This window comes from Geotrypetes seraphini, chromosome 8 (assembly GCF_902459505.1).
Source record: "Geotrypetes seraphini chromosome 8, aGeoSer1.1, whole genome shotgun sequence".
Lineage (NCBI taxonomy): Eukaryota > Metazoa > Chordata > Amphibia > Gymnophiona > Dermophiidae > Geotrypetes > Geotrypetes seraphini.
The window spans coordinates 55,515,499-55,659,677 of record NC_047091.1 but is presented as its reverse complement, the minus strand read 5'-3'; the positions used below and the strand labels follow the sequence as shown (position 1 = coordinate 55,659,677).

General features: G+C 42.3%; 1 protein-coding gene across 1 annotated transcript; it reads left to right on the top strand.

The window, feature by feature from the left end:
* Positions 1-35,192: 35,192 nt before the first annotated feature.
* On the top strand, positions 35,193-137,967 carry LOC117365633 (cytochrome P450 2F2-like). The gene is made up of 10 exons (XM_033956222.1): positions 35,193-35,418; positions 77,660-77,866; positions 87,705-87,867; positions 90,616-90,765; positions 102,294-102,454; positions 103,066-103,242; positions 111,680-111,821; positions 116,070-116,257; positions 122,822-122,963; positions 136,714-137,967. Exons 2-10 carry the CDS (start codon positions 77,690-77,692, stop codon positions 136,893-136,895), a joined length of 1,482 nt encoding a protein of 493 aa, XP_033812113.1. The 5' UTR covers positions 35,193-35,418; positions 77,660-77,689; the 3' UTR covers positions 136,896-137,967.
* Positions 137,968-144,179: the final 6,212 nt, after the last annotated feature.

The following is a 144,179-nucleotide window of genomic DNA, read 5'->3' as shown; positions in this document are numbered from 1 at the left end:
TGGGTAACAGGTAGTATATTGGATATCCCCACCCAGTAGTGACTATCAATCTAAGAAACAAGGACTGGACTTATAATCGGAACTGCTTATCTCCATAGTCATGGAAACAGGCTGTACAGAATAAGGGGACCTGCCGATGTAACAGAATATGCAATTTTGGAGATAAGAGAGTCATCATAGAAAGGCAAACCAGCTGTTTACAAAACAGTTGCAGAAGTGAATGCTATATAGAATGGTACCAGAGGCTTGCCTTCATTTTAAAAAGTGTATGAGATGTCAGCCCTACATTACTAAATGCTGCTGGTCAGCATGTGAGATGGCTTTGCAAAGGTTTCTGGGATATTATATCGATATGATTCTGGAATGTTGATGAGCTAGACCCTAAAAGCTCTTGCACAGAATCTACATACTTTAAGTATCCAGCTAGCCTAGACTGTTTATCAAGAAGATTTGTTAACTACAAGTACTTGAATGGAACAAAAGATGTCAGACATACTGATTACATCTACCATGCCTATAAGTGTCACACCTTCCTCCTCTCTTGAACCCTCCCTATCTCTCTCTCTCTCTGAACTCTTATCTCCTTCTCTGTCTCCTCTCTTCCCCCACATAGCACTTCCACATCTCACCTATTCAGAGACACAAAGAAAAACCTATCTTTTCTCGCTCATTCACAAAAGCACAGAAGCAGCTCTACAACAAATTATCTTTCTGTATATTAGTAACAAGCATATGTATGGTATGTCAGCTGTCAGCATTTTCTTGTGGCCTAACCAATGTCAGCAAAGGCCTATGGGAGATTATATCAAACTTATCTGATCTTGGTGAGGTCACTGTAGACAGGCCTTAGAATGCCTAAATTACATCTAAATTATCATCACTTAAGAATAACACAAGACCTAGGCCCAGCCCTGAAGTTCAACAGATGTGCTAAGGTCCGGTGCTTAAGATATAGAATGGCCCCAGCTGCATGTTCTGGTACAGATAGTTAATGCCCATCAAGAGCCATTATCACAGAGAGATACTAGTCTCTCTATTTTCTTTTACAGTCTTTCACGCCCCACACACCTTATTTACCTTTCACCTTATTTCAAACAGTTAACAGAAAGATATCGTATTTAACCACAATAGATTCTATTTTGTAGAATAAGATTCCATCTTATAAAAGTCTCCTCTTTCCCCAACCTCCTCTTTTTTTCTGGACCCTCTGACTTCCTCTTCCCTTGCTGAATTCTCTCTTTCCCTTTTTTGCCTATTCACATCTATACACCCGAGACAGACACACATTCATGCAGGTAAACTGTCCTTTCTCTTTCACACACAGAAGCAGTCCCTAAATCTATCTGTAAAGCCTATTTCTATCTCTATATTAGAATATTTTTCTGTACTTTAATACCAAGCATATTTTTGTTGTATCTTTTTTAGAAGTATTGCCATCTCTGTTATATTAAGCCTATTTCTTCACAATATATTCTTGGCTATTGTTGTCATTATTTTACTTCCCGCTGTACCTCTTTGAGGGAATTGAGCCCAGGACCTCTCAGCACACCCACAAAAGATTAGACAAAAAAAATTCATTTTTAAAACACAAAAGATTACGCCTAGCTGTAAAACTAGTCACCAATTTGTGAAATTTGATCATGCCACTTACTCCGCCAAGAGCACTAGTTATAAGTCAACTATAGAATACATTCAAAATTTTGATCCTAGTACATCATAAGGTTCATCCTTCAGGACCACCACCATATCTTTTTTATTTTATTTTATATTTATTATATCTATTTGTTATCTAACATAACAAAGATCAAGCAAAATGTCAATATAGAAAAGAAAAATGCATGGGGGGATGATTTTGGAATCTTGTAAGGGCAGCCCCAGATATGCAAGCCACACCCACTGGGCTGGCTTGCAAAACCCATATATAGGCCGCGGCCTATATATGGGGAAATACGGTATTCCTGTCCTGACCTGAGGAAAGGAGTTATGCTCTCTAAATTAGGAAAAAAATGTATTAAAATTAGTCCAATAAACAGGATCACCTTATTTCCATTTTCTATTAATAAACAATTATCAACACAGTTACAATAAAACTTTATCCTAAAACAAACATTAATTAATAAAATAGAAATTTAAAAAAAGAAAAGAAAAAGCATAAACATGAAATTTTCCATTAATTTAGTCCACATTATTGGGGCTATCTTGTTTCTTAATAAGCCAAAGAAATATTACTAAATAAACACTCAATATTATTATTTCAACAGGCAGAAAAAAATACTTTTTAAAGTCACTTATTGTCATCAACCACTACATTAGTTTATGAAACATTCTCAAGTAAAGGTTTATCCTTAAGAAAAATCTCCAACTAGGATAGATCCACACATATATACTTATTGTTTCCAAAAGAAACCAAACATTTACATAAAAATCTAAGAAAAAATGTAGTTTCCACAGCTAAAGCCTTGGGCTTAAGCTGTAAGAACTGTCTCCTCCAAAATTGCATGTCTGGCTACATCTGGAAACACTTAATTGCTGGCCACAAAACAGAGTCTTTTTCATAGAAAAATATAGTTGAATAGCTTGCTTTTCCATTTCTGATTTAAAAGTAACCAACAAAGTATCTCGCTTAGCTATATAATCCTTAAAAGATTCTAGAAATTGGGAAATATTTAAACTATCAAGAAATACTAACTGATCTATTCCCCCTTCAGCAATATATTTGGAGCTCCTGGAGATATCAGGTGAAAAAGAATCCACCTGAGTATATTGAAGAACATCTCTCATATACATCTTCAGAAGCTCCAATAATGCTAAATAATGGGAGATAGGAAAATTCAAGAGCTGAAGGTCCTTGGTTCTCATTAAATTTTCCATCTTCTCTAATTGAATATGAAGCAATGTGCTATCTTTAATATTTGAAGTTGCTGACAATTGCAAAGTAGACACAGAGGAATCTAATGTATGGGGAGAGGGACCTTGGGATGATAACGTCCAAAGATCTAAAGGCAAAAAAACCAGCATGACAAAGCGGTGGCTGTTGCCAGAAGGATGCTGGGCGGTATAAAGAAAGACATAACCAGTAGAAGAAGGTGCTGATGCCCCTGTACAGGTTGTTGGTGAGGCCCCACTTGGAGTACTGTGTTCAGTTTTGGAGACTGTATCTGGTGAAGGACATAAGAAGATTTGAAGCGGTCCAGAGGAGAGTGATGAAAATGATAGGTTTGTGCCAAAAGATGTATGAGGAGAGACTGGAAGCCCTGAATATGTATACCCAAGAGGAAAGGAGGGACAGGGGAGATATGATTCAGACGTTCAAGTACTTGAAAGGTATTACCAGAGAAAGGAAAATGGTAAAACCAGAGGACATAATTTGAGGTTGAGGGGTGGTAGACTCAAGAGCAATGTAAGGAAACTCTTCTTTACGGAGAGGGTGGTGGATGCCTGGAGTGCGTTTCCGAGAGAGGTGGAGAGGACAACAATGACAGAGTTCAAAAAAGCATGGGATGAACACAGAGGATCTAGAATCTGAAAATAATAGTAACTAGTGAAGAACTAAGGCCAGCACTGGGCAGACTTGCACGGTCTGTGTCTGTATATGGCTGTTTGGTTGAGGATAGGTTGGGGAGTGCTTCAATTTGCTGGGATGATTTAATTGGGCTGGAGTGAGGTTTGATGGAGACTTCAGTAGTTGGAACCTAAGCACAGTACCGGGCAGAGCTTTGGATTCATGCCCAGAAATAGCTAAGAAGGAAAAAAAAAAATTTAGATTGAATCAGGTTGGGCAGAATGGATGGACCATTCAGGTCTTTATCTGTCATCATCTTCTATGTTACTATCCAATGTATTTCCAATTAAAGTTAATTGGGTCTCATGTTCAGTTAATTTTGTAGTTATCTCTGATGAAAACCATCAAAGCTTAGAAACAGTGCCTTGCATTGAGGTTCCAATTCAGTTCACCACTAACCAGACATCCTCAGAAACAGAACTTATATCTGGTCCTGATAACATTTGTACAGGAGCCAGAGATTGAGCATTAGTTATTCCTTTGTACTGCTTCAGAGACTCCAATAGTGGATCCAGACCAGATGATTGTAGGGGGGTTTATTCTTTCCCATCCTTGGTCACAGAATCAGTTCTCCCTTCAGAATTTAAAACAGGTTGAAGAGGAGGTAATGGTTCGCCTGATAACAGGGAAGCAGACTGAACAGATTCATTTACATCATCATCAATAGACGCTACCATAATGGGGAGAAGATGATGGTCCATCAGGCCCATTGTTGAAGTAGATGGAATTAACTTCATTTTTCTTTTCCTCATAATGTTTGAAAACAATAATTCCTGCTCCCTGCTCCTCAAAGCTCCGAAGGGGCTCAAAAGGGGTATGCTTTGACCCTTTAGCTATGCCCCTTCAGACTTGTGGCAACAGGCCTCATTCTGTGGCTTGGTGTTGTTTAAGAGGCCAAAAAGGATCTCTCTTCCTGGCACCCAATATCGGTAGCTATACATGGGGGTGCCTATCCATCAATCTCAGAGGTGCCCTCCAGCCAAGATAGCCCTCCACACAGCGCGGCTTGGTATTGTTTAAGAGGCCTAAAAGGACCTTTCTTTCCGGCACCCAATATCGGTAGCTATCCATGGGGGTGCCTGTCTGTCAATCTCGGAGTATCTTCTGGCCACGACAGCCCTCCACACAGCATGGTTTGATATTGTTTAAGAGGCCTAAAAGGACCTCTCTTCCCGGCCCCTGATATCGGTAGCAGTCCACGGGGGTGCCTGTCTGTTGATCTGAGATGTGCCCTCTGGCCAACACAGCCCAACTACCACCATATCTGACACAATTACTGACACCCTATGCTTCACAATATACTGTTTAGTGGTATAGTAAGTTATAAATAAGGCACACTCAGATGCCATTATAGATCTGGCATTCAGCACATACCATTGTGGCACCTAAATCAAGGTCCCAGTTCATATTAGATCAGTTTCATAATACTGAAAGGCTGATGCATGCAATTATCTATTCTTCAGACTGAACCTCCTTCCAGTAATTCCATATCTAATCACCAGAGCTTCAGTCTGCCTACCAACAGTGCCCCCAGAGGCAGATGCTTGAATCTAGTACAATTTCAGGCTCCTGACTTCATCTTGGGAATCTGTACACCAAGGCCTGGATTCAGTTTTTGGAGACTAACAGGAGGTTGGAAAGCTTTGAGCATGTGACTAATTTTATATCTCTTATCTATACACTAGCATTTTCCCAATCCTGTTAAATAACCACCACTACTACTACTACTACTACTACTACTACTACTACTACTTATCATTTCTTTAGCGCTGCCAACACACACAGGCATAAATCAGCATATTGAAAGCAAACAGATAAGGCATGCACTGCCGAATTAAGCAAAAGATTTGCACAAGTTCAATTTACCAATTAACTGACTCTTTAGTATTTCTTGGGTCTATCCCTGCTTCAGCTAGTGGAGAAAATCTGTAGGAAGACACTGAAACAAGTCCCTCTAACCAGGGCTGGGATTTTTAAAAGTGAAAAGCAGCACTAAGAATAAAGCTCCACAAAAATAAGCTCCCAAACTGACAGGTGTTCCAACTGATTGCTGTGTTAAGTCTTTTAGGGCCCCTTTTAAAAAGTCACAGGAGCGATTCTCAAACAGCAAATGCACCAAAGCCCTTAGGAACTGAATGGCCTGTGGTGGATTTGCTACCATGATTTTGTAAAAGAACCTCCTTCCGAAAAAGGAAAGGTCTAGGGTTATGATTGCTTTCAGGGATAACTAAGTAGTTCATTTTTCCCTATTAGAAGATTTGCCTTAGTTTTTGAGCGACTACACTAACTGAACAAAGCAAGCACTGGCAAACTCCAACTGGCTACTTTCCTCTTTATCCTAGAACTGCGCCAGCTTGAGCAATGGCACAGCCCAGCAGTCTCTCTCTCTCTTTCTGCAGGCTTCCTCATGAATTTTATCTTCTGCAGCACACTACACTGTAAAATCGTTTACGCTTGGTTTGTCCTGATTTATCTACTCTTTCAAACTAAAACAGACATTTCTGGCAACTGAGCCATTACATAAAATACTGGATTTTATTACAGTTCTGTCCAGAAGTTAAAAGAAAAGGTGCGTGTGGGAGGCGTCAGGGAGGAGGAAGAGGGCCTGCCTGTCGCCTGCCTGCCTGGGGAGGTAGGGAGGAGGGAGTGGCTGGGACCTGCCTGCCTGCCGAATTAAAAATGAGAGAGGAGGGAGAGGCCAGGGCTTTCCTGCTGCCTGCCTGAGGGTGGAGGAGGCCAGCCTGCCTGCCTGCCTACCCACCTTCCCTGTCCCTGCCTGCCCTGTCCCTGCCTGCCTGCCTGCCAGCAACTAGGCCTGCCTGCCCTGTCTCTACCTGCCCTGTCCCGGCCTACCACTAGACCACCAGAAGAGGGACAGGGTACAGAGCCTGGCAGGGAGGAGGGACAGGGTGCAGAGCTTGGCAAGGAGTGTGGGGTTGGATGCAAAGCCTGACAGGGAGAATTTGGTTCAGAATGGGTTTTTTTCAAGTTTTCCTCCTCTAAATCTAGGGTGCGTCTTATGGTCAGGAGCGTCTAATGGCGCGAAAAATACAGTAGTTCCACCACATCTTTTCAGACTTCAGAGCAGCAGATATGTTCTGCTCCAGCCTCTCCAATCAAGGCAGCCTTCAGGGAAAGGAAAGGGAGGGGTGAGCCCAGTGGCATAGCAAGTATAGGAGGTGCCCGGTGATGTGGTGTCCTCTGCCCTCTTTTCTGCCCCCCACTCCTTCCCCGCCGCCTCACCACTTGCGTACACCCCTTCCCTTCGTCCGCACTTCTTTAACTTCCCTGGCGCAAGCAGCAGCGCCAACTTGCTGCCTGCTCCAGCATCTCACCCTCTAACATTACTTCCCAGGCGCAGTACATGGAAGTGACATCAGAGCAAGAGCTGATGCTGGCACAAAAAGCAGGCTGGAGTTGCTGCTCACGCTGGCGAAGAGCTAGAGGTATAGTGGGGGGAAATGAACATGCGCACAGCAGGGGGGGAGGAGTGGGAAGGCACAGAGAGCAGAGAAGAGGAGAGTTGCCAGTGCCCTCACCAAGATGGCACCCGGGTTAACCAACACCCCCCCACACACACACACACACATACACACACACACTGTCTTCCCCTTGCTGTACCACTGGGTGAGCCTGGAGCAGGAGAGAACAGTTTGTTTCTAATTCAGCCCCTCTTCTACTGTTGCTTCTGATCCTACCCTTGGCTGCCTGCTCCCTCTCTCAGCTCTATAGTTCCACTTACTTTGTGTCAGTGGCATAGTAAGGGGGGGTTTGTCTGCCCCAGGTGCTGTCTTACTCAAGGTGTCAGTACCCCTCCTCTTCTCTGCCCCCCTACCCACTCCTCCCCTGCCAAGCATGCGCCCCTTTCCTTCCCCCATACTGTTTTAACTTCAGCACGAGCAGCCAACAACTTGCTGCCCGCTTCGGTGCTCTCTGTGACATCACTTCCAGGACCCATATCTAAGAGGAGATGTCAGAGAGCGCGCCGAAGCTCACGCGGGCAGGAAGTTGGTGGCTGCTCACTCCAAAGTTAGAAAGGTACGGGGAAGGGGCTCATGCACACATGTGCGGCGGAGGGGCCGGGAAAGAGGGCAGGGAGGGGTGCTACTGCCCTAGGCGCCCCTCGCCATCACACCACCATTGCTTTATCTCTACAAATTATGACCTGGACACACAATTTTAGCAGACATCCTCAATTTTCAGGGATTGACCCCAGTTTTAGACCAATGTCCCCAGCTTCTTCCTCTTAGCAAATTTGAGTCCCTAATTCTAGTAATGGGAACACAGGTAGGGTTATCAGATGTCTGGGAAAACCTGGACATGTCCTCTTTTTAGAGGGCTGTCAGGTGCCTGGACAGATTTCCAAAACCTGGCAATTTGTCCAGGTTTTGGAAAGATTCAAGCTTGGGGAACCATCAGAGATTTACAGTGTGCTTGAATGGAGGCTCTGCAGCACTTTCCTATTTTTTTCATGCTTATACCAGAGCAAATGAGAAGGCACCACAAAGCTACATTTGAGGGGAAAGTTAAGGGGAGAGGAGAATGAGGGGCAGGTGCTGGAAAGGGTCAGAGGAGAAAGAGGCAGACATGGTTGTAAGGGGAGAGGATTCTCTTACCAATATAACCACCGTTATGGTCACAAAGGAGGTGGTTTAGCATATCGCGAAGATATATCTATCATATCGCGAAGATATAGCTATCATATTCAAGTATTCCCCATCTAGGGCTACAATCGAACACTTCAATTAAAGACCAACACTAACCCTCTTATCGATATACTCCTTTATGTCCCTCCTCCTTTTAATCACGATATCCTTACACAACTGCAGGCAATCATATTCAAATTCTGCACCTCTTCTGTTAATCAAGTTTCAAGTTTCAAGTTTTATTTATATTTGATTAATCGCTTAATTAAAATTATTTCTAAGCGAATTACAATGTATAAAAGTAACATATGAATAAACATAATACTAAAATAGGAAATAACATATAAGATATTATAAAACTAACAATTTATACAATAAATAGAATTTTAAAAAAAACAGAAGAATTTACTTAACAAATATATAATGAGCTAATAAATTTATACAATAATGTAAAAGATATCAACATATAAGAAATAAAAAAAAAGTTATTTTAGGAAAAGAAGCATGGAAAAGAAGAAAAAAAGATAATGAGGGAGAGCTCATAAGTAATTTATACGTTAAAGGCATCCTTGAATAAAAAGCATTTTAAATTCTTTTTAAAATCGCTTAAGTTATTTTCATCTCTTAACTGTAATGGTAATGAGTTCCAAAGTTGCGGCGCTGATACAGAGAACATATCTTGTCGGCGGGTTCCAATAACTTTTAAGGAGGGAATCGTTAAAAGTTTATGGTTGTTTGATCGTAGAGAACGTGAAGTACTATATGGAATAAGTACTTTATTTATAAATTGGGGTTCATTAGTGTCAAGAGTTTTGAATGTTAATAATAGGATTTTATAAGTAATCCGATGATTAATGGGAAGCCAGTGTGATTTAATCAGAAAGGGAGTGACATGATCATATTTTTTGCCTTTATAAATAAGCTTAACGGCAGTATTTTGTATAATTTGTAAGCGTTTCTTTTCTTTTTGTGTAATATTTAACAGTAGAGAATTGCAGTAATCAAGTTTAGTAATGATCAATGAGTGAAGTAGGATATTTAGAGATTTTGGTTCTAAAAACTTTGAGATTGATCGAATTAAACGAAGTCTATAGAAGCATGATTTAACAGTATTATTTATATGATCATGGTAGGAAAGGTTATTGTCAATAGTGACACCAATGATTTTTAAAGATGATACAATCTCAATAGACATATTGTTAAGAGTGAAGGGAGCACACAGATTAATTCCTTGTTTCCAAGTGAATAGTAAAGCCTTAGTCTTTTGTACATTTAGGACTATCATGTGTGAGGTAAGCCACTGTTGGACTTTTTCTAGTTTTAAATTAATTTTTTGTTATTCTTCTTTATTTTCTGGATCTATTGGATGAGTAATTTGTATGTCATCAGCATAGCTAAAAGTGGTAAATCCTATAGATTGACATAACGTTAGTAAAGGAGATAAGAAAATATTGAATAGTAATGGTGATAAGATGGATCCTTGTGGGATACCATAATTAAGAGTGTAAGGTTTAGAATTAGAGTTATTGAAAGTCACTGTCGAAGAACGATTAGACAAAAACGATTTAAACCAGTCAAATATTTGATCACAAATTCCAATGGCTTTCAATCTGTTGAGAAGTAATTCGTGATCAACGGTATCAAATGCGGCAGACAAATCTAAAGAAAAAAGAATAATGGACTTGTGATGATCTAATCCAATAATACACGGAGACCTAAATATTGATTTCAATGATAAATCTAATCCATTCACAACAGATCTGAAAACCCACCTCTCAGATCTTTTTTTTGTATGTGTATTCATAAGTTTTTATTAAGTTTCAAAGATAAGGTAACAAGAAAATATAACAGTTGTATATTATCTAAACACTGTGTGCTTGAAAAATACAAAAGAACAAGGCATATACATGGGTATATTCAGTTTACATTTCAGAGAATACTGTATATGTGATAAATCAGAAGGATAATGAAATTAAACACATGAAACAAGTTAGCAGGCTAGCTAGGATTCACAATATCTCAACAGCGATGCCCATATGAGCACATATTGGGGAAGGTTATTATTTCTCTCAGCTAACACTTTTTCATATTTTCCAATTAAACACGCATTATTCCACCAGGCGTGGAAATCAGCATTAGAGAGGTTCTTTCAATTATAAATAATATTTTGGATAGCTAATGCCAATAAAATGTTAAACAGCTTAATCTTATTTACATCCATAGAAGAGTGGAGACCCTGTGACATAAAAATTATTATAGCGAAAGTTAGAGTATCTGTAAGGTCAAGGATAGAACAAATGGTGCTCCAAACCTTGGACCAGTATTCTGTAAGATGATTACATGCAAAGAGAAGATGCATCAGAGTACCAGACTCTTGTTGACAGGAACAACAATTAGGAGAGATTGATGAGTCAATCTTATGAGAAAGTAGTGGAGTCCAGGTAGTTCTGTGCAATAAGAAATATATTGATTGCAAAAGTGAAGCTGACTTTATTGACTTGAAAAAAATAAAGCCATACGTTAGTCCAATCAATAGCATTGGGTGGTAAATTCAATTCTTGGAACCATTTGTTCTCAATGTTAGATGGAGCACCATAATTGGCCGCTTGGAGCAGTTTATACCATAAGGATACCTTACCACCCATTTTAGAGATTTGAGCAATGTAAGAAAGGAGACTAGGATGCTCATCTATAGTAGTTATGTTTGGGAAAGCTTTTGTTAGACAATGGCGGAGTTGCATCCATTGGAAATATAGGTTTCCCAAAGGTGAAACTTATTGGAGAGTTCTGCGAAGGAGAGCCACTGGGCTTTGCACATTAGATCCTGAATGAACCATATTCCACACTGTTGCCATTTAGTCCATGAGATCATTGCGTCTTGCATTTTAATCCGTGGGTTATCCCAAATGGAAATCATTCTAGATTCAGACCATGGAACTGGTAGATCAGAATCAGCAGCTGTTATGGCCATCTTTAAAGAAGCAAAGATATGATCCACCTTATCTTATTTAGACAATGGTAAGCATGCAATGCATTGCAGACTCACTTTCCCATATAAGGCCTGTTCCAGTTTAGCCCAAGCAGGTATAGATCGGTTACTGCATCCATGATGGGCTTGAGTCCAATGCCAGATAATGAATGCATTATGGTATTAAAGAAAACATGGAAAATTGACTCCACCTCGTGTTCTGATCAGTGTTCCCGCTAAGCTGCGTTGGCCTGCGCTCACGCACAAAATATTACATCGCAGCGCAAAGTTTCTCTTCACAGCGCACACACGCGTCGGTAAGGTAAGGGGACGCATTGGGGGGATTGCACTTCCCCACAATTGCCATGCTTCGGTTCCTCTTCTTCCTTCCTTCCTCCCCCCCCCCCCCCCCGCGGGACCCTGCGGCACCATCAACTCTTACTCCCTCTAATGTCGGCCCTGCAGCTCCAGACTTCCTCGCACCTTCTCCCCTCCCCCTTTGGATCGCTATTATTTTAAATGTTATAGCCGCGGAGCTGTATCCATCAGTGGAGATGTCTAACCTCGGCCTGCCCCGGAACTCTTACTGCAGCAGCCGCCCGTCTAGGCAGGAACAGGAAGTCACTGTTGCAGTAAGAGTTCCGGGGCAGGCCGAGGTTAGACATCTCCACTGATGGATACAGCTCCGCGGCTATAACATTTAAAATAATAGCGATCCAAAGGGGGAGGGGAGAAGGTGCGAGGAAGTCTGGAGCTGCAGGGCCGACATTAGAGGGAGTAAGAGTTGATGGTGCCGCAGGGTCCCGCGGGGGGGGGGGGAGGAAGGAAGGAAGAAGAGGAACCGAAGCATGGCAATTGTGGGGAAGTGCAGAGCTGCAGGGAAGAGTGTTGCGGTACCCAGCTGGAGGGAGAAGGAAGATGAGGGAGGGAATTAAAGGAGATGCCAGGGCTTGGAGCATAGGAGGAAGGTATGCCAGTCTAAGGGAAAAGGAAGGGGGAGATGTGAGAGCATGGAGGGGGAGCGAAAGATGGAAGAAAAGGAAAGGAGAGAGATGCCAGAGAATCAGGGAAGGGGAGATACCAGACTATGAGGAGAGGTGTGGGAGAGGGAAGGCGAGGAGAGAGATGCCAGACCAATGGGGTGAAAGGAGAGATGGAAGGGGGAGGCATACAGTTTCTGGAAGGGGCATAGAAGGAGAGAAGATGCCATATAGGGGAAGAGAGACGGCAGACAGTGGATGGAAGGAAGAGAGTTACAAGAAGATGAGGAAAGGAGAAACCACAGAAGACAAAGGTAGAAAAAAATTTCTATTTATTTATTGCTTTAGGAGACATGTGTCACTGTTTCTGTGAAGCATTGTATGCAGAGTCCAGATTCTTGCTGGTTCAATTTAACCTTTGTCTATGTATTTTTATTTTATCCCCCCTTTTACAAAACTGTGAAGCGTTTTTAGCACCAGCCTTGGTGGTAGCAGCTCTGATGCTCAGAATTTTATGAGCATCAGAGCTGTTACCTCCGTAGCTAAAATCCACACTACAGTTTTGTAAAAGAGGGAGGGGTTAGTTTGTGATTACATATTCCTTACTAGGCGAAGGTGTTTTCTGTGTTCTGTGTGTTCGAAAGACATGGTTTTCTGTTAGGATTGACGGTGTAGGATTGATCTGTGCTGGTCTGGCTTGTTTAGTTTTACAATGGGTGTATTGATGTACTGCTCACTGCAATATGTAAGATGCTGCCTTTTCCTAGGTACTCATGTGTGACGTGTGGTTTGTTACTAAAAATCATGTTTTTCTTACAGATGGGGGGGGGGGGGTGCCAAAAAATGATGGGCCCCGGATGTTACATATGCTAGGTACGCCACTGTATGTAAAGATACCAGAAAGCTGGCGTAGCAAAAACTTCTAAGTTTTGAGTATTTAACCCTCCCACAATCTCACGGGCACTCGTTTCAAGTTTATTGAGATTTTGATTTAAACGCAATATCAAATATTTTCAATGCGTATAACAAAAATAAATTTGGGGAAATAAATAAAACCATTTGAACCAGTGTTCCCGCTAAGCTGCGCTGGCGTGCGCTGGCGCACAAAATATTACATCGCAGCGCACACGTTTCTCGTCACAGCGCACGATCGGAAGAGGCGTACGGCAGATGGCAGGGCGGCGAGAGGAGAATCGGGCGAGTTGGCTCATAACTTGCTGGCGCCCGATATTTTTGGCTCACGGTGAAAAAAGTTTGCTCACAACACCCGCCCGCTTAGAGGGAACACTGGTTCTGATAGCCTTCAATTTGGACAGAAAAATATGGGGCTGCTTATTATTCCAAAGGAATTGTGATAATAGAGAATCTATGGATTTGTATACATATTTAGGGAGGAGAAATGGAAGCATACTTAAAAATAAGTTAATTTGGGAGAGACTATCATACAAACTGACTCTAATCTACCCACCAAGAAAGATTCAATGGGGACCACTTATGAATTAGGGTCTTAAGAGTTTCTATCAGATAATCGATATTTAGTTGGATTGATTCCTCAATAGTAGGACCCAAGTACACACCTAAATATTTCATTTTGGTATCAGACCACTAAAAACTATATTGTGCTGCCTCATATTTGGTTTCTGGACAATTCAACGGCATAATTACAGATCTGCCAGTGCTAAGCTTGTATCCTGACACAAGAGAGTAGCGCTCAATGGTGGATAGTAATGAGGTCAAAGAAGAAGGGTAACATACAATAATATGTCATCTGCATAAGCTGATATTTTTTTATTTCCTTTCCTTTAAAATTAAACTAAAACTAAACTAAACTAAAGCTTAACTTTATATACCATCAACCAAAGGAAGCTCGACTCGGTTTACAATTAAATAAAAACTAAAAGAAGTAAAAAAAAAAAAAAAGTTTCAAAAGAAATTAATTTTCAAAATGTGTAGCAAATACAAAAGTTTTTAGAGATTTACGGAAAGATTGAAAAGGACTGGGGCTCCTCAGAGTTAAGGGGAGTTCGTTCCACAGTTGCGAGAGATTAAAAGCCAAAGATTGACTAAAGGTCTTAACTCTTTTAATTCCTTTTCTGGAAGGAAGGGAAAGTTTGAATTGTTGGATGCCTCTTGCATAGGAAAATCTGTAAATGTTTCATAATAAGGGAACAAGGGGAATAAAAATACCATATAAAATTTTGAAAGAAATGCAAGCACATTTGAATTCTAAGATAAACCGGGACCCAATGAAGACTAAGTTATAGAGGGGTTATTACGAATGGCTATCATCAGAGGTTCTAGTGCAATGTCAAATAGAAGTGGGGGACAATGGGCAACCCTGCCTAGTTCTCCTACTAGGATTAAATCTGGTGGATAAATTACCATTTATGCAAACCCTGGTAGTAGGGGAAGGGTAAAGTACTTGCATTTTTTGTATGAAGCCAGGAAAAAAACCAAACTATTGAAGAACTTGGAACATAAATGGCCACTCAACTCTGTCGAATGCCTTCTCGGCATCTAGGCCTACAGCCAGTATTTGTTGATCATGAGGATGTTGCCGATTGTACACTTGAGAAATAATATTGGAAAATGTGTATGTATTATCAGAGGAGTATCATCCAGTGATGAAGCCACATTGGTCAGGTTCAAGAAGTTTAGAGATGATCGATTGAATTCTGCAGAATAGTAGTTTGGTGAATATTTTGGTGTCAACATTTATTAGAGATAGTGGTCTGTAGTTTGGGATATGCTTCGGATCTTTGCCAGGTTTTGGTAGGACAATAATGGTTGCTTCTGTGAATGAGCAAGTAATGTTACCCAAATCTATGAGATATTCAATGTATTGTAAATAATGAGGTAATAAAAATCCTGAAATTCCTTATAAAATTCAGCAGTTAGGCCATCAGGACCAGGGGACTTTTTAGGGGCCATTGAATTAATGATTTGAGACAGTTCTTCTACCGTAACGGGAAAATCGAGAATTTTGTTATCTGAAGGTTCTAATTTGGGATGAGGAAGATTTTCCAAAAATGAAAAATTGAGGTGATCTTTATTCAATTCTGTAGTACATAAGGATCAATAATAATTCATAAAGGCTTGTGATATGTCTGACGATTCAGTGAGTACCGAAGCATCATCTAATGTTATACTGGCTATGGAAGATATATCTTCTCTTTAAAAAAAAAAAAAAAAAAATGCAGCCAGCAGGTGTTCACAGTTGTTTTCAGCAAAGTAAGAAGCCAATTTTTAGAACATGGTGTTGGCAGCAGATTTGCTCAATTGGACATTATATTGAAATTTTATTTTACTTAGTTTATGCAATAATAGAATATCTAATGGTGTTTGTTGGTGTAGGATTTCCAAGTGTTTAATTTCTGATTCAAGGTTCCATAATTCTTTCCCCTGAGATTTATGTTTGTTTGCCACAAATGCGATGATGATACCCCTAATGTAGGTCTTAAAGGCATCCCACCAACAGCTCCACGTGGTATGTTCAGGCTTATTAAATAAGAAATATTCAGTGATAGCAGCTTTGATGTGCTCTGTAAATTTTGAGTCTTGGAGGAGTGCCAAATTAAATCACCATTGCTTGTGTGGGGCAGATGTAGCTTTGATATTAACCATTAAGGTGATGATCCGAAATGGTGATAGATTGTATAGTGGAATCAGCAATATCAGGAATTAAAGAATTACTATGAGAAAGTAGTCAATCCTGGAATACAAAAGGTGTGGATGCGAGAAGAAAGTGAAACTACTCTGGGTTGGGTGCTTGGTTCTCCAAACATCATTTAGCTATAAAGACTCTAACATTTGTTGCTGAGCAAACCAGGTTTTTGATTTTTTTTATATCCAACTTTAGATTTGCGGTCCTTAACTGGGTCAAGAACTAAATTAAAATCTCCTCCAAGAATGGTTTGGGAGTCAGAAACGGTGAGAATTGAAGCTAAAATCTTGTGGAGGAATTCAGGGTTATCTACATTTGGAGCATATATATAAAATATGGTGAATTTCAATTCAGCACAGGATATGGTGACCTTGACCCATCTCCCGTTTAAATCGGAGGAGGAGGAGATGACAGATAAGTCTGGTCGATTTCTGATAATGGTTAGCACTCCTCCCCTCTTCTCTACAGGAGAGAAATAAGTTGGTAGTGCCCATGATAATTTTATTTGCTTTGATGCAGTCCCATGTAGATGAGACTCTTGAATCAGGATAATGTCCGGAGCAAATTGTTCCAAGTATGATAGTACTTTTTTTACTTTGATACTATTGTTAAGCCCTTTAGCATTTAAATAAATTATCTTAAGTGACATAAGAACTAATGCAAGAATTTTCAATAATACACTTTGGCCCTGATTCTGTATAGGACGCCCAGGAGAGGTGTCCTATACAGAATCGGTCCTACACTAAACTCCGATTCTGTAACCTGCGTCCAATGGTACAGACGCCGGTTACAGAATCGGGTTAAATTAGACGCGGCCGCTATACTTATGGCAGCAAGGGATCTCCCTGCTGCAATAAGTATAGTGGCCGCAGTTGCGGCCGCCTGTCCCATCGCCAGCAGGAGGATGCCCACTCCTCCTGTCGGAACCCCCTTGGAACCCCCCTCCCCCCCAAACTGGTAATCGCGGGCAGGAGGATGCCCAGTCCTCCTGCCGGAAAGCCCAACGACCCCCCCCCAAACTAACCTTTACATGTTGGTCGGCTGGACGGGTCTTGCTGCCGTCCAGCCGACGGGCCCGTCTCGTGGAAATGAGACGGGCCCGCCCCTTCCCGGCCCATCCCCGCTAAATCTAAGGCCTGATTGGCCCAGGCTCTAGAAGCTTGGACCAATCAGGCCTTAGGCATAGCGGGTTCGCCCATCCCCACTAATCCTAAGACCTGATTGGCCCAGGCTAGGCACCTGGGCCAATCAGGCCTTAGGATTAGTGGGAATGGGCGGACCCGCTATGCCTAAGACCTGATTGGTCCAGGCTTCTAGAGCCTGGGCCAATCAGGCCTTAGATTTAGCGGGGATGGGCCGGGAAGAGGCGGGCCCGTCTCATTTCCACGAGGTGGGCCCGTCGGCTGGATGGCAGCAAGACCCGTCCAGCCGACCAACATGTAAAGGTTAGTTTGGGGGGGGTCGTCGGGCTTTCTGGCAGGAGGACTGGGCATCCTCCTGCCCGCAATTACTAGTTTGGGGGGGAGGGGGGGAGGGGGTCCTAGGGGGGTTCCGACAGGAGGACTGGGCATCCTCCTGTCGGCGATGGGACAGGCGGCCGCGACCGCGGCCGCTATACTTATTGCAGCAGGGAGATCCCTTGCTGCCATAAGTATAGCAGCCGCGTCTACTTACAATGTAGACTAGCATTTTGCTGGCCTACATTTTAAGCATCTCTTCCTCTACTAGGGAGACGTGTAGGGCCGCCTAGGTTCGCCTAAGACCCTTAGGCGAGCTTAGGCGTCTTGCGGGTCTCCCTAGACTCCCGGAGGCATCTTCAATATAGGCGGCCTGCCTGGGGAGCATTTTTTTAAAAAAACGTGCATCCCGATTGGCTGATTAGACAGCTGTAGGACGCCTACAGCTGCCTAAAATCAGGACGCACTTTGGAGAATCAGGCCCTTTGTATATAAGTTGCAGCAATTAGTAAACCCATGTATATAAGCTGAGGAGAGAAGTGCAAGTAAGGTGATAAGTGCATGAGCTATCAGCATGCTATAAAGAACACAGTGAAACAGCGATGCAAACATCTCTGAAAGCCTAAAGTGAGTGCAGCTAAAATAGCAAGCAAAGAAGACAGTGACAAACTACTCAAAATGGATTGTAAAGTTCTCATCCAGTAAAACTTTGCAACAGTCAAAGTGTGAGGCAACATGCTGTGAAAATTGAAGAAATAGCAGTATTAAGTGACATGCAGATCCATCGGCACTAGGAATAACAGGCATGCAAGGCGTCTCACAGCACAAGTCAAACCTGGTTGATAAGAGTCGGAGAATGCTGTTCAATAAAAGTTGCAAGATCTTCAGGGCTGGTATAATCCTTCATTTAATTGTTGAATGTCACCCTCATTCTGGCTGGGTAAAGGAGCCTGTACTTAGCATCGAGTTGGTTTAGTTGAGGCCTATACGTCAATAGCTGCTTACGCCTGTGAGCTGTTGTTTTGCTGAGGTCAGGAATGAAGAGTATGGTGGCCCCCTCGTGTTTCACCAGTGCTCGGATCTTGGCGCGCTGCATTATATCGAGCACTTATTGGTATCTGAGCAGCTTAATCACCCCCGGTCTAGGATATCGATCGTTTGAGTTGCAGTAAGATGGCACATGCTGAGCTCTCTATTTCAAAATCTTTTTGAAAGGTGAGGTCAAGCAATTTCAGGATCAAAGATTACAGATGTTTTATAAGATCACGGTCTGGGGGTTCTTCTGGTAGACTGAGCAATCTAAAATTACATCGTCTCAAACGATTATTGCTATCCCCAAGTTCTTTTTGCAGGGCGGTGATGCAATGAGTGTGTCTGTGAAGCTCAGCCACATTGTTAGTAGTCGCGTCCATTTTGTTTTCCAGGGTGGTAACACGAATCTGCAGTAAAGTGAACTCTGAAGTCAGACTGGTAAGCTTTTCATTAATTTCTATTGTCTCCGATTTGGTATTTGACACAAGTTCTTTTAATTCTTTAAGTTCCGCTAATATTTCACGGTTGCTGTCCACGGTTGTTTGAATCAGGCAACGGAATTTTGGATGGGGACATCGGCTCTGGCTTGTGCCGCTTACTAACCTTATCAGACATGTCCAGTGCTTTTTCTTAGCGATCGCTGAGCGAAAAATTATATAGATGCCTCACACTATAACTTAGAGTAGCAAAAGTCAATTTTCCTATGAGTAGATTATTGATTTAGGATTTCAGGTGCAGGAGCTCTGATCTCATGCTGCCATTCCTTGCGCCTCCCCCCCCCCCCCCCCTCTCAGATCTTAATTTAACCACTCTTATTTCTGAGCCAACTCATCAGGCAGGACACAACTTAGACATGATCCTCTCTTCTGATCATCTAACATCTTCTTTCTCAGCACCCAAGATTATGTTTATCCCTTGGTCTGATCATGCCTTGATCTCAACCAGGATCAAATTATCCCTGAATAGAAAACATTTCATTTTGAAATCCGTCACATACAGGGACTTCAGAACCTTGGAGCCAAACATTATTGTGGATAACTTTGTGTTAAACATAGCTGATTTAGATCACAAGACCATGGAAGAACAACTAACATTATGGGATAATGCTATTCAGTCACTCATTCACAAAACTACCCATTAGATAACCTGAATCATCTAAGCACGCAAGGAAGAAAACCCATGGTATGCCAACAAACTCTACTTACTTAAAAAAAACAACTTAGATCCTAAGGGGCTCATAATAAAAAAAAAAAAAAAAAAAAAAGTCTAAAAAGTGGCCTAAATAGGTACTTGGACGATCAAAAAGCCTGATCGTCCAAGTACCCATAACCAAAGCTGGTTTTAGACGTATCTAAAACCAGCTTAGATCTTTCCCCTGCCTCTAAATGCATAGAGTGAAAAGAGGCATTTTTAGAGGAGGGGAAAGGGCGGGAGGTGGGCCAACCTAGACCTAGGCGTACAGCAGGTATAACCAAAGATTTTGACAGGTTGCCTAGTCGGCACTTATACGTTTTGACTTAGACCAAGTCAAAATAGGTATAAGTGCCGAAAAAGGGCCCGCTGAGCTGATGGCAGCTGCCGCGATAAGCTCAGTGGCCAGGCAACCTACCCCCCCCAGCAACCATTGCGGCAGGAGTGATGGCTCATCTCCCCTGTCGGAATAGCGATCATCCCTCTACCCAAACTGCTGCGACCCGCAGCAGGAGAGATGCCCAATCTCTCCTGCCACGGTTTGTTGCAGTTCGGTTAGAGGGGTGATCGCATTGCGGCAGGTGAGATAGCCAATCTCTCCTGCCACAATGTATCACCCCCCCTCAACAAGATCGAGCAGGAGGGAGCCCAAGTTCTCCTGCCCAGGTGACTCCCACCCCGCCGACTACAATCAGGCCAGGACGGAGCCCAAGCCCGTCCGTCCAGCAGGCCTGCCATCCATCGAATGGAGAGCCATAGGGCCTGACTGGCCCAAGCGGCTCAAACCCCACCCACAGGTGGGGCCTGAGGCGCCTGGGCCAACCGGAATCAGCCCAGTAGCCTTAGGCCCCTCCTATGGATGGGGACATAGGCAATTTCCCCTATCATTAAAGATAATAAAAAAGCATCCTCGAGGAATCAAATTATCGACCATTGTCAATATTCCATTCTTGGCAAAATTAACAGAGAAACTGGTATTCAACCAGATTTCTGAATTAATTGAATCCACTAATGTTTTGCATCCATAGCAAACAGGTTTCAGAAAAAAAACATTTAATGGAATATTCACTTTTGGGGATGACAACAACATTACTGTACCACCTTGATCATCATAATTCTGTAGTTCTCATTTCCTTAGATCTCTCCTCAGCATTTGATACTATTGATCACTTCCTTCTATTGCAGAGACTCGCTTCAATCGGAATTTCCGATCATGTACTTCAGTGGTTTCAGTCATGTTTCTCTAATCGACAAACTAAAGTTTTATTTAGTAACACAGCTTCAGATCATTTCCATTGTAAATATGGGGTACCTCAAGGTTCTATATTTTCACCTCTTTTATTCAATATTTTTCTCTCTCCACTCCTGACTCTGTCAGTCTATTGGATTCTACATCTTTGCATATGCCGATGGCATTCAGCTGATTCATCCCATAAATCCGGGAAACCTAGATGAAGTTGAGGTCATCAATCAAAAACTCAAACAAATTACACTTCCCCCTTTGTATTCGGGAGGGTTAGGGGCAGAGCCAGTCCACGAATATTAAAAAAACACAAATAATATTTGGGCTGGTTCTGCCCCTAACTCCCACTTCTGCTGACTATTTTAAGCCCTGAAATCCCCCCCCTTAAGCCTTACCTGGTGGTCTAGCAGGTTTTCAGGCAGGAGCCATCTTCCCATGCTCCTGCCCCGTGTAGATCGCTCACAGGAAATGGCTGCCTTGAGCTCCAGTGGTATCTCGACCCATTTCCTGGGAGCGATCTGCATGGGGTAGGAGCGTGGGAAGATTGCTCCTGCCCCCAAAACCCGCTAGACCACCAGGTAAGGCTTAAGGGGAGGGCTTACAATTGTCTGAAAAATGGAAATGTATTTTTTGATTTATAACCACGAATAAGCGAATCCGTAGATACGGAATTCGTGAATACGGAGGGGGGAAGTGTAGATCTTGGCTAAATGAGAAGTTAGCATTAAATATATCTACAACAAAAGTTATGATTTTTCCCCAATATCATTACAAAATGTTCCTTTGAAATGCACCTCAACCATAAAAATCTTAGGTGTCATATTTGACAAAAAAAACTTTTATTTCATGAACATATCAACAATGTGGTTAAATCCTGTTTCTTTTAATTTAGAATGAAGGTCAATCTCAAAATTTTGGAATCCAAGTCAGTAAACATTCTGATCCACTCATTGGTTATTTCAAAATTAGATTATAGCAACAGCTTATTCACTGGAATTACACAGAAAGAAATCAGATGTTTACAGATAATCCAAAATGCTGCCATCAAACTTATCACGAATTCTAACAAATTTGATCACGTAACTCCTTTACTACAAAAAGCTCCCAATAAAACACAGGATCTCCTATAAAATCTCTTTATTGACATTTAAAACATTACAATCTAAAATCCACCAAATTATAGAAAAATATCTTATCCCTTACGAACCTTCTCATGCCCTTAGATATACAAACCTTGGCCTGCTGACTATTCCATCTTTAAGAATAATAGACACCAAACAGCAGGACATCTTCTCTGTAGTCGCCCCTCCGCTCTGGAATACCTTGCCAATATTAATTCGAGAGGAAAAAATATTGACCGTTATAAGGGCCATCTCAAAAGTCACCTATTTAAGGAATCATTCAATTCTTAAGCTCAGCTTTTTCTATTAAACTCTATCAATTTTCCCATTTTTAATCAACGATCTTCTGCAACCCGATACCTTTCATTTTTTTCCTTTAACTGTTCTTTCCTATCTTAAATTGTATTTCTACCCATATACCTTTCATGTCATGTTAGTCTGTTTGTTTATATTAATGGCTAAGGTCTCTTTTACTATTAGCCTCTCTCCTCATATGCCTCAGCCCCAGATTCTTAAAACTTTAACGCTCTCGCTAAACTGTTTACCGACAGTTTAGCCTGTACGCATTTTAGTGGCGGATTATCAAAATGGTTTATCTCTGTCAATAGCGAGCTTTCTAGCAGTCTCCGACAATGACATGCAAATGGGCTCTTCAACATTGAAATGAGCTCTCCGGTGGATTCTTTAAGAATGCAGAGCTACACACACACACATACACACAGTATATGCACTTTAATACAGAGGAATTGTGTACTAAAAGTGCATGAGAAAATGGGTATTGTAAGATTTTATTCAATAAACATCTGACTTAGGAGTTTGGCCAGCAACATTTCTGAGAATTTGCTTTGTCCAAAGTACTTTATGTTATTCAGATCCAACCACCCCAGCATTAATCTTCAATACTCAATAGACTCGCCAACTGTTTTGGCCCAGGGCTTATAATAAAAAGTTCAGCACAAGTGTAAACATTACTTAATTCTTTCGGTTGGCTTCAGCGGTGACACTTAGGGCCTCTTCCGTCAAACTGCGCTAGCAATTTGTAGCGCAGTGAGCCGCGCTGAATGGCCTGCGCTGCTCTCTGCATTAAAAACTGATAGAAGAGGCCTTTAGTGCTCAAACTTTTTCATTGCACTATAATAAGCAAGATTTCCACCTTTAGGTGCATATAGGATTATGTGAAATAAAGACTTTAATGGTACTGACATTAAATTAGTTTGGAGGTATTCCTGCAGCCTAAAGTTTTAGCTGTAGCTTTCTCTCCCCCCCCCCTCCCTTTTTCTCTCTTCTCAAATTACCTGTAAATGTCTGGTTATATAACAAGTAATAGCTACAAGGAGCCACTGAAAAGTTCTCAGCCCAACCCAAGAAGAGAGTTATGTGGAACCATGAAACTTAAAAGTTATTCCACACTTTTCAGCAGCCCCTTGTATGTTTTCTTAGATCTCACACACATGGGGAATTTCTGTCCATAAGTCAGAATTGTATGATAATTTTGTCTAAGGTGGGGGACACTCCAATGAAATTACATGGAAATACTTTTAAAACAAATAGGATGAAATATTTTTTTTCACTCAAAGAATAGTTAAGCTCTGGAACTTGTTGCTAGAGGATGTAGTAACAGCAATTAGTATAGCTGGGTTTAAAAAAGGATTGCACAAGTTCCTGGAGGAAACATCCATAGTCTGCTTTTGAGACAGACAGGGGAAGCCACTACTTGCCCTGGGATGGTAGCATGGAATGTTACTACTCTTTTGGATTCCAGAATCTTGCCAATGCTTGGGATTCTGCCAGGTACTTGTGACCCGGATTGGCCACTGTTGGTAGATGGTCTGACACAGTATGGCTATTTTTATGTTCTTATGAAATAAGAGAATATTGATTTCTGCCTGTAATGATTTAAGATTTTTCTTTTTTAGATTAATTTAAGAGATCCATAATCTACGCATTTGGTTCTCATGATGTGGGCTAATATGAGCTACTGTTGGCTTTCTGGGATATTTTGTATCTCTTTTTTATTTCTTTATGTATTATATATGCATTACAAAAATTCTTAAATTACTTTGGGAGAGAAGATATAGAGGGGCATTTTTGATAAAATGTCAAAGTCAAAATTGAGATGTCCTGCCTATAACATTCCAAAAAATCCATTCATCTCATGTCTATTCTCTAACAGGAAATATGTCCAGATTTCCTGTTTGAAAATACGTGTGAAATGACATCTTTATGCTGGAAATGTCTATCTGGAGCAATCATTTTGGAAACCGAAACGTTTAAATTATAAACTAGATCAGGGGTGTCAAACTCAATCACATTAAGGGGCCGAAATCCAAAACACAGGCTAAGTCGCGGCCCAGACTCCGCCTAATCTTCATCCCCCAGACCCCGCCCGCCCCCATAATACTAATAACACCATTTTTCCATTCATTTTTCATATATACACACACAACATAATATTATTAACATATAATGGTAATGGTTAAACACAAAATTAAACCACATAAAGCACACTGTATGCTTCTCAACATTCATTCCTACCAGAACACAGATATCCCCTATGCAAATACGGGACCAAAGACTAAAAGTACTAATATATTTTAAAAAACACCCTAAGATTCAAGATTCTGCATGCAATACAACCCCCAGAGAAAAAGAAACAAATGTATTCCTTCCTGAGCAGTGCAAAAGATAGACAGTAGATTAAAATGCTCAAAATTGATACAATTCAAACACTAACTTGAAAATAAGATTATTCGCCCTACCTTTGTTGTCTCCCTCCCTCCATGCTGTGCCTCCCTCCAGCAGGTGTCTAACCTTCTGGCTGGCTCCAACCTGGCCCGCCGTCCCTCCTCCCCCACCCCCCCCCCCCCCGGTGTTATCTTGTGGCCGGCATGCAGCAGCTCCTCATGCATCCTGCACCTGAACCGGAAGCCTTCTCTCTGAAATCGCAACGTCACAGGGAATGCTTCTGGATGAGGTGTGGAATGTGTGAGGAGCCGCTGCACACGGCTCCGTGCACACTATGGCTGTGTGGAGGAGGGAGCCGGCCACAAGGTAATATTGGGGGCATCGGACCGCGGGCCGCATAATACGACCAGGCGGGCCGGATTTGCCCCACAGGCCTTGAGTTTGACACCTGTGAACTAGATGAAAACAAGGCACAGAGACATTTGTTTAGCAGTAGTCATAGAAAATTATAGCACAGATGTCTTTACAAAACAGAAGAGTAGCCTTGTGTTAGTGCAGTGGACTGTAAACCAAGGGACACAGATTTTAAAACTCCACTGTAACTCTTTTTTTTTTTTTTTTTAATGTGATCCCTCCAGGACCTGTTAAATACCTACTGTACCTGAATGTGTAGATCTGCAGTTGTGGAAGGCAACGAAACAAATAAAGAAGGTGACTAGTTGGTACTCGATCTCCTTTATTACATATTTTATTGGTGTTTTTAAACCTTTTAACCTGAAAGCACTTTAACTGAGATAAACTTTGGTGTTACAGTGCCTGAAATTTTCCAGCGCAATAAAAGAATGTGTTGAGTCCTTCTGTTCAGTGTCTGCCGAGGTTAATACACCCTGGTCATTAACTTAGGTTATAGAACGTCTGTAGAGTAGGGTTACCAGATGTCTGGGAAAACCTGGACATGTTCTCTTTTTAGAGGACTATCCAGTTGCTTGGATGGATTTTCAAAACCTGGCAGTTTGGGTTTTGAAAGGCCCCAAGCTTGGGGCTACGTCTGGAGAGCCTCCAAACATGTGTAGATGTGACATGATGATATAGTGAGGAGGTCTTCAGTTGCAGGGGATTGCAGGATCCCCACCAGCCACATTAAGGAAGTACAAATTTTGGGTCGGCCTGAAACCAAGGTGGGTGGATCCTAGCACACCTGTGGCTACACCACTGACATCAAATGTGAAGGTGGACACTGATTAGTAAATACTGCTTTATTAAATGGAGGCATCTGCCAACTATGTGTGTGACATCTATGCATGTATCGTCCTGCCCATTAGACCCTCTGCCATCAGCATGGTTGAATATTCCCAAGCATGGTCTGGATCCGGCCCTTGTGATAGTATCTCATAGCCTGGAAAGAGGGATAGTTCCAGATGTTTGGAAAAAAGTCTGGGTTGTCCCAATATTAAAGCAGACATCCCTGAATCCAGCCTTATCTATCTACCACCCAACTCATGTTTCATTGCAAAAAATTGCAGATAAATTAGTCTATTCCCAATTACTTGATTTCATTGATAAGACAAATATTCTGCACCCTTTTCAATCTGGTTTCAGGCATAAATGCAGCACCAAAACTACTGTCACGTCTGTTCTCAATGATCTACACAGAACATTGGATAAGGGTTATCTTTCATTACTAATCTCTTTAGAACTCTCAGCAGCATTTGATCTACCCCCTCTTCTACAAAGCCACGCTAGCGGCTGCCGCGCGGTAACGGCCCCAAAGCCCTTTAAATCTCTATGGGCTTCAGGGCTGTTGCCACGCTAGCGCAGCTTTGTAGAAGAGGGGGCTAGTGTACAATACTTCTTTGTACTAGACTTGCACATTTAGGGATCTCTGGGTCAGTTCTCAGTTGGATTACATCATTTTTGAATAACCATTCTTTTTGTGTTGGTCCTTAGTATTGCCCAATTTGATTCGATTTGGCCTATTGAATTGATTTTTTGATTCAATTTGATTTTCCCAATTATGTGTGTGTGTGTGTGGGGGGGGGTTCAAATATCCTGACAGGTTTATTATGTAGCCCCTTCACTCTGCTGGTAGCAAAAAAACTTTTTCCTCTTTTCAACGGTGTTCAGGGTTACAGCTCCATCAACGGCGGCAGGCCAAAAACTGCTACCGGCAGAGTTGGTTAAGCAACAGCAAGTGTTCTGGTGCCAGAGCTAAGTTTCTGTTTTTCTATCTTTCATCTGTTTTTGCTTAGATGCCTTTAGAATAATGGGCTTTTAAAAAAATAAACTAATTACAAAAAATTAAAAATTATAAAAATACACTATTTTTACTGTGCACAGTAGTGGGTTTTGAATCACTCTAGATCCCTACATTCCTTTTGGTGTGAGTTGTTTGCCAATGACAAAAACAACGCTAACTTAAAAATCATCAATGTCTGCTACATGATAAAGTAATTGAGGCTTTTTCTCCACCTTTTTGATTGAATGAGGGATATGAGAAATTGAGTCCACTGCTGGTGAGTAATATTTTCATAATTTGTTATTTAAACATCTCTATCAAAGCTCCCCTCTCCCACCTTTCCTCCATAGTATATATATTGAGATCTTTAAGTCTGTCTCTGTTAACATTATGCTGAAGACCAATGATCATTTTAGTACCTTCCTCTGGACCAACTCCATCCTGTTTATACCTTTTTAAAGGTGCTGTCTCCAGAATTGTACACAATATCAATTACAAATTTCAGAGATGATAAAATGTTCTTTTTTTACATTAAGATTACCATATCAAAGAAGGGAAGAAGTGTCTTTGCTGGCAGACTGGCTTATCTACCGAAGAGGGCTTTATACTAGAAGTGATGGGGCAGAGTGATCAAAATTCCCAGGTGAGTATAAGCTCTCAGGTAAGTAAATCACTGAATACCTCTACAAGGATAGGAAAAGGGGGCAATGTCTGGAAAGCAGTATATACTAATGCTCGAAGTATGGGAAAGAAGATTCTGGATCTAGAAGCTATGATGGAAGAAGAGGAGTTGGATATAGTGGCGATCACAGAGACGTGGTTCATGGAGAACCATGACTGGGATGTAGTTATACCGGGCTATAATCGGTTCAGGAAAGACACAGTAGGAAGGTGGGGGAGTAGAGTTATATGTTAAAGATCATATTAAAGCCACACAATTGCTGGATCTGCAGGGCAAGGAAGAGGCACTATGAATCAATTTGGAAAGAGGGAATGGTGAATATATTTACATTGGTGTAACATACAGACCTCCTTCACAGACGAAAGAAGTAGATAGAGATTCAATAGTAGACATTCAGAATATTTCAAAAAAAAAAAAAAAGGGGAAGTCTTACTAAAAGGTGATTTTAAATGCCGGATGTTGATTGGGGTATCCTGTTGTGGGGTCTTCTAGAAGTAGGGAGATCCTGGATTCTTCACAAGGAGAACTATTTCAGCAGTTGGTAATGGAACCCATGCAGGATGAGGTCATACTGGACTTAGTGCTTACAAATAGGGAAAGTGTTTCTGATGTTACAGTGGGTGATCATCTGGCATCCAGTGATCACTGCATGGTACGGTTTAATATTAAGATGGGTACAGAGAGGGCTCATTCATAAGCAAAGGTTTTAGATTTATTTAAAAACTAACTTTGTTTGGATGGGGGTTTAAGTCAAGGAATTGTTGTCTGGGTGGGAATGTCTGGAAGGAGAGGAAATGCGGTGGGCAAAACTGAAAGGAGCGATTGTAAGGGCGATGAACCTTTTTGTTAGGCAAGTAAAGTAAGAGGAAAAGAAGGTCACTTTGGTTCTCAAAAGTAGTAGCTGAGAAGGTAAGGAATAAGAGGTTAGCTTTCATAAACTACAAAATATCGCAGAAAGAGGAAGACAGGAAAAAATATCTGGAAAAGTTAAGAGAGGCTGGTCGAGTAGTCTGGAAAGCAAAGATGCAAATGGAAGAAAAAATAGTTGACACGGAAAAACGGGGAGACATTTTTTAGATATATTAGTGATAGGAAGAAGTGCAAAGGTGGCATTGTGAGACTCAAAGGTGAAGGGGAAGACTATGTAGAAGCTGATAAAGAAAAGGCCGAATTGCTTAACACATATTTTTATTCTGTGTTCATGGCTGAAGTGCCGTGAGCGGGACCGCAGAAGACTAATGTGAATAGGGATGAAGGAGAATAGATCCTGATCGATTTTCAGAGGGTTGTGTTTGTGAGGAGCTAGCTAAAATAAAGGTAGACAAAGCGATGGGGCTGGATGGTGTACACCCAAGGGTGCTGAAGGAACTTGGGGAAGTTCTGGCATTTCCGCTGACTGACCTTTTCAATAAGCCTCTAGAGTCGGGAATGGTATCGGAAGACTGGAGAAGAGCAGATATGATCCCTCTCCACAAAAGTGGAAGTAAGGAAGAAGTAGGGAATTACAGGCTGGTAAGTCTGACTTTTGTAGTAAACAAATTAATGGAAATGCTTTTAAAACAGAGAATGGTGAAGGTTCTGGAATCCTGTGAATTACAGGACCGGAGGCAACATGGATTCACTAGAGGTAGGTATTGTCAGACAAATCTGATCAATTTCTTTGACCAGAGAATTGCATAAAGCAGGGGTGTCAAAGTCCCTCCTTGAGGGCCACAATCCAGTCGGGTTTTCAGGATTTCCCCAATGAATATGCATGAGATCTATGTGCATGCACTGCTTTCATTGTATGCTAATAGATCTCATGCATATTCATTGGGGAAATCCTGAAAACCCAACTGGATTGTGGCACTCGAGAAGGGACTTTGACACCCCTGGGATAGAGGATGTGCACTAGATGTGGTACATTTAGATTTTAGCAAAGACTTGGACAGTGTTCCACACAGACGTCTAATAAATATACTGAGTGCCCTTGGGATGGGTCCCAATGTGATAGGCTAGGTAAGGAACTGGTTGAATGGAAAGCGACAGAGGGTAGTGATCAATGGTGATCGCTTTGAGGAAAGAGATGTTACCAGTGGTGTGCCTCAAGATTTAGTTCTTGGGCATGTTCTTTTTAACATTTTGATAAATGATATTGCTGAAGGGTTGTCGAGGAAGATTTGCCTCTTTGCGGATAATATCAAAGTCTGCACTGGTTCATAGTCATAAGCGCACGGGACAAAGCCGCGCCGACATTAGAGAGCAGACAATTGAGTGCAAGACTCCAGCGCGCCGCCGTAAAAGTTTAAAGAATACCAATGGGGGTGTGAAGGGGAAACCCCCCCAGTTTACATAATAGTGTTCACGCTGCCGTTGGGGGTGGTTTTGGGGGTTATATCCCCCCATTATAGAGGAAACTTTACTTTTTCCCTATTTTTTAGGGGAAAAGTTACGTTTTCTGTATAATGTGGGGGGTTACACCCCCCCCACACACCCCAAAGGCAGTGCTAACGGTAGCCCTTTAAAATAAACTATTACGCCGGCGTGCTGGAGTCTTGCGTGCAATTGTCTGCTCTCTATTGTCGGCGCGGCTTTGTCCATCGCGCTTTTGTCCCATTACCGTCTGCAATAGAGTAGACATGCTGGATGGTAATGTAATGTAATGTAATGTAATTTATTTCTTATATACCGCTACATCCGTTAGGTTCTAAGCGGTTTGAAGAAAATATACATTAAGATTATAAATGAGAAGTAAGAAGGTACTTAAAAAATTCCCTTACTGTCCCGAAGGCTCACAATCTAACTAAAGTACCTGGAAATTAATAAAGAAGAGGAAATAAAGATGGTTGAAAAAAGAAAAATTCTATGTGAATTTATAGGATGGAAATTAAACTGACAGTGAAGAACTGTATGAAAAATACATATGGAATTCAGTTAGAGAGGGTAGGTTACAATCTATTTATGGTATTTGTTTAATTGGAAGGTGTTAAGGTGGGTAATTTAGGGGAAGGTTATCTGAAGGTAGGATGGTGTGAACAACATGAAGAAAGACCTGGCAAAGCTTGAAGAATGGTCTAAAATTTGGCAGCTAAAATTTAATGCTAAGAAATGCAAGGTCATGCATTTGGGCTGCAAAAACCTGAGGGAAAGGTACAATTTAGGGGTGAAGAACTTATGTACACGATGGAAGAGTGGAACTTGGGTGTGATTCTATGTGATGATCTTAAGGTGGCCCAAAAAGGTTGAAAAGGTGATGGTGAAAGCTAGAAGGATGCTAGGTTGGTTAGGGAGAGGTATGGCCAGTAAGAAAAAGGAGGCATTGATACCTCTGTATAAGACTCTGGTAAGACCTCATTTAGAATATTGTGTATAATTCTGGAGGCTGCACCTTCAAAAAGATATACAAAGGATGGAGTCAGTCCAGAGGAAGGCTACTAAAATGATAAGGCTTATGGGGACAGACTTAAAGATCTCAATTTGTATACTTTGGAGCAAAGGCGGGAGAGGGGAGATATGATAGAGACGTTTAAATACCTATGTAATATAAATATGCATGAGTCAAGTCTCTTTCATTTGAAAGGAAACGCTGCAATACAAGGGCATAGGATGAAGTTAAGAGGTGATAGGCTCCGGCGTAATCTGAGAAAATACTTTTTTTACAGAAAGGACGGTAGATGCGTGAATCAGTCTCCCGGAAGAGGTGGTGGAAACAGAAACTAGGTCTGAATTCAAGAGGGCACATGGGATCTCTCGGAGAGAGAAAGAGATAATGGTTGCTGCAGATGGGCAGACTAGATGGCCTTTATCTGCCGTCATGTTTCTATATTTCTGTACAATTCAAACTAAAATTGAACCCTGAAAAAAACCAAGCTCTTCCTGGCAAGCCCTAACCACAAGCTAACGAATACATCTTTGAAATTAAATGGGTTAATTTACCCAATCAATCCTACCATCAAAATCCTTGGAGTCATCCTGGATTGATGCCTGACTTTTGAAGACCATACCAATGCTCGGATTAAAAAATGCTTTCGCACCCTCTGGAAACTCCGTACCATCAAACACTATTTTGACTTCCTCTCCTTTCGCTTGCTGGTTCAGTCTCTAATCTTAAGCACCTTAGATTACTGCAATATCATATACCTGGGATCCTTTAAGAAGACCATCAAACGCCTGAGAATCATCCAGAATACTGCCGTCCGTCTCATTTATGGTCTTAAAAAGTCAGATCATGTAAGCCCGTTCTACAGAAAACTTCACTGGTTGCCGATGGAGGAAAGGGTCATCGTCAAATTTGCCTGCCTTTGCTTCAAAACCATAACAGCCTTATCCCCAATCTACATGTCACACCACTTTGTATTTCCAAGCACTACTCGCACACACAATGCCTATCTGTTTGCCTTCCCCTCCCTGAAAGGCTGTATCTACAAGAGACTCCTTGATAGAGCACTGTCATTCCAAGCAGGCAAATGGAATAAATGCCTAACCACCCTCATTTCAAATACACCCTACTACCAATCCTTTAGGAAATCAATCTCTTTAAAACCTATCTCTTTGATAAATTTCTCTGACTCCTTCATGCCTTGTTGTACCTCTGAAATACTTTTGAATTCCTGATATTCTTCCGGATATACCTAACCTCTCTCGACTCACCAATGTAATTTGAAAATATTTTCTGTAACATCGCTGTCTGTGTACAGTCTCTTCCTCTGTAAACCTCTCTGAACTGCTTGTGGTATTTGCGGTATACAAAAATAAAGTTATTATTATTATTTACTCAAATGGGAGTCTCGTCCTATATTTGGGTAATCACCAGTGACCACCTGACACCCTCCCAGACTTGCTGCATGCCTGCCGTTAGGCTGGAACAGGAGAGATCTCTCCCGTCTCCAGTCCCGGCTGATACTAACAATTAACCCCCCCCCCTCCCTTCGTCACTTACCTACTGCCTGGTGGTCCAGTGGTGTATCCTGACCTAAACCCCTCCTGCCTATCTCACGGCCAGCAGCCAGTGATACATCCAGGCCGACATGCAGGAGTGAGCTTTTCAAGCTCCCGTCCGGCCCTGCACTGCTCCCTGAAATTCTGCCACCAGTTCTTGCGGGACTCGCAGTTCTCACAGCTCTTGCGGCAGCCATTCAGGAGTGGTGCAGGGGTGGGCAGGAGCTCGAAAAGCTCGCTCCTGCATGCCGGTCCCAGTGTACTATCCACGAGATCGGCAAGAGTGTGCTGGTCCCAGTGTGCTGAACACTGAGATTGGCAGGAGGGGTTCAACGCAGGATACACCGCTGGACCACCAGGGAAAAGGTACGCTACGGAGGAAGGGAAGAAGGGAGGGGGTAATTGTTAGTCCCAGCCTACCACTAGACAACTAGAGAGGGAAAAGGGTATAGGGAAGGAAGGTAGGACAGGGTGCAGTCTGGCAGGGAGAGGAGACAAGGTACAGAGCCTGGCAGGGAGAGTGGACAGGGTACAGAGCCGGGCAGGGAGTGAGGGGGGGCTTGGTTTAGAGCCTGGCAAGGAACGGGCTGGGTTCAGAGCCTGGTAGGGCAGGGGACTGGGTTGAGGGCCTGGTAGGGAAGGGGGCTGAGTACAGAATCTTGCAGGGCATGGAGGGAAGGGGGCTGAGTACAGAACCTAGCAGATGAGACACTGGGAGCAGATCCTGGCAGGGCAGGGCACTTGAATATTAAGCTCCCATCTTATATTCAAGTCAACCATTTTTCCTCCTTTTGGGGGGTAAAATGGTGTTCTTGACTTATATTCAGACTGACTTATATTCGAGTGTATATGGTAATTTGATCTGTTTGCTCTCTTTTGCCAGAAGCTTAGAATATACTGGTACACTAACTAGTGATTCAACAATTAGACTAATATAATGCTTTTTATGCTGGGATACATAAAAAAAAACATTCAAAAACTTCAGAAAATTCAAAATACATCCATTTGGTTAATAATTTAATATTCAAAATTTTGATCATATTACCCCATTTTTGAAAGCACTCCATTGGCTCCCAATTCCTTACTGCATAATTTACAAAATACTCCTACTGACTTTCAAAGTATTAATGACAGGTGAACCTTTGTATCTCGCACATTTTCTGATCCCATATACACCTTCAAGATCTCTTAGATCATAAAATCAAAACATCTTATTGTTCCACCATATAGAGAAATTGTTCATGAACATGGCAGTACTTGAAGGAGTACAAAGAAGAGCAACTAAACTGATAAAGGGAATGGAAAATCTCCCATATACCGACAGATTGAAGCAGTTGGGACTTTTCTCACTGGAAAAGCGGAGACTTAGAGGAGACATGATAGAAACCTTCAAGATCCTGAAGGGCATAGAAAAAGTAGACAGGGACAGATTTTTCAAATTAAGGGGCACCACAAGTACAAGGGGGCACTCGGAGAAATTGAAAGGGGACAGGTTTAGAACAAACGCTAGGAAGTTCTTTTTCACTCAGAGGGTGGTGGATACATGGAACGTGCTTCCAGAGGCTGTTGTAGACAACAAAACATTAAATGGTTTCAAAGAAGGTTTGGATAGATTCCTAGAAGAAAAAGGGATTGAAGGGTATAGATAGGTATAGACCACTACTCAGGCGATGGGCCTGATGGGCCGCCGCGGGAGCGGACCGCTGGGCAGGATGGACCTATGGTCTGCCTCAGCGGAGGCAACTTCTTATGTTCTTATATTAGAACTGTTACTTTTCCAGTAAAAGGTCCACAACTTTGGAACATAAGAATTGCCGCTGCTTGGTCAGACCAGTGGTCCATCGTGCCCAGCAGTCCGCTCATGCGGCAGCCCTAAAGTTAAAGACCAGTGCCCTATTTGAGTCTAGCCTTACCTGCATACGTTCTGGTTCAGCAGGAACTTCTCTAACCTTTTCTTGAATCCCTGGAGGGTGCTTTCCCCTATAACAGCCTCCGGAAGAGCGTTCCAGATTTCTACTACTCTGTGGGTGAAGAAGAACTTCCTTACATTTGTACGGAATCTATCCCCTTTTAACTTTAGAGAGTGCCCTCTCGTTCTCTCGGAGAGGGTGAACAATAACTCTTTCTCTACTAAGTCTATTCCCTTCAATATCTTGACGCTTATAAAAATAAATAATGGCATTAGGTTTCTAAGAATGCTCTGCAAGACATAAGAAGTTGTAGCCTAATGTATTCTCCTCCCTATTTTCCTATAAAAATTGTAGTTCTGCTTTTAACCTTATTTGTATACTGTTTGAAATGATTTTAGATTGTAAGCTGCTCAGAAGGTTTTTACCCTTGGTGCGGGATAGTAAGACATGAATAAACTTGGAAAAGGAAGTTGCAAGGATTCTGGACCCAAACTTCAGGGCAGGGGTTCATTGTACTCACAGTTAACATCTCCAGGAGGAAAGATTACAAAGGGAGCAGAGCTGTGTGTAAAAAAAACTATTGCCGCCTATGCATAGGGTCAGCCTTGATTCCCCTTACTCTGGAAGGCAAGGGCAAAGTTCCATAAATGCTCCAGTATAGTCCGATGGATTCCACACTTTCTTCAGTGGAATTGATTTCCTTCCAGAAGTTGCAGGAAGTTACAACCTGCCACAGAACAGATTTTTGCTGCTGGTTTTATAATTGTGCAATACACAAACTTATCCTTAGTTTAGCCTTTTGTTCATCCGCTCAAATGAAGCTTAGCATTTAGACAATTTGCATAAAGAGGAGGGTAGTCGTGGATCTGCCAAGCTTTAAAATGAAGCCCACAGTTCAATAAAATAAACTTAACCAAGCAATGCAAGACTTTGGAACTCATACAGTGTGGCTTGTGTCCAAATCTCTGTACAAATAGAAGAACTTGCGTACAGAAGGTGGATAACAGAAATCTGTTAGTCATACAGTATAAAGAGCATACGAAGGAGAGAAGACAGAACTTGCAGAGGCTTTTGCTCTGACTGCTTCTATCCCATCCAGCTTTTGATTCTACCAATACTACAAGGTAAAAATTTCATGGGGAACAATTTTCAGATACCTGAGAGTTTGCAAATTTCTACTGCTGTAAAATTTTCCTCAGTTCAAGAAGAACACTCTGATTTAGGTCCCCATCAGTCTATACTGTTGGGAGTTTATTGTTCTCATTAGCTAGTATTTGAAGTGGCTTTGGTTTGACATCTGCATAGTGAGATAGATTGCTTATTAATCTATATTTTATCACTATAGCATGAGTGTGTTTGTGTTCTTAAGGGAGATGTGAAATTTGCTTCTAGGTAGGAGTTAGGGGACCATCACAAGAGGTCACTGTGCTGGATTCCTTAGTTTTCTCTCAGGATTAGGGGTGGGGGGAAGTGGCAGTGCAGAGAATTTGGGTTTTCCTGGATGTTGCCCAATCAACCCAAGAAAGAAAACCTCTATATACAGTATTTCTTGTTATGAACCAGAAGGCTTATGCTGTTGTTCTACTAAGTTACCTTCTTTATCCTTGTATAAGTTTAGTTAAAGGTGACCATCATTGGGAAAGAGTAACTAAAGTCACCAGAAGCAAAAAATGAGGCTTTAATGAATTATGTTAGAGCACACAATTTGCAATACAATAGCCCAACCCATTCATTTATTTATAAAAATCAACATTACAGAAATTAAAACATAAAATTTTGCAGACTGCTTATGGACCTGAGACAAGAAAAATCAGCCACTCTCAACATTTTGGATCTGCAATTTAGTTACCTTTTCACAGAGAGGGTCACAAATATGCAAATATTTACAGGGCAGATATACAGCATTATTTAACTGAGCAGGAGAGACTCCTACCCAGTTAATAATAATAATAACTTTATTCTTCTATACCGCCACAATCTTGCGACTTCTAGGCGGTTTACATTCAAGAGAGCTGGACATTCAGCGATTTACAATATGTAGAAGAGTACAGAGTACAGAGACTTTAGGAAATCGAAATTACCAAATATACTGTTTGCTAAGAATTTCGGAGCGGACCTGTAAAGAAAAGTCACAACTTTCAAAAAAAGATGAAAATTACAATGTACAGTTTGTTTAGAGATTCAAAACAGACCCAACTAGGTCATGGCATAATACCAGCATTTAATCAGATAGTTCCACAGAATTTCTGTCTGACCACCACAATAACTAGAGCTATGGCAGGTCCAGGGCTGGAGTCAGGGCAAACCTTTAAGTTAAGAGAACACTGCTAATATTCACTGCATGCAGCTGGATAACTATACACCATAATAAGGTGACTAGAACTGCATAAAAAGAAGTCCTAACCATGACCAATTAGTTATTCGGGTACCAGCACTAAATATCGGCAGCACCTGGATAGCTTCCAGTGATCACCAATGATATTGCCCAGCACTAGATATACAGGTCTAACTCGGCCATAAAGTAGAGATCTGTTTCTCATAGCTCATTTCTAGGGATGAGCAATGGTTTTCCCGTAATTTTTTTTGGGACCTGTCCTCCAGGAATTTCTCCAATCCTTTTTCAAATGGTGCTGTTAATTGCTTTGAGCACATCTTCCAGCAACAGAATCTACAACTTAATTATATGCCGTGTGAAAAATTATGATGAATGGATTAGAACAGTTAATTAGGAAACAGTCATTAATCCAAAACATGGCAGCCAGGCCTATATTTTATAAAGCTAGAGTTGATCATGTATCTGCACTATTGATTGATTTGTACTGGCTGGCTGTAAATGCACACGCTTATTTTAAAATTTGCTGTTTTGTTTATAAATTTTGGGAAGGTTGCTGTTCAATTAGTATGACGCTGCTAATAACATTACTAAGTTGCTCGCATAGTCAAAGAACATGAAATTTGGGTATATTACAATTTCCCATCTTATAAAGGTGTTGTATTGTAAAGCTGTTATATAAAATCTTTTAAATATCAAGCAAACAAATTATGGAACTTGCTACCAGCAGAAATAAGATCTTGTCCATCATATAGTCTCTTTTGTAAACGTTTGAAGGTTTCTTTGTTTTCAAAATTTCTGTTGTAATTTTATAATATTGTTTTTTGGTTTATTTAATTACTGATGAAGTTGAAAACAGATGTTTTCCCCTTCTTTGACGTAAACCTCTGAACCTATGTTTAGGAAGAGTAGCAGGTTAATGTATAAATACCCATTATCATTATCAACACAAAAACAATTACAGAACATTTTTTTTTTCACAAAGTAATTAAACTGTGGGATCTGTTGAGACTATGCAGTAAAAGCAACCGATACAGTGGGATTTAAACAGGTTCTGGACATGTTTCTGGATCAGGGGCAGCAAAATGCCTTTTTGTTTGGGAAGCCAAGCTTCTCCCCCAACCTCCCCCATGCTCTGCCCCCAGTTCCAGCATGTCCCTTTTCTTACCTACCAACCTATAGTCTTCCCCCTCACCACCACAGTGTCCAGCATCCTTACCTACTTATTAAACCCCCCTCTCCGCCTCCAGTTTCCCCACGTGTTTCATAAGATTAAAAAGCACAATGACTACATGACAACTCTATCAAAAGCTCAAACATCTTGGTCTTTTCAATTGTACCATAGATACTAGTTTGGTACTCCTGGATGTCGGTGTTGTGTGCGCACCAGGTAGCCCAAAATTCAGTGATCAGAACTTTGTTTAGGTTGGGGGGATGGGAACACATGACAGAATATTATGTGAGTTTGTATTAGTTGAAGTTGATGGATAGGATTCGCTTTAAGATATTACTAACCATTCCTAAACATCTTGTTGAGAGCATTCTGCCACGTGTTCCGTCTCGTCCACTTTAATCTGTAGAACAATTAGAGCTGCAAATTCCCATCTGTAGAAGAGCTGAGGCTAACAGTCGAGGGATAGTATATTCCATTGTATAGGGCCTAGGGAATGGAACAAATCTCCCCGAGTACATTCGTCAGCAACAGAACATACAGAATTTTAAAAGACTGCTTGAATGAAATTTTTTTGTCAGATGAAATACATCTCCTCACCAGAAGCTTCTCACCACAGACACTTCAATGCTAGACTGTGGAGCGTACCTCGAAAGCCTCCACATTCATGGAGTCTAGACTTCTCATGAGACAACTCTATATCAATCTCCTGGAGCTCTAAGCAATTCTCAATGCTCTCCACACATTCCAGGACCTCCTTTGAAATCAAATAGTCCTGCACAGAAATCAAGTCATCATGTTCCACTTGAACAAACAAGGAGACCCTGGATTTTATCCTTTCTGGTCTTGGGCTATTCCTCACGTTATACTTCACAGAGCAGTTTATTTTGCAGGAAAGCAGACTCCGTCAGCCACATGAATAGCCTCTAAACACATCTATCTTATGATTGATCTTCTCCAATTGGAGACCCTAGACACAGACCTCTTTGCTTCTCCCCACAACCACAAACTTCTGCTCTTCTGCTCCACATTGTATGCTCCCAATTGTCTGGAGTCTACTAAACTGGGGAAAAAATTCCTATATGCATTCCATTTAATACCTCTTATCGGGAAAATTCTACTCATACTTTGCCAAGATCAGGCCACCATGATCCTCATTGCACCCTGTTGGCCATGTGAACCATGGTTCCCTCTCCTCCTAAAGCTCACTGTTCAGGAACATGTCAAACCAACTGTTTCTAACATTGCTCACAAAGAACAAAGGATCTCTCCTCCATCCCAATCTATGCTCATTAGCACTCACAGCATGGTACATGAACAAACAAATGCCTTCACTGTGCTTTAGTATCAGCTATCATTGAAGAATCCAGTAATCCCTTCACCCAATGATGCTGCCATTCCAAATGGTCTTGCTTCACTGTCTGGTGTGATTTCCACCTCATCACTTACCCACTTCCTTCTGTTCTGAAATACATTCTTCATCTATCCAATTCTGGCCTAAAGACTAAGGGCTAGATTAACTAAGCTTTGCGAGCCTTCTCCGACCCCGATCTGATTCACTAACCTGGCCGATCAGATCTGCACCCAATCTGATCCGCACATGCAAATGAGGGGAAATGGCATGCAAAGAAGAAGGCAGCGATTCACTAAACCAACGAAGGAACACCGATTGGGCTGCTGATCCAAAAAGAAATGACTGCTGAGGACCAATCGCTCACATCCTTGCTGACTGTCCTGCTCTCTGCTGCCCTTAAATCCCAGCCCTGCAGCCCTGAAACCATCAAAATAAAAAACATCTCCCTTGTGCAAAAAGCACCCTGCTCTCTGCTGCCCTGCCTCTCTGCAAACCCATGTTTTTAACCCGTGGTATTAAAACGGGGCTGCACTAAGGTGTGTTCTGCTTAGTTGTTCCAGTCTGGCTGCAAAGCGTGTCCTTGAAATGATTCTCGTGGGGCCAGCGAGTGCAGCCACCCCCCCCTTCTGTTTTGACCTCAAGCTTGTGTGGAGAGCAAGAGCATGCGTGGATCGCATCTCCAGGCAGAGAGGATGGTCTGCGCATGCATCTGGACCGCTCTGCAGTGATCCGTGGAATCGCTTGTGGGCGTGTGTCCGATCAGATCATTTGCATGGGGATTCTTTAAGTGAATCGGTTGCCTGGCAAGACTCGGCCACAGATCGCCCACGGATTGGATCGGAAAGGTGAGTTTAGTGAATCTAGGCCTAACTCAGTTTGGCTCATCTCAGCACCCTCGCTGCTTTTCATTCTCCATTGGAAAAGAGAACATTATCTGTTCATTCCTTGTTTTCCAAATTCATGAAAGGACTTTACCAAGCCTCCTCTCAAAACTCCGTCTATTGCCTTGGACCTCACTGTCATTCTTTCTGCACTTATGAAATCTCCCTTCAAACCACTCTTGACTTGCTCACTAAAACTTCTTACATGGAAAGTAGAGAATGAAACGGTGACAAAATTCATCACCGTCCCCATCCCCGCAGATAACCGCGGGAAATAATCCCATGTCATTTTCTAGTGTCTATTTCAACCTCAGTCCTTCTACACCAGCATTCTTCAAAGCAAAGTTTGTGGGTCAGTGGTTGTGGCCATTCATACTCCAATTCTTCCCTCTCTCTTTAAAGAATGACATGAAGATGCTTCATTATGTCAGTTTTCCCAGGCAGGAGCTATTAAGTTCTCCGAGGTTGAAAAAAGGATATGTGATGTTGATGTGAATATAATGAAGATGGGGAAATCTATACAGACACTACCAGCTGCTGCTGTTTCCTTTGTTAAAGACAGTACTTGCTTACATAATCGTCAACTATGAAATATTGATTTTATAGTAGGAATCTGAATACTGAATTCCCCAGTGACTCATTATTTAGCTCCATTAGAACAGTTGAAAATGTATATGAAGGATGTACTGTACAATATTTCAAAGCTGACACATTGTCAGTTGAGAATATCTACTATACATTAAAAGGTTCTAAGGAAACTAAAGAGGAGGGGCAGGGCAGGATTAATTCTTCGAGGGACCCTAGGCACACAAGTATACTGGGCCCCCTGCCCCATGCCTCCATTTATTTACTCATTTTCTTATTTACTTCTTCATTTCCAATTGATTTTTTTTTCTTTTATTTTAAAATTCAAAATAAACAACAAAGATTATCATACCAGTGCCAGTGTACAGTTTTTCTTCTATGCAACTCCTAAACATCTCTGAACAAATCCCCTCTTCCTTCCTAGAGGAAGAGATCTTCAGCTGTCAGGGCTTTGGGAAGCCCTCCAATTTATATTTTGCATTTGGGTAGGAGGCATGGGGCATAGCAGGAAGAAAATTTAGTGCCCACCATTTTATTGGACTAATACATTTCTCAATTAACTTTCACAGGTTAAAACCTCTTTCTTCAGGTCAGTAAACTAGATTACTGTTTCAGTATCCCTGTACTGACCTGAACAAGGGAATTTTGGTCTCTGAATTAGTAAAAAATGTATTAAAATTAGTCCAATAAAAAGGATCACCTTATATCCATTTTCTATTTATAAACGTTTATCAACACAGCTACAATAATAATTTATTCTAAAGCAAAAAAAGAAAGAAATATAATTTTTTTTCTACCTTTGTTGTCTGGTTTCTGCTTTCCTCATCTTCTCATCATTTTCTTCTTTCCCTCCACTGTCTGCCCTCTCTCTGCCTCTTCCATATGGTATCTGCTCTCTTTCTAAGCCTCTTTCAGACACAGTCTGCCTCTCCCTTTCCATCTCTCCCCCTCCTCCCATCAATCTACTACCCTCCGCTTTCCCCATGTTGTGACATCTGTCTTCTTCCCTTCCATCTCTCCCTCCCAACAGATTTTAGCATCTCTATCTCTTCCCCCCAGTTCTGGTAACTGTGTCTTCCCTTTCCCTCATGCTATGGCATCTCTCTCCCTCTCTTCTCTTCCCTGGTCTTCCTTCTCAATTTATTTTCTGCCTCTGACTAAATTTTTTCTTACTATTCAGTCCTCAATTTCCCTCTTTATTGTGTCTACCTATAGCATGCCACCTCTTTCCCTCACCCCTTCCAGTATCTAACTATATCCTCTTCCCCCAATCCAACATGTGCCCTTGTTTCTCTCTCCTCCCCACTTCCTTCCAAAGTCTGCTGTCTTCTCTCATCCCACTTCCATTCAGCATGTGCCCCTCTCTCACCTCCTTTCATTCAGCATCTGCCCCCCTCTCCCCCCTTTGCTGATTTAGCACACGCTAATAAATGTTAACACATCCATAGAATATAATGGGTGCATTAGCATTTAGCATGCGCTAAATCGGCTAGCGCACCTTAGTAAAAGACCCCCTAAGTTTTTGGCTGTGGTGACAACATTTTTCCTTAGATTTCCCTGTAAATGCCTGATAAATTATAGGAATAATAGATATATTTTTCAGGACCCCTCTCACTTGGAACCTTTATTGTTGTATAAACCTGTTTTTCAATTAATTAATTCTTAATTTTTGTAGATTATCTTGAGGAGTAATATAATTAGCCATTACCTGTTTGCAGTGTATGCGTGGGCTATATGTTGAAATTTTCTTTAATTGTAGGTGATTTACCCCATCTTTTACTAAGGCGTGCTAACTGATTTAGCGTGCACTAATTGATTTAGCACGCACATTAACGATTAGCGCGTGCTAAATGTTAGCATACACCAAAACAATTAGTGTGTGCTAAATCTGTTAGTGTGCCTTATGTATTTTCCTTCATTTTCTTAATTTGTTTTGCAGCATGTATTAATAAATGAGATTTAAAAATTCAATAAAAGGGGAATAATTAAAATAAAAAAATCCCTAGTGCACCATAAAATAACAAAATATTCAAAGATGTAGATATTAAGTCAAAGAGTTCTAAGCCCTCTCTACAAGAGGCAATACTTTTTTCATAAATATCCATTTATTCTTATATACAATCAGAACCCTCCATCTATTTAAATGTGGTTGGAAAAACCACAGAATATCCTGGTGGATATAACTAATTTTAAAATAACCATATCATCTGCTAACATACATGATTCTATTACACACATAATATTAGGCAATTTATATTGAACCAAATTGAAAAGAATGGGAACCTTATTCCTGACTGAACTAGCACTGATCAACTGGATTTGAAGATTTTTGATGTTTATCGATCATTTTTAAGAGTGTTATTTTTTAACAACTGAACTATATATGTTTGTTTAACATTTTATGTTTGTTACTATGGAAACAATATAGGTAATATATGGTATATAGATTTTTAAATATATATCAATATTACTAATTCTCTTCTGGGTATGAAAACTGGATAAGGGGAATTTCCCTTAACCATCTACCATCCCTAGTAAATTAACAACAGGGCAGGTCCTCATATTTCTCTTGACCCATCATAAATAGCAATTATACTATATGCTATCCCTAAAAGAACTTTATAGTCCTGCCTAAAGACCGCACAAAGGAACACTCTTGCTCCATCAGCGCAATAAGGAAGTATGTGTGGACCTCCATCATAAAACTGGGCTCTTTCAATGCTCCATGCAACCGCATGATGTCACCATGAGGTGTGGCTACGCTGTTCCAGGCCTGAGTCCCGGCGCTGCTCTTCCAATGGGGAGAGAAACAGAGAGAGAGAGTTGGCAAAGCACATAGATGACAAAGTGCTTTTCAGACTGGTCAAGTCAGATGTTAAAAACTTTTTTCCTTATTTATTTTTCTATTTACTAATTAAAAATATGTTCGTTTTTGGCATGTACATCTACCACAGCTGGATTTAGATATAGCTGGGGCCCTGGGGGGAAAACCTCATTTATTGGTCTTAAATCTCCAGATTTGGGATGAGCCACCCTTGGCATTCCTGTTAGTCTTGAAATTTATTCCAAGTCCCTGCTATGGACTGTGTTTTTATGCAAGGAAAGGGGAGTGGTAGAAAAGAAGAGAGTTTCAGCTCCACATAGATGGGCTGCCCTGAGACTAAAGACTTAGTGGTCACAGTTCCTGGCGGTATAACAGATAGGGGTTAAGCCTTGAGAAAGCAAAACATGTTGCCATTTAAATCCCTAGCTAGAGACCACACGATTTAAGCTAAGTATAGTATATGCTTAAAGTACTTTTAAAATAAGTTCAACATACATAAAAGTTAAAGTCAAAATTAAACAGACAAACAAGATTAAATAGAAAAAATGGGACCCGATGACGAGTTGACACATAAACCTTAGAGCAATGAGATAAATTGAGCTCTAAGTGGTGCTGCTGAGGATCCTGATTAAAAATTAGTGGTGACAAGGGTTGTAAGACAAAATAGTGGACAGTCTAAGCAACAAAGTTCATGATCTGCAAGCCCTGATGTTAAAGGCAGATCTAGATATTGTCGCTATCACAGAGACATGGTTCAGTGAATCACATGGATGGGATGCAAACATACCGGGATATAATCTTTTTAGGAAGGACAGAGATGGTCAAAAAGGTAAAGATCAATATCCAAGCGACGAAATGCAAGGGACCTGGGGAGAGGAAGAAGCGATATGGATTGCTCTGAAAAGATGGAACTTCTATGTAGTCTACAGACCTCTGACTCAATCTCAGCAAACTGATAAGGATCTGATTGTGGATATCCAAAAGTTTGGAAGGAAATAGGAGATTTCAACCTGCCGGATGCAGACTGGAATGTTCCGTCTGCGGAATCGGAAAGAAGTAGGGAGATTGTGGATGCCTTTCAAGAGGCTCTGCTCAGACAAATGGTGACGGAACCCACAAGGGAAAAAGCGATATTGGATCTGGTCCTCACAAATGGAGAGAGTATCTCTAATGTTCGAGTGGGTGCTCACCTGGGAAGTAGCGATCATCAAACGGTTTGGTTTGATATAACGGCTAAAGTGGAGAGCGGCCGCATGATACTTAAAGTCCTAGATTTCAAAGGTATGGACTTTAATGCAATGGGAGAGTACCTGAAGAAAGAGCTGTTAGGATGGGAGGACATAAGAGAAATGGAAAGACAGTGGTCTAAGCTGAAATGAGCGATGAAAATGGCTACGGACCTTTATGTGAAGAAAATCAATAAAAACAAGAGAAAAAGGAAGCCAATATGGTTCTCCAACCTAGTGGCTGAGAAAATAAAGGCGAAAGAGTTGGCATTCGTGAAATATAAAAAAAACCCAAGAAGAGGAGAGCATAAAGGACTACAGGGTGAAACTGAAAGAAGCCAAGAGAGAGATACATCTGGCGAAAGCACAGGCGGAAGAACAAATGGCTAAAAATGTAAAAAAGGGAGACAAAAATTTTTTCAGATATACTAGTGAAAGGAGGAAGATGAAAAATGGAATTGCTGGGAACCAATATGTGGAGAGTGATGAGGAGAAAGCAAATGTGCTAAACAAATACTTCTGTTCTGTGTTCACAGAAGAAAATCCTGGAGAAGGACAGAGATTAACTGGCAAAGTTACACGAGAAAATGGAGTAGATTCTGCGCTGTTCACGGAGGAGGGTGTTTATGAGCAACTTGAAAAACTGAAGGTGGACAAAGCGATGGGACCAGATGGGATCCATCCCAGGATACTAAGGGAGCTCAGAGAGGTTCTGGCGAGTCCTATTAAAGACTTGTTCAACAAATCTCTGGAGACATAGAAACATAGAAACATAGAAATAGACGGCAGATAAGGGCCACGGCCCATCAAGTCTGCCCACTCCAGTGATCCTCGCTATCTATCTTTGCGGATAGATCCCACATGTCTATCCCATCTGGCCTTAAAATCCGCCACACTGGTGGCCTCAATAACCCGAAGTGGAAGACTATTCCAGCGATCAACCACCCTTTCAGTGAAGAAGAACTTCCTAGTGTCACTGTGCAGTTTCCCGCCCCTGATTTTCCACGAATGCCCCCTTGTTGCCGCGGGACCCTTGAAGAAGAAGATGTCTTCTTCCACCTTGATGCGGCCCGTGAGATATTTGAATGTCTCGATCATATCTCCCCTCTCTCGACGCTCCTCGAGTGAGTAGAGCTGCAAATTCCCCAACCGCTCCTCGGGAGTGATTCCTGGGGATTGGAGGAGAGCGGATGTGGTCCCTATTCATAAAAGTAGTCACAGGGATGAAGCAGGAAACTAAAGGCCGGTGAGCCTCACTTCAGTTGTTGGAAAAATAATGGAAGTGTTGCTAAAAGAAAGGATAGTGTACTTCCTTGAATCTAATGGGTTACAGGATCCGAGGCAACATGGTTTTACAAAAGGTAAATCGTGCCAAACGAACCTGATTGAATTTTTTGATTGGGTGACCAGAGAGCTGGATCAAGGACATATGCTGGATGTAATTTACTTGGATTTCAGCAAAGCCTTTGATACAGTTCCTCATAGGAGGCTGTTGAACAAACTTGAAGGGCTGAAGTTAGGACCCAAAGTGGTGAACTGGGTCAGAAACTGGCTGTCGGACAGACGCCAGAGGGTGGTGGTTAATGGAAGTTGCTCAGAGGAAGGAAAGGTGGCCGATCTTGTTCAATATGTTTGTGAGTGACATTGCTGAAGGGTTAGAAGGAAAAGTGTGCCTTTTTGCAGATGATACCAAGATTTGTAACAGAGTAGACACCGAAGAGGGAGTGGAAAATATGAAAAAGGATCTGCAAAAGTTAGAGGAATGGTCTAATGCCTGGCAACTAAAATTCAATGCAAAGAAATGCAGAGTAATGCATTTGGGGATTAATAATTGGAAGGAACCGTATATGCTGGGAGGAGAGAAGCTGATATGCACGGACGGGAGAGGGACCTTGGGGTAATAGTATTTGAAGATCTAAAGGCGAAAAAACAGTGTGACAAGGCAGTGGCTGCTGCCAAAAGGATGCTGGGCTGTATAAAGAGAAGCGCAGCCAGTAGAAAGAAGAAGGTGTTGATGCCCCTGTACAGGTTGTTGGTGAGGCCCCACTTGGAGTATTGTGTTCAGTTTTGGAGACCATATCTGGCGAAGGACGTAAGAAGACTTGAAGCAGTCCACAGGAGAGCAATGAAAATGATAGGAGTTTTGCGCCAGAAGACGTCTGAGGAGAAACTGGAAGCCCTGAATATGTATACCTTAGATGAAAGGAGGGACAGGGGAGATATGATTCAGATGTTCAAATACTTGAAGGGTATTAACATAGAACAAAATCTTTTCCAGAGAAAGGAAAATGGTAAAACCAGAGGACATAATTTGAGGTTGAGGGGTGGTAGATTCAGGGGCAATGTTAGGAAACTCTACTTTACAGAGAGGGTAGTGGATGCCTGGAATGCGCTCCCGAGAGAGGTGGTGGAGAGTAAAACTGTGTCTGAGTTCAAAGAAGCATGGGATGAACACAGAGGATTTAGAATCAGAAAATAATATTAAATATTGAACTAAGGCCAGTACTGGGCAGACTTGCACGGTCTGTGTCTGTATATGGCCGTTTGGTGGAGGATGGGCTGGGGAGGGCTTCAGTGGCTGGGAGGGTGTAGATGGGCTGGAGTAAGTCTTAACAGAGATTTCGGCAGTTGGAACCCAAGCACAGTACCGGGTAAAGCTTTGAATTCTTGCCCAGAAATAGCTGAGAAGAAAAAATTAAAAAATTTAAATTGAATCAGGTTGGGCAGACTGGATGGACCATTCGGGTCTTTATCTGCCGTCATCTACTATGTTACTATGTTACTAAGTTACTACTATTTTGATGACCAATTGCTGAAACTGAGGAAGGCATCCACTTTTGAAGAACTGATAAAAGCGTATAGCATAGCTGGTTTTATGAAAGGTTTGGACAAATTCCTGGAGGAAAGTCCATAGTCTGTTATTAAGACATAGTGGTAGCTTCTGCTTGCCCTGGATCGTTAGCATGGAATGTTACTACTCTTTGGGTTTTGGTCAGGTACTAGTGATCTGGATTGGCCACCGTGAGAATGGGCTCCTGAGCTTGACGGACCATTGGTCTGACCCAGTAAGGCTATTCTTATGTTCTTTATCTTAAGAGCTACTGGGAAGGAGAAGAAAGCTTTTAGAATTTGTAGAATTATGTGAACTGCACGTGGAGTTAAAAGCTGAACTGATATAATTATGGAAGGATAAAGCCCTGCTGGTTGTAGGCTCAACTTTTATTGGTCTCCAGATGGAGACAGGGCCCTAATTTAGAGAGCAAAGGAATACTGGAAGTAGAGAGAGAGTGATGTTTAAGTAAAAGTGATTAATCTGTAGGACTTCTTTCAAGTTAAGAAAAAGTTATTTAACTAAAGATTACATTCTGAACTTTATTCTTTTGATAAACTTTTTGAGTTTTCAAAAGATCAATTTTGCCTTCAGCACTCTGAACTGTAATTTGGAACATTGGAACACAGCTGAGTAAATACTTTTAGCATTCCATATTGGCACCAACCAAAAGGTCCATCAAACCCAGTATCCTATTTCCAAAAGTGGTCAATCCAGGTCACAAGTACCTGGTATGATCCCAAAACAGTAAAACAGATTTCCAGTGCAATAGGCGAGGCATTCTCGACAGCTGGTTTATGTTTGTATGGCTGCGTGCCTATGCAGAAGGAAGTCACCTATAGTTTTTTTCCTTCTGCACGCATGCCTGCAGGAGTATGTTTATTCTGCTCTATTTTATTCAATGTATTTTTGTCCTCTTTTCAGGATTTCTGGTGCTCAGAGCAATTATTCAGCTCTGCCTGCATTGAGATCACACCGACTTCAGTCTGCAGCTGTCAGGCCAATCCCTTGTGATACCTGGCAGCCACCCTGCATCTACTTCTCAGGAGCTTGGGACCATCCACATTTTTCTCCTTCTGCTGAATTTCGGTTAAAGCGCAGGCTATTTGACACACCTTGGAGACTCTGCAGTGTCTAGCAGGTTGCCAGCTATGTCTTCTCACCTCTGCCCATCCCTGAGCACGTCCGTTGGTCCTCAGGGGTTGAGGTGCAGTCAGCCAGGAGGTCTGTCTGGCAGTCCGACGATTACCTTCAAAGAGGCATTCTCAGCATGAGGCACTGAATCTCTGATCCAGCTACTGTTAGAGAGCTGAGGAAGGCTGCTGCACTTTTTCAGCACAGGAGCTGTGTTCTCAGGCCATAATGAATAAACAGGCTGTCACAGCCTGTGAGAGGAATTGAAGGAGGGTTGAAAATCCATGTTTTGAGGGTTTCTGCAGGTTCCCCTGTGTTCCCCTACCTGAAAAATCCTAAAATCGCTGTTTTTAAAAGTTTGCCTTATGTGAAAAATATTGTGGTTTTGGAGCGAATATCTTAGCAGCAGCCATCTTAGATTTTTGGGGATCTTTTTTTCAAAAAAGTTTCCTGCTTCTCCCAAACTGAAATTCTTGCCTCAGAACTTATTGGGATGGAGTCCTTGGGCTCTCTTAATGTGAATTCATGCCAGGATTATGCAATTTGGGTACATTTAGAGCATTTTTGTGCCACGTTTCATTAGGCACAGCCAGGAGTGGTGGCAGCACAAAGCTTAGCCTCTCCCCTAATTCAGCAAGCCTGGTGGGGTGGCCTATTTTGTTTTTAGGTTTGGCACAGCTCATGGTTACGTGTGCAATACTGTGGATCCTCAGCAGCCTCAGAAATGCTTTTTTTTTTTTTTCAGTCATCTCTGGGTGACATATGCCCCAGGGGCCAAGACCTTCAGAGACTATGCATTTCTGTGGGATGAGTTTCGCTGCAGCCGTTATTTCCTACATAATCCCTCTCCGCCTCCACAGAGCGTGGCCTTTTTAGGCACATATTCCTCTCAGTCCACCACTGTTTCAGCACTGCCTCCTCCTGATCTGAGTTATCCTTTGGATGTGGCCTGGCTCATTGGTTCTTTATTTTCAGCGCAGTGCTTCCAGACAAGGGAGATTGGGAACTGTATTCTGGCTCTTCAGAGTCCTCAGGAGCGGATTCTTTCCGAGTCTCAGCAGGAGTTGATTTTAGTCTCTCAGCTGGCTCTGTCCACTTTTTCCTCCTGGCATTGTGGAGTGCACTTCCAGTCTTCTGCCTTTTCCCTTGCGCGCTGATATGAGCATTTTTCACTCATAGCAGTTTGTCTCTGCATCAGTGGCGTACCAAGGGGAGTGCGGGGGGTGGGGGGGGAACAGTCTGCCCCAGGTGCCAGCCATGAGGGGGGTGTTCCCATCCTGGGAGTCATGGTCCAGGAACTTCCCTTCTGACGGCCCGGTTCCAAGGCTCTGGATAGGTTGGCCCAGCCTTCTCTCCCTTTACCTTCTGTGAAGCTGAAAAAACTGCTGGCCTCTGCAGTGTTTTGGCTATGTCACCCGCGGCTCCCCTTCCTGCTTTCTGCGTCTGCCAATGACGCAACTTCCTGTTTACACCCGGGTGGATTGCAGAAGCATACACGGAAAGCAGGAAGGGGAGCCACGGGCGACGTAGCTGAATCACTGCCGAGACCGGCAGTTTTTTCAGCTTCACGGAAGGTAAAGGGAGACTTAACTCCCAAGTCTCTTTCCTGGGAGGCCTCTCCAAGTACCGCCCCGGAGATCCTGTATTTGTGCATGAGATTTTTGTTACCTACATGCATCACTTTACACTCATCCAAGTTGAACCTCATCTGTCATGTTGATGCCCATTCCTCGAGCCTGATTATGTCACGTTGCAGATCTTCGCAATCCCCCTGTGTCTTCACTACTTTGAATAACTTTGTATCGTCCGCAAATTTAATCACCTCACTCGTCGTACCAATGTCTAGATCATTTATAAAGATGTTGAAGAACACGGGTCCAAGCATCGAGCCCTGCAGCACCCCACTGGTGACGCTCTTCCAGTTCGAGTATTGTCCATTTACCCCCACTCTCTGTTTCCTATGATCCAGCCAGTTTTTAATCCACGTGAGTATTTCACCCTCGATTCCATGGATCGCAATTTTCCGAAGTAGTTGTTCATGCGGAACCTTGTCAAATGCCTTCTGAAAATTGTCTATCTGTCATGCGAGTATTGCCTCAGGCGCCCTTATACTCCTTTTCGGCTCGCATGATGCTCTGGATCACACATTTCCTTTCCAAGGCTATTATGGCTAGCCTTCCCTTTAAGGGGCAGTTATTGTTTGGCAAGAGCTTCTGATTTTGTGGAGTTCTGTCATCCTCAGTCACAGCCTGCTGACAGAACTGGATGCTCTAGTGCAGGGATAGGAAACTCCGGTCCTCGAGAGCCGTATTCCAGTTGGGTTTTCAGGATTTCCCCAATGAATATGCATTGAAAGCAGTGCCCCTGCATATTCATTGGGGAAATCCTTAAAACCCAACTGGAATATGGCTCTCGAAGACTGGAGTTCCCTACCCCTGCTCTAGTGGTTCTGGGCACCATGTTTTTTGTGGCTCTAGGCAATCTCACCCATATGCGAGCGTCAGAGATTTTCCAGTGTTCCCAGAAGCGGTACTCTGGCTATAAACTAAAATTTAGTTTTATAAACTGGGTCATCAGACAACTTGGAGCTGGACTCAGTTAACATTAAGAAAATGAAAAATACAAAAGAACTAGACGAGAAAAGAACTAAAACTGGAGAGGTATAAGTAGTTAATTTCCAAATTGTTTGGTGAACAGAATTGTCTTCAAAGCCTTCCTGAATGATAAGAAGGGGCCTAAGCTTCTTGAGAGCAGCAAGTTATTCCAGAGCTCTGTCAATTTGAAGGAGAAAGAATAACTAAATCTGCCTTTTGGTCCGCGAGCAGCGGCTCAATTGTACCAGACTGAGGAGTGCCCCTCTGCAGATGTGGACAAACTTTCAGTTTTCCTACTGGCCTGGGTTCACAGTTTGTCCGACTGGTGGGTCCTGGACGTTATTCAGTCAGGCTATGAGTGGATGTTGCCTGGCCTCTGCCGGATTGGTTTGTAGCCTCTCCAGCAGGTCACCAGCCAAAGCACACAAGGTGCAAGCCACTGTACCACTCTTGCTGGATGTTCAGGAGCTAGGGCTGGAGCTGCTCGCTCTTTTGGGCTCAGGCAAGTACTCTATATGCTTTCTCGGGCCAAAGAAAGGCTCGATGTTTGGAGGTCTGTTCTGGCTTTCTGGCACATACATGCAACTCTCATATTTCCATGCTTTCGCAAGCAGTGTGATCTGTCATGGCAGTGGTGGCCCAGGGGAGTTCATTGCATTCGGTTAATTCCAGTCCACCGCACACGCTTGCAGTTTCATGTTGGAAAAAAACAAGCAAAACAAAGATAGAGATGCAAATCAATTTCTTCCCAGTTCTTGGCTCTGCACTCTGGACTGGCTCGGCTGCCCATACCTTTGCCAAGTGATGGTGGCCATAGCGGCTTCTTTTTGAAGCCTGGGTCTACTCATACAACCTTACCCAGACAGCTGCCTCTTCAGAACGTCTTCGTTAGCCAAGGGTCAATATACAATGGATTCGGCATTCCACATTTTGGAGGTCCTCGGTTGGACTGTGAGCTCCAGGAAGAACAAGCTGATGCCCACACAGTCTATAAAATGTCTAGCTGTTCTGTTCATCATGGCAGTGGGCCACATCTCTCTTCCATAGGCAAGCAAACAGGGGCTGTGTTCTCCCAGTTCCTTCTTGGAGCAGCCTGCTCCAACAGTGTGGTGCTGTCTTCAGGTCCTAGGGTCTGTAGCAGTCATGTTGGCTGTGGTTCCTTGGGCATGGGCACACATGCGTCCTCTCCATTATACCTTGTTCTCTCACCGAGGTCCACACAGGGATGCTTGATAGACCAGTCTTCCCTGGACTGTAGAGCTTTGGGCCAGCATGGCTTGATGGCTTCTACTGCACTCACTCTGTAAGGGCGTTCTGCTGCAGATTACCTACTGGTTCATAATAATGCAGGGTGCCAGCCTTTGGGGTTGTGGAGCCCACTGCAATCATTGTCCCATTCAGCTGCCTCTGGTATGCTTGCAGTGTACTCTGGAGGGCCAAGTGGTCAAAGTTTTCTCCATCACTTCAATGCCAGTAGCCTCTGTTAATTGCCAGGGAGATATCTCAAGCAATTTTCTGGCTTGGGCAAGCCCACCTCCTTTTGCTGTGGGTGGATCATCACCTCCAAGCGCTGATGTGGCTGGAGTTGGCAATGTTCAAGCTGACTCCGTCAACAGACAGTCTTTGGATCCAGGTGTGTGGGAACTGTCCTCAACAGCGTTCTGCACCATAGTGTGGTGCTGGGGGCGGCCCCACTTCATCCTCATGGCCTTGTCAATGAACAAGAAGGCATGATTTTTCTGTCTGAGATCTGAGCCCATAAGCGAGGGACTTGATGTGCTAGTCCAGCCGTGGCCTCAGGAGCTTCTTCTGTATGTCTTTCCTCCCTGGCACATGATAGGCTGAGTCATTTGGTGGCTCGCAGCTCCTCCAAGGCATGTCATTCTGGTGGCTCCAGACTGGCCTTGCTATGTAGATCTGATACATCTTCACAAAGGTCACAGTCTATGGCTGAGTGCCCATCCAGATCTTCTTACGCAGGGTCCAGTCTGCATGAAGGACCCTGGTCACTTTGCTCTTGCAGCATGATTCTTGAGTGCACAGCCTTAGAATGTACAGGCTATTCGAATATGGTCTTTGCCACTCTTCTCAAGTCTAAAAAAAACGGATGTCATCTACTGTGTCTACTTATACTAAGGTGTGGAAGACTTTCCCACTTTGGTGCACTCAGGACAAGGTGGAGCCTACTTTGGCTCCGATATCAGTGGTTCTCGCATTTCTTCAGGCTGGTCTTGATAAAGGTCTTACTGTGGCATCCCTTTGGGTCCGAGTGGCCCACCTTAATAAATATTTATGGACTTTTATTTTAAGAACATATCCATACCTCTTCTGAGATGTGCTTAGCAGATACAGTATGACAACAGTGAATAAAGAATTCCCCTCCCAGAAAGTCAACACAGATATAGATATCAATGCACATACCTGAAGCATGTACACATATCAATACCAATGCAAATCTACACACAAAGGGGTTGGAAAGAATTATATGAGTTATATTCTACATATTTTCATTTAAGTGAAGTTTTTTTTATGCAGTTTACAAAAGAATAAGACAATCATGAGGAACATATTAATTACCCAAAAATCTAGTAAATCTAGTAAACAATATTTTTTAGATGTTTCTTAAACTGTTGATACATACTAGCATTCAAAATCAAGGAATTCAAGTCTTTGTCCCAGGAGGCTGCTTGGTAAACTAAAAGACGGTGATATTTCTTAAAATTTACATCCCTTGACAGAAAAGAAAAAAAAGAGTATCTAACCGTCTTGAATATTTAGAATTAACAAAAATAAAGGAGTCCATGAGGTATTCAGGTATGAGACCAGCTAACGCTTTAAAGCATGTATAGCCAAACTTAAACATCACACGTGCTTCCACTGGCAGCCAATGTAATTTACAAAAAAAAAGGAGTGATATGATCACACCTTTTCAACCCAAAAATCAGTCGAGTTGCCACATTCTGAATAATGTGCAATCTATAAAGATTTTTTTGAGTACCAGCCAAATATACAATGTTACAATAACCCAGTTGACTCAAAATCAGAGATTGTACCAGTAGCCCAAATGAAGAGATGTCAAAATATAATCTAATGGTATGCAGTTTCCATAAAGTATGGAAGCCTTTCCACACCAGGGCATCTACCTGATTTTTCACAGTCAAATTCTGGTCCAAAATTATACTTACGATCTGAAAATCTGAATGGTTAGAGAAGCAAAAAATAAATGGAATGAACTGAAAAACAAATCTTTCTGTCAAAGACAGATGCAGGGGAGGAAATGCAGAACAAAAGAGGAGTGAAAGAAATGACAAATGGACAGGCGATCCTGAGAATGTTAAGAAGAATTAGGAAAGGAATGGAGAATAAAGCAAAGTTACTTATCTGTAGTAGGTGTCCTCTGAGGACAGCAGGTATATATTCTCAAAGATGGGTGAGAATATATACCTGAAGAAGGTACCTACGGCCCAAAGATGATGTCAATGGGGTTCCTGCAAATTGCCTGCAGTAGCGTCGACATCAGAGGAGATGGTTAGTCCAAACATCTACAGTCAGGACTCTCTGATGAAGGTACCTAGGCCCCTATGATAATGTCAATGGGGTGGGCAGCATCAAACAAGATCGTGAGCCCCTACTGAATTAATAACAGATTTAAATTTGCCTCTTTTTAATTCTATTGTTTTAGAAGATTTTAATTTGCATTTTGATGAAGCTGATGTAGATGAAACAATTGGTAATTTTATTCAGATTTTATGATCTATGGGCTGGACACAAATTAGCAGACAAAAACAGAAGAAAACAAATCCCTCATAAAATACAAATGAACAATATCACAGCGAAGAAGGCGAAGACCAATGGACTGTAGTTGGACCAAAGGCCTGCATCAGGTGTCTAAAATAAAATATAATACTTCTAAATAGGACCCAATGTTATAAAAATAAAAATCAAACACCAAAAATAAATACAATATCAAACATAACAAATTAAAAATTTTACGTAAGTCATTTATGAATATCAAAGAAATATAGAAAAATATCTAAATATGTTGATATGTATTAAAAATATATATTGAATAGATATATTATGAGTAGTTTAAAACCATGAAATAAAATATGAAATGAAGATGAGCAATGCTACCAACAAATGTGGAATTAATTGATAATCTTCCAAGCTGAATTGATCTCAATAAGATCTAATATAACCTGTAAAATAAAAAAGGAAAAAAGAGAGAACAAAGAAAAAAAAAAAAAGAAAGAAACAAAGTGGGGAAAAATGGGGAAAAAAAGAAAATCAAAAATTAAAATTAAGAGGAATGAAAAATAAAAAAATGGAAAAAAAATAATGACCCCCCCCCCCTTTTATAAAATCACGATAACGTTTTTTAGCACAGACCGGCACACTGAATGCTCCATGCTGATCCAAAAGCTCATAGAGTTCCTATGAGCTTCAGGAGCAGTGCAGATCATTCAGTGTGCCGGCCTGCACTAAAAACCGCTATTGCAGTTTTATAAAGGGGGGAAATTGATAATAATTTTAAATTATCTAATATATCTCCTTTTTACAAAACCGCAATAGCATTTTTTAGTGCAGGTTGGCACAATGAATGCTCTGTGCTGCTCCTGATGCTCATAGAGTTCCTATGAGCTTTGAGAGAAACAGAGCATTCAGTGTGCTGGCCTGCACTAAAAAGTAATATACCGTACCCCCTTTTTACAAAATCGCAATAGCAGATACATATGAACTGAAATAATACAATGAAAACATTAAGTCAAAAATAAAAACAACCCCCCCAAATAATAATAAAATAAAAAAAATGAATGAAGAGTAATATGAATACTTTGAAAAGAACATATCAAAACTGTGATAATAAAACATTAATGAGACACATATCGAAAAAGCATAGAAAACTGTTCATTCATGCTACAGTTTTGTAAAAGTGGGCCTTTTACAAAACCGTACCGTGGTTTTTAGTGCCGGCTGTGGTGGTAACAGCTTCGACACTCATAGAATTCCTATGAGCATCGGCGCTATTACCGACATGGTCGGCGCTATGGTTTTGTAAAAAGGGGGGGGGGGTTAATTAACAAATGCTAATACAGAAATGAAAATAAGGATAAATATGAACTGAAAAATAATTATACTGAAGCTTGAAATAAAATAAATAAAAATAAAAACTTGCAAGAATCGATTAAATTGTTGCCCCAAATGCATTACTCTGCACTTCTTCATATTGAATTTTAGTTGCCAGACGCTAGACCATTCTTGTAACTTTTGCAGATCCTTCGTCATGTTTTCCACTCCCTCCGGGATTTCCACACTGTTACAAATCTTGGTATCGTCTGGCCGGGCCCCCTTTGGTTGGTTTTATCCAGTTAGGGATACATCACCTCCCAGGAAAAAGTGTCAACTTTGCTGCTTCCCACCAGAAAGCTAAACATTTACTCAGTCTTTGGGAGGTCAAGCGTCCAATCAACCCAATCTCCTGGAACAAAGCTCTCATTGCACAATTAGAAATGTGGGCCACAGAATCATGTTTAAAAATGGTACTTAAAGGAAAATAAGTAATATGATGATTGTATTGTGCAGTATACAAGGCACAAAAACAAAGAAGTGATCCAGACAGCACAAGTGAATACTCCACTCATTCTTTCCTGATCTCAGCAGTGAAGTTTCAGTAAAGATTAAACAAAGACAGGTTTCCGGATGCTTTCAACCACTACACAGCAACAAGAGACACCATTTCAGGGTTGTTAAGAAATGCAACCCTACAGCAGGAGGTGTCAAAGTCCCTCCTCGAGGGCCTCAATCCAGTTGGGTTTTCAGGATTTCCCCAATTAATATGCATGAGATCTATTTGCATGCACTGCTTTCAGTGTATGCTAATAGATCTCATGCATATTCATTAGGGAAAGCCTGACTGGATTGTGGCCCTCGAGGAGGGACTTTGGCATCCCTGCCCTACAGGAATGTCACTCACAAACATATTGAACAGAATTGGTCCCAGCACCGGTCCTTGAGGCACTCCACTACTCACCTTTCCCTCCTATGAGCAAATTTCATTAACCACCACCTTCTGGCATCTGTCCATCAACCAGATTCTAATACAGTTCACCATTTTGGGCCCTAACTTCAGCCCATGGAGTTTATTCAAGAGGAACCATATCAAAGGCTTTTCTTAAATCTAAGTAAATCATATCTAGCATACGTCCTTGATCCTATTCTCTGGTCACCCAGTCAAAGAATTCAATCAGATTCATTTGGCACGATTTACCTTTAGTAAACCCATATTGCCTTGGATCTTATAATCCATTAGTTTCTAAGAATTTCACTATCCTTTGCTTCAGCAACATTTCCATTATTTTTCCAATAACTGAAGTGAGGTTTACTGGCCTATAGTTTCCCCCTTCATCTTTCTGACACTGTTGTGAAGAGGGACCACATCCGCTCTTTTGCAGTCCCATGGAATCTCTCTCATCTCTAAAGATTTATTGAACAACTTTAAGAGAACCCACCAGAAACTCTTGGAGCTTCCTCAATATCCTGGGATGGATCCTGTCCGGTCCCATAGCTTTGTCCACCATCAATTTTTCAAGTTGTTCATAAACATTTTTATTCTGTGAACGGTGCAGTATCTACTCCATTCTCAGGTGCAACTTTGCTAACCAATCACGGTCCTTCTCTAGGTTTTTCTTCCATAAACACCAAACAGAAGTATTTGTTTGGCATATTTGCTTTTTCCTCATCACTTTCCACATAGTGATTCATATCTTCTTTCAGTCTCGTAATTCCATTTTTTGTCTTCTTCCTTTCACTAATATATCTGAAAAAATTTGTGTCTCCTTTTTTATATTTCTAGCCATTTGCTCTTCCGCCAGATGTATCTCTCGCTCGGCTTCTTTCAGTTTCATCCAATATACTTTTCTGTACTCTTCTTGAGTTTTTTATATTTCACGAACGCCAACTCTTTTGCCTTTATTTTTTCTACCACTAGTTTGGAGAACCACATCGGTTTCCTTTTTCTCTTATTTCTTTTTATTTTCCTGACAAAGGTCAGTTGCTCTTTTTATTTCACCTTTCAACTTGGACCATGTTTTTCCATTTTCCTTATGTTTTCACATCCAGTCAGTCTCTTTCTTCAGGTACTCCCCCATCCACCACTTTGGCTGTTTTATAGTTTTATTTATTTGTATCTCGCTTTATACAAAGCAGGTCACAACAAATACATACATAACACAACAATACATATAAAATAAAATAACAATAAACATTTACAGGACATGTTAGCGACCAGCGCTCAAATAAACAACGGGACACGCAGTTCCCATACTTCATCTTGCAGAATAAATGCCTTTTTAATAATCTTTTAAAATTACTCAAATTTTCCTGCTGGCCTATGTACAACAGGATCTCACTCGAGAGGGCCTATACAGGAAAACATGTTCATCCTGGTTACTTTCAACTTTAATTGTTTAATCACTGGAATATATAGATCAGCATGATGCACAGTGTAACTGTGGAAGCGGAACATATGGCAGAATACTATCTACTAGATATTTTGTTGCTAAATGATGCACACAAAGATAAACCATCAACAACAATTTATAGCATATCCTGTACTCCAGTTTAAGCCAGTACCATTTTATGTAATACAGGTAGTCGTCGGCTTACGACCACAATCGGTTCCGACTGATAGGTCATAAGTTGATTCGGTCGTAAGTCGGCTTTATTAATACTGTATACAGTACTATACTAACCATTTTTTACCCCTCCCCATGTACCTTTTCCCTGGTGGTCCAGCAGTGTATCCTGCCTGAGCCCCTCCTGCCAATGTCAGAAACCAGCAGCGCACCCAGGCCGGCAAGCGCAGGAGCGAGCTTTTAGAACTCCCACCCCCGCCCTTCACTGTTGACTGAAACACTTCCATAAGTTCTCATGGGACATGTGGTTCTCGCGGCAGTGAGAACTTATGGCAGTGTTTCAGTCAGCGGCGCGGGAGTTCTAAAAGCTCGCTCCTGCGCGTGCCGGCCCAGGTGCGCTGCTGGCTTCTGATACGCTGCTGGATACACCGCTGGACCACCAGGGAAAAGGTATGCGGGGAGGGGTAAAAAATACTGTACAGTACTGTAATTAGTATGGGCTGGGGAAATGCGTCAAAGTCGAACGGTCGCAAAGGTCGTAAGTCGACGACTATCTGTATCCTGATACATGTTCATGCTTCCCCACTTGAAATAATGTCTTAACAATCAAGTTTTGCACAACCTGCAAAGCACACAGAGCTGTTGCAGGTATGCCCCCCCAAAAACGAGATTATAATAATCAAAACTTGATAAAACTACTATCTGCAAAACAGTCTTAAAATTACTCCCTGTTATATCAAACCAAACCGTATGATGATTGCTGCTTCCTAGGTGAGCCCCACTCAGACATTAGAGACACTTTCCCCATTTGTGAACACCAGATCCAGTATCGTTTTTCCCTCGTTGGTTCCGTCACCATTTGTCCGAGCATCCACTATCTCTCTACTTCTTTCCGATTCCGCAGATGGAATTTTCCAATCAGCATCCGGTAGGTTGAAATCCCCCAGCAACAGTAGCTCTCCTTTCTTCCCCAGCTTTCGGATATCTACTACAAGATCTTCATCAATTTGCTGCTCTTGAGTTGGAGGTCTGTAGACAACACCCACAAAGATAGAAGTTCCATCTGCTCTTTTCAAAGCTATCCATATTGCTTCCTCATTTCCTCAAGCCCCCTGCATTTCAGTCGCTTGGATATCAGTCTTCATATAGAGAGAGCCACTCCTCCTCCCCTTTCAACTATCTCTGTCCTTCCTAAAGAGATTAAAAGCCTGGTATGTTTGCATCTCATCAATGGGAATCACTGAACCAGGTCTCAGTAATCGCTATGATATTCAAGTCTGCCTCTAACATTAGGGCTTACAGATCATGATTTTTGTTGCTTAGACCGTGATCATTTGTGGTCAATGCTTTCCGGCTACTCTTCTGTGGCAATTTCATTTTTTCTCTAGTTTTAGTCTCACTGCCTGTTGCCTTGCTAAGAAGGGTATCACTAATATTGTTTTGTACATTGCTATCTTTACTACTGTCACATCTTAACCTTTGCTAAGGGTGGCCACCGTAAGTGTCCTGCATATATATGCCATCCCCACCTTCTAGTTTAAATGCCTAGAAGTATATTACCTGAATTTCTCAGCAATAATTATTTTACCTGTCATAGTAAGATGCAACCCATCATTACAATATAGTCTCTTGTTTTTCATGTATTTTCCCATCCTCCCATGTACCTAAAGCCGCCTTGATGACACCAGGCTCTGAGCCACCTATTGAAGATCTCAGTATTTAGTACTCTTTCCTCTCCTTTTCCATATGTAGGCAGTGTTTCTGAAAATCCTACGGTCTTAACAAAAGACTTTAATAATAATAATAATAATAATTTTATTTCTTATATACCGCTGTACCGTGAGGTTCTAAGCGGTTTACAGTAGAAACAGAAGAAATGCAATAAGTAAGATTAATTAAGATGAAGAGAAAGTACTTAGAGTTCCCTGACTGTCCCAAAGGCTCACATTCTTGCTAAAGTACTTGAGAAAAATAAATTAGTTAGGTTATAAACATAGAGTAGAAGAAGGTAGGAAAACAGTTCATAGGAAAATTAATTTCGAATACATTATACATTATATATTGTTCAAGGCGGAATACAAATTATAGGCATTACCAAAAGAATTGCGTAATAAAGATTATCTAGATAAATTACATAACAGTGATTCGTGTACATTAAATGGTGTGGTAGAGGATTCAGTTTTGAGAATTACATATCAAGGGAATCAAGTGATAACAGAATATAGTGGAGATTATCAGTATATACGGTTTACAGATTGGAAGTTACCTAATAATGAAGTAAGAAATTTATTGGATAGTGTGGAAAATGTTTATATAGGAATCAGAGTATGTATGATAGGAAAGGTTCTAAGAATTGAATTAATGTGTTATTCTATCGAGGGAGAGCTTGTGCATAAAGGGAGGATATTAGTTGGTAATGACGTGTTTTCTGAATAGAAATGTTTTGATTTCTTTTCGAAACACTTTGATGTCTGTTGTATTGATCATTAGTTTGGTGATTGTGGGGTCAATTTTTGCTGCCTGTGTCGCTAGAAGGCTGTCGTATAGTTTCTTAAGACGGGTTCCATTATTAGGTGGGAAGGTGAATAGGTTTTGAGTTCTTCTTGATCTGGATGAGCGGTAATGGTTTAGGCGGTTGTTTAGGTAACAGGGGGCAGTTCCATGGGTTATCTTAAACAGCAGACAATAGAACTTGAATTGAGTTCTTGCTTTTATCGGAAGCCAGTGAGAGTCTATATAGGCGGGAGTGATGTGGTCAAATTTGCTGAGACAGTAGATGAGTCTTCCCCCAGTTCCCAAAAAAGCTTTCTGCACTGCAAATGGGGTATTGCTGAACTTAGAATTAAGTTAGATTCTTCTTTGTCTATGAAGACACGTGTAAGTAAAATTATTCAGCAGGTTTTTCTACAAAATCAGAATGGTGAAAAAGCCTAGAGATTTTCTTAATGAGGGTAATTTTGTACTGCAGTGCAAAGTACAGTGTGTCCAATTTTTAATTATTATAATAGTTTGCTAGTGGGCATATCCAGGAATTTGATGACAGCACGAATCCTGGGAATAGGGCTTATTTTTGGGGTAGGGCTTATTTTCGGGGAAGCACATAACTACTCCACACCCATCTTTAGCTGCAATAAAGTCCAGCAATTGCTTTGGTTCAAAAAAAGAAAATTTTCCCACCAAACGAAACACTTTCCTGGAAATTTTAGTATAAAAGTGGCTCCCAGAGCGAGGACTCTAGGCCAATATGTCAAAAAGACCTTCCTTCTTCTCTGTGACACTCAAGATATATCAAGAAATAAACAGATTGATGAACCATGAAATTGTTCATTAATATGCCTGAAATAAGTATGAAGAATTAGATCTCTATCATACTCCAAAGCAAACATCACAATAAGAGTTATTCTCTCAGTAATCACTTCCAGAGTGTTTTCCAGGAAGTTAGTTAAGTTTATCTCTTCACAAACATCTCCAGTATTGCAAGTTGGAGTAGAACTTTCTGGTTTGTTCTTAATAGTGAGATATTGAGCTCTCAAAATTGGTGGTAAACTCTCTGCCAGAATTAATAATATCTCACACAGATATCTCTGCACCATCTCAAAAGCTGACCCTATTGGGAGATCTTGGAAAGTTCAACATTGTCAAATTATTTTTCCTCTGATTATTTTCCATATAGTTGTGCAAGCCAGTACTATTGCTGCCAGAGCCTGGTTTTCCTAATTCAAGTCTGAATGAAAGTTCCCTATGTGTGTGGAAAAGTAGCAGCTTGTATGTTTGTAAAAAAGAACTCCTTTTGAAAGGTCACTTGGACACACAAAGTCAGAGGCATGAAGAAAGTACAAGAGATTTATTACGGTATACCGGACTCTAGTGCAGTTAATAGCCTACCTACTAGAGTGTCAGAAACAGGAAATACACAGACTTTTATGCCCTTTTCGCAAACTAATATATGCAAAAACTACAATTTTCATTTGTTACTTCTATAACTTTCTACAATTATTATTGGTCCTAAGCTCACACTTAGCAGGTCACTTATCTAACTCTTACAGTTCTAAATGTTAAATGTACAGAAGGGCAGGGTACATCATGGCTCAAACTCTTATCTATTTAGCTTACAATGTGGTAAGGCAGGGACATACATTTTAGGCAGATGAAGTCAATAGATTGTAAACTTTCTTCAGCTATGTAGGCCAGAGCAATATTTTAAACAACAGTTAACCATTTCATGACCTTACATTCCCCCTTTTCAGGCTGGCGTACCTAAGGAGCCAAGCCTGACAAAATAAAGTTAGGGGTCAGGAAAGTCGGGGTCTCCAGTGGGTAAGGGACGATATTGGGAGAGGGCAAGGGCCAATGCAGCAGTGGAACAGTTGACAGCAGAGTCCATAGTTCAGTGGAGCAGCTTTATGGCTATGGGGACCACACAGGGCAGGCAGCAAAGGAGCAGAGAAGACAGGGCGGCAACCAGCAAGATGATCTTCAGTGCTGAACCAGAGGGCAACCAGGAGCTGAAAGTACCAGAGATCCAGTCTGCAGTAAGATCACGCCAGGTCTGGACAGGAACATGAGCCAGTTTGGTGATACGATCCACATCGTCCTCAATCATTTTACTCAAGTTCAAGGCAGCAGTTGAAGAGGTTGAATTTACCACAGACACCACCTTCTGTCTAGAGCTAGGCAGTTCTGATAGAGAGCAGTGTGCATTTTAGCATTCGCTCTGACAATGGTACTCAAAGCTCAGGTGGTCTCATTAGTTATCAGTTCGAATACAGCTTGTAGACGAATAATGCAGTTCAGCATATAGATTGGGGTCCGATAGCCCCAGGTGCCATCTTCGGTCCATGTGGCAGGTCCATAAGCAGCAATGATCCATTCTGCAGGGCAGTCATCACCCCATTTACCTATTTTAAGGGAATTGGTGGATGTAGACCGCTTTTGGCGACCCCTGGTGTTGAATACAGGGGCTCCCAGGTGTTCACCATCGGCTAGCGGTAACAGGAAGAAACTGGGACGGATCATGCAAAGTACACATGTACCAGTCTAGTTAGCAGGCAACCAAGAGTAGGCAAACAGATCACAGAGCCAGTATCAACTATCAAGAGCTGACCATCATTCATAGGAAGTTCCATTAAGCAGTGTCTGAAGGGCGCTGAAGACAGTGGGAAGCAACAATGGAGGTTCACAAGGCCCATCGTGAAGGTCGTGGACCTGATGTAAAAGTGAGGGTCTGTGAAGTCAGGTTTAACATGTCCAGCTGCTTTGCCTCCCATAGCCACTGTTCTCCCATACCAGTCCCTCCTCATATAAAACAATTGCTAACATTAAGAGTCTGACCTATAGTTTCAGCAAACTGTATAAACAGATTTCTAGTGATTACAGGATATTAGTATCTACTTTCATAATTTCATAAAACTGGGGAAACACCACAGAGTGATGGACAGGAGCACATGAGCGGGATACAATTCGGACATATACAACAGTACCTAGGTCTTACCTTTTACCATCAAAATACAATGCCATGCGGTCTCTGGCCTTCTGGACTTGGACATTGGCATTCCAGTTATATGGGTCAGTGAGAGTGAAAACCATGGGATTACAGTAGCCTGTAGTACACAAGGGGCCGGAGCTAGGACCTATAGTAAGGGAGGCAGATGGGGTATTAGGGGGATATTTGTGTGGGTTATTGTAGGTGGCCCACAAGACACTTTCTCATTAGTGAAGGTTTCCTCATAGGGGCATTTCTTAAAGGCATCAGGTTATACAGACATATATACTTAGCACATTTGGTATAATAACGCTGTCAATCTAGGGAGCCACACAAAACTGTATTAGGGGTAGTACCATGACCTTGAGAAACATCAAATAACACACTTGTATCACAATACAAAGACACCGGGGGAGTGGGGTCTACAATAAGGCCCTGATTCTCCAAAAGTGCGTCCCGATTTTAGGCAGCTGATAGTAACGAGCTGTGGAGCCTGCTCTGCAAAACCTATCTGTGTCTCAGCTAGGTAAGCTGAAACGTTTTAAGGAATTCATTGCCAAGTTTGGGAACTACAATTACTCTGTCTGCATTCTCAGGGTGTTTGCAAAGTTTGAAAGTTTATTTTCCTGATATTTGCATTTACTTTAACCCCTGGTGAAGAGGACTGTATTTAGACTGGAAAAGTCCAGGGTATTGAACTGTATGTGGCATTTGTAGCAAGCCATTCTGACAACTGCAAGCTATTTTGTGTTTTATATTTTGCCATGACATGCGGGTGGCTGATGGTATTCAGACCCCCGGGTTCAATAAAGTAAAAGAACATTCTTTTGTAACAAGACTTACCTGTGTGGTCTTCTCTTTACAAGCTACTCTCAGTGTGGCCTGGCAGACTAGGCAGGTGCCTAGGTCTGTTATAACCTGAAAAGCCTTCCTCCAACCTGAGGAGGCCACGCCGACAGGCCAGAACTCAACACACCTAATCCCTCTGCTGGTTAGAGCAAGGGATAAGTGTGTCACACTAGCTATAGGTGTAGTGGAGGTTTTAGCACCAGCAGCGGTGGTTAACTCCATTGGCTTCCAGTAGAGGCAAGGATCATCTTTAAGTTCGCCTGCCTCTGTTTCAAAACTCTAACAGGATCTTCCCCAATCTACTTGTCTGAACACCTTGAAATAGCAGGCCCCTCTCGCACACGAAACGCCCACCTATTCACCTTTCCCTCCCTAAAAGGCTGCCTCTACAAGAGATTCACTGATAGAACCCTAGCATTCCAAGCGGGCAAATGGAACAATTGCCTTACCGCCCTCATCTCCAACTCCCCGCCCTACCACCTGTTCAGGAAGTCACTAAAAACCTACCTCTTCGACAAATTCCGCTAACGCTGCCTTCCCTCCTTCCCTGCACCCTCCTGACCTCGACATGCCTCCATTCCCTCTGACTACGCCCCCCTCCCAAGCCACTATGGCCTCTCTTTCTCAATCTCTGTTTTATCTAATTGCCCTGCCTTTTCATTGCCTCACATTTAACATCACTGTAAACGTACCACCGCTATAACATGTAACATCGCTGTATACGTACAGTCTCTTCTTTAGTATATGCCTTTTTATTACTGCTATTTATGTAACATCTCTGTAAATGTAACAACACTGTAATATGTATCATCGCTGTAAATGTACAGTCTCTTCTATTGTTAACCGCATTGAACTTCCATGGTATTGCGGTATACAAGAATAAAGTTATTATTATTATTATTATTAACTGATCCAATGCTCATAGAATTCCTATGAACGTCGGAGCAGTTACGGCCGCTGCCGGCGCTAAAACCCACGCTACGCATTAGTAAAGGAGGGCGACGGTTAGAGGAGCAGGCTGAGAACCAGGGAAGCCAGGGATCAAACCCCACTGATGTTGCTTGAGATCTTGGACAACTCACTTAACTCTCCATTTCAGATACAAAACGTAAAAGCTGTAAGCCCTCCAGGGACATAAAAATACTGTACTTGAATGTAATTTACCTTGAGCCCTTACTGAGAATGGTATAATATAAATCCAATACCAGGCATAGTGTGAAATAATACAAAACACTGCAAATGCCACTCAAGATCTACAGAGCAATTCCAACATACCATAATAGCAAAAACTTCCACATGTCACAAAACAAACATCTACCTAGGAAAAGACTGTACCACAAACACTGCTATGAGCACTAGAACATCACTAAACCTGTTGGAAAACTAAACAAACCAGATTAGAATAGATCAATCATGGAGACAATGGGCTCCTTTTATTAAGGCGCGCTACGGGGGTTAGCGTGTCAGACATTTCATCATGCACTAACCCCCGCGGCAGCCTAAAATCCTAGCACCTCATCAATGGAGGCGTTAGGTGCTAGCGCGGCAGGCGGTTTAACGCGTGGTATTCTGCACGTTAAACCGCTACCATGCCTTTGTAAAAGGACCCCAATGCTAATAGAAAACTAAATCTTTTTCAAACGTGCAGAACATAGATCTTCACCAGTATAGAATAACCAACCACAAAATAAAAATAGAAATAAAAATTAAACTGAACACTTAAGAAGCCAGACCCTTCATACAATGTAACAATTTGTGTTCCCCCCTGTACTGTGCAAAGTTTAAAGATAGCAGGTGTAAATTTCCAAAAACTGACATTCCAGCCACTATATAATAAATTAACAAATGCAAATACAACCAAAAAATGGAAAATAATATATATTATTGGACTAACCCCCTCTTTTACAAAACTGTGATAGCAGTTTTTAGTGCAGGGAGCCACGAATGACCCACCTGCTTCCAACGCTCATAGGAACTCTATGAGCGTTGGGAGCAGCGCAGGCCATTCAGCGCAGCTCCCTGCGCTATAAACTGCTATCACAGTTTTGTAAAAGGAGACCTAAATATATTTTTCAATTAGCTTTCAGAGGTCAAAACCTCCTTCCTCAGGTCAGAACAGTATACTGCTGTTATCGTATGCTATCCTAACCTGAGGAAGATTTTGGTCTATAAAATTAGTAAAAAAAAAGTATTAAAATTAATCCAATAAAAAGATACCTTATATCCTTTTTCTATTTTTACTTATTAATGTTTATTAATACAGCTACCACACTACTTACCTTAAGCTAAAAATAAAATTCTTTTTTTCTACCTTTGTTGTCTGGCTATTGTTGTCAATTGTGTTGGTTCCAGTCTCTGGTTTCTGCTTTCCTCATCTTGCCAGGATTTTCTATCCATGTGCTAATTTTATTTCCTCCTTTTTCCTTTCTTCAATTTAATTTCTGCCTCTGTCCAGATTTTTTTCTTACTATCAATCCTCAGTTTCCCTCTGTTTAGTGTATCTACCTACAGCTTGCCACCTTATTCACTCACTCAGGATCTCCCATTTCACCTCCTCTTATTCTAACTATATCCTTCATCCAGCATCTTTCCTGTCTTTTCCATCTTCCATCCAGCATCTGCCCTCCCCTCTCTTCCATCCAGCATCTACCCCTTTTCTCTGCCCACCTCTCTCCTACCCGCTTCTATCCAGCATCTGCCCCTTCACTCTTCCCCACTTTCTTCAAGCATCTGCCCCCTCTCTCACCACTGCTTCCATCCATCATTTGCCCTTCTCTCCTCCCCACATCCATTCAGCATCTGCCCCTCTTCCTCCCCACTTCCTTCTACCATATGCTCCTCTATCCTCCTTAGTTTCATCCAATGTACCCCTCTGTCCTTCCCAATTCCTTCCAACATACAGTATGTTCCTCTACCTCCCCACTTTCATCCAAAATGCCTCTGTGTCCTCCCCACTTCCTTAAAGCATCTGGTTCCTTCCCTTGCTGCTTCCCCAAACCACCAGCAGTTGCAAAAACAAACAGCAGAGGGCTGTGCAGCACTTATCAATAACTGCCAGCTCTACCCTGAAACAAGAAATAACGTTGAAGGGTAGGGTCAGCAGCCGCGGATAAGTGCAATGTGGTCCATTGGTTTGCATTTTATTTTGCCACCGATGCTGATTTGGGGAAGTCAGCAGCAGCAGTAACAGCAGATGGAGGCAGTAGGACATGGAAGCTGCAGGTTGGCACACAGGTTGCATGGCTAGCAAATTCTGATGTGCGGCCTCCTATCAGTTGATGCATGGCCGCACAGCTTACAGGAAGCATTGCTCTAACATGTCCCTTTCTGAGTTGGAAGTTTTGGAGGGCGAACGTCCTGCAAAACGACTAAGTTCTTTATTTTGATTAGCAGCACTTGAACGTTTTGCAGAGAAAACCATCCAAGTGCTATTTTGTAACCCTGGCAAATGGTTCCAACATCATAATAATTTCTGCTAGCAAGGTGTCATCAATTGCACACAATTTGGTCAAGAACTGCATGTTTGCACTTGGTCTAGTAGCAATTGCATGTAGCTCCTCCGTATTTTCTGCCAGATTTCAATGTCAGTAGAATGCTGTTCCACATGAATAGACATGCACTGCTTGCGCATTTTCTTTAGTAAACAATTGACTTTTGTTCGCTTTGTGCATGTAACAACCTCCTTGCACAATGTTATGAGTTCACTTACCTCACTGGGGAGGTCATTTGGATCAACTTCAGTTTTTGATGGCTGGAGTCCATGACTTGTACAAGATTGAGAGTATGACCTGTGCAAGCTATCCAGACCTCATCTCGAAATGCTGCTTTCATATTAGCTGCATTATTATTCACACAGATGATATTAGCTTGGTGGAGATTATACGCTGACAAAATGCTCAAAACAAAATCAACAAATATTCTCAACAGTTTGTTCACCATTGGTCTCCCTCATCGTCAAAACTGCAGAGCACATGCAACAATTTTTATCATGGTAATGCAGTATAACTGTGGTGTAATGACTGTTTGTCTTGAATCTGGTCCAAGAATCTATAGTTACACCAAAGTTTCTGAAGGATTCTAGCGTCCGACAGTGGATTTCCTTTTCTCTGACACTTGACAAGTGATAAGAAACTTCTTCAACAAGGCAGTATGCTGCTCACATCCATATTGCCATGTTTGTGGCCAGTTGAGATTAACTTCTGTGCTAAAACCTTGAAGCTATCACTTTTAACTACAGAGAATAGTTTGATATCCTTAGCACACATCTGCAAGTTCATCCTTGAGTTGGTTGGTCACTGACGTTAGAATGGTACTTCTTTTAAATCCAAGAAAGTCAGTCAATTTTGAATTGCTCATGGTACACAGGTGGCAATATGTGCCTACAATGAAGACAAATTTAATGAAGGTTAAATTATTTGTTTTTGAGAATTACAGTATATATTGGACATATAGCATAACATTTTAACATTCTGCATAACATACCTTAAGACCACCGGTTCCATCACGTGACTGCGTCACACTTTACACATTTTACAAAGCTAGTGGTCTTAGTATCAATCTTATTTATTTATTTGGATTTATATCCCATCCTACCCAGAGAGCTCAGAACGAGTTACAGTTTAACATTCACAGTATTACAATATAACATTACATAGAGTTACAGTTGGCATTCATAGGGTTACAATAAACATTAGGGTTACTGTTTAGCAGTGCAAGGATTACGACTTTCCAATCAGAGTATGCAGTATGAGAATTCAATCTAATAGTATAATCTAATACATATGTTCCATAGGAATTGAACTAGCTTAGCACAGATATTATGAACATGACAGTTTGCTTATCATGATGTTCCATGTGCGGGCATTGTTTATATGAGGATGGCCTATATCTTTAAGCATCAGTTGCTTTGGCTGCAGTTTATAAGGGGTTTCTTGATAGAAGTTATGGAGGAAAAGGGGTAAGGCAGTTCAAGGAAGCGTAACTACGCTAGATAAAGAGGTAGGTTTTTCTAGCCTTCCTGAAGTTTAGAAGGCCCTTGAGGGATCTGATGTGTGGAGGTAGATTATTCCAAAGGTTGGTAGGAAATGGGCATAAGATCTTTTCTGGGTAGTATGGAACTGGAGGGCAAGACCTGGGGATATTTATAGGTGCATTTAATCTTGGGAGCATAGTGGTCTCTTAGAAGTGTAGGGCAGGAGTTTGTGTGTGAAGTAGCTGGATACCATGTTGTAAAAGGATTTGTATGCTAGCACTAAGTCCTTGCAGATGCATCGTTTGGTTATGGTTAACCAGTGAGTCGAGGCCAGAGCTGGGGAAACAGGGTCATGGTTCTTTAGAAACCAGGTTGCTGCATTTTGAACACACTGAAGTCATTGAATGTTTTGGGTTGTTAGTCCGTTGAATAGTGCATTGAGTAATCTAAGATATGAAAGCATAGAGTAGTTGTGAGAAGTCTTGTTTGGTGAAGTAGTTTCTTCCAGAGCTGGCGGACATAATAGAATGAGCAGGAGACCACATGCGAGATGTGGCTGGAGAGTGATAGATTTGAGTCAAGGATAATACCTAGTTTCCATACTTGGTCTTTTGCAATTAGGGTAGTTGATTTCCAGTTTAAAAGGGGGCAGATGTAGGTGCATTTTTCTTTCCTGATCTAGAGTTGTTCAGTTTTTGAGGCAGTCAATTGGAGTTTAAGGTCATCCAGATTATGATTTTGGAAAGGCAGTTATGAAGCGTTATTATTTGAGAGCTGCGATTTGCTCATAGTGGTAGTGTCATCCGCAAAGGAGTAGATTTTTAATTGTTATTTTGGGGCTATGTCCAGGACTGGTCTGATTTAAAGGTTGAAGAGTAGAAGGGACAATAGGGCCCCCTCTGGTACTCCATATTCGATTTGTTTGGGCTTGGATAGGTTGGTACAGAGAAGTACAGTTTGGGATCTTTGACTCAGGAAGGACTGGAACCAGTGCAATGCTGTGTTGTGAATCCCAAAACAGTAAGTCGAGTGAGGAGGAAAGAGTGGTCAATGGTATCAAAGTGTATTGAGGTCAAGCAGGACAATAGTTGCCAGCAGTCATCTATGAAGTCCAGGAGGACGGTTTCAGTGCTGTGGAAATTTTTGAAACCTGACTGGAAGATAGAGCCTTCTGTTTGTCGATAAATGCTTGCAACTGTGTTAAAATTGCTTTTTCTAGTATCTTTGATATAAAGGGTAGGTTGGAGACAGGCCTAAAGTTACTGGGTGTATCAGAATCAAGGGATGTTTGTTTTTTTTTAGGATTGGTCTGATTTCTGATTTCCAACTTTTTGCACTAAACCTGTTTGTAATGAAGTGTTGATGAGTAGGAGGATTGATTTTGCAAAGCAGTCTTTGACTGAAAGTAGGAGATGTGATGGGCAGGGATCCAAGATTGAGCTGGAGTGTCGGATTGTGTCCATTATTTCAATGAGGTCTTTGTGTGAGATAGTGTTAAAGCAGGTTAGGTTTTCTGTCACAGGTTTTGGTCTTTTGTTGAGGTGGGAGGTGTTGTGAAGAGTTAGTGTTTGCTGTGCAGTGGAATCAAGGTTAGAGTATAACTGGTCAATCTTGTTTGCGAAGAAGAAAGAGAACATTTTGCTGTCTAGATTGGTGTTCAGGGTTTGATTATCTCCTTGAGATGATGTGAATAATCTCTTCATCAGTGCAAATAAGTTTCTCGATCTGTTGGGGGTCTTTTGTTGTTGCCAGGAGTAGTACGTTTGGGTTTTTTTAACGCAAGTTCTTTTAATCTTAACCAAAATGAATTGCTTCCATATACTGCTGGTCCCATGTCATACAATAATTCTTTTCCCAAAGAAGATGCTGGATCTCACTTTTTTCCATTATTTTATATCCTAGGAAGATTATATGCTAGATAAAATGCATGATTGCTTCAGGCAACAACAGGCTCAGGACTCAACAAGAGGGATTGTTATTTTAGATCTAATCATCAGTGGAATGGAAGGCTTGGTACAAGAGGTACTGGTATAGTTGCCAAAGTTAAACTAATATCAAAACAAGCTATTTCAAAATATCAAACAAAAATGAGGTGCATAAATATATGTGATTATGCTCAGTTTTAAAACTTCACCCAAATGTGAAAAGAACAGGTGATATCTTACCACATCACAGGTATAATTTATTCATTATTTATTTATGTATGTATGTATGTATGCTGATTCAGTTAGAGTGCTAGAATTCAGGTATTTCAATTATCATAAATGAGAGATTCATCCATATAATATGATATATTTAAAAAAAAAGGTTAAGGAACACATTCATTGAGTTTGCTAGGATTTTCACATTTTATAAATATTGTTAGTTCCAGGAAGGCTGGGCTTCTGTGAGCGATAAATAGGCTGTCCAAGAACATAAATTTATTTTAATTGCTACAGTGCATGAATAAAGGGGCGGAGTAAATGGAGGAATTGGTAATGTGAAATCACGTCAGCTGACTGAGTTTCAAGATATGCAGGGGGACATAATTTAGTCCCCATCTCCTTTAAATCCATCCCCTTCTGTCTCTACATAGTAGATATTTTTATCCCCATCTGTGCAGATTCCAGTGGATTTCTTGTTGTCCTCATCCCCATGCACACCTCTAGTATATATGGTGCAGCTGCTGGAACTAATTCTTCCATATCTTCCAATGTTCATCCCCTATGCCTTCTGATTGGCCAATTACTATCCACATCCTCTGCTACTATTTAAACTGGAACCAGGCAGACAGGTTCACTCACAAAAGGGATTAAATGACTGCAGAAAGAGGTTTTAAACTCAGCAAAAGTGGCCAGACATATTAGCTATTCTTCTACCTGCTGAAACTTAGTGCAAAAACAGTTGGAAATCTTAGAGAATGACACGGGGACAAATATGTCCCCATGGGATCTATGTCCATTTCTGTCCCATCCCCATGAGTTCTGTCCCCGAGTCCAGCGCACACCTCCCATTTGGATTCAAAGTATATGCACAGTTTGACAATTGTTTAATCTGACCCTGCCCACAGCAACAGATATTAGAGCAGTGGTCTCAAACTCGCGGCCCAGGGGCCACATGCAGCCCGCCAGGTACTATTTTGAGGCCCTCAGTATGTTTATCATAATCACAAAAGTAAAATAAAACAGTTTCTTGATCATATCTCTTTAGCTATAAATTACAATATTATCAAAACTTAGCCAAAAGGAAAGAATTATAAACTATAAAAAGTTTAACCTCATGCAAAATTGTCATTTCTTTAATAAGACATTAACTATTTTTTTCTACGGCCCTCCAAGTACCGCCAAATCCAAAATGTGGCCCTGCAAAGGGTTTGAGTTTGAGACCACTGTATTAGAGGGCAGTGCACATAGCAACCAATAAGAAAACTGTATGATTCAGTACTTAATTTCCAAAGTGCTATTGACAATAAAAAAGAAAATGGAATATAGATCAAAATGAATAAAAACATCTGTGTGTATGTGTTTGTCTGTTTTGTCTACATGTCTTGTTATATGCTGTGTCTTATGTGGGTGCTCTGCATGTGCTGTCTCTGAGCGGTAGTTGTGTGTGTGTAGGGGGGTAGTTGTAGGAATGGAAGAAGTTTGAGGGTATTAGGGCACTTACAGGGAATAGTTTAGGGTACGGTGACGTAGTTGCAGGGGAAAGCTTTGGTAGGGTTGGGAGCAGTTGCAAGGTTAGCTTTTGAGGGTAGGGAAGTTTGGGAGAAGAGTAGTTTAAGGGATTGGAACAGTTTGAGCGGTAGGGGTCAAGTCATTTTGAGGGGTGCAGAAGTTACTACAAGTGGTAGTTTATGTGAGTAAGGACAGTCATGGGGCTATAGTTTTAGGGGTGGGGCAGCTTATGTGCTGGAGGAGTTCTAGGGGCATTTTTTGGAGCTGCTGTTAGAGTTGCTGGATGGTATTTTTGGTGGTAGGGATGGGACAGTATTGGGGGTTAGTGGAAGCAGTTTTGAAGTGTGAAGTAGTTTGGGGTTCGAGAACATGGAGAGAGGCAGTTTGAAAAGAGCAATTCCTTAACTGCTGGATTTAATTACAACTTAGTTTCTTTGCTGAAAAAGCTGGAACTAATTCTCTATTAGAAATGAATTGGTACTTTTTGGGAAACTTAATATTTCTGGAACTTCCAAACCAATGTAGCCCATTTCAAAGTCAATGTGTCTTTTCACCAGCACTCCCCCACGCCCTCCCCCCCTCCCTCCCAATATCTAATGTCATCCCATTCCATTTTTGGACAGTTTTTTTAAATTCCCATATGGATAGATAAAGTTACCAATTTTTTGGGTTGTGAATCCGAGACACTGTGGTAAAACAAAAACAGAGGCTTCCCAGGCAATTTTCCATCAGAAAAAATATAAAGGAACATTTTGTATTTGATTACCATATATTTTTAAGTTGCTTAACACAAAATACCATAACAGCACTGGCAGCACTAAATATTACATCAGGAGCTAAAACACCATTACATGGTTTATCAAACATTTCGATATATCGCCTTTCCTGTACAGCATAGCAAGGTGGTTTACAATCAAACATTAAAAACAATATTGTTCTACTGGAACAACAGAACAATCTGGATTGCCACAGGTCTTTCTGGTCCCTCTGTTGTACTGGAGACCTCTAACTAGATAGCATCTAGAAAACCCAGTTTTGATCCATAGTCTATAATGTCTTTTCCTGTCATTGGCTATAGACAAGTTAAAATGCCTGTTTGGCACCTCATGATTGGTCCAGCTTAATGAAATATGGTGTAATAAATCATGGGACGTTGGTTCTATGGTGCAAAGGTCTAGTTAGTTTAAGCATACATAACCCATCACTCATGATGTCTGTTTTATCATTCCCTCTGTGAGAAATTCCCCAATCCCTATTTGTCCCGTTTGTCTATTTTGATTAGATTATAAAATATCGAGCAGGGATTGTCTCTTACATGTTTAATGTACAGTGCTGTGAATATCTGGCAGTGCTATAGAAATGATAAATAGTAGTAGTAGTATGATAGATCCATCAGTGATGAGCTTATATATCATAGCTCTTGCATGTTTCATGACCTAGAACATGATGATGAAATAGAATAGTACTATATGGGTATATGAAAGCAAAAAGTGTAGTAGGCCAGAAGTGATGTAGGATTATTGTATTTGTACACCGCTCAGATAGTACTGATGGGCGGTATATCAAGCTTATAATAATCTTTAAACTATTCTCAGATTGGATCCCACACGATCAACCCTTGTTTTGAACCTATGCACATGCTCAAGGTCTGCAAAATCCCACCCTTTCCAAAGCAGACTTCCTGTTCTGGAGAGAATGGGTCACGTCGGGCCTTGAGAGCGTGCATGAGCTCAAAGGCCCTTTACTTACTTTTCTTTGCTTGCCACTTTGCTGCTTTCAGGATGGGAGCTCTTCTAGCACTCCCTTCAATCCCTGCAACAGCACCTTGCTCCTCACAGGGTAGAGGAAAAAATGAAAATAACCTTTTTCCCACCTGGAAGCTCAGGAAGGCAGATGCTACAGAAGGTTTGGAGGTACTTGCTGCAATCTCCAAGCCGACTTATTCTTCCTAATGTCAGAGCAACCCATGGTTGGGAAGCATAAATGCTTAGTAAATTTATCAAGGATACAAAGAACAATGGTCACTATTCTTTTTCTAGATCCAAAAGAAAAACAAAGAATTATATACGGAAGGTTATTAGATAACCCTAGGACTTCATAGACAAGATAAGAATTTATAGTTGTGTTTTTTTAAAAAAAGAACAGCAGGACTATAAGTCCATAAAAGTAATAGAATCTGTTTTTTTGTGCCTTCTGTTAGACTGCTGATTGAGGTGATTTCAAGATCTTCATAAATATAGGACAGAACATGTCCTGTGCTGCATTTATTTATAAAACCTTACATTCTGCATTATCATATGAGGGGCATTCAATAATTTATCTACCTGTCTATGAAAGAATGTAGTAAGCATGTCAAAACAAGTCTGTGCATGTAGTGATATGTCTCAGTGTTACTCAGTCTAACATTCCAAGAGACAGGATTTCAGGAGAGTCCTCGTGTGAATCAAGTAAGAAACTGCTAGATTTGGAGCACCGTTCAGTGATAAAATTTCTCACAAAAGGGAAAAAGCCAAAGGAGATCCATGAGCGCATGACTGCAGTTTATGGTGAATTTGCCCCATCATTCTACAAAGTAAAATTTTGGAGCAAACAGTTTAAGTGGGGTAGAGAATCCGTTGAAGATGACCCTTACACTGGACGACCTGTGGAAGCAACTTCCACAGAAATGTACAAAAAAGTCAGAGGATTTAATTTTGTCAGACAGACAAATTAAGGTTTCCCAAATAGCTGAAGAAATGGGCATCTTAGCAGGTACAGTTTGGAAAATAATTCATGAAGAGTTGGGCATGTCTAAGGTTAGTGCAAGATGGGTTCCAAGAATGCTGACTCCATGTCAGAAGGCCACAATGCTCCAGTGCTGTCAAGAGAACTTAGAGGTGCTCCATGAAGACCAAGTGAATTTGGTGACTGGAGATGAGACTTGGGTCTTTTACAGATATCCTGAGTCCAAAATGGAGTCAATCCTCCACAACACAAAAGTTCAAGACAGAAAAACCTGCAAGCAAAGTCATGGCAACTGTCTTCTGGGATGATGAAGGACTTCTGCTTCTGGAGTTCATGCCACACAAGACAACCATTACTGGTGAGAGTTACACCAACACAATGATCACTCTGCAGGAGTCAATCAAGGAGAAAAGATGAGGAAAACTCACAGTAGGCGTGCTGCTTCTTCACAACAATGTGCCAGTGTATATGTCATGGCAATCAGACTGCCATCTGAGAATATGGGTTTCATCAGCTGAACCATCCACTCTACAGTCCTAATCTGGCTCCCTCAGATAATTTCCTGTTCTGAGTTTTGAAGAAATTTCTCCATGGACACCGGTTTTCAAGTGATGAAGATATCAAGGAAGCTGTGACCTCCTGGTTTGAAGGTCAAACAGAATTCTTTTCAAAGGGGTTAAAGTCATTGCAGGAAAAATGGATGAACTGTATGGAGCTATCAGAGGACTATATTGAAAAATAAAACAAAAATCTTTTGAAAACTCTTTTCTTTCCTACTTAAGTAGATAAATTATTGAACGCACCTTGTATTATACAGTATTTATTTGTTTATTTATTTTTAACAATTCTATTCCGCTTATAACCTAAGTGGATTATAGTTTACATAAACTGCATTGTCTTAAGGCACATTGAGAAACTTCCTTCTCTGTCCCAATCGGGCTCACATTCTAAAAAGTATATCTATAAAACTAATAAGTAGCAGCTACAGTATATATTTCTTATTCATTCCAGTCATTTCAGATCCTGAAAAAGATTCCAAAATCTATAAACAGTAGGAGGGGATACAGTACCGATTCTTTTTTGTTGGATATTCAGCACTCAATTGGATTCTATTTTGCAGGTTTAGACGTGTTCATCAGTTCCTTCGAGGATGGATTTTGCTATCTTGTCAATTCTCTTGCTGACTGCCTTCATCTCCTACCTGATTATGATATATGGAAAAATGCTGCAGAAAAGGGGTCAGCTCCCCCCTGGCCCCATTCCCCTACCAATTGTAGGCAACGTGTTGCAGGTGAACACTGGTAACATCGCCCAGTCTCTGATGGATGTAAGTAGGATTTAATAATTCCCTACCAGGATATAATACATTGTAGTTGGGTATGTAATTATGTAACTTTTACTCTACACATAAGTTGTGCCTACGTAAACGATGCCAAGGGTGGCCCACCACAGTGACTGAGACTGAGATTTTTCAGCAGGTATGCTCAAGATATAAATCCAGAAAAATCAATTTATTATTTATTATTTACAAAATGCAATTTTTTAAATAAATCCAGTGCATCATTTTCCTATGAGAATATGGATTATGAAAACAAAAAATGCTAACAGACAAAGGGGCTAATATTCAGACTGCAGGAGGCAGCCCGCCTAAGTCCCGCGGTCGGTGCTGATCCTGTATATTCAATGCAAATCCATTTCCAGCAACTAGTATTGGATATCTGGTTTCAATTTTGGCTGCATCAACTTAGCCAGTTAAGCTGATATTCAGCCCTAACTGGATAAGCGCTTAATGATAAAAAATAGGTCTGCTAATTATGAGGCCTATTCTAATCACTAAATATAACCATTTTGGCACTGAATATTAGCCCAATATAGCTGGTTAGAGCTAGCCACTGAGATATTCAATGGGAGACAGCTAGTTAGGTGCCATTATGCTATTTAACCAGCCAGAAGTCATTCCTGGACAGTAAAATAGTTTTGAATATCAGGGAGAAAGTATCCAGAAGACAAACAAATATATGACATCTGATATTTCATGCTATTTCATGTTTCTTAGAGTAACCTTGGTTCAAACATACTATACTGGGGGCAATTCTATAATGGAGTACCTCCATGCCACCCTAATGTTGTATAGTGAGAGCCTCTTCTATAACAGCACTGGGCACTCAGATTCCATTATGGAACCTGGTGTCAGCACTACATATATTTACAAACCCACAGTTACACCAGCCATAGATCTGGAATAATTGCAGGTGCCTAAATGTGGTAGAGGAAAGCACAGTTACTCACCATAGCAGGTGTTATCCAGAGATAGCAGGCAGGTATTCTCACATGTGGATGACATTATCCATGTAGCCCGGTATGGACAGTGTAAAAGTGTACTGTCACTTTAAGCTTTGGAAAGCTTTAAGGCTGCCCATACTATGCATGCGTGAGTGCCTTCCCGCTCAATGCCAGCTCGCGAGGTCGTCAGTTCTATGCCCAAGTGAAGAAACCAACCAGGGGAAGTGGGTGGGATGTGAAAATATCTGCCTGTTGTCCCCGGATAACACCTGTCATGGTGAGTAATTGTGCTTTATTCCAGGACAAGCAGGCAGCATCTTCTTACATGTGGGACTCCCTAGCTTACGAAATGGGATGAAGGGAGAGTTGGCCTTTAAATAAAAACACAAATATTTAGATTTCCACCCAAAAAGTAGCTATATTGACCAATTCGAGTAGGCAGAGCAAGGGAAGTAAAAGATATGAAAATAATAAGGTGAATGCAACCATCCTCGGAAAAGGCAACAATGTAAGAAGAGAAATGTGCAGGGAGGCTCCAAAGAAGGAGACAACCTCAGAATGGCAGGCGAGTTTGAGTATAAGCAAGAGAGACGCTATAAGGACTAAAGAAGAAAAGTAGAAAGGGGAACAGAAAGTGGCAAATATAGGAGTGCCATATGAAGAATCCCACAAATTTCCCAGCTTGAGAAGACAGGAAATGAAAGGGAAAAACCAAAATGAAAGGGTGGTTCCCGTTGAATAGTCTAATATTGAAGGATGAGAACAGAAACAAAAGCACAGAAAGGAGTTGAAGAAGAAAAGGGAACCAGGGTCGTCTTGGCCACCATGGAGCTATGAGAATCACGGTGGCTGGTTCCTGCCGCAGCTTGAACAAAGGTTTCCCTATCAAGAGTATTGGAAGAAATGCATATAGGAATTTGGCCGTCCAGTCTAAGAGAAATGCATGCGACTTTAGATGATGAGAAGAATACAGACAGGAGAAGTACGAAAGTTTGTGATTGTTAGGAGAAGCAAACAGGACTATCTGTGGAGTTCCCCAATTGGAGATTTGATGCAATGTAGACACTCGTAAAGTTGAAGGAATCTGTTTAATCTGTCTGCTGAAGCATTTTGTTTCCCTGATAGGTAAACTGCTTTCAGGAAAAAGATGTGCAATCGCCCTAGACCAGATCTACATTGCCTTCTGGCAGAGAGGACAAGAGCCTGTACCTCCCTGCTTGTTTATGTAGTACATGACTACTTGATTGTCCATTTTGGGTAGAATTACTTGATTCAGGAGGCGATCTTGAAAGGTAAGAAGAGCACTGCGAATGGTTCGGAGCTGTAAGAACATAATATGGAGTAATCTTTCTTGAGGACTCTAGGAATCCTGAGCTTGTTCCCCATTCATACATAGAGGCATCTATCATTAGTATCTTCTGATGCAGAGGAATGTGGAGTAGAGGATTTCTGGAGATATTGGTGGGTTGTAACCACCACTGAAGAGAGTGATGGAGAGTGGGTCCATAGCTTACAATCCCTGAGAGGCAAGTCTATTGTGCATCCCTGATATGTAGACATAACTGTCACATTAACTGTTTAGCTGTGATGGTTTGGAGAGTAGAGACATGTTTGCAAATTGTCACCTGCCGAGCCGCAAGAAGACTGCGGGGGACCGTCAACTCCCAAGAAGGGAGACCCTACAAAATCAATACAGAGAAAAAAAACCAAACAAACCCAAAAATGCTTCAGACCATTGCAATTCCCCTTTTAATCCACAGTTCAGGCAAAAACAAACATCAACAGGCTTTCTGCACCAACTGCTCTTCAGTTTCAATAGTTCCTCAGGGAAAAAAAAAATTATTTCACTGGCTTTTACTCCAATAATCAACAGTTCACAGTAGCCAGTTTGTATTCTTAAAAAAAACTCAAGCACTTCTCCCAGGTAACACAGAGTTCAGGACAAGGCCCTGGGCAGCTTTATACAGTCCCAAACAAGGAAAGAGGGGAAAAAAAACCCAATTCCACCACTTCTTTATAGAGATCTGGGCTTTGGATAACTCAGTCCTTCTCTTCACCAGGCTCTTGCAGTTTAAAAGAAAAAAACAAAACACCTCATAGAACCACAGTATTCTTTCTCTCATTATTGCCTCTCTAGGCCATGGCAACTCAACAGTTCCTGGGAACTGGGAAAGAATTGCTGGGTTCACTCTAACAAAAATCTTTAACAAGCACCCTCAAAATCCCTACCCGAGATATTCAGTCAACCCTGCCCCACAATTCTGGAACTCACTTTGTTGCCATAATCCACCTCAGTTCCAAGGCAACAAACAAAAAAACCCAACCAGCTTTCTTTCTCACTGCACAGTCCCAGCTGGTGCACAGCAAATCAATCAGGGCTGTGTACAATTCTAGCACTACTCCAGCCCAGCCACCATTGCTGTGCAAAAACAAACTTCTTCAATACAGTTCCTTGGTAGAAAATTCATTTAGCAAACTGTCCCCACATAATATCCAAGGAAAAAGAACAAAGTAAATCACTGGCAAGAAATTGCGAAACTCACATCCATTGGTTCTGGATCAGCTCCAGACATTTCAAACGCTATTTCCATACTTTCTTCTGGGGCCTCCAGCTCTTTAGTATTCTGAGATTCCAGGCCTTTCCTTTCCATTGGCTTTTGCTTGGACCCTTGCCTAGCCAGGAGAATCCTATCTGCCAGGTCTTCCTGAACTGCCTCCTTCAAACTCTTTGAGAGCTGTTTAAACTGTTAAAGCCACGCCCTAGCTTCTGTGGCTGGGGCACAGGTTTGTATACTCTCTGGCTCCCTCTCAGTTCACTGGGCATATTACAGTTTGGGAACTGACTGCACTTTCTATAGGAACTTGCTCTCCTGACAGGTTCTGGCTCAAGGATGGGTTCCGGGTCAGGATCAAGCTCATTTCCTTCATGATAGGCAGCCCTGACTTCTGCAGGCTCTGAGGCTCAAAATTCAGCTGGTTTCCTGCCTCTGGGAACTGGTTTAGTAATGGATTTAACCATGACAGGTTCATAACTAGGGATTGAAATGTCACAAAATGTAATGTAGAGTATCTAGTCTATGTTGAGGAAGGTAAGCCTGTCTGAATTCTATCTAGTCGAACCCCAGATTCTGGGTCTGTTGAAGATGGGACTTCTGATAATTGACTGCCAATTCCATAAGTTCTAGGAGGTGTATGGTTGAGTTGGTGGCTGATTTGACTGCTTGAGGTGACGATGCCCTCCCCATATGAGGGGCTTTAAGTACCTGGGCCAACTGGAGTCTTTACATGCATCTAAAACTGAATTTAAAGATACTATTTATTATTCAGATTTTGCTCACATCTTTTACAGGAGTGAGCATCCTTCCTGCCAGGGATATTGCAGGGGCTGGTGGCCGGAGGGACTGGGCTTTGGACATCCCTCCTGCCAGGTGTTGTTTTGGGGATTCCATCACGAGGGAGTGGGTATCCCTTCTGCCGGCTGACTTTCAGTGGGGTTCAGGGGTTTCCTGCCGTGGCCGCTCAGTTGATCACACCAGGGGAATTCCTCCCTCCCCATCAGCTGAGCGGAAGGGACTCCCGAAAGCTGCAATTCTATATCTGGTGCCTGTCAATCATTTGAGGGTGCCGGTTACAGAATCAGGGCTTTGGGGAGTCCCTGTCACTCAGCTGATGGGGGAGGAAGGAGAAATTCCCCTGCCATGATCAGCTGCTGCAATCTAGTGACAAAGATAGGCAGCTGAAATGCAGGCCAGAGTTTTCCAGGCCTATATTTCAGCCGCCTATCTTGGTGTGAATCACAGCTGGGTAGCCACTTTAACCTGCCTAATGCCACTTCTGGTATTGACCATGCCTACTTTGGCGTTCCACAGCCTAAAGCGTTACCTAGCCATGATTCCAGCAATCATTTCAGCCGCTTTTTATTTAGACGTCAGTAGGCGCTTCAACACTGTCGTTTCTGACTGCATTTTTCAATTACTTAGGCATTGGAAGGACTGCAGCTTTAAGATCCAGAGAGCAAAGCCAATTGTTCTTCACTAGGGGATATAGGGTTACCAGGAGGAGCATGTGGAATTTCTTCCTGACTAAATATTTGTTAAAAGCTCAGAAGTTGAGAATTGGTCGCAGACCTCTCATCTTCTTCAATATGAGGAAGTACCTGGAGTAGAACCCCTGGCCCCTCTGCTGAAGAGGTACTGGTTTAATGGCACTGAGCTGCAGAAAGGCTGAGAGTTCCTGAAGAAGGAGGGAAATCTGCTGGGAATTGAAAGAGGACTCTCTCTATGATTTGTTTGGAGAGATTTCCCGCAGATAAACAGCATTTCCCTTTTTCACCATACGCCAAACCCTATTATCTGCCTAGAAAACTGCAGTTTCGTTAATATAGAAGCTGAGAGAATAGTCATGCTTTGCTCATACCTAGTGATCTTTTGTGTGGGTTCTTCAATTTTAACACCGAACAGTTTGTCTCCTAAACAAGGAATATTTGTGAGTAGGTCTTGGACTTTGCGGTCCAGGTCTGACATACGAAGTTACACTTGTTGTCACATTGCAATGGATAAGGCTGATGCTGGGGAGATTACGTCAAAGGTATCAAAGATTAATTTTGCCATGAATTTCCTAGTGTCAAACAGATCATGGGAGTTTGTTGAAAGTCAGCAAGCTGGTCTCCAGGGATGAACCATTTGAAGTGAGACAGGTACTTAACCAAATATTTGAGAGAGAAGATCTTATAGAAATTGTAACTGAGGATGCATTGTATTCTGGAATAGCCTATGGCTATACCTGTCCAAAGTACGACCTTCCTTGCCTGGAAGAGTACTAGCATATATTCTGGACCAGAATGATTTCTTTAAAATAGATTTCTTCAGAAGATACTGTGACTGAGGTCCATGAAACCCAGGACAGGATTGCATCCTATAAAGAGAGTCTAATTTTCTTAGATCTACTGGAATAAATAGAGGAGACTCCCAGTTTTTAAAACATGGTGTCTCGCATGAGATTATGGAATGGGAGTTTGAAACAGTCTTTAGGGATTTCTTCAAATCCAGAGCATCGAAAAGCTCAGCTCTGGGTTCGGACTTAGACTTGAGTGGATAGATTGGAAGCAAATTCTTTTATGCCTGGAGATCTAGTAAATCTATTTCTAGAGTAAGTATGACACTGTGAGGCATGGCTATGGTGCTAATGAGAGTATCGGGAATGGCTCCAATTTCTCCTCCAATGTTGGTCCAATGTCAATGAGAAGGAGGTGCTCTGGCATCAGGACCTGGAATTGCATCGAGAAGGAAACTTAGATTTAGTACCGTGAGACCTTGAAGAGCCTTGCTGGTACCGGAGGAATCTGTGCAGCAGCCAGTGCTAATTGGTTTTGAAGTAAAGCTGTTAACTTCTTATGAAGCAGCTCATGAAGTTGTTCTTGAATGGTGTGGCTTCACCCAGTGTCTCAAGAAAAAATTCCCTTTAGCTTTCAGGGCACAGTTCTCAGAATATCCATTCTCTTTCTGCTCGAGTTGTCCTCTCTGGTCTCAAACAAGCTTCTTCCCAGCCCAAACCTGGCTTGGGATTTTAATTTTCCCTCCTTCTCTCTAAGAGAATCCACTTGGTGTTCTTAGCATAATGTCACAAAACACAATCCTTATGAATACTTCATTCAATAGAACAAAATAATTATCAAAGTTGTACAGTTCATTCCCCAGTCCAAGCAAAAGAAAATAATAAAACAGGATTTTCTTTTCCACTCTCTGCAGTAGCTTTACTCAGCCATTAGGGTTACCATATGGCTCCAGAAAATAAGGACGGATTGAGACATCCAGGTTTTACTTCCATTGCTTTCAACAGAAGTAAAAGCCCAGATGTCTCTATCTGTCCTCTTTACTTCCAATGCTTTCTGTAGAAGAAAAACTGGATGTCTCAATCTGTCCTCCTTTTTTTTTTGGAGCCATATAGTAACTCTATCAGACATGCCATTCCCCCCTCCTGAGGAACTCCACTCTGCTTATCAAGCAAAAACTGTAAAATCAAAAGGAAATAAAAAGTTCACTTGGCTTTTCCTACGCTTCTCTTTGGTAGCTCTGGCCTTGGCAAAAGCTGAGTTTAGCAGAGACCATAAATTCCAGACTAACTGGAAGGTGTAACTTGAAATACAACTCCCTTCCCAGACATTTATGGCAAACAGCCTTCCTTTGACTAGTCCTGCAGTTTACCTAGTCAGGTCAAACCTCAAAAGAAAAAAACTCCAAAAAGGAAAAAGAAATCCACAGTTTCCCGTCTGTGCTTCAACCGAAGCTTTTCACTTTGCAGCAATCAGACTTCAAATATTGTCCAAATAAAAAAAAAGGGGGGGAGGGAACCTTTAAAGCTTTGCTCTGCCCCAAAGGCATTACTCACATTCTATTCTTTTTTCCTGTGCTTCGGGTGAAATTAAGCATGTCTCCCACTCCATAGCACTGACTTCACCATGGGATTCAGGCATACAATCCTTTCTCCTATATCTCAGTCTTGTGGCTCTGCCTTTTCGTCTTCCCCCTCAGGCAGGGTATCCAGAGGCCAGTCCTGCTCCTCCTGGGCTGAGCTCTGACACAGGAAGCTTTCCTAAAGTGAAATGGGAGGTAGAGCTCCACCCCCTTCCCCAAGCTGGGACAGGTTGGCTCTTAAAGGGCCCTGCACTTCCAAACAGGAGACTGCCCCTGGTCATTTTTAAAGGGGCAAACTTAAGCATGGGTTTTCTAGCTTGTGCCTTTCTTCCCCCAAAAGTTCTTCTACTTTACTTTCTGGAGCATGGGCAGGACTAAATCCTTCCTCAAGGGTTCACTCAGTGGGGTCCCTGTCACAATGGATGGCTGCACCGAGATGTGATTGGTACCACTGGCGCTGCAGGGTGTCGAGGCGTTGGTGACCTTGATGTGGAGGCATGCCTCAGAAGGGACAACACCTGTCCAGATGGTGAGCGAGACTGCTGATGACGCTGTTTGGCATGCACTGACTTACTCGATGCTTGAGATGCTGGTGATATACGATGAGAAGTATGAGAATGCTTCTTATCCTGTTTTCCACCTGGTACTGGTACCAAGGTGGCCAACAGCTAGAAAGGTGCCAATGATGGTGTTGACATTGATGAGGAAGAGGTACTCCGATGATGGGACCTGGATTTGCGTCGAGAAGAAAACTTAGATTTAGTACCATGAGGCCTCATAGAGCCTTGCTCGGGCTGGGCCAGTACCGGAGGAGTTGATGCAGCAGCTGGCATCAATTGACTTTAAAGTATAGCTACTAACTCCTTATGAAGCAGCTCGCGCAGTTGATCCTGGATGGTAAGTTGCAGGACTGAGGAAGTTAATTGTACCATTGATGGAGCAAAGTGTTGAGGCATTCATGACCTCGATGTAGAGGCATGCCTCAGAGGAGACACTTCCTGCAGAGATGGAGAACAAGACTGCTGATGTTGTTGTTTGGCATGCACTGACTTACTCGATGCTGAAGATGCCGACGATGTGAGAAGGTGAGGCATGAGAATGCTTCTTAACTTGTTTACCAGATGGTGTTGGCGCCAGTACTGAGGAAGCCAACATCAAATGATACATTGATGTTGTCGCAGCTTTATCCACATCGAACTGATAAAGTTTTTCCTGCTGTAGACATTGAGCTTTCAAAGAGCGTTTTTGTAGTTTGAAGCAGCGAGGACAAGAGTCAACTCGGTGCTCAGGACCAAAGCACTGAAGACACCAGTTGTGTGGATCAGTGGCTGATATGGCCCTGTTGCACTGAGAAAACCTCTTGAAGCCACTTGAAGGCTTGAACATTGAAGGAAAAACAGCCAATGCAGAATCGAAGGACTCAATTTTACTCCTAGGGTCGAGTAAATTAGTGATGAAAAAGAGAGGATGCCTTTGGTCAGAAAACTGGCTTGAAGAAAGACCAAAGGCCTGAAAAATAGGAAAGAACATTTTTGAGGAAAACTCCCAAATAAACAGAGAAATAAACTAGTACAAATGAAAATAAAAGAAATGAAGAAACAAAGTAGAAAAAATACATTGGGAAGGCACAAAAAGATATAAAAAATAGCACTATTGGAAAGACTCCAATGACACGTCTTCTTCGCTCCATGGGAAACTAAAAACTGATGTTCCCACCAGCCGATGTTGGGCGGGAAGACACTCAGGCATGCACAGTACGGGCAGTCTCAACACTTCTCAAGAGTTAAAGTGTTACTACACTTTAGGATTGTTTGTTCCAGACTCTGTGGATGACATCACCCACATGTGCGAATATGATGCCTGCTTGTCCTGGGATAAACCAAGTTATATTGTAAATTCAAATTTTTACTATGAGCTCTTGGAATTAGGGATTGCCATAATCAGTCTCATATGTTCTGAAACTTTTTGCCCAATAGCAAATTGAAGTCAGCAATGTCCAAACGTTACATTTGCAATAGAAGTATCATCTGCTGTCTCCACATTTGAAGAGTCTTGCTATCCTAATTTTATTCAAATAGCTATCTCAGTAGCAGACTGAATACCCCCCCCCCCCTAAAACCTTTGGCTCTATCCAAACTCTACCTTTTACACCATCCCATAACTATCTGGCCAGTGTGATGGCATTCAGAGGAAATATTCAGTGGCCTTATCCAGTTCAGTGCCATGGAATAGACCACTGACATTTGTCTGGTTAGGAGCACCATAATTTGCATGTCAATTAATATTACCCTCAAATTTCCAGCAGTAATTCTAAATTGCATGCAAATTATCTATTTAATATGAGCTTAAAAACACCTACATTAGCACAAGCTGTCTCAAGCTTTTTTATTTTATAGTCTTAACATTTTTCATTAAATTAATATGTTTTTTTACTAATCATTCTGTGCCTGTCTGTTTGTCTTTCTACAGATGAGTAAGAAATATGGCCCAGTGTTCACAGTTTATTTTGGGCCAACGCCAAATTTGGTTTTATGTGGATATGAGACCATAAAGGAGGCTCTGATCAACCAATCAGATCAATTTGGTGGCAGAGGACCTTATCCGGTCTTTGACAAATACACCAAAGATAATGGTAAGGCCATGGAACAAATTATATAACAAACCACCAAGCTAATCAGGATAATGTCATTATACAAGGTGTGTGTCACATTGGGTCAGACAAAAGGTCCATCAAGTCAAGCATCCTATCTCTGCCAGTGACCAATTTAGCTCATTAGTACTTGGCGAGATCCCAAAAAGTAGATCCATTCCTTATTAATATCCAAAAACAAGCATGGTTTCCCAAGACTTTGCTAATAATAATTTAACCTGTATATGTTCTATCCAGCTGTCTTAGATTAATTTTCAGTAGGAAGGAACCTTGCTGGCTAGATCTAACTATTTGAGGTCTTCATAGAAATAACAGGAAACACAAATCTTACAGATGACAGGATAGCCATATCCCCCAAGTAATCTTGGATTAGATACATCCACATATACCACCATATATAGCTCAGACAAAATAATAATAATAGCTTTATTTATATCCTGTCATACCTTTTCAGTTCAAGACGGTGTACAACAAAAGGTGCTGTAAGGACAGCGAGATAACATCAGTTAGATTTGGGAAGGGGTAGATGGACAGTTATGAGGCAAAGCGAAGATGGGTAGGAGGGGGGAACATGTGAGGCAAGGTAGGTATACAATAGAGCAGAGTAGAAGGATCAGGTAAATTTGGGTTTTTAATGATTTTCTGAATGAATGGTAAGTTAGTGAGTTCAAGATTAGGTCACTTAAGGTGTTGTTCCAGATCCCTGCTTGAAAGGAGAGTGTCCTGTTGCAGAATATTTTGAAGTTGCATCCATGACATGGTACTGGTCTATACGGCCTCCAGACTTCTACAAATCAACTGCTTCGCTTGCAAGAAGAAAAGCAATTAAGCGCTCCCTCAAGACATGCTCACTGCCTTGAGAATGCCTGAAAAAGATCCTACTCACACTACCTACTGTGCCTCTGGAACAAACTACCTACCCATATAAGATCATTAGAAGGTCTAATGAACTTCAGGAGGGCAACAAAAACTCATCTCTTTTTTGACCCTCTATGAGAGCGCACCAATCCAAATTCCCTGAACCTTCTTACAAAGTCCTCCAATTCTCCACTGCCTCAAGTTTCAACTGCTATGAGCTTTGTCCTATATCTGACCATGCCATGTTTTCTCATACAATGTTCTTCCACACTCTGTCATACTGTTCGCCATCTTTGTCCTACTATACTATATGCCATATTTACCATATTTGCCATACTATGTCTACCATGCTATGATCTCTCATGCCATACCTGCCACACAATGTATGCTGTTCCATGTCTTCCATGCTATGTTTCATCATACACATATGCCGTAACAATTCTGCTACGTCATGTCATACTGTGTTAGCTATGCTTTGTAATACTATGTTTGCTATGTTATGTTTTGCATGCCATATCTCACCATATCATGTTTTGTCATATTATGTTACCACGCTTTGTTAACTATGTTTTGCCATCTCTATCAGATAATGTTTGCCATGCTAACTTCTAGCATACTATGAGAGTTAGAGTGTGGCACAGAGGTTAGAGCTACAGCCTCAGCATCCTAAGGTTGTGGGCTCAAACCCACGCTGCTCCTTGTGACCTTGGGCAGGTCACTGGGTCTCCCATTGCCCCAGGTATATTAGATAAGATTGTGAACCCACCAGGACAGACAGGGAAAACGGTATAGAAAATTGAATAAATAAATAAATAAAGGGTGCTGAGGCAGATGCTCTATCCACTATGCCATTCCACTAAAATTGTCTAAGGTTGTTTGAGGTTGAGGGGTGGTAGATTCAAGAGCAATGTTAGGAAATTCTACTTTATGGAGAGGGTGGTGAATGCCTGGAATGTGCTCCCGAAAGAGGTGGTGGAGAGGAAAAAGGTGACGTAGTTCAAAGAAGCGTGGGATGAACACAGAGGATTTTGAATCAGAAAATAATAGTAAATATTGAACTAAGGCCAGTACTGGGCAGACTTGCATGGTATGTGTTTGTATATGGTGTTTTGGTTGAGGATAGGCTGGGGAGGGCTTCAATGGCTGGGAGGGTATAGATTGGAGTGAGATTTGACAGAGACTTCGACAGTTGGAACCCATGCACGGTACCGGGTAGAGCTTTGGATTCTTGCCCAGAAATAGCTAAGAAGAAAAAATTTAAATTAAAAAAAAATTTAAATTGAATCAGGTTGGGCAGACTGGATGGACCATTCAAGTCTTTATCTGCCATTATCTATTATGTTACTATGATACACAAAGTCAGCCGAGCAGAACTGAACACAACAGATGACCAGCCTCATTCAGTGTCTTCCAAAATGCAGGGAGCTTATACTCAGGAAGAAAAACAAGAAGAGAATTTGAGAATATCTGTATGTGAATGAATTGTGATCTTTCTCCTTATTTACCTGGACTGTCACAGTCAATAAAGAACAAGCCCAACATTTTTGGATGCGTCTTAGGGTTACCATATTTCTTCTGGCAAAAAAGAGGACACGTGGCCCCAAGCCCTGTCCCTGTTCCACCCCAACACAAACCTCCTCCTTCCCCAAGCTCGGGGCCATGTCTGGAGGGCCTCCATGCTTGCACGGATGCCACATAATGACGTCGCACACGTGTGGATGCCCTCCAGACATGGCCCAAAGCTCTTAAACCCAGACAAATTTCAGGGTTTTCATCTAAAAAGAGGATGTGTCCGGGTAAATCTGGACATATGATAACCCTATTCTTACTAGCTTTGTTAACCATGTTTCTTTTGCCATTTTCTTCTTTCAGATGTGGCTTTTAGTAATGGGGAAAAATGGAAGGAGCTTCGCAGATTTGCTCTGCAGACCATGAGAAACTTTGGAGTGGGGAAAAGGAGCATCGAGGAACGGATCCAAGAGGAGATTCAGTTCCTCATGAAAGAGTTTAGAAAATCCAACAGTATGTATTCTTTTATGCATTTATTTATGACTTTCACTTAATCATACAGTCTAACTTTTTACATACTCCTAGTTCTTCCAAGGCACAAAGGAATTCACCATTCTTTTACATAAGCCACAATAGTTGATAGATATTACAGCACACCTTACACTGACCTTCCTGTAAAGTTTCTAAAGATTCAAACAATTCAGCATATTGTGGTTATGGAGTTCTCTATTTATTTTATTTATTTATATGGTTTTACATTCAGTTACTTTATCATATTTCCCTTTATGTCCGGTTCTAGATGAGTTCTCACTGGGATAATTTCCACTAGACATTTCCCACCCACTAATTACCTCCTGGATAATTGCCATCTAAGTCAACTTACCTTAAACCAACACCCCCCCCCCCATTCCAGCAAGGATAAGCCCCTCTTTATCATTTATGTTTAAACAATTTTTATTGAGGACAACAACATAGCAGAAATAAAACAACATACAGTGTTACCAGAATACAAGTAAAGCCCCCAATTTTCACCTGAAACATCATGTCCCAACTTCAACAATCTAAGTCTCAGCCCTAATTATCCCCTTCCAGTGTGTTGGATAGTTAGGGTGAAGCGGCTGAGCCCCCCATGAGAGAAAACTATAGACCAATCGCCAATCTCCCCTTCTTAGCGAAGCTAACTGAGAAGGTGGTCTTTAATCAATTATCTGAATTTATTGAACAAACTAATATTTTGCACCCAAATCAAACTGGCTTTAGACAGCATCATTCTACTGAACATTCTCTAATAGGCATGTCTACTTCAATACTTTATTTTTTAGATCATCATAAATCTGTTCTTCTTATTTCTCTTGACCTCTCATCAGCTTTCGATACAATTGACCACAGCCTTCTTTTAGAAAGACTACAGTCCATTGGTATCACTGACCAGGTTCTCTCTTGGTTTAGATCCTACTTTACCAATAGTTCATCAACCATAGCCTTTAATAATAGCATATCAGAACAATTTTCAGTCACATATGGCATCCCCCAAGGGTCTATTCTCTCTCCGTTGCTGTTTAACATTTTTTTAGCTCCACTTTTGACCCTTTGCCAATCCATTGGCTTCAATGTTTTTGCATATGCTGATGATATTCAACTTATACACCAACTAGACTCCAATAGTTCTTCTGAAATAACAGCTATTAACAAGAAACTAGAACTGATTCACCAATGGCTCGAGACTAATCGATTAGCCTTGAACGTTAACAAATCTAATGTTATGTTTTTCCCTTGGAAAGATGATCACAAGCTTTCGTTTCCTATTACTATTAAAGGTTCTACCTTGCAATCAACTAGTACCATTAAGATCCTTGGGGTTATATTCGATAGCAAGCTTACCTTCCACGAACATATTAGTAGTATTGTTAGATCCACATTCTATAGATTACGGCAAATTTGCTCTGTTTCCAAATTCCTTTACCCAAAATCTCTAAATATACTAATTCACACGCTGGTGATTTCAAAATTAGATTACTGTAATGCTTTATTCAAAGGAATTGCTCTAAAAGAAATTCATCATCTACAGATCATACAAAATGTCTCAATTAAACTCATAAAGAACGCATTAAGGAAGTGCATTGGCTTCCAGTTGCTCACCGAATAACGTACAAACTAAGTCTACTAACTTTTAAATCTCTTCTATACAAATCACCTTCTTTTATTTATAGAGTATTGATTCCCTATACTCCCTCTAGATCACTTAGATCTATTGACCAGCATCTTTTGACAGTTCCTTCTCTTAAATCCATAAATACACGGCGACATTCTATTTTTTCTGTTACAGCCCCTCAAACGTGGAATCTACTTCCAATTTATATATGAGAAGAATCAGGTTTGGATAGATTTAAGAGCAAACTAAAATGCTTTCTTTTTAAAGATGCATTTGATAGCTAATATAACTAGAATGTAGGACTAGATTAGGGTTTTCTACTAAGCTCTATGCTTTAAATTTTCTGTTTTTTTATTTCTTCCCCCTCCCTAATGTTATTTTGCCCTTATATGTTTCCTTTACTATTTTTTAAAATTGTATTTCTTTACCTAATCCCTTCCCTCTGTATCATTAATTTGTCTTGTCAGTTGTATTTAAATTATCTGTTTCCCTTCAACTATTGTAATTTAATATTTTATACTTTGTACATCGCTTAGAATGTTAATAAACGATTAATCAAATATTTAATAAACTTGGAAACTTAATAAACTTGGAGTTTAGAATCTCAGTACACAAAAGAGGCGGCAAAACTTGAATATAGGAGTTCCAGATTTGGAGGAAGTGTTTCTTGCCCTTAAGGCTAGCCTGAGCCGATCTATGCTCTAATAGCATCAAAGAATGTAAACGATTCCTTCAACTCCAATAGGATGGTGCAACCCCAGTCGCCCAAATCGAGAGGATTTTTTTCCTCCCCAACACACCCAACTTTCTCATAAATTGCTGGGAACCCCATGCGGGAAATCAAAACATCTCATATTTATCTAACAGCAAACTCACTGCGGAGAGGGATAGGGAGCAATGAAACAGATGGTCTGCAAATTTCAGGAGCCCAGTCTAAAAATGTTTCACTGTATGGCAAGACCAAAATGCATGAAAAAAGGTATGGGCCTGCTGTGAGCATTTTTGACAAAGAGATGTGGTGGCATGATCTGCATAATAAAGCTGCCCTCTTTAACATTTATATTGCCCAGGCTTCCCTCTACTACATCCACCCAGACAGGGAACAGAAAGTGATATTAGCAGGAGTGGGATGTGGCAGAAGGAAGCCTGAGGGGCCGATGCCGGCAGCAAAAATGAATCACTGCTGGTACCTGTAAGGTACACCAGGGAAGGACAGGGTTCAGAGATAGGAGAGCAGATGTCTGGAGGCCATGAAGTTGAGAGGAGAGATGTTGGATGCGGGGTAGGTGTAAAAAAATTTTTTTTATATATCTGGGGTGGGGGTGGAAAGGTCCATCCAAGTTAACTGTGGATCCATCCAAAATACTGGATCTGGCTATGCCACAGCATTAAACATTGCTTTCTCCACCTTTCAGTTTCATCTGTGGCCAACTGCACTTTCTTTCTGCATTGTTTTGCTTGTATGCTGACTCTCTCTTTATTCACTCTCTTAACTTTCTAAAAGCCTTCTTCCTCTGCTTCTCTCTCCCTAAAACAAATTTATCCAGAATTGTCAATAAGATTCTTTTGTGAGGATCATAGCATACTCATGGGAGTATATACTTTGTATACGAGGGCAAAATAATAGATAAACTCTAAATCTCAAAACTTTAGAAGTCAACAACATACTTTTTAAAACATGCTATTTAAATGTAGGTAACCAATATAACTGATATAGTAATTGTGTTCACTAGGTCCCTTTTTGGCTCTTGGTCTGAAATCTTGCCACTGCATTTTGAAGTTCCCTTAATAATTTTCCAGGAAAACCCACATCCAGTGCATTATAATATTCCATATAACACAGAACAATTACCTGTACCACTGTTCTACATATGTCCACATTCAAAAATGGTCTCAATTTCCTAATAAGCTGAATCTTAAAATATACCTGATTTACCACCTGATATACCTGCCATCTTCCTTCAAAATCAGAATAGCCATACTGGGTCAGACTGATGGTCTATCTTGCCTAACCTGCTTCCAACAGTGGACAATCTAGGTCACAAGTACCAAGCAGAATCCCAAAGAATAGCAAGATTCAACGCTACTAATCCCAGGAATAAGTAGTGGCTTTCCCTATGTCTACCTTAATAGCAGATTATGGACTTTTCCTCCAGTAACTTATCAAAAAATGTCTTAAACTCAGATATGTTAATGCTGTTACCAGGGGTGACAGACGGCCCAATGAGAATTATTAGCAAGGCCCATATTGCCCCAGTAACCGAGCATGGAATAAGGGGAATTAGGGGAATTCTTAGTTATCAACATCTCAGGGATACCAATCTCAGCAAGAAGTTTTAGAGAAGGGTTTGTCTTTCGTTCCCACCACGTTTTTGATAGATTCACTGCTTATCAAGATGTGACCAGGATAACCCGTAATCGTCTGGTGAAATTATATTTTTCCCAACATCCTGCAACCCATGATGAGACCATATTGAGGGCACCTTCGAATTGGGTTCCTCCGGGCCCCATGGACACTCATATAAAGATCTTCAGAGGATATTAAACTAAACTAAACTAAACCTTAGGTTTGTACACCGCATCATCTCTACATTTGCAAAGCTCGACACAGTTAACAGGAGTTAGGGTAGAAAGGAACTCCAGAGAAGGGAAGGATGAATTGGAAATTTAGAGGACTAGAATAATTTTAGAGGGAGGACAGATCTAACTATAAAAAACTGGAACCTTACATGGGAGCAATTTGCAGCTTTGCTGCCGTTCCATAAGGATTCTAGATTAGTAGTAAAGCCTTCTGACAAGGGCGGGGCTGTGGTAGTTCAAACCACTGAACAATATCATACCCAGATGTTTCCTCATATTCACAACAATGAGCATTATGAGAGACTTCTAAACAATCCTCAAAGTATCCTTAGGGACCAGATTGCTCGTATAGTTGATACCACTTTAAAGGCCAATTATATTACTAAAGCTGCGGCCAAAGTCCAGCCTGAAACCCTTATTTTTATATGGTCCTGAAGGTTCATAAGTCTGTGATCAACACCCCGGGACATTCTATAGTCTCCTTAAGGGGCACTATATTTGAACCTTTATCCAAATTCATTGATCATTTCCTCAAACCCTAAGGGCCTCTTCTATCAAACTATGAGCATTGAGAGCAGTGCGGGTATTCAGCGTGGCCATCTGTGCTAAAAACTGATAGCGCAGTTTGATAGAAGAGGCCATAAGTCTCCAGAGTTAAATCTTATGTACAGGACACTACTCATTTTCTCAGAATTTTGCAAACTTTGGATGTTCAATCTGATGATCTATTGGTCACTATGGATCTAGAGGCTTTATACAGCAACATCCGTCAGCAAGGAGCTCTGGATATTATCAATCACACCCTTCAAGCAGCATGTGCCAACCATAGGGTTCCTTAGCATTTCCTTATGGAATTATCTAAACTGGCACTACGGAAGAACTACTTTGAATTTGAGGGCACCTTTTTTTTATTCTTTTTTTTTTTTTTGCAGAAACATGGAGTAGCCATGGGTACTGCCATGGCCCCCAGTGCAGCGAACTTGTATGTTGCCAAGTTTGAGGAACAATTTTTATACAACTCCCCTTGGTTTTTTCGCATACAAGTTTGGCTGAGGTATACTGATGATATCTTTTTGGTATCAACAGACACTGAGACGACATTGGTACAATTTAAGAACTGGCTTAATTCCTTGAATTGTAATTTGAAATTCACTATGGTTTACCATAAGGAACAAATCACATATCTGGGCATTAAACTTCTCAAAATTGGTACAAAATTGGATACCACCGTTTACTGCAAAATGACTGATAGGAATACTTATTTGCATTTTGGCAGCTGTCATCTGGGGAGGTTGAAACAAGCCCTCCCTATCAGCCAATTTCTAAGGATTAGACAAATTTGCTCTACCAGTGGAGAATTTCGTAGGTAAGCTAAATCCATGTCCACACACTTCAAGAATAGAGGGTACCCGGACTGGACGATCAAGAATGCTTATCATCAGACGAAATATGCCAACCCTAAGTTGTTACTCCATTCTCGCCCCAAGGACACTATGAACAAAAAAATATGGGCTAGATTGACTAAGCAAACGATCGTGTACCGATCAGTTTGCAAGCCCTTTGCAACCCGATTTCCCTCCTGCACTATTCACTAACCTGTGTAGCGATCCAATTCCAATCTGGATATGCAAATGAGGGGAACTGCATGCAAAGTAGGCAGGGACGCGATTCACTAAAAAAAAATTCCCAATCCGACTGGGCTGGCCAATCAACCCAAAAAGCGACTGCTGGGGACCAGCTGCAAACTGCTTTCCGACTCTCCTGCTCCATTGCTGTCCTGCACTCTGCCCCGATCTTCCACTGCCGCCCTGCACTCTGCCCCGATCTTCAGGTTTTTTTCCTGCAAGCAACAATCCCGATCTTCCAGCCCTGCTTTTGCCCCCATGTCCTATCTGCCGCCTTCCCTGCTGTGCGAGCTCACGGGTTTAAGGCAGGGCTGCACGTCGCAGTGCAGCCCCGCTTTAAACCCACAGGCTCGCACTACAGGGAAGGCGGCAGAGAGCAGGGCATGACCAGCTGACAGTCGGTGAAAGGGAAGAGGCTGCTGCCACCGGGGTGGGGAGAGCAGGAGAGTCGGGGCCCGTTCAAACAGCAAGCCTGCTGAGTCTGTGGGGAAAAATGCTGCCCTTCCCCACAGTGCAGCCCGTGGTTTTAAAGCGGGGCTGCACTGCGGGAAAGGGCGGCATAGAGCAGGAGAGTCTAGGCGGCAAGAGCAGCTGGAAGGAGAGAGCAGGAGAGTCAGCGCTACAAAAAACAAACCAGCAATAAAAAAATTTTTAAAACCCAGACCCAAAACACATGTGCAGACCATCTGCAGAGAAAGCAGATGGTCTGCACATTCGTCAGGATCGCAAACTCGCGATCTGTGCAGTTGGAGGGAGGTGTTCCTCCAATCGCCCTAATTTAAATTTGTTCGCGTTGTGAATCAATCAAGCCTGGTGGAATTGGCCACGGACCGCCGACGGAAAAAAGGTTAGTGAATCTAGCCCTATGTGCCTTGACCTATCCTGACCATGCCAATGCTGTGGCTAATATAATAAAATACCAAAATATTAGGTACAATAAATATATACTTGACATTCATATGCAATTAACTCAAATTTAAATGTCTTTGCTGTATAAATACTCTTTTTGTTTTTTATTTATAATAATTATCAAAATAATTATTGTGTTGTACTCAGTCACCTCCACCCGGTCATATCATAGCAGATACACTGACCACGATCACTGAGGAACCATCATCGTCCAACACTGTTCCTGTATGAAGGATGTAAATTGAAGAACTAAGGCCAGTACTGGACAGACTTGCACGGTCTGTGTCCCATATGTGGTGATTTGGTGTAAGATGGGCTGGGGAGGGCATCAATGGGAACTCCACTAACTTGGAACATGAGGATGTTACTGGCCAGACTTTGTTAGACATCCTGCAAACAGAATGGTTGGATAGGCTGAAGTGAGTTTGAACGGTAAATTCAGCATTTGGAACCTAGGACAATACCAGGTGGACTTTACAGCCTATGACCCAGAAATACCAAAAAAGAGACAAGTTAATTTAATCAAGTATTTTTAATGGCTATAACTAATGGGCAGACTGGATGGACTGTTCAGGTCTTTATCTGCCATCATTTACTATGTTACCATGTATATTGCATGAACAGCATCGGAGATTGGGCTTTTACTAATAAGTTGAAATTGAATGCAAGTAAGATGAAGATTTTCTGGTTTATAACTCTTTACTTTCTGTTCCTTCATCTATCAGTTTACAATCAGGTTCTACTTTGCAAGTAGATAAAACGTCTAAAGTTCGGGGTATCTTTTAGACTCCTCTCTTACATTTGAAGATCAAATTTCCCTTATAAAAAAAATAATTTATATTCCGCATATCCTACAATTCTATGTGGATTACAAATTATTCAGGTACTCAAGCATTTTTCCCTAACTGTCTTGGTTGGCTCCCACTCTAACATAGTAGATGACAGCAGATAAAGACCCGAATAGTCCATCCAGTCTGCCCAACCTGATTCAATTAAAATTTTTTCTCTTAGCTATTTCTGGGCAAGAATCCAAAGCTCTACCTAATGTACCTGGGGCAATGGGGATTAAGTGACTAGCCCAGTGCAAGATTCAAACCCACAATCCACATACTCCCATTTATGGAGGAAGACTTTATGAGGAAGCTTAGATTAGTGAAATCTTGTTGTTTTAACATCATTTTACAGTTTTGGTCCAGATGTTAGTGTTGCCTCAACTCGATTACTGTAATTCTTTATATTTGAACTTAAAATCAAAACTGTTTAAAAAGCTGTAGTTGCTCCAAAATACTGCACTGTGGTTAATATTTGGTCTACAAAGATATGGAAGTGTTGCCTCTATACAAGTTTAAATCTGCTTGTATAGTTCATTGTATATTACAAACTGATTCTTCAGATAATTTGACCTGCTTTTTCTTATTTGCATCATTCTTCCACTAAACTTTATGGTACTTTATTATTACATTATCCTCAGGTTAGAGGAGTACAGTATAAATGACAGTTTAAGTCCTCTTTTGTTTATGCTGTTATTACAATCTAGAATAACTTACCTGTTCAAATAAGGACTGAAGTAAATTACATAAGGTTTCATAATAAACTAAAAAGTTTTTTTTAATATGATTTAGTATAATTCTTATTATATGATAATATTTTAAATACTAATTGCCTCTGTATGTCTTTGTACTGTCCCGCATGGACTACTGTAATGGTCTATTTGCTGGCCTGCCACATAAGGATCTAAAATGGCTGCAAAGAATACAAAATGCAGCAGTGAGGCTCCTGAAAAACCTCAGCCATTTCGATCACATCTCCACAGCACTGACTGAAGCATACTGGCTCCCGATGAAAAAGCGAGCCATCTTCAAATTCTTACTATTTGGCTTCAAACGATTCCATGACATGGTGCCACAATACATAGTCAGGCAAACTTACCATATACCACTCAAAACAATTGCTCAACAAGCGAACTGGCTTAGTATTCCGCCAGTACATCTTCTCCACTTAGAAAGTGCTCACAAGTGCTCCCAATTCAGTGACAATGCTATGGAATCAACTACCTCACCACATCAGAGACATAGACAACCTCTTATCCTTCAGGAAAGCTGTGAAAACAGCCTTATTCACTAACCAATTCAGCCTATAAATTAAATACCACCACTACAGATCTTGCATACTTAACTGTCAGAAGATATGGCTTGATGGGTCAGAAGATGTCACCTGATAATAATTGTTGTCTAGAAGTTAACTGTTTCAACCACTTGTAACCACTATATTTCTCTTAGGTATTGTTTGATAAATACTGTCTAGAAATTAACTGATCTGGCCACACGTAAATCCTATACTACTCTCTCAAGTATTGTATAATACCAAAGGTAATCACTATATCACTCTCATGTATTGTCTAATGGTGCTTAAAAAAATCTGTATATACCTCTGTAACCCTTTCTAGGTTTCTAGGAAGGATAAGCTAGAAAACAAATGTTCTGTATTACCTCAGTCTGTTCCCGCTCCTTAGTTAAACTGGGTGTATCTGATTTGTAACCTGTTTCGGGCTCCTAGGGGAATACAGACTAAATAACCAAATAAATAAATATAGGTCACACAAATAAAAAATGGCAGCCCTCAGGGTCACTTATTATTTTACATACTTGCCACTGTCTTGGATTAGTCACATGATGGGAAGTTACATTCCCCTACAGCTTCACAGGCTCTACAAGCAGTAAGTATGCTTAGTTGTGTTCCTTTTATTTTCCCTACCTTTAAACGTTTTCTTTTTTTCCCCTAATCATGGGTACAGGGCTATAGCTTAATGATTCTGCCAGATATGCACTGCCTTTTATAAAACAAATCAATTGTGCCATCAGACAGATTTTTTTGTTTTACAAATTCTGATAGATCCACACAGCTCTATCATGCATGGTGTGAATAAACTATGCAAGTGTAGTTGCTGAACATTGGCTTGGCCAGCTAAATCCAAGATGGTGAACGGATACGGCCTTGGCATTGAATATCTGGGAGATAGCTGGGCTGCCTCCAGTGGTCTTAATATCAGGCCTACAATATATTGTGGATCTATTGTTTTTCTTTTTTTAAATATATATTCCTAGAAGATCTTTGCTTTCTTCACTTTATTTGTTGTCTCTTTCTGATTACAACAGATTACAATATATGAGGGCTTGTGTTTTTCCATACTTTGGCCATTCTCTTTGGAATTGTGCTCCTTTAGATTTTTGATTGGAACAAAATTTTCTTACTTTTAGGGAAAAAAAACCCTTAGGACATTTTTTTGAACAAGCTTTTCCCATCTCAATTTAGTGACTTGAGATTTAGGTGAATAGATTTTTTTTTTTATTGTTTTGAATCTGTTTTGCAGTCATAGATGTTATAGGATATGGAATTAATCCCCCCTCCCCACCCCCCACCCCTGTTTTAATAAGCTGTGATAGAGGTTTCTACCACAGCCTGGAGCACTAAATGCTCCAATGCTGCTCCGACACTCAAATAATTCCTATGAGCATTGGAGCAGCATCGGAGCATCCTCTACCATGGCTTAGAAAAAGAGAGCCTAAATCTTTTATGCTATATTTAATCTTTTATTTCTAAGCCTCCTCAAACAAGTATGGGTAAGAGGGAAATCAAATGCTGCTAAATAATTGTCCTGGTATGCCCATCACAAAACGGACTTTAGAAAACTGACTTACTTCATGTATACAGTTCTGCTATGAACAAGTGGATGCTCTGCTCAGATTCAGGTCTCATCATATTAGAGCAACTGCAACGATGGCTCCGTTAAAGTCTCCCTCACTAAATACCATCTGCCTTCATACTTTTACTGCATCTTATTGTTTGCATTAAGCCTCAGTAAGAGGCATTGTCGTTGGTCAAGTAATGTCCAATCTGTCTCTATAGACTAATATCTCTCACAATCAACTATGCAGGCTGTTCAAAGAACCATGAAAATATGAAACTTGAGCAGCTCTAAGCTTCAAGGATCTTCCAATAACCCAGTTCTGCTTGTCAACAGATAAAGCAATGTTGCATATCGGTAAATTTGATAAGGCACATTTCCTTTCATCTCCCCTAAAAATTGTTTGCACTGAACTTTAAAACCAACTGTGGAGCTGCAGAGATTGTTGTTTGCAGTCAGGGCAGTAGCGTAGCAAGGGAAGGAGGTGCACGGCAATGCTACCTCATGAACCCCCCCCCTGCATGCTTTTCCATAATGCACACTCACACTCATGTGCCTTTTCCCTGTTGCCCCCCCAAAAAAAAAAAAACCTCTTCAAAATCTTTGACAGGAGAAGCAGCATCTTCTAGTTGCTGCTCGTATCAGCCTCAGCTCTCCCTCTGATGTCATTTCCTGGTCCTGCAACTAAGAAGTGACTTCAGATGGAGAGCTAAGGGCAGAGCAATCAGCAGATAGGAGATGCTGCTCGCTGCCACCAAAGAGTTTGAAGAGGTGCTGGTACCCCAACAAGATGGTGCCTGGGTTAGTCCATCCCCTCCACGTGCCTTCCTCTCTATGCTACTGGATATACAATTCTGAGCTGTAGGAGGGCAATTCTATCTTGGTACCATCAGATGACATCACTCACTCGTGTGTCTTATCAATGCTGCTGTCTACAAAAAAACTTGTTACATGCGAACAGCATTGCTTTCCTTGTATACTGTAATATACACCGATGACTGGTTTTACTAGAAGAATGGTATGAAACCCAAAATGAAACAATCAATATTATATATTAAAAAATAACCATCTTCAATGCATTTTCTTATAGAGTCGCCCATTGAGCCCACACATATCATTTGCCGATCAGTGTCCAATGTCATCTGCTCTGTCCTCTTTGGAAGCCGCTTTGACTATGAAGATAAAGTTTTTCAAGCCCTCGCCCGCTCGATTGATGATAACTTTAAGCTAATAAGCTCTGCTTGGGGAACGGTCAGTGCTTGCAGACTTCTTTCATAGTAAACTTCAGATATATAACTATGATATCAAGGAAAAATCCTGCTCCTTTAGAGTTATTTCACTGAGTAGTCAATAGCTGATGTAGTGGTCATTGGGTGGAATATCACTGACTTTGGGAGACAGCCAGTCCTCTCTGTGGAAGCTTATAATACCTTTATCAGACTATACATTTCATTCAGAGTACATATTTGATGTAGTTCTTAACTAAACAGACTATTTACAAGGAAAATTTGTGTACAGACTGTATTGTACAGAAATATGTCCAATGAATACATCTAAAAAATGCCGATAAAGTCAGTAGAAACAGTTTGGATTTGGATTTAGAGCACACATTTTTCAGTAGTCATTTAAGATGAGTTTATTACATTCGATTACTGTATTGCATATGTCTCTCTCATAGGGTCCCCTATAACTCTAAGCAGGAGCTACAAACCTTTTTAAAGTGCTTATGGGAGGAAATAGTATTTTCATGCTAAGACCAATTCATAGGATGAAATTAAAAATAGAATAAAACTAGATCTGTGAACAACTTCAGTTGTGATGTTCCATACAAATATATCTCTCCTCTGCTCTGTCATTTCCAGTGGTACAATATCTATCCAGAAATCATGGGTTGTTTGCCAGGACCTCACAAACAGATAATGACAAATCATGAAGTTCTAAGACCCATTTTTCAAGAAAAAATCAAGGCTCATCAAGAGACATTGGACCCCAACAATCCTAGAGATTACATCGATGTTTTCCTCATCAAAATGGAGAAGGTAAGATTCAGGGGGCTGAGCTACTTACCATAAACTCTGCTGCTCAGAGATGGTAAGAAAAGCACAGTAACTTACCATAACGTAAAAGTGCATTGCCACTTTAAGTTTTTAGAAACTTCTCAACTGCCCGCACCATGCAAGTGTGAGTGCCTGCCCACCTAATGTAGGCTCACGGTACCTCAGTTCTGTAAGCAAGCTAAGAAGCCAACCAGAGGAAGTGGGTGGGATATGAGAATATCTGCCTGTTGTTCCCAGATAACACCTCTTACGCTAAGTAACTATGCTTTATCCTAGGACAAGCAGTCAGCATATTCTCACATGTGGAATTCCCTAGTTTACTGTAATGAGATGGAGGTAGAGTTGGTCATTAAGAAGAAAATAAATTCTATAATACTGCTTAGCCAAAATGACCATCTCATCTAGAATAGGATTCTAGATAGTAGTGAGATGTGAATGTGTGAATTGAGGACCAAGTAGCTGCTTTGTAAATTTCATCAATGGAAGTGGAGCATAAGAAAGCTTTTGATGCTGTAACACGTCCCTCAAGCTGCAGCCCAGCCTGAGCATAGAAGAAGAAAATACAGGCCACTAACCATGTGGAAATAGTTCTCTTGGTTACAGAGAGGCCCAATCATTTAAGATCAAAATAGATGAACAGTTCAGATGAAGTCCTATGTGGCTTTGTCCTTTGTATGTAATAAATCAAGGAATGCTTACAGTCCAAATTGTGTAGAGCTGTTTCTCCAGGATAAGAACGAGGCTTTGGGGAAAAAACTGGAAGCATAATGGATTGATTCAGGTGAAATTCCGTGACTACTTTTGAGAGGAATTTAGGATGGGTCCTGAGAACCACCTTGTAATGATGAAATACTGTGTACAGTGGATTCAAAAACAATGCTTGAAGTTCACTCAATCGACGAGCAGAAGTGATAGAGATCAATAAGACCACTTTCCAAGTGAGAAACTTAAGATGAGTAGATGTCAGTGGTTCAAATGGTGGCTTCATCAGACTGACAAGGACTACATTAAGTTCCCAGACAACTGGAGATGACTTGAGTAGAGGTTTGGATTTGAAAAGTCCTTTCATAAACCGGGAAACACGAGGATGAGTGGCCAGAGGTTTATTGTTGACAGGAGCAAGGAAAGCACTAATAGCTCTGATCAAAGTGATCTTAAGTAAATGGAGACGATAATCCAACACTGAAGGAAGAGCACTCTCTAATGTGGGGGGATGTGAAACAGCAAACCCCTGGAAAGATTTGTTGGATCCATGCACCACTGCAGAAACTGGCGAAGAGGTGAGTTGACTGTGATCCTTTGAGATAAGGGATTGAGAGCTTGAGACCATTGAGATGCTAGGGTCCACTAAGCTGATCTGAGATGAAGTCGTGTGATGTGGTAATATGAACTGTGGATGCCAAGTGACCTATGAGTCACATCATCTGTCTTGCTGAGATGGTTTGTAAAGTGGAGATCTGATTGCAAAGATGAAGTAAGGTGTCTTTGTCTTTGATGAGGTAGAAAAGCCCATAGAAGAGTAGTACTGAGTATGGCTCCTATGAATTTCAGCCGTTAAGAGGGATTTGCTATCTAAGTTTGTTTGTTGGGAATGATGTGACCCTTGGGAGGAGGAAAACAAGTTTTTCATTAGCGTGAAGATGGCCTTCGACCTGTTCAAAAACTTGGATAGCAGATTAGTGAAATGTGCCTTTTTTGTTTCATGTGCTGCTAGTTTGTATTCTTGCAGAAGGCTTTTCCATGTGAATTTGTCCTCAGCGCTATGTGTTTTGCACCAAGTTCTTTCTGATTTCCTAACTTTTCTATTTTGTTCTCTCAGATCTTCTGTTAACCAGGGCAATGAGAAGGATCATGCATTCATTCTAGTCTCTTTGACTTTCACTAAGTTCTCATAGAGTGTTTTAATACATGTGTGCCATGCCAGTGCTTCTCCTGTAGGGAGCTGGTCATTGGTCCTGCACTTAGTTCTAGTTTGGAAATGCCGAGGGAAAATGAGTTAAGGTTGGCTGACTTGGGGTCAAATGCGATAGTTTTCTGTGATTTTGTTTAGTCCATGGCCCAATAAACTTTGATGTGTAGGTTGAACGTGATTATATGGTGGTCAGTCAAGGGCACCAGGATGTTGGTCGATGAAGTTGATTTGTGGTCGATTAGCAGACCGACTGAGATAAAGATCAGGTTCAGTGTGTTTTCAGAGGAGTGTATGGGGGAGTTGACTTGTTGGACGAATCCAAGATCAGTGTCTTGATGAAATCTCATGGAGCGCGAATGACTTCTGAGTTGTCTGTAAAGTTGAAGTCTCTATAGAATTCAAGAGGGGCTGGGATAGGCAAGTTGGATTTCTTAGAGAGAGGAAGAGATAATGGTTACTGCGGATGGGCAGACTAGATGGACCATTTGGCCTTTGTCTGCCGTCATGTTTCTATGATTTATTTGTGATCTACTGACAGGTTGCTTATAATAGTTAGTAGTTTATCAAAAACAGATATAGGGGAGAAGGGGGCTCTATAGATTAGGATGAATATGATTTTTTTTTGTCGTGGCCTATTGAGAAAATGAGGCATTCTAGGTTTTTTAGTGAAATGGCGTTTATTTGGTGTGGATTTAACTTGGATTTGGTGATCACTGCCACCCCTCCCCTTTTTTTGTCAGGGTGAAAACATGCTAGTGCTTTGTAGCCCTGTGGGAATAGCACATCCAAGGGGCCCCTTCATTATCTTTTAGCCATGTTTCTGTTTCTGATAGGATATCCCATTTGTAGTCCATGATGGTGTCTGTTCAGATAAGATCCTTGTCATTTTCAGATCTGCCATTTACTAGAGCTGCTGAGACAGTGTTGGTTTTGGGCATACCTGTATATGTGTTGGTCCTAATTTTTATGAGGTTGGAGGTTCAGAGCTGCTGTGGGCTTAATGTGGAAGCAGTTAGGTCTCCATATTGGCCCTTTCCCATGATGATAGGAATGTGGAATGTTATCATGGAAAATATGAATGTGATAACCAGGAGGGGGGCTCGGTGTATTTGTTTATATGGAGGTAGTGTGGAGCATTGTTTTAGGCCTGGTCCTACTTGGTTCGCATGAAGGGCCACACATGGCCCTTTGGCAGGGCCCGCCTGGGTGTTGGTCCTTTATGGGCCAAAGATCGCTAGGCAGGAACTGAGTTGGCTGGGAGCCAGATGTGAAGAGGTGAAAATTTTTTCTGTGGGGTAAGAAGGAATGCAATGTAAAAGGTCTTCCTCTTTACCTTTCTGGTTCATGGTGGTGCTAGGTGGCGGTGATTCCTGGCCCTTTAATGGGCCAAAGATCGCTGGGTGGGAACTGCGTCAGCCGGAAGCCGGAAATGAAAAGGCGAAAAGTCATTCGGTGAGGTAAGGAGGGACGCAATGCAAAAGGTCTTCCTCCATACTCTTCTGGTTCATGTTGGTGCTTGGCGGTGGCAGCGGCTCCTGGCTGACAACAGAAAGTTATTAAAAGTTGTTAAATGGGGAGTATGTGGCACAGTGGTTAGAGCTACAGCCTCAGCACCCTGAGGTTGTGGGTTCAAATCTCATGCTGCTTCTTGTGACCCAGGGCAAGTCACTTAATCTCCTATTGCCACCTGAATGTAAACCACTTAGGCTATAAGTGGTATATAAATACTAAAAATAATAAATAAATCACAAGAAGATTATGAAAAGTTGCAAAAGGACCTTGAGATTGGAAGACTCAGCAGCCAAATAGCAGATGACATTTAATATGAGCAAGTGCAAAGTGATGCATGAAGGAAAGAGGAATCCAAATTATAGCTATAAGGTTCCACAGTACAAGTCTTAATTCTTTATTTTTATCATGTTCTAGTACTTAAACTGAATTTGATTTATTTTTGTCAACTTTTCAATTTTTGGCCTTTGAGCCACCTCAAGCCTCTTTTCCTCCCAGGAGCATTGATCATTTTCAGGATACCTTTCACTTGAACTCCCCGGGCCATTGAGCCATTGATTTAACGTTGGCCATTTTCTTCTCAATACCGAGAAGTTTTAAGAAATGCTTTTGATGTAATTAGACCATCTCAGGCTTTGACCCATGTAACTGCTGTGTCCAGTGTCTAGGTCTTGAACAGCAGGACATCTGTCTCCATATGCAATAATTTCAATATTGTCCAGTTGATATAGTAACTGCAAGCAATCTGTAAGTGTGCTACTCAGGTGTCTCATTTATGGCATTTGCTACTGTTGACAATCCAAAATAAAGTGAGTTTTTAAAAATATATTCTTGAAGTGATATAGAATCAATATTAGGATTAATTTTTGATAGTTAATGCCCAGTCTGAACAAAATTAGTAGCAGGTTGTAAGCTTGAAATTTTTGGGTGGCCCTCAGAGCATATTCACACTGCAACCCTTTTTATGATAAAGTTGGAGACTACCGCTTTAGCTGTGTATATGAGTCTCATTTTTTGAACACATACACATGCCCATCTTAATATAATGTATTTGGCATCTTTCCTTTATGGTTCTGTGAAATATGTTTAACATGTTATTAATGAATGGCACAGGACTCTTATACTTTGAAATTTTAGTTTTGAGCAATCTAGTATTAGAGAATGACACGGGGAGCGATCCCCGCAGGGAGCCGCGGCGTGGCTGCGGTTTGGCTGCAGGTTATGGAGACTCCATAGCCAAATCGCCGCAGACACGGGGACAAAAGTTTTCACCGCCCGCAAAAACGGTGAAAAGATTTGTCCCCGCAGGCAAATGTACCCCCTTCTATGTACCGCTATTTACCTTGTCTTCACCGTGTGTCTTTGGTTCGGGACCGGGTGTCAGATTTTTTTCCGGCGGCCATGTTTGTCTCCGCCATGTGGTCTGTCTCCTCCAACTCTCTCTACCCGACTTGCACGTTGCCGCATTGACTCCGCCCCCTAATATACAGGCTCTTCATTGGTCAGTTCTTTTTGCTGGATTGGATTCACTTTTCACTCATTTCACTGGGAGGAGCTGAAAGCCTGAAAACTTCGTCAGGTACAAGTAAGTGTTCTCCCCGGCTGATTTAGATGACCGCCCAGCTAATCCTGCTCCTTCCCGGGCTGACTCGCGCTGAAAATTTTGTTTGACGCCTGCCTATTTTTTTTTTTTTTTGCCAGCATGCTTTTACTTGCTTCGGGCCTTCCTCGTTGCCGGGACCTGCCTACTTTCTGTTTCCGCGAAGGCAGGACCCGGCAGCGAGGAAGGCCCGAAGCAAGTAAAAGCAGCAAGTTGTAAGCTTCCCTCTGGGGCTCTATCGTGTGCGTGCCGGCTTCCCTTCTCTCCCCCCCCCCCGGGACGCTACTTCTGGTTTCGGAGGGAAGAGAAGGGAAGCCAGCACGCACACAATAGAGCCCCGGAGGGAAGCTTACAACTTGCTGCTTTTACTTGCTTCGGGCCTTCCTCGCTGCCGGGTCCTGCCTTCGCGGAAACAGAAAGTAGGCAGGTCCCGGCAACGAGGAAGGCCCGAAGCAAGTAAAAGCAGCAAGTGTAGTGGTATACCATTTGAGAAAAAAAAAAACACCCGGACATCGGACCTGATTCTGCTTGCTCTCGCCACGGACACGGACCGACACGGACCTCAGATTTTTAAGGCGGTACGGATTTAGATCCGCGAGGTCCGTCAGGTCCGCGTTTTACCCCTTCCCCAACCTTGGTGCTTATTGTGGTCAGCCAGGAAGAATGAAATAAAAAAAGTTCAAGTTTAGTCAAGCTGTGATTTGAACTTTATAGGCTTTTTTTTTTTCCATCCTTTAACTGGTAGGCAGAAGAAAGCTCCATTTATTAATCTTGCAAAGTCTGATACAGGAAAAGCTAGAAGTGCATCAGGATTTAAGGAGCTTGGGGTGTGCAAATCTACTTAATGCAGAGATTACAGAGTAAAACAAAATCACTTTTCTATTTCACTGCAGCTCTATGAGGTTCTTTTGCCCTTAGCTATAGTCAAATGATGGATAGGAATATGTTTATTTCATTTAAGGAAAACAATATTTTTTCTGAGTATCCTTTAAATCAGTGGTTCCCAACCCTGTCCTGGAGGAACACCAGGCCAATTGGGTTTTCAGGCTAGCCCTAATGAATATGCATGAAGCAAATTTGCATGCCTATCACTTCCATCATATGCAAATCTCTCTCATGCATATTCATTAGGGCTAGCCTGAAAACCCGATTGGCCTGGTGTTCTTCCAGGACAGGGTTGGGAATCACTGCTTTAAATAATGGTTCACAAATTAATTCAGCCTGTTTTAAGGCTAGGTTTTGTTTTTCACATTATTGCTTCTGTTTTTATAATCCTTAAAAAAAATAAGGGGCAATTCTCCAAGTGGGTTCTTCCTCGTAGGTACCCTGAGACTGTACAGGGAACGCCTATTCTATAGCAGTGAATGGGCTCCCAGGTTCCATTACAGAATGGTAGCATATAGCCTTAGATTCAGGCACCTTACAGTTAAAGCAGCCATAGAGCTGACGTAACTAAGCATGTCCACTTGTGGGAGAAATGATTTTATTTTCAGTTTAGTGATCAAAATGTGTCTGTTTTGAGAATTTATATCTGCTGTCTATATTTTGCACGATGGCCCCCTTTTACTAAATCGCAATAGCGGTTTTTAGCACAGGGAGCCTATGAGCATCGAAAGCAGTGCAGGGCATTCAGCGCATCTCCCTGTGCTAAAAACCGCTATTGCAATTTAGTAAAAGGGGAGGGGGTATATTTGTCTATTTTTGTATAGTTGTTCCTGAGGTGACATTGCATAAAATCATCTGCCTTGACCTCTTTGAAAACCTGCGGAATATATATGGGGTGGGGGAAAATTAGTGATAGAAAAATTGTATGAAAAATTACTATTTTCAATTTAGTGATCAAAATGTGTCAGTTTTGAGAATTTATATCAGTTATCTATATTTTGCATTATATTTGTCTATTTTTCTATAGTTGTTTCTGAAGTGACATTGCATATTTTAGTCATCTGTCTTGACCTCTTTGAAAAATGAAACAAATATTAATTAATATTTTCTCTGCATACAGTGTGCTTTGTGTTTCTTTTAATTTTGTGGTTACCATAATGAATTAATATTATATACAGTAGTGTACATGAAAAATGAATGGAAGAAATTGCATTACAATTAGTACTATTTACTATTATGATGGGGATGGGGGTCAGGGGTGTGCATTCCAGCTACCAGCACATCTTCAGAGAGGGCATTCTCTATTGCAGGAAGGACTGTGGAAGAAAGGAGAACTAGACTGAATCCAAAGATTGTAGATGATTTGTTGTTCATCCACGGGTTAAAAAATAAGGACAATTAAAAGTACAGGTTGTGTTTTGTTTTTGTATAGTTAACTAAGTTGTAAAGTTGTAAAGAATGTTTCCTTTATACGTTAATAAAGATAAGTATATAAAATCATACCTGTTTGAGGCTTTTATGCATGCTGCGGTGACGGTGACGGGGCGGTGAATGGGATGGCAGTGGCGGTGACGGGGCGGTGAAAGGGATGGCGGTGACGGTGACAGGGCGGTAAAGGGAATGGCGGTAACGGGGAAGTGCAGAGGATAGTCGGCCGGGGACGGGGCGGTGACGGGGACAAATTTTTTCCCCGTGTCATTCTCTATCTAGTATATAAGACACATTACTGGAAGGTTCTATAATATAAACAACTTTACAAAATAGTTATAAGGAATATGTGACCCTGAGGGAATATTCTAAATCTCAAATAATCCTACAGGTAGACTTTGAGAAATGGATGACTCTAGGGCAGTGTATCGCAAACTGTGTGCCACGGCACATTAGATTCCAAGTGTGCCATGAGATTCCAGCAAGGAGGAGAGGTGCTGACGACTCTCCTCCTCTCCCCCATTAGCAAAGGGACAGGTTCAGGGTCCGGCCAAAGGGCCCCCCCGCACATGTGCGGATGTTGAAGTGATGACATCATGCATGCATGTGACATCATCGTGGTGACGTCCACACACTTCCAGTTGCTTTCCGACTGTGACACCAGGTTTAGTGTGCCCTGGTGCCAAAAGGTCTACGGGACACTGCTCTAGGTAACATCTCTACAGAAGCTAATGTATCATATCATCTTTACAGAAGCTCATTTATTGTAGAGCCTTTGCAGAGGCTCATATAGACCGCTCCCCAGTCATTAGTAGCAGTATAGAAGCTCTCAATAATCATAATCATAATCTAGGGGAATTCTGGAAAAGGAATGACCTCTTACAAGAGCACATAGGGTAATACATAATTTTTCATGAGAATTTGGGGGAGTAGTTAATGGCTCTACTGAAGGTCTTAGTGGATTTTGATGGTCTGACTTGGAAACTAAGAGAATGAAAGGTGCTGTAATAATTCCCTGAAAAATTATAAACCACACACAGTTTATTTCCGCTTTCCTGTTTATTTATCCAAGTATATTTCCTCAGGAAAAGAACAATCCAGCATCCAATTTCTTCATGGAAACTCTTATCATGACTATGCACACCCTGATGTATGGTGGAACAGATACCGTTACAACAACCCTTAAATACAGTATCCTGGTTCTGATGAAATTCCCAGAAGTAGCAGGTGAGTATTATTTGTCCAATGGTTTTTAAAGTTCTAACGCTGGCTTTTACAAAGCCACGATACAGGATTTTACTATGGGCTGATGAGTTAAATACTCTGATGCTCATATAATTCCTGTGAGCATTTACCTTGCCAGCCCATGGTAGAAACCTCTACCACGGCTTTGCAAAAGGAGCCCTAAGAGAGAGAGAGAATGAGAGAGTGGGTGTGTATTGTGACGGGGCCAGGGGTAAGCCTAGCGCTGGCAACCCGGCTCCCGCCCCAGGCGCAAGCTTAGCACTCTTTGGAGGATCACTCTGGGATAAACACAGCAGAAAGAAAAAATTCCACCAATAATTGCTAGTTCCAAGTTTTTATTACACAGTTCAATGGCCCTGGAAAAGGTTTATCATAAACATAAGTTCTCGTTTATAGCAAGTCCGTGCTTCATTCAGAAAAGAAAAGAAAAAACCCAAACTATTTCCTTTTAAACAGGATTTCTCTTTCTCCTAGTTCTGCTGCCAGGCTTTCACAGTGCTGGGCAGCCTTCGGGTTTCAAGAACCCCAAATATCAGAGTTTAGCTGCACTCTCATTTAGGCTTGAAACAATTATTGTATTATGCCTTCTGTTGCTTCAGGAAGTTCTCCCTACCTGACCTCCTGAATTCCAAATACCCCCACCACCCTCTTTATTTCGGGGCAGGAGCTGGGAACCATACACTCTTTGGGAGGGGAATCTTAGACTATTAAAACTGTTTCTGTGCTCTTTAATAAATAAATACATATACTAATAATATCTTCAAAGTTATTTCCAGGATCTCAATTCATTGGATTTTTTATCTCTTCCATATATTTTCTTAGTCATTTTATTCATTTCAATACATTATCATTCTTTCTAATTCATTTTCAAGTAGTATACTGAAAATTTCTTATCCCCTAGATAACTTAGCTTGTTAGGGCAATGTCGCTGTTACAATATGCCTCACCAACGCATTTCATATCTTCCTTAACAACTACATTTCATTCATTCCCTTTCTCGCGCTGCTTACAATATTACGATATTTGGATGACCTACTGTAAGCAGCGCGAGAAAGTGAATGAATGAAATGTAGTTGTTAAGGTACTTCCCCGTCCTGAGGAAGATACAAAATGCGTTGGTGGGGCGTATTGTAACAGCGACATTGCACTAACAAGCTAAGTTATCTACGGGATAAGAAATTTTCAGTATACTACTTGAAAATGAATTAGAAAGAATGATAATGTATTGAAATGAATAAAATGACTAAGAAAACATATGGAAGAGATAAAAAAAAATCCAATGAATTGAGATCCTGGAAATGACTTTGAAGATGTTATTAGTATATTCATTTATTTATTTATTAAAGAGCACAGAAACAGTATGAAAAATTAGAAGTAGAAATAGTGTGAAGAATACAATAAAGGGGGAAAAAAGAGATTAGAATAGAATAGAGGACACATTTGGGTGAGCCAGTGACGAGTGCTGCCACACTGTACTGCAGGAATCAACAGCGGACAAGTGGCATTCTGAGATTCCCCTTGTGTCTTTTAAAAGTATTATAAGCTGCTTCATAAGGCATGATATAAATTTAAACAATATTTTGAAAAACCTTTGAGTGGATTGATATTATAGAGTGCCTAATAGGATTGTGATTCACTTTTTATCAGGCCATGAAGATACAAAATGGTTTTCCTTTGAATTTTTGAGTATCAGTTGGCTACTTGTAGTTCAGAAAGGCCCAGATTCTACAAACAGTACCTTAAGTTAGGCACCGGTAGGTGCCCTAATGGCATCTAACTTAAGTTGAAAACACCATTTAAAATCAATTAAAAGTGTGTTTTGTTTTGTTTTTAAAGTAGGTGCCCCAAAAAACTGGAACTAAAATCGTGCCTACAGAGGAATTTTATGATGCCTAACACCTCTGTAGATGTGGCTAATGCCAGAACTGGCATGAGACGTCATAAAGAGCTTCCATGGGCACAATTCACATGAAAGATAGTGCTGGAAATGTAGGCCTTGAAAACTCTGGCCTACATTTCTGATGCCTACCTTTCCCAAAGGTGTGATTCTAATAAACAGTGCCATTGTGTGATTGACACGCAATCTTCGGCCATTTTTAAAGCAGCCGTATATAGAATCCAGGGCAAAATGTCTTAAAAACTTGGCTTTACCAAATGTTTTCTCTATAAAGATGAAAGTAGTAATGCTTATTGCATTTTGAAGTCTCCTTAGGTGTACCTATGTTTTCTTGGTTGTTACCTGCTTTGTAATGATTAAGGTATATCCAGGCTACAAGCATTGTATTAGTACTGGTATCTGATGAGATATGGAGAGGTTAGGGGATGTGTCTATTAGGTTATTTCTGTGTGTTCTATCTTAAAGCATGTGTACCAGAGGGGTGAATATCAGGACAGTATGGCTATTGATGTATATATTTTCTCTCTCCCTTGCACTCTCTTCTACCTCTGGCATTATCATCTTCCCCCTCCTAGCCCCATGCACTCTTCCCTTCCTTTCCTGTCACACATCACAATAATCATCCCACTAACCAGTTTCACCCTAGAGCTGCTTAACTCTATATCACACTTACTCAGGCAGATAGAACTCTGGATGCTATCCTATAGATTAAAACTAAACGCTGACAAAACTAAATTCTTCCTGGCCTCCCCCAACGATAAAATCAAAGATACCTCAATTCAAGTGATTGGATCGGACTTCCCCCTAGAACAAACCCTAAAAATACTAGGAGTCACCCTAGACAAACACCTTTCCCTTGAGAAACACACTGATCTTACCGTCAGGAAAAGCTTCTCGGCGCTCTGGAAACTCCGCACCATAAAAAAATACTTTGATGACAACTCATTCCGACTGTTAGTACAATCCTCCATTCTCAGCATCCTCGATTATTGCAACATCATTTACCTAGGCTCCATGAAGAAAACCACCAGGAGACTAAAACTGATTCAGAACACGGCCGTCCGCCTTATATTTGGCCTAAACAAATGGGAACATATCACCCCTTACTACCATAAACTGCACTAGCTACCATTTGAATCCAGAGTACTGTTCAAGTTCGCATGCCTCAGCTACAAAAAGGTGTTTGGTCTATCCCCAAGCTACTTCATCCCCCACTTTAAATTAAATCACAACAATAAGAACTCTCGCAGAATTCATCTATTCGCCTTCCCCTCCCTAAAACTATGTCAACTCAAACGATTCGTTGACAAAACCTTCTCCTTCCAGGCGGCCAAACTAAACTCATGGCTTGCCCAAATTATACTTGATGCCCCCACTTACCTGGACTTCAGAAAAAAAACTCAAAACTCACTTATTCCATGGACAGAATTCCTAACACTCCCACTCGCTTCTTCTACTCCCATCAATACACATGAACCTCCACCTTCCCCTCCTAATGTACCCTCCAAACCAACTAACTTCACTGACCGGTATTTTTCCCTCCTATTGTACACTCTTGTATATTCCTATTGTACTCCATTGTATATTCTGTCAACTTCATTGACCTGTACACTCTAAAAATTGTTAATTCTTGTCAACTTAAATGAAATGTTAATTCCAAAAAATGTTAATTCCCAATGTTATCCTCTTTTGTAATATTATTAATTGCTGTGAACCGCCTAGAACTCTCTGGGTATGGCGGTATACAAAATAAAGTTATTATTATTATTATTATTATTCATCTTCCCTCCTGGTACTTTCCTCTCCCTTCCCCCTTTACATTTACATTCACCCCCTTGCACTCTCCCCTACTGCATTTCCCTTCTCCCTTTGCATTCCCAACTGCATTCACCTTCTTATCCCTCCTTGCACTCCCCACTTCCTCATCTTCTTCAGCTACTGGTGGACCTGCTCTTTCAGGCAAGACTGGTTTCTCAAATGTTGCACCATGACTGACTATAATCATGCTAGGGCCTCACTTCCCTCCTATTCTGCTGCACTTGTTTTGCATGCAGCTTCTTCTGCCACCTACCTAGATCCTCACCCATAGGTTTGTTTACTTATCCGTGAACACAGAGGGTAAAAAACTTGAATATGCTCCTCAACAGGTGCTATTGCTTAAGTGCCCCTATAGAAACATGAAAAAGTGGTGAATTGTTTTTCAAGGTTGAATAATGGCTTTCTAAAGATGTACCCCATATCCAGTAAAAGCAAATCTTACTGAGATGGAAGACAGACCTGTGGATTTCTTAAAATACTCATGAAACACTTGTATGGAAACATTTTCTTACCAGAAAAAATACAAGAAGAGATCAACCAGGTTATTGGTCAGAGCCGTCCTCCAGGCACTGAAGACAGAAAGAAGATGCCGTACACTGATGCTGTGATTCACGAACTCCAGCGATACCTTGATATCACTCCACTATCTGTACCACACCTTGTGATGCAGGACACCCAGATACAGGGCTACAAGATACCAAAGGTACTTTTTTAGAGTCAACTAAGGTTAGAAAACACAGCTTTTTAATAACAGTCGACATAACATAAAAACAAATTTCTAGACCGCATAGCCATAACTTCAATGTGGTTAACAAAAGATTATGCTATGAAAAATACAAATTCTGTGTTAAGAATACTGAGAGATCTAATTGGTCAGAAATTTTGAGAAAAGAAAGGTTTTCAGCAACTATCCAAAGAGTTCATAAGAGGTAAATTTAAGAAATAGTGGTCGGAAATCTTTATCCTAAAGAGCTGCTTGATATGAAAGTATATACTCATGATATTTCTTGCTTTTGCAGCTCTTAACTGATGGAAACGTAAAAAGGGCATGAGATTTTCTACTATTTTTATGTGACACTATAAGGAACCTGTTGGCCAGATATAATGGAGCTGCTCCAAAGGCCACTTTATAACATATACATCCCAACTTAAAGACCACCCATGCCATGATTGTCAGCTCACTGATCACTTAGAGGTTGATACTCAAAAGGATTTATGCAGTTACCCCAAATTCTATATAAATTAGCACCCAAAAATCAGTGCCAACTAGAATGGCACTTAGTAGGGTTGCCAGATTTTCCTTTTGGAAAATCCAGAGCCACAACCCTGCCTCAGGGCCTGCTTAGTTATGCCCACCCTGCCCTAATCCCACCTCCCAAGCCCCCTAGCCACGCCCCCACCCTTGTCGGGCAGGGAGGAAGTCTGCACATACGTGGACACTACTTGATGACATCACATGCATACACGCATGATGTCATCATGTGATGGCCACGCATACACAGACTTTCTTCCTGCCCGACACAGCTTTTCAAAACCCAGCAAAGTGCTGGGTTTTGAAAAGCCATCTGGACCGTCATCAAAAGGAGGACAAGTCCGGGGAAATCCGGACAGCTTGTAACCCTAGCACTTAGTACAATTCTACATGGTGCATGCACCTTTTATAGAATCACACTAAGTGCTGGTGTGTCACATAACTTTTAGGTACACCAATTTAAACTAGTTAAAACCAGGCCTAAATGCCTGTGCCTATGTTGTGCACAGATCAGGCATATTTTATAACAATGTGCATAACTTTTAAGAATGCCCCTGATTTGCCCGTGCCTCTCCCCTTCCTCTGACCATGCCCCTTTTCAAATTTGTGCAGTAAACATGGAATATATTTCTATAAAACTGTGCTTTCCAAGTTGTACACATAACTTTTAATTAGTGTCAATTACAAGGCGTTAATTGCTAATTATCCTCACCAATTAGGCTAGTTAATCAATTAAGTTGTGCATGTAGAACTTAAGGTGCCCTATACAGCATTTTGGGGTTATATCATATAAATCTTTTGTTATATTCAAAGCTGTCCAATGTATAAACTGTTGGCTAGACATCTTGGGGTCAATATTTAAAATGATTTAAATGGGCAGGAGAGGCACCATGGCTGTTTGGCTGTTTAAATTGCTTGTCTGAAGCTAACCAGGCATACTCAGTGGTACCAAATGATGCTGCTGGAAATGTCCAGTTAAGGCTGATTAAAATTTGTGCGTAGCATAATTGTTTTTTAATGGGTTAAATGGCACAGTAATTGACCACGCCATTAAAAACCCATCAAAAACAATTGTCAATTTAGGTTATATGGAGTTATGTGAGCATTGGTGATATTCAGTATCGGTGCCTGTGTAGCTATGGAGATAGACAGGACTACACAAAAGGCCAACCTGTCTTTGTCCAGTTAGCTATGTGGGTGCTCATACTGAATATTGGTCAGAACCTGCACAATTTCCAGGTGAACAGCTGATCTAGAAATCCACTGCCAGTAAATGTGCTGACTGCCATGGCCTAAATATTGCAGCATAAGTACATACTGTATGTTCTTTATCTCTGGATTTTTAACAGCACAGTAAAACAAGTGAGATTGGAATCAAACTTTGCTGCTTTGATTTGAATCGAGGATGCACAAATCAAGAGTAGATTACCAGCTCATTTTTTTCTCTCAGAGTGATAATAATAATAATAATAATAAATGTATTCTTTTATACCGCCATAACCAAGAGTTCTAAAGGCGGTTTACACCATAAGAAACTGAACAATCAGTGAAATACATTCATGGTATAAAAATAAAATCACTATAAAAAGTTAAAATAAATTTCAATCTTAAAATGTCATGTCCAACTAAGTAAAAAATTTGTCAAACAAAGAAGACTTAACTAATTTTCGAAAAGAACAGTAAGATATGGCTTGATGAATACATTCACCAAGCTAGGATTGTAATTTACCTGCCTGAAATGCTATGGTCTTATCAAAAAAGGTCTTATATCTGACACCATTTGGCTTAGGATAGGCAAATAAATAAGGGGATCCGGAAGGTTCGCCCCCCACATTTCGCCCCCAGCAATTCGCCCCTCACATTTCGCCCCCCACATTTCGCCCCCAGACACATTTCGCCCCCACACATTTCGCCCCCGCACATTTCGCCCCCCGGATGTTTCGCCCCCACACATTTCGCCCCCGCACATTTCGCCCCTGAGTGTCAGACTATTCCTCTCGCAGGCGATTTCTTTGCCGACACGACGGCGCTCTCGATGAGGGAGAGGACGGTGGGGGCGGCCCGCCCGGAACTTGCGTGCGGGTCCGCCCGCCTTAGAGCGCTGCGCCTTCTTGCCGATCGGCTTTCTGCCCTCGGCGTTTTTTAAACTTGTTGCCGGCTCTCCCCGCGTGGAGCTGGTGCAGGAGGGGGGGTGCGGCTTGCAAGGAGTCGGGGCGTCGGCCGCGCCGGCTTTCAGGGCCGCCGACTCCCTCCTCCCTGGCCGCAGGTTGCTTTGCCGTTCGGGGTCGGCTAATCGTTGGGGGGGGCGGCACCTCTGCCCGGGCCGCGTGTGAGCCAGCGGCTCGCGGCACCGAACAACTCTCTTCCTGGCAACTATATGAGCGGGGCGGGTCGCCCCACACGTGCGGGCTGGTCCGCCTGCCCGGGAGCGTCGGATCGGATTCCTGCCCTTAGCCGGTAGTCTTCCCTCCTCTCATACCGCGGGCCGCGTTGGAGCCAGCGGCCCGCGGCGCAAAAACGCACCGTACCGGTGCTCCCCTCCTCCCGGCCGGGCCGCTTGGGGGCTCCTTCTCCCCCTCCGGCACCAATGGCCGACCGCACCAGACCGGCGCTTCCTTCCTCCCAGGCCGCGAGCCGCGTAGGAGCCAGCGGCCCGCGGCAAAAAACGCATTAGACCGGCGCTCCCTTCCTCCCAGGCCGCGAGCCGCGTTAGGGCCAGCAGCTCGCGGCGCAGAACGCGCATGCCGGCGCTCCCCCTGTAGCGGCTGGCGGCGCCGGCTGCGGGCCGCGTTGGGGTTGTCTGCTCGCGGTGGCGTTCGGGGTCGGCTGGTCATTGGGGGGGCCGCGCCTCTGCGCGGGCCGCGTTTGGGCTGGCGGCTCGCGGCACCGAGCGACTCTCTTCGCGCTGGGGGGCGGCGCCGGCGTTCGGGGGCGCATCAGCATACTCCCTGACTCCTTAAAAAAAAAACCGCTACAAATTCAAAGTGCACAGCTGGCGGCCCTGCAGCTCCGGACTTCCCCACACCTGCTCTCTCCCCCCCCCCCCCCGATCACTATTATTTTAAATGTTATGGCAGCCACGGCGCTGTATCCATCGGAGGAGACTTCTAACCTCGGCCTGCCCCGGAACTCTTCCTGCAACAGCAACTTCATGGCCGAGGTTAGAAGTCTCCTCCGATGGATACAGCGCCGTGGCTGCCATAACATTTAAAATAATAGTGATCGGGGGGGGGGGAGAGAGCAGGTGTGGGGAAGTCCGGAGCTGCAGGGCCGACATTAGAGGCAGTGAGAACAGCCAGCTGTGCACTTTGAATTTGTAGCCTGCCGTCGTGTCGGCAAAGAAATCGCCTGCGAGAGGAATAGTCTGACACTCAGGGGCGAAATGTGCGGGGGCGAAATGTGTGGGGGCGAAACATCCGGGGGGCGAAATGTGCGGGGGCGAAATGTGAGGGGCGAATTGCTGGGGGCGAAATGTGGGGGGCGAAACTTCCGTGAACCATAAATAAGAACTTCTTGTATTCCTTGATGGTCTATATAACTCAAAATGAGGAGACAAGTAAATTGGAGACTCTCTTGATATCAACTTAAAGCAAATGCAGGAAAATTTAAATTAAACACTTGCTTCCAACGCTAACCAGTGCAACAAACGATAATATGGGGTAATATGGTCATTTTTCTTCAGACCAAATATCAGTCGAACCGCGGTATTCTGAATTATTCTCAGTCTTCTTAAAATTTGGGGGGAAGATCCCAAATAAATGATGTTACAGTAATCCAGAGTGGGTAAGATCAACGATTGCACCAATAGTCTAAAAGACATACACTGTTATACACTGATCATATGACAGTGGTATAGCACAGTTACTTACCGTAACAGGTGTTATTCGGAGACAGCAGGCAGATATTCTCACATGTGAGTGACATCGTCCACAGAGCCCGATACAGACAGTGAAATGTGCACTGTCACGTTAAGCTTTGCATGCGCAAGTGCCTTCCCACTAGACATCGGCTCGCAGTTCCTCAGTTCCGTAAGCAAGCTAAGAAGCCAACCAGGGGAGGTGAGAAGGATGTGAGAATATCTGCCTGCTGTCCCCAGATAACACCTGTTGCGGTAGGAACTGTGCTTTATCCTAGGGCAAGCAGGCAGCATATTTTCACATGTGGGACTCCCTAGCTGAGATGGGATGGAGGGAGAGTTAGCCATTAGGAAGACAATAAATGCTGTAATACTGCTTGGACGAAATGACCATCTCGTCTGGAATAGTATTCTAGACAGTGGTGAGATGTGAATGTGTGAATTGAAGACCAAGTAGCATACTTTGCAAATTTCATCAATGAGCGTGGAAAATAAGAAAGCTACTGATGCTACCAAAGCTTGGACTCCGTGTGCTGTAACACGTCCCTGGAGCTGCAGCCCAGCCTGAGCTTAGCAAAAGGAGATGCAGGCCACTAACCATAAGGAAATAGTTTGTTTGGTTACAATTTGTTTGGCCCAATCTGTTAGGGTCAAGGGAGACAAGGGGCTCCTTTTACTAAGGTGCGCTAGCGTTTTTAGCACACGCGCAAAATTACTGCATGCTAAACTGCGTGGTACGCTTCTAGAGTAACACCAGTTCAATGCTGGCGTTAAGGTCTAGCAATTTAGCTCACTATTCCGCACATAAGGCCCTAACGCACCTTAGTAAAAGGAGCCCAAAGAGTCGAGATGAAGATCTGTGTGACTTAGTTCTTTGAATGTAGTAAGCCAAGGCACGCTTACAGTCTAATATTCATGGTGAGAGAATTAAAGATCTCAATATGTATACTTTGGAGGAAAGTAGGGAGAGGGGAGATATGTTAGAAACATTTAAATACCTACATGGCATAAATGCACATAAGGCGAGTCTCTTTTAGTTAAAAGGAAGCTCCAGAATGAGAGGGCATAGGATGACATTAAGAGATGATTGGCTCAGGAATAATCTGTGGAAATACTCTTTTACGGAAAGGGTGGTGTAGGCATGGAATAGTCTCCTGGTAGAGGTGGTGGAGACAGAGACTGCGTCTAAATTCGTAGGACAGGCATGTGGGATCTCTTACGGAGAGTAGGAGATAGTGGATACTGCAGATGCATCAGTCAACTCCTAGTGGTAGTCACAATACTGTTAGTATTAATGGTCAAGCTGCCACATAAAATAAAAGAACAAGAGGGCATTCGGAAAAGTTGAAAGGGGACAGATTCAATACGAATGCCAGGAAGTTCTTCTTTACCCAACGTGTGGTGGACACTTGGAATGCGCTTCCGGAGGATGTTATAGGGCAGAATACAGTACTTGGATTTAAGAGAGGATTGGACATTTTCCTGCTGGAAAAGGGAATAGAAGGGTATAAATAGAGGATTACTACTGAGGTCCTGGACCTGTTGGGCCGCCGCGTGAGCGGACTGCTGGGCAGGATGGACCTCAGGTCTGACCCAGCAGAGGCATTGCTTATGTTCTTATGTTATTCCTTTAATGCACACTAGTAATTACCCCTTATAAATGATCTGAAGAAGAGTTACTTTCGAAAGCTAATGCATAAAATGCATTAAGCTAGTCCAATAAAAAAAGGGATCACCTTATTTCCTTAATGTTTTTTGTTTTATTTCTATATATTACCTTTAAAAGTGGATTAACACAGCCACCACACTATTTTACTCTTAAAAATGGTAAACTTATTCTCAGTGATCCTCCTTGGCTTGGCTAAAAATTGGGCTTAAAGATTACAGACCATTCATCGATGAGGGGGTGCTGAAACGTTCTCAGCCCCACCAAGAAGAGAATGATGTGGACATGGTTCAATCAATGATCTGAAACAATGTCAAAACAGAGAATTTTGTTTCTGCAATATGGCATTTAACGAAATAGCACTCTTTTCAGAAACAGTGGTTAGTTGGGCTCAGAACTTTTCAGCACTCCCTCATACTTGTCTGTATACAGAGGCCACCCTGCTGAATGTTCACTTCTTACACTGCAATGAATATCACTTTCTCTTTTTCAGAACACCCCTGTCATTCCTGTGCTGAGCTCAGTTCATCGTGATCCAGTACAGTATAAGAATCCAGAACTTTTCAACCCAGCAAATTTCCTGGATGAGAACGGTTGCTTAAAGAAAAATGATGCCCTGATGCCATTTTCTGCCGGTAAAATATTATTCTATGTTTCCATTGTAAGCCCTCTTAACATCCTTCAGACTTCATATTCCAGTTTAGAACTTAGGATTTTACTATGTTGCTTCAGCTCTAATTAATACAATACAATTTCTTGTATCCCGTTATTTTCTACATGGAATCAATGTGGCTCACAGCAAGAGGATTTTACATTGATGATTAAGGTTAGAAATAAGTTAATTTAACATTGATGGCTCAGGTTGAAGGTAATGACAGACAAGAAAGGAGATGAAGTCTGGGAAACAGCGTTTAGTAGCTACAAGGGGAAGAGGTAGGTTTTTAACTGTTTCCTGAAGCAATAGTATGTGGTAGGATGCCGCAGGTACATATGAAGACTGTTTCAGATGTATGGTCCTAGGAACTGAAAGGTAGAGCCAAACATCTTTTTCTGGCACACTTGCTGAGAAGACGGGAATGGTAAATTGAAGCACTGCATAGACCTTGAACTGAGGAAGGTGGGTGAGACCTTAATGTTGAACACTAGTTCGGGACAACGATCAAGATGGCGTCGGGAGCAGACGCCTGAGCGAGCTCTCTGCTCGTTCGTACCTGAATCCGCGTTGGTGTCTCTTCCCCAGTGGCGACATGAGGAAGAGGAAGGGAGTCTCCCAGGTTGTTCCTCCGGCGGCTGAACCCCTTCAATGGCTGATTCAGTCTACTATAACGAGCGCTTTTGCTCGCATGGGTGAGGCGACCCCAGTTACTTCGGGAGGGAACCCGGATCTTTCGCGGAACCCGGATCTTTCAGCGAACCTCAGCGCAGAGAGTCGGATTACTTTGAGTCCGGACCAGAGGCTGGTTCCTCCCCAGCCCGGAAGTGCACAAGTGCAGGGACTGCTTGGAATCCGACAGCCCCGAGAGGGAGAGAGTGATTCCAGCATTGGAGGGACATCCCTATCAAGCCTTTCTTTGGAAGGAGGAGATGGGAACCATCAAGAATCTCTCTGCACTTTGGAAGAAGAGGTGAGAGGTGCCTCGGGAGGGAATACTATCAGTTTTGGGGAGATGAAGAAACCAGATAAGATAGATATGGAAGCGCTATGGCAGGCCATATCAGTCATGGACTCCAATCTCAAATTGACTTTATCTACAATTAAAACAGATTATGGAACTGTTTTCTCCAAGGTGGAACAACAAGGGTGCTTCTTACTAATGTTAATGAAAGGTTGGAGAAACAGGAAAATAATTTGAATGAAGTAAAGAAGGTTCAAGTGCAATTGGTTAAGGAGAGATCTTATGTTTCCCATAAGATGGAAAATTTTGAAAATCAACTGAGGAAAAATAATTTAAGATTTTTGAATTTTCCTAAGTGTCCTATTATTTCTCCAGTTGAGATGGCTAGGAAATATTTCCGAGAGACCTTAGCCATCCCATCAGAAAATTTACCTCCAATTGTTAGAGCTTACTACTTGAATTTAAAGACAACACAAGGGGAATCCACACCTATAGAAACCCCAGCGGATAAAGTAGTGGATTTGAATTTGTCTTCATTTCTGGAAAATTCCCTTGAGGTTGTCACTCAAAGAACTACCATGTTGTTGACTTTAGCCTTGGAGAGTGACAGGGAATTTATTCTTCGTATGTATTTTCGACATATAAATGATAAGTTTTTGGGTTCTAATGTTTGAGTTTTTCCAGATTTAGCTCAGATGACCCAGAGACGTAGGAAGGAGTTCTTGTCCTTGAGGTCAAGGACCCTGGCTCTGGGGGCTACTTTTCTTGTTAAATTTCCTGCAAAGTGTTATGTATCTTTTCAAGATAAGAATTTTCTTTTTTTTGAGCCCAAACAACTTTTGGAATTTATTGGATCAAAAGAGAAAATGGTAACCATGCCTAGTAATGTAAGACCTGCCAGCTGGCTGTAATTTGGGAATCTAATGCCTTGACCTTGATTAGTTGATTTGTTACTATTGTTTAGAAGTTTATTTCCTTTCTTGATCTTTAAACTGTGGTTTAAATTGTGGACTAAATAAGACATTATGTTTTTCTTTACAAGTTTCGTTGAATACTGTTACTGGATCTTTTGCATTGTATAATGTAATGCTTGTATTAAAATGGAAAATCTTATAAATAAATAATTTTTAAAAAAACTAGTTCGGCAGAGTTCTCTCCATAGATAGTTTGTATGATTTATAAGGCTATCTTGTAATGAATTCTTTTTTTCACTGGTAGCCAATACAGTTTAAGTAGTAGAGCCCTCTCAAAATGGCTTGAGTGAAAAATTAGCCTTACTGCAGCATTTTGGAGCATTTGCAGTCATTTCAGTTCCATGTCTATGCCGCAGTACAGGAAGTTGCAATAATCCAGTTAGGGCAGTAGGACAGCTTGTGCCACCTTTCTAAAGCTATCTTGGGTCAGAGCCAACCTGATTGCTCTCAGTTGTCTGAGATTGAAAAAGAACTTCCATACCAAGGATGAAGTCTGGTCTTTGAATGACAGTGGGGAGTCTAAGATACAGTAACTCCTAGTACATTAGTGGAGTTCTTTATCAGAAGCATCTCTCCTGTAGATAGCACCAAGTGAGTCTGACCTCAGTACCGGGAAAGATGATAGAGGCGCTGATAAAGGACCGCATCATTGATCACCTTGACGGACACAGTTTAATGAGGACCAGCCAGCACGGTTTCAGCAAAGGCAGATCTTGCCTGACGAATTTGCTGCACTTCTTCGAGGGAATAAACAGGCAGATAGGCAAGGGCAACCCAGTCGACATTGTATATCTGGATTTTCAGAAGATGTTCAACAAGGTTCCACATGAACAACTACTTCAGAAAATTGCAAGCCATGGAATTGAGGGTGAAATACTCACATGGATTAAAAACTGTCTGGAGCATAGGAAACAGAGAGGGGGGTAAATGGACAATACTCAGACTGGAAGAGTGTCACCAGCGTGGTGCCGCAGGGCTCGGTGCTTGGACCTGTGCTCTTCAATATCTTTATAAACGATCTGGACATTGGTATGACGATTGAGGTGATTAAATTTGCGGACGATACGAAGTTATTCAGAGTAGTGAAGACACAGAGGGATTGCGAAGATCTACAAAGTGACATAATCAAGCTTGAAAAATGGGCATCGACATGGCAAATGAGGTTCAACGTGGATAAGTGCAAAGTGATGCATGTCAATAACAAAAATCTCATGCACAAATACAGGATGTCCAGGGCGGTACTTGGAGAGACCTCCCATGAAAGAGGCTTGGGAGTTATGATCGACAAGTTGATGAAGCTGTCTGCACAATGCGCTGCGGCGGCAAAAAGGGCAAATAGAATGCTAGGAATGATAAAGAAGGGAATCATGAACAGATTGGAGAAGATTATCATGCCACTGTACTGGACCATGGTGCGCCCTCACCTAGAGTACTGCATCCAGCACTGGTCTCCGTACATGAAGAAAGACACGGTACTACTTGAAAGGATCCAGAGAAGAGCGACTAAAATGGTTAAGGGGCTGGAGGAGTTGCCGTACACTGAGAGATTGGAGAAACTAGGCCTTTTCTCCCTTGAAAAGAGGAGACTGAGAGGAGACATGATCAAAACATTCAAAATACTGAAGGGAATAGACTTAATAAATAAAGGCAGACTGTTCACACTCTCCAAGGTAGGGAGAACGAGAGGGTACTCTCTAAAGTTGAAAGGGGATGGATTCTGTACAAATGTAAGGAAGTTCTTCTTCACCCAGAGAGTGGTGGAAAGATGAAAAACTCTGTTGTAGGGGAAAAAACCCTCCAGGGTTTCAAGACTAAGCTGGACAAGTTTCTGCTAAACTGGGATGTACGCAGGTGAGGCTGGACTCATTTAGAGCACTGGTCTTTGAACTGGGGGCCGCCGTGTGAGTGGACTGCTGTCAGGATGGACCACTGGTCTGACCCAGCAGTGGCAATTCTTATGTTCTTATGTTCCTTGCAAGGTAGTAGGTTGTAGTCCCCAAATCAGAGCACCCTAGTCTTTTGTTTATTGATCTTAAGGAAGTTTGTCTGAGCCCATGTACCGTATTTTCACGCAAATAACGCGCACCCGTATAAAACGCGCACACGGGTATAGCGCGCAGAAATCACGATGATATGTACAAAAACTTTGTTATACCGCGCTCACGGGTATACCGCGCATGCTGCCCGACGCTCCTTTCGCCCGCCCTGACTTTCCGACTCTCCGTTCACCCCCCTGACTTCCGTGCACTGTCCCCCCTTGAAGGTCTGTCCCCATCCTGAAAGCCTGATGCCCCCCCCCCGACGTCCGATACATCCCTCCCCCCGAAGGACCGCCGACTCCCCAACAATATCGGGCCAGGAGGGAGCCCAAATCCTCCTGGCCACGGCGACCCCCTAACCCCACCCCGCACTACATTACGGGCAGGAGGGATCCCAGGCCCTCCTGCCCTCGACGCAAACCCCCCCCCCCCCAACGACTGCCCCCCCCCAAGAACCTCCGACCGCCCCCCCAGCCGACCCATGACCCCCCCTGGCGACCCCCACCCCCCTTCCCCGTACCTTTGGTAGTTGGCCGGACAGACGGGAGCCAAACCCGCCTGTCCGGCAGGCAGCCAACGAAGGAATGAGGCCGGATTGGCCCATCCATCCTAAAGCTCCGCCTACTGGTGGGGCCTAAGGCGCGTGGGCCAATCAGAATAGGCCCTGGAGCCTTAGGTCCCACCTGGGGGCGTGGCCTGAGGCACATGGGCCCAACCCGACCATGTGCCTCAGGCCGCGCCCCCAGGTGGGACCTAAGGCTCCAGGGCCTATTCTGATTGGCCCACGCGCCTTAGGCCCCACCAGTAGGCGGAGCTTTAGGATGGATGGGCCAATCCGGCCTCATTCCTTCGTTGGCTGCCTGCCGGACAGGCGGGTTTGGCTCCCGTCTGTCCGGCCAACTACCAAAGGTACGGGGAAGGGGGGTGGGGGGGTCGTGGGGGTCGCCAGGGGGATCGCGGGTCGGCTGGGGGGCGGTCGGAGGTTCTTGGGGGGGGGCGGTCGTTGGGGGGGAGGGGGGTTTGCGTCGAGGGCAGGAGGGCCTGGGATCCCTCCTGCCCGTAATGTAGTGCGGGGTGGGGTTAGGGGGTCGCCGTGGCCAGGAGGGTTTGGGCTCCCTTCTGGCCCGATATTGTCGGGAAGTCGGCGGTCCTTCGGGGTGGGGGTGCGAGTGGTCCTGCCGGGGGGGGGGATGTATCGGACGTCGGGGAGTCGGCCGGGCAAGAGGGCTTGGGCTCCCTCTTGCTCCGATCGTGGATGCGGGTGCGGGTGGGAGCGCGTGCGAGCGGTCGTTCGGGGTGGGGGTGCGAGTGGTCCTGCCGGGGGGGGGGATGTATCGGATGTCAGGGAGTCGGCCGGGCAAGAGGGCTTGGGCTCCCTCTTGCTCCGATCGTGGATGCGGGTGCGGGTGGGAGCGCTTGCGAGCGGTCGTTCGGGGTGGGGGTGCGAGCGGTCCTGCTGGGGGGGGTGAATCGGGCGTCGGGCGGGGTGGGCGGGGTGGGAACTATGTTTTAAAACTTTTGTATACCGCGCTCACGCATATAACGCGCGAGGGGTATGCGCGGTAGGTAAAAACGCGTATAACGCGCGCGTTATATGCGTGAAAATACGGTACTCAGGCTGTCAAAAGTGGTTGTTATGTAGTGTATTGTGTCGTCCAATGATTCATCGGCTGGACAAAGTATGAAAATACTGTCTGAATAGGAGAGGAGGTGAACCTGTTGGAAGGTGAGACTTTTATCCACTGCTCTTAGGTAGACATTGAAAAAAGAAGGCAAAAGCAGGGAGTCTTGGGGGACCCCATAGGAGGATCCCCAGTTGTGGAATTTTTTTCACCTTTCCACACTTCATATGACCTATATCTTAAGAATTGTGAAAATCAGCTAAGAACTGTACCATGCATGCCCAGTTTGCTTAGCATTAGAAGCAGGAGTGAATGGGCCACAGCATCGAAAGCAACTGAAATGTTGAAATGTAATAATAATAATTTTATTTCTTATATACCGCTGTACCGTGAGGTTCTAAGCGGTTTACAGTAGAAACAGAAGAAATGCAATAAATAAGATTAATTAAGATGAAGAGAAAGTACTTAGAGTTCCCTGACTGTCCCAAAGGCTCACATTCTTGCTAAAGTACTTGAGAAGAATAAATTAGTTAGGTTATAAACATAGACTGCTTGCCTTTGCTCATGTAGGATTTGACTATCAAAGATAGCTCCAGTAGTAGGGATTCAGTGTTCTGCATAGCTCTGAAGCCATGTTGTGAGCTGTGGAATCCATCCACTTGATTAAGGAAGTTGGACAGTTGGATATTTACGCAGAATTCTAATAGCTTCGCAGGCCAAGGTATTCCAGCTATTGGCCTGAAGCTTTTGATCTTGGCTAGATCAAGGCCTGGGGTTTTCGGTATAGTCTCAGCACAATCAACGACCTTTGCTTAAGCATGTATTAACAAAGTCTGTCAGCCATAGTAAGAAGTCAGGGAGAGCATGACTTAGCCATTTAATCGGACATATATCCAGGCAGCAGAATATTTTTGAGAGTCTCTTCAGCCAGCTCGAGAACTCCTTTGAGGTAACTGGGGAGAAGTTCAGCCAACATCAGTCAGCTGATATACCTTCATCTGCAGCCATCTGGTTTTGCTTTATTTTCCTTTTCCATTCGATCCTTCCTCCAGGCCCTTTCTAGTCACCTTGCTTCTGTTCTTATGACAATGAACCTGTCTGAGAACCATGGCTTGGTTTTCTGCTTTGGTATTATTGGTTTTAAGTACTGCAATCTTATCTAAGACTGCTGTGGTAGTGTTGTGCCAGGTGTTAAGGCCCTCATCTACATTTTTGCTTATGGGGGTCTAGTTGGGTTGTGGCATCCTTCCAAAATGTCTGAGCTGGGATCTTGCCTCGCTTCATCACATGTGTTGCCCCTTTGGTTTTATGCACAGATGCTTTGGGTAATTTCAGGGAGAAATTTGATAGGTGATGGACTGATCATCCCATTTGAGATGATCTACCAGTGGAAAGATTAGTCCTTTTGATGAGTTGGAGATGAAACCTAGACTGTGGCCATCCCTGTGTGTTGGGACTGGAGGTGGACTGCAGATGTCTGGTTGCTCGAGCAGCATATTGAAGGATGTTGGGGTTGTTGCATATCTCTAAGTGGGAGTTCAGATCTCCCAGAATTACCAGGTTAGAAAAGAGTGTGGTGCAGTGAGAGATCAGATTGAGGAGCTGTTTTCAATCAAGCTAGTTCTCCAGGACAATCCTGATATTCAATGCTATTCAACCTAGCCAGTTAAATAGAACTAAGCCAGCTAACTGCTGATATCCAGCAGGAGATAGCCAGCTCTCTCTCGCTGAATATCCCAGTCACCGTCTATGTCACATGATGTCAGCTAAATCTAGCGACCAGATAGGCCTGAAAGGTCACTTTGGTCAGCCACAAAACTTAGAGACTTGAAGAAAGCGACAGGTATATTTTATTCAGCATATGTGGACCCCTGAACCCCCAAGTTGGCAGCTTCAGAAGTCCCAAAACCAGGAAGTTACAGTGATATTTATACACTTTTCTAGCTATATAACTGAATTCTAGAAAAAACTTTTCACGTGTTACTTTTCTTAACAATCATTGGTCCTAAACTCATACTAGCAGGTCACTTATCTAAGCCCTGCAGTCTTTCTGTTACATGTCCAGGAGGGCGGAATACAATATTGTGTATGCTGAGATAACCATAAGAAGCTAAAACGCCCAGCTAAAACATCCAGTGCAGGCAGGCTGGAACATGAGATAAGTTAGGTCTGCAACTAAACATAATTCAGCATTTTATTAAAGAGAAAACTTAATTTAAAACTCAGGAAAACCAGTCCCAGACTCCTTCAGGCCCACCTAAATTACAGGTCTATCTTTTGCCGCTATGACTTAGTTAGCTGATGAATATTGGCCTGGCCTGCTATGTCTACTGCAGCTGAACTTAGACCAGAAATTCAATGTGCTGCCTCCTGCAGTCTGAATATTGTCCCCATGGTTTTCAGAATATGCGCAATAAATTTGCATACAATTGCATATTTGCATTCAATTGAGTGCACTGAAATTTATCTAATGCATCTTTATACTGGATATTCTGACAGCCAGATAGATTTGGTAGCCCTGCTATTTCCTGGTTGAGAATCACTAAATAAATAAATAAATCCTGAAACTGTGCCATCTCTTTTTCTGAGTGAAATCATGGTTACAATAGAATCAAAAGTTTTACAATTGGAAAATGGTGGTTTGTCCCCTCTCGCCTATCCTTTTTACATTGGTTATTGAGCCCTTAGCGCAATTGATTCTGCAGAATGAAAATATTCATGGGGTATCAGTTTTGAGACGGGAATATAAGAACATATTGTGGCCCACTGTAGCCCAGGACAGGGCTCCAATAGTGCTCTCAGTGATAAGCCACCAACATAACACCCAGACGTGTGGCCCGGACTGGAGCCACCCTGCAGGACCGAACTCTACTCAGGAATACAAAAAAAAAAAGGAAAAGAAAATCCATCAACAAAAGTCACTACAATATTCCTTTCGTAGAAAAGTAATATTAGGTTTATTTCCTTATTGTCTCAAGATAAGTAGTCTTGCAAGAATAATAGCCCAAACTTGTCAGAATGTTCTTAGGCAAAGCAACACAAAAAGTAGCAAACAGGGAAAGCAAATAACAGCACAAAAATAAAGTCTTTAACTTGCTCTCAGCAGTGCTTCAACTTCAGCTGTGGCAGAGAGTTTAATTCCCCTCAGTCGCAGCCCTGTCTGCTCCCATGCAGACAGTTTTGAAATACCAACAAAATACAGTTCATGGTACTCACTACACACTGGTGTCCAAAGTCCACACAAGCCTCTGGCCAGTTCCACTCACTGCCAGGTCAGGAGAGTGATAGGTTTTGCAAAATGAAGCCTTTAACTTGACTTGCCAATTCCCTCCCAGGGTGTACACAAAACCTCTCCCCATCAAAATCACTCTCTAGCTTGCACTCAAAAATAATTCCTCAAACAGTCCAAAACAAACAAACTTCACTCACTGTTTGTGGGTGGTAGCCAAATCTACCTGCATAGTTTCCACAAACTCAGGGTCATATGCTGCCAGGCTTTCCTCAACTTCCATGGACTGATCTTCTGGCAACTGTGGCTCCTCCGCCTGACCAGCCTCAACCAGCTCCATTGGAATAGGCTTGTTGCACCTGTTTGGCTCCAGAGACTCTCTAGGGAGAAAGGGCTTCAATCTCCTCCCTAGTTGGCTTCCTTTCCTATTCTCAGTTACAGGTTTAAATACCTTGGGGCAACGCCCAGCTGAGTCAGTCCTGGCAGTGTTCCAAGGACCTCTTGGGCTCCCCTGGTGGACAGGATTAATATCATTCTCAGGAAGTCCCTGTCCCTTCCAGATTCCTTCCCGGGATTTCTTTCTTTCAGCTTTTTCCTTTGTCCTACCTGGGACCTGAGCAGGGACAATACCTGGCTGGTCACAATATGAACATAAGCAGTGCCTCTGCTGGGTCAGACCAGAGGTCCATCATGCCCAGAAGTCCGCTCATGCGGCGGCACATAAGGTCCAGAACCTGTATAGTAATCCTCTATCTATACCCTTCTATCCCCTTTTCCTTCAGGAAATCATCTAATCCTTTCTTGAACCCCAATACCGTACTCTGTCCTATTACACCCTATGGAAGTGCATTCCAGGTGTCCACCACCCTTTGGGTGAAGAAGAACTTCCTAGCATTGGTTCTGAATCTGTCCCCTCTTAATTTTCTGAATGCCCTCTCGTTCTTGTAGTTTTCGAAAGTTTGAAGAATCTGTCCCTCTCCACTTTCTCTATGCCCTTCATGATCTTGTAAGTCTCTATCATGTCCCCTCTTAGTCTCCGCTTTTCCAAGGAAAAGAGCCCCAGTTGCTCTAATCTTTCAGCATATGAAAGGTTTTTCATACCTTTTATCAATCGTGTCGCTCTTTTCTGGACCCTCTCAAGTATCGCCATATCCTTCTTAAGGTACGGCAACCAAATCTGGACGCAGTTCTTCAGATGCGGGCGCACCATCGCCTGATACAATGGCAGGATAACTTCTTTCATTCTGGTTGTAATACCTTTCTTGATAATACCTAGCATTCTATTCGCTTTCTTAGAGGCCGCTGCGCACTGTGCCGACAGCTTCACTGTCGTGTCCACTATTACCCCCAAGTCCTTTTCTTGGGTACTTTCACCCATTACCAGCCCTCCCATCGTACCCGCTGTACTGCGGGTTTCTGTTTCCTACATGCAAGACTTTACATTTCTCTACATTAAACTTCATCTGCCATCTCGTCGCCCACTCTTCTAATTTGTTTAGGTCCCTTTGTAAATCCTCACAGTCCTCACATCTACTAAATAGTTTGGTGTCGTCTGTGAATTTTATTACTTCGCACTTCGTTCCTGTTTCTATATCATTTATAAATACATTGAACAGCAGCGGTCCGAGTACCGACCACTGCGGAACACCACTCGTGACCCTCCTCCAGTCAGAGTAGTGGCCCTTCACTCCTACCCTTTGCTTCCTACCCGCCAACCAATATTTGATCCATCTATGCACGTCTCCTTCCACCCCATGGTTCTTAGTTTCCATAGTAGGCGTTCATGAGGTACCTTGTCAAAGGCTTTTTGGAAATCCAAGTATACGATGTCTATAGGGTCCCCTTTGTCCATTCATTTGTTAATTCCTTCGAAGAAGTGCAATAAGTTCGTTAGGCACGATCTTCCCTTGCAGAAGCCATGTTGGCTTGTTTTCATCAGTTTATTCTTTTCTAGATGCTCATCAATGCTGTCTTTTATCAGCGCTTCTGCCATTTCCCCCAGAACTGAAGTCAGACTTACCGGTCTGTAGTTCCCCGGGGCACTCTCGATTCTTTTTTAAAGATGGGCATAACATTAGCTATCTTCCAATCCTCCGGGATTACGCCTGTTTTCAGGGATAGATTACAAACCTGTTGTAGTAGTTCCGCTATTTCCTCCTTTAGTTCTTGCAATACCCTAGGGTGTATTCTGTCCGGGCCCGGAGATTTGTCAGTTTTTAATCTATCTATCTGTTTATGTATGTCTTCAAGGCTTACCTCCATGGATGTTAATTTTTCTGCTTGATCTCCTTTGAAGATCTTTTCAGGTTCCGGCACATTGGATGTGTCCTCTTTTGTAAATACTGACGAAAAGAACATGTTTAGTCTATCCACCACTTCTTTTTCCTCCTTCAGCACTCCTTTCCTGTCTCCGTCATCCAGCGGTCCCACCTCCTCCCTTGCCGTCTGCTTCCCTTTAACATATCTGAAGAACGGTTTGAGATTTCGTGCTTCCCTGGCTAGCCTCTCTTCATATTCTCGTTTTGCTCTTCTAACCACGTGGTGACATTCTTTTTGATGATTTCTGTGCTCTTTCCAGTTTTCCCCAGTTTTGTCCTTTTTCCACATCCAGAATGATGTATAATATAAGGTGTGTTTGTTTGCAGGTGATTTGTTGTTTACTTTAATGGAGTCGCGGATGGTGACACATTTAATAATTATGGTAGTTATTCTGGATTCCAAATTAATATGATTAAGTCTGAGATTCTATATGTCTCTGTACTGGAGGATAGTGTGTAGTCTTTATATGTAGCCTTCCCTTTTTGTTGGGTGCGACGATCCCTGCATTACTTGGGAGTTCACTTGGGGCCTCTGAGTACTTCTTTATTTGATCTTAACTATCTTCCAGTTATTAGGCAGATGCATAGAGATCTGTCCACCTGGAAGAATCTTTTTTTCTCCTGGTTGGGACAGATAGCGATTGTTAAAATGAAGATTCTGCCCCATTTTCATTTTATGTGTTTCAAGTGTTGCCTATTTGGGTGGAGCAAAAAGTTCTTGCTGGGGTACAGCGAGCCTTTTGGAGTTTCATATGGGGGGTAAGTCCCCTCAGATTAGAAGGCAAGTTCAGGCTGCGCAGTTGCAGGCTCTCGTGGAATGGCAGGCACAACACTGTAAGCTGTGGATAGAGATTGAGCAGGGGGGACTCGCTCCGGACACTCTCTTGCACTTCCCCTGGATTTGACCAGGGGCCCTAAATGGGGGACACTGAATTCCTCCTGTACTACCCTTTGGGTATGGAGGCAGATTAGGGCGGTGTTGTTGGCAAGGAGAACTTATTCCTAGTGTACTCCTTTGCTTTGCAATTGGGAAATTGGACCTGGACATGAGGGCCATATTTTTCTGACTTGGGCTCACAAGGGGTTGGTATATGTAGGCCAATTGATTGATACAGAGGGGCGTACAATTAAGGGATCTGGAGACTTGCAGGTTCAATATGACCTTGATCCCAAAGATCTTTACCCCTACCTTCTGATCAAACACTATATACAGAGTTCCGGGATGTTGGCAGATTTAGTTCAGAGGAAAACTAGGTTTGAGGCCCTTTTAGGCCCGACCCTATTTAAGGGCACTATTTCCCAGATTTATCAATGCTTAAATGCTTGCCTTAATGCCTAGCTTCCATATATGGCTACAAGGGAAACAGATTTGGGTATTAATCTGTCTCTTGATTACTGGACAGTTACCTGGCATCAGGTGAAGTCCTTAAGTATGGCCTCGCTCATTGTAGAAAATGGGTTTAAAGTCTTAATGAGGTGGTATTACACTCCTGTCCGCTTTGCCCAGTGGGCGGGGGGCCATGATCTATGCTGGCGGAGCTGTGGGGAGAGGGGTGATTATTTTCATATGTGGTGGACTTGCCCTATTCTACAGGACTTTTGGACCCTGTTTTTGATCTTCTTTCTTCTATCCTGGGCAGGCGAGTGGCATGCTTGCCTACCTTGACCTTTTTGCATCTTTTTCCTCCAAACTTTGAGGTGGAGGATGTGACCTTTAGTTAATTATTCCTCTCGGCGGCCCGATTGGTGGTGGCTGCTTTATGGAAATAACCATGCTACCCAACCTGTGCAATGCTTATTCAAAAACTGGATATCTGGTATGCCTTTTATATGCTCGTAAGAATCGCAGAATGGGGGCCTTTGTTCCCTTTTGGAATAGATTTGAACATTGGAAGATTCACCCTGTAGTTTGAAATATGTTGTCTATAGGGTGGGGGAGGGGGGAAGGGGGGAGTTACATGAGCGGGGTACAACAAAACCTCTGTATTCCTGTATTTGCTATTATGTTGTTCAGTGTGGTATTCTTCCGCTGTTTTATCTAATAAAAACTTTTGTCAATTAAAAAAAAAAAAGGAAAATGGTGGTTGACCATTCAGCTGGGAGTTTTTTGGTCTAAAATGCCAACATATTTACATGTATTTAATTTAAAATTTATCACCTGCATGTTCACTCTATGCCCTCTTTTACTAAGGTGCACTAACCGATTAGCGCACTATATGCTAACGTGTCCACAGACTAACATGCACGCGTTAGCGATTAGCGCGTACTAAATTGATTAGCACGCGCTAATCGGTTAGCGTACCTTAGTATAAGAGGGCCTAAGTTTTACCTATATGTAGTTTATGAAAGTTTTGTTTGAGAGAAAACCAAAGGTTATCAACTTCAGCTTCCTTATTTAAGAACTTATATTCCACCATATCCATAGTTTAAAGTGGAATGCAACACCACACACACATAAAAACTCAATTTGCAACAAACAAAAAGACATCATCGTGTTTACAGCACTCCATGGTGATGCACAGAATGTTTAAAAAAAAATAAAAAATCTATTGCCACTTTTTGAATCCCGTTGCTCTTCTCTCTGCAGGCAAACGGATTTGTCCTGGAGAAGTTTTGGCTCGGATGGAAATTTTCTTGTACTTGACCACCCTCCTGCAGAACTTCACTTTTCAGCCTGTCGGCAAAAGGGAGGACATCAACCTTATGCCGACAGGAAGCGGTTTGTTAAACATACCACACAAGTATCAGTGCTGTATGATACCTCGTTAAAAGGACTGTGGAAAAAAAGTTCAACTCATACATAATCTGTCTCTACCATCAAGAATTCTGTCTTTTAAAAGTTATAAAGGCCAATTCTGTAAGGGTAACCTAAATTTAGATGCCGTGTGCACCCATTAATTTATAGCAGCGTCCCACTAACTTTTTGGTCAGCAGCACACTAAACCCAGTGCCCTGGCCAAAAGGCACCCAGAAATGTGTGGACGTCAATGCGCATGCATGATGTCATCAAGTCAACATCTGCACATGCGCGGAGGCCCATCTGGCCGTGACCCTGAACCTGTCACTTCAGTGGGGGGATCCTGGAGGAGGGGAGGCTTGGGGAGAAGAGGAAAGTCACCGGTGAAGAGGAGAGGCATCGGCGCCGGCTGACTGCCTACAGGACGTGCCTCTCACCACGAGAGGCATGTCCTATAAACAGTCAGCTGGCCCGGCGTCTCTCCTCCTTACTGGCGTCTTAATGGGGCACACCTGGAATCTGCTGCAGCACACAGTTTGCGATACACTGATTTAGAGAATAAATGCACTTATGTGCTTAAGTGATATCACTAATCAGTGCCTAGCCCTTATGCAAATAAATGCCATTCCATAAACAATTTTACCAATATTCAAAACTATTTAATCGACCAAGACAGCTTCTGGCTAGTTAAATATGGTTTTAGTGCCTAACCATGAATAACCAGTTATCTCTGCTGAATATTCGCAGTTAGCTATATTATGCAGCATTGACAGTTAGGTGTGGATATTCAGCTGCATACATGGCAGGCCTATCTTTAGCCACTAAGCACGTAATTAGTTAGCACTGAATATCAGATTAACTAGTATGCTAAACTTAAACCCATGTTGTCTACATATTAAGTATGTCATCCTGTAAATCACTCTGTATGCTAACCTATAACCCAATTGTCAATTTCATATATGTTAACCTGCAATCCAATTGTCTAAATCTTATGTTTGTTAAACTGTAAACCATTCTGAGCTTGTTGGGGAGAACAAGATATAAAATTAAATAAATCAATCGTTAAGTTGCCATAGTCAACAATTAAACTGGATATTGTCAAAAGCCCGACTCCTGTACCAGTCTTGTGCCAGTTAGGAGCCCCAGAAATCACCCTGTTAAGCTGGTTAGGGCTGATCAGTATATCCCTGCAGGCCAGGACCAGGAATTTGGAGATCAGGCTGAGCCCCGAAAGAACTCTAGTCACAGCCTGAGAAAATAGGGTTCTGCCCCTTAAAGGCGTCCATGTTGAAATTGCTGGCTAAACAGGCTGAGAGGCAGCCAGAGTTGAACAGAGCCCATCTCCTGCGCAGGGCTGGGCATGGCTCCACAGCTCTGCAACATTTAGAGAGCTGGGAGTACCAGAAAAGCAGGCAGCCCAGGGAAGCTCCTATGTTGGAGGAGCCTCCACCATCTCAACAATATTCAATGCTGGTCGCTAAATACAGCCTGGCATTGAATATCTGATCTGACCACTCTGCAAAGCCCGACACCAGCTAACTATCAGTCTCAGTATGCCTAAATTGCATATTCCACAACTTTGAGGGGGGGGGGTTAATATGGGCGGATCATGGGTGTGCTATGAGTGTGTCTACTATGCACGCAGCTTATAGAGTGCTATCAGTTACACATATTTCAAGACGCAGTTAGGCAAACCCTCTTATGCCTGGCATTAAGGGTATTAACATAGCACAAGTGACAGCACCTACAATTAGGCACTCCAATCCAAAGTGGATTTACACTCCTCTTTTATAATGGCTTAGAGGCGCTGCAATGTCATTATAGAATTGGTGTTAAACATGCCCCTTTTTGATGCCTAACATTAGGCTCCATTTTACTGAACTGCTACCATAATCATTTCTTGGTTTTACTGTTGGTGGTGGACAGTGGCATAGTAAGGGGGGGGGGAGGACCACCCCAGGTGCCATCTTGGTGGGGTGCCAGCACCTCTCCTCTTCTCTGCCCCCCCACACCCCTCATTGCTTCCTCACCATTTCTCTCCTCATACCTTAAATTCTTCATCAGTGCATCTCCAACCTGCTGCTCATGCTGGCCTCAGCTCTCCCTCTCACATCACTTCCTGGTTGCGGGACCAGGAAGTGGAGGAAGAGCTAAGGCCAGTGCGAGTAGCGAGTTGGAGATGCTGCTCACACTGAGGAGGTTAGACGTACAGGGCAAGGGACATGCGTGTGTAGTAGGGGTGGGAAAGGGAAGGTTCAGATGGGTTGGAGAAGAGGGCGGGGTGGCACCATCGCCCTGGGCACCTCACAATCAGCCAAAGCAGACAAGAAATACAGTATGAGCCTTCCCTGCCATCCACTCTTTAACTGGTGGCTGATAGATAGGCTTGTAACTCCTCCCTGGTTACAGGTTAAATGTGGTCAAACAGGTGTTGTAGTTGACTGGTGCTAAGCTGTTAATTTCAGCAGATACGGCAAGCAGAGCCCTTCTGTGGCGAAATGACATATTAAATTCTTCAAACTAAGGGTTCAATATTCAGCCTGTGGTTTTCAGTATTTTTTAAGTACTGTCTATTGCTGGCTGAATTGTGCCTTGACATTTAGGGTCTCATTCTATATAGTTCGCCTAAAAATTAAGCACTGACTAGTATGGCACTTAAGTATGATTCTATAAAAGTTAGATGAATTTTATAGAATCACGCTTAGGCATTGGTAGGCATCCTATTTATGTCAGGGTTTTCTTGGCTTAAATGTGTGCACCAAAGTTAAGTGCCTACCAGTGCCTAAGCCAAAACAGACGCCTATGTGCAAAACACTCCCACAATCTGCCCCCTAACCACACCTACTTTGTTGTAGATGCCTTGGACTGGCATCTACCGAGTTAGGCACCTAACAACTGAGTGCAATTTATGTCAACTAAGAGGTGCTAATTGTCAATTACAGTATTGGAAGTTACCTGAGTACCCCTACTATTCAACAGTGATACCTAGATAGCTGTCCTGCTCACTTAAGACAATCTTTTTGCTATCCTACGTTAACTGAATAACTATCCAGGCACTGCCACTGACAATCAGCTCTGCCCTGACTCCATCCCAAACCACCCAGCACTATCCCTATAGTGCAGGGCAATCTCTCCAGACTGTAAGTGGCTCTATCCAGTTATGTGCAACTGAAAATCTAGGGATCATCTGGTCAATGGGAAAAAAAAACCAGGAAAAAACCACTCCTACCCAATTATCTCCCACTGAAAATCAACCCCTTAGTTTTCAAATAGGGAAACCACCACTGGCTATGTTGATGAATCTAACAACACTCAGACTGGAAACAGTGGTACTACTTCCCATTGTAAGGGAAGTACCGTATTTTCGCGGATATAACGCGCGCGTTATACGCGATTTTACCTACCGCGCATACCCCTCGCGCGTTATATGCCTGAGCGCGGTATAGAAAAGTTTTTAAACATAGTTCCCACCCCGCCCGACTCCCGATTCACCCCCCCAGCAGGACCGCTCGCACCCCCACCCCGAACGACCGCTCGCACGCGCTCCCACCCGCACCCGCACCCACGATCGGAGCAAGAGGGAGCCCAAGCCCTCTTGCCCGGCCGACTCCCCGACGTCCGATACATCCCCCCCCCCCGAAGGACCGCCGACTTCCCGACAATATCGGGCCAGGAGGGAGCCCAAACCCTCCTGGCCACGGCGACCCCCTACCCCCACCCCGCACTACATTATGGGCAGGAGGGATCCCAGGCCCTCCTGCCCTTGACGCAAACCCCCTCCCCCCCCAACGACCGCCCCCCCCAAGAACCTCCGACCGCCCCCCCAGCCGACCCGCGACCCCCCTGGCCGACCCCCACGACCCCCCCACCCCCCTTCCCCGTACCTTTGGAAGTTGGCCGGACAGACGGGAGCCAAACCCGCCTGTCCGGCAGGCAGCCAACGAAGGAATGAGGCCGGATTGGCCCATCCGTCCTAAAGCTCCGCCTACTGGTGGGGCCTAAGGCGCGTGGGCCAATCAGAATAGGCCCTGGAGCCTTAGGTCCCACCTGGGGGCACGGCCTGAGACACATGGTCGGGTTTGGCCCATGTGCCTCAGGCCGCGCCCCCAGGTGGGACCTAAGGCTCCAGGGCCTATTCTGATTGGCCCACGCGCCTTAGGCCCCACCAGTAGGCGGAGCTTTAGGACGGATGGGCCAATCCAGCCTCATTCCTTCGTTGGCTGCCTGCTGGACAGGCGGGTTTGGCTCCCGTCTGTCCGGCCAACTTCCAAAGGTACGGGGAAGGGGGGTGGGGGGGTCGTGGGGGTCGGCCAGGGGGGTCGCGGGTCGGCTGGGGGACGGGCGGAGGTTCTTGGGGGGGGGGCGGTCGTTGGGGGGGGGGGGGGGTTTGCGTCGAGGGCAGGAGGGCCTGGGATCCCTCCTGCCCGTAATGTAGTGCGGGGTGGGGTTAGGGGGTCGCCGTGGCCAGGAGGGTTTGGGCTCCCTCCTGGCCCGATATTGTTGGGGAGTCGGCGGTCCTTCGGGGTGAGGGTGCGAGTGGTCCTGCCGGGGGGGGGGATGTATCGGACGTCGGGGGGGGGCATCAGGCTTTCAGGATGGGGACAGACCTTCAAGGGGGGACAGGACTTCAAGGGGGGACAGTGCACGGAAGTCAGGGGGGGTGAACGGAGAGTCGGGACAGCGCACGGAAAGTCAGGGCGGGCGAAAGGAGCGTCGGGCATCATGCGCGTTATATGCCTGAGCGCGGTATAGAAAAGTTTTGGTACATATCATCGTGATTTCTGCGCGCTATACCCCTGTGCGCGTTTTACACAGGTGCGCGTTATATCCGCGAAAATACGGTAGGTTATCTATTGGTGCTGTTAGACTTTTCGGGCCTAATATTCAAAGGATTTGTGCTTCTAACTTTGAGAGTTGTGCTCATAAATTGGCCTCTTTGAAAATTTACTAGAGCTGAGTGCATAAGTTTTTACTCAAAATTTTACTAAACTATTAAATTTAGGCACATAAAAAATGGGTGGCAATAGGGACATATTTAGAGCAGGGAAAAGAACTTAAGAGGCTTCAACTTGGCAGGCTTAAATTTATAAGCAAACTTTTAAGGGGTCAATATTCCCAGATTTTCAAAGCCAGGATCTAGAAAGAAAATTACAAAATTCTATATTATAATTAGTAAAATACATGGCAACCCTAGAGCCACAGCTTACTTTCCAGAGAATCTACTTCACTAGTTTATTCCAGACAAAAATGAACAGATGAGAGACAGCTTTACAATCTTTATGTTGACTGACATCTCCAATCCAGTCCCAGGGAAGGAAAAACAGTGCACACAGTCTGTTTTGCAACTGTGGGGAGAGATCTGTGGAAAAAGCACAACAAAAAAACAAAAAAAGTAATATTCAGCCAGCAGCTGTCAGTATGGTTTTTAAACATTGACCACTGCCATCAAAAAATATGCCATTGTCCAAGTACCGGTATTAAATAGAACATATGCTGTATATAACGAGAGAAAGGCAACATGGATTTAGTCAAGGGAAATCTTGCCTCACCAATCTATTGCATTTCTTTGAAGGGGTGAATGAATATGTGGATGGAGGTGAGATGGCTAATAGTGTGTATTTGGATTATCAAAAGTAATTTGACGAAGTATTTCAAGAAAGACTTCTGAGGAAATTAGAGAGTCATGGGATAGGAGGTAATGTCCTCGTATTGTGGATTAAGAACTGGGTGAAAAAAAGAAAATAGAGATAGGTTTAAATTGTCAATTTTCTCAATGGAGAAGGGTAAATAGTGGGGTTCACCAGGGGTCTTTGCTGGGACTGCTGCTTTTTAACATATTTATCAATGATCTAAAGATGAGAATAACTAGTGAGATAATTAAATTTGCTAATGACACAAAGTTGGTCAAAGTTGTTAAATCACAAGAGGATTGTGAAAAATTGCAAGAGGGCCTTGTGAGACTGAGAGACTGGGTATCAAAATGGCAGATGATGCTTAATGTGCAAAGTGATGCATGTGGGAAAGAGGAACCCGAACTATAGTTACATGATGCAGGGTTCCATGTTAGGAGTCACTGCCCAGGAAAAAGATCTAGATGTCATTGCTGAGGATACATTGAAACCCTCAGCTCAATGTGTAGCAGTGGCTAAGAAAGCAAATAAAATATTAGGAATTATCAAGAAAGGAATTGAATGGAAAGGAATTATCAAGAAAGGAATGGAAAACAAAGATGAAAATGTTATAATGCCCTTGTATATGGCACGGCCGCACCTCAAATACTGTGTGCAATTCTGGTTGCCTTATCTCAAAAAAGTTGTAGCAGAATTAGAAAAGGTACAGAGAAGAGCAATGAAAATGATAAAAGGGATGAGACAACTTCTCAATGAGGAAAGGCTAAAGCAGCTAGGGCTCTTCAGCTAGGAGAAAAGACAGCTCAGGGGTAATATGATAGAGGTCTATAAAATACTGAGTAGAGTGGAAAGGGTAGATGTTAATCATTTGTTCATGCTTTCCAAAATACTAGGACTAGGGGGGAGATGTGATAAAGCTACTAAGTAGTAGATTTAAAACAGACTGGAGAAAATATTTCTTCACACAACGTGTAATTAAACTCTGGAATTTGTTGCTGGAGAATGTAGTGAAATCAGCTTAGCAGGGTTTAAAAAAGGTTTGGCTAATTTCCTAAAAGAGAAGTTCATAGGCCATTATTGAGATGGCTTGGGGAAATCCACTACTTCTTCCTAGGATAAGCAGCATAGAATCTGTTTTACTACTTGGGATATAGCTAGGTACTTGGGACCTGGGTTGGCTACTGTTGGAAAAAGGATGCTGGGCTTGATGGACCTTCGGTTTGTCCCAGTATGGCAATTCTTATGTTCTTATATGTGGACAGCTGGCACATAACTGGATAAGTGCCGACATTCAGCACTTAACTGATTTTAAAACCAGTCAAAGATAGAGCTGCTATTATGCAGTGCTATTTACTCAATTAACCAGTAAAGGGCCAAATATCAGCACTTATCCATTTAAGTGGGGTCTCTGTCCCAGCTCCATCCCAAACCGCTTTGGCCCCAAATGAGCTGAAGGAGAGTCACCAAATATCTTTCCATGCAAGGCTGTGACATTGCTGATCACTGTGTGTCAATGACACCTGCCCCTTAACATGCCTTCAAACTTTTTATTGAGGGCATCCTTAAGAAGAAAGGCATTTTAAAATGCTTTCTCTTCATCTGTTGAGAAATGCCTTGTCCTTCAAGCATGTGTATGAATCAAGGACCTGAGCTATAATGTCCACAAGCTGTTTTTTTCAAAAGTAG

Coding starts and splice junctions, on each gene's coding strand:
- LOC117365633 (XM_033956222.1), top strand. CDS start 77,690: ATGGATTTTGCTATCTTGTCAATTCTCTTGCTGACTGCCTTCATCTCC. Junction 90,766..102,293: donor AGAGTTTAGAAAATCCAACA/GTATGTATTCTT, acceptor ATTTTCTTATAG/AGTCGCCCATTGAGCCCACA. Junction 111,822..116,069: donor GAAATTCCCAGAAGTAGCAG/GTGAGTATTATT, acceptor TTTTCTTACCAG/AAAAAATACAAGAAGAGATC.